Source organism: Coregonus lavaretus (assembly GCF_964263955.1).
Source record: "Coregonus lavaretus genome assembly, contig: HAP1_SCAFFOLD_123, whole genome shotgun sequence".
NCBI lineage: Eukaryota > Metazoa > Chordata > Actinopteri > Salmoniformes > Salmonidae > Coregonus > Coregonus lavaretus.
In genome coordinates this window covers 901,218-1,045,396 of record NW_028165834.1, presented here as the reverse complement: position 1 = coordinate 1,045,396, position 144,179 = coordinate 901,218, and the positions used below count along the sequence as shown (strand labels likewise).

Sequence of the window (144,179 nt, the reverse complement as noted above, 5' to 3'; positions counted from 1 at the left end):
CAGCAGCAAAACTGACAACGTCAATAAATATGGATGTTATGTGTGTGTCTGTCTATGTGTGTCTGTCTGAAGAGTTGCAAATGAACATTGCCATATCTCTCTCTCTCTCTCTCTCTCTTTTTTACTATGCGTACGTATGTAACACCATGTGATCTTTCAATGTAAATCGTTATTTCTACACAAAAAATAAATAACGGAAAAGTGGTGCGTGCATATGTATTCACCCCTTTGCTATGAAGCCCCTAAATAAGATCTGGTGCAACTAATTACTGTCATAAGGTGAGGTGTATGTGGGGTGGAAGTCAGGCGCAGGACACCGAGGCTTAGTCCAAAAACGTTTACTAAAGTCCCAAGGAAACAATATAATATACAAAAGGCACGGCCTCACACAACCAAGGAGGCGACTATGCGCAAATTACGCAAAAACAAGCGTAATACAAAAATACACAAAAACACGACACGAAACACAAACGACAGGCGAAAAACAACACACAACTAATCCATACAAACACAGGGAACTTATAGGACATGTAATCAACGCAAACCAGACACAGGTGAACAGGACAGACAAAAGCAATCGCACATGAAACATCCAACGGTGGCAGCTAGTACTCCGGGGACGGCGAACGCCTTTGCCTGCCCGAACCAGGAGGAGGAGCAGTCTCGGCCGAAACCGTGACAGTACCCCCCCCTTGACGCGCGGCTCCAGCCGTGCGCCGACCCCGGCCTCGGGGACGGCCAGGAGGACGCGGACCAGGGCGCGTGGGATAACCATTGTGGAACTCTGTCAGGAGGGATGGATCGAGGATGTCCCTCCTGGGCACCCAGCACCGTTCCTCCGGACCGTACCCCTCCCACTCCACGAGATATTGGAGACCACTCCTCCGGCGCCTGGAGTCCAAGATGGTCCGGACCCTGTACGCCGGGGCCCCCTCGATGTCCAAAGGGGGCGGAGGGGTCTCTCCTATCTCCTCTTCTTGGAGTGGGCCAGCTACCACCGGCCTGAGAAGAGACACATGGAACGAGGGGTTAATATTTTTGTACTCAATAGGCAGTTGTAATCTGTAACACACCTCGTTCAATCTTCTCAGGACTTTGAAGGGCCCCACAAACCGCCGACCCAGCTTCCGGCAGGGCAGGCGGAGGGGCAGGTTTCGAGTCGAGAGCCAGACTCGATCTCCCGGTGCGTACACCGGCCCCTCACTGCGGTGGCGATCGGCGCTCGCCTTGTGTTGACGGATGGCACGCTGCAGATGGACATGGGCAGCGTCCCACGTCTCCTCCGAGCGCCGAATCCACTCGTCCACCGCAGGGGCCTCGGTCTGGCTCTCGTGCCACGGTGCCAGGACCGGCTGATACCCTAAAATACACTGGAAAGGTGTTAATCCGGTGGAGGAGTGGCGGAGAGAGTTCTGGGCCATCTCTGCCCAGGGGATATACCTCGACCACTCCTCCGGCCGGTCCCGGCAATAGGACCTCAAAAACCTACCCACATCCTGGTTAACACGTTCAACCTGCCCATTGCTCTCTGGGTGGTACCCCGAGGTAAGGCTAACCGAGACCCCCAGGCGTTCCATAAAAGCCCCCCAGACTCTGGAGGTGAACTGGGGACCTCGGTCGGACACAATATCCTCGGGGACCCCATAGTGCCGGAACGCGTGGGTAAAGAGGGCCTCGGCGGTCTGTAGGGCAGTAGGGAGACCCGGCAGTGGGAGGAGACGACAGGCCTTAGAAAACCGATCAACAACGACCAAAATGGTGGTATTACCCTGGGAAGGGGGTAGATCGGTCACAAAATCTACCGATAGGTGGGACCATGGTCGTTGTGGAACGGGCAGAGGATGTAACTTACCCCTGGGCAAATGTCTAGGTGCCTTACACTGGGCACACACCGAGCAGGAGGAGACATAAACCCTCACATCCCTGGCTAACGTTGGCCACCAGTATTTCACGCTAAGGCAGTGCACCGTCCGACCAATACCAGGATGTCCAGAGGAGGGTGATGTATGAGCCCAAGAAATAAGCCGATCACGAACCTCGAGCGGAACGTACGTCCGCCCCACAGGACACTCGGGGGGAGTAGGGTCGGTACGCAGCGCCCGCTCGATTTCCGCATCGACCTCCCATACTACCGGAGCCACCAGACAAGACTCCGGAAGTATGGAAGTGGGCTCAATGGACCTCTCCTCCGTGTCATACTGCCGGGACAGCGCGTCTGCCTTACCGTTCTGGGACCCAGGGATGTATGTGATTTTAAAAACAAACCGGGTCAGGAACATGTTCCACCTAGCCTGACGAGGGTTCAATCTCCTAGCTGCCCGGATGTACTCCAGGTTACGGTGATCAGTCAGAATGAGAAAAGGGTGTTGAGCCCCCTCAAGCCAATGCCTCCACACCTTTAGGGCCTGGACTACAGCTAACAGCTCCCTGTCCCCAACGTCATAATTGCGCTCCGCCGAGCTGAGCTTCTTGGAGTAGAACGCACAGGGGCGGAGCTTAGGTGGCGTGCCTGACCGTTGTGACAGGACTGCCCCAATACCGGTCTCGGACGCGTCCACCTCTACTTGGAAAGGCAAAGAGGGATCCGGATGCGCCAGCACCGGGGCCGAGGCGAACAGGTTCTTCAGCTTGCCAAATGCCCTGTCCGCCTCAGCTGACCACTGCAAGCGCACCGGACCCCCCTTTAGCAGAGACGTAATGGGAGCTGCAACCTGTCCAAAGCCCCGGATAAACCTCCGGTAGTAATTAGCAAAACCCAAGAACCGCTGCACCTCTTTTACGGTGGTTGGAGTTTGCCAATTACGCACAGCCGATACCCGATCTACCTCTATCTCCACGCCAGACGCGGACAACCGATAACCCAAAAAAGAGACGGACTCCTGGAAGAACAAGCATTTCTCTGCCTTGACATACAAGTCATGCTCCAACAGTCGTCTCAATACTCGGCGCACCTGGGCTACATGCTCGGTTCGTGTAGAGGAATACACTAGAATGTCGTCAATGTACACCACTACACCCTGCCCATGCATGTCCCGGAAAATCTCATCAACAAAGGATTGGAAGACTGAAGGAGCATTCATTAACCCGTACGGCATGACGAGATACTCGTAATGACCCGAGGTGGTGCTAAATGCTGTTTTCCATTCATCCCCCTCCCTAATGCGCACCAAATTGTACGCGCTCCTGAGATCCAACTTTGTGAAGAAACGCGCTCCGCGTAATGACTCCGTCATCGTCGCAATCAGTGGAAGTGGGTAACTGTATTTTACTGTGATCTGATTGAGACTACGGTAATCAATACACGGGCGCAATCCCCCGTCCTTCTTCTTCACAAAGAAGAAACTCGAGGAGACCGGAGAAGTAGAGGGCCGTATGTATCCCTGTGCCAAGGACTCGGCTATGTAAGTCTCCATAGCCGCAGTTTCCTCTTGAGACAGGGGATACACATGACTCCTGGGAAAAGCTGCTCCGGTCTGGAGATTTATTGCACAGTCCCCCTGTCTATGAGGAGGTAGCCGTGCTGCCCTCGATTTGCTAAACGCTAGTGCTAAATCCTCATACTCGGGGGGAATGCGCAGTGCGGGCACTTGGTTCGGACTCTCTACCGAGGTCGCCCCTATGGAAACACCTAGACATCTCCCTACACACTGGGCAGACCACTCCATAAGAGCCCTCTGTTGCCACGCTATGGTAGGATCGTGGGTGCTTAACCAGGGAAGCCCCAACACCACTGGGTACGCAGGAGAGTCAATCAGATAGAACTGAATGATTTCCTCATGACCCCCCTGCGTAGTCATCGTCAGCGGTGCTGTGACATCCCTGATCAGACCCGACCCCAACGGCCGGCTGTCTAATGCATGGACAGGGAATGGAACTTCTACCGGCCGAAGGGGAATTCCTAACCTAGCACAAAATGCCCGATCAATAAAGTTCCCAGCTGCGCCTGAATCTACTAGCGCCTTATGCTGGGAATGAGGTGCCACCTGTGGAAAACGCACAGGAATGCTCATGTGACCAACAGAGAGCTCTGGGTAAGTGGGGCGCCTACTCACCTGAAATGACTCCCCAGTGCGTGACCTGTTGTCCCCTCTCTCAGAAAACCTTCCCCAGCACCGGGCCGCGGTGTGTCCTCCACGGCCACAGTTGGTGCAGGGGTTGGCCCTCCTCGGGTTCTCCCTCCTCCTCTCTCTAGCGCCAGCACCCCCGAGCTCCATAGGAATTGGCTCAGAGGTGCTGGAGGATGGAATGGACGACCCCCACTCGGGACGTCCGCGGGCGGCCAGCAGGTTGTCAAGCCTGATGGAGATGTCCACCAGCTGGTCGAAGCATAGGTTGGTGTCCCTGCAGGCCAGCTCACGACGAACGTCCTCTCACAGGCTACACCGGTACTGGTCGATGAGGGCCCTCTCATTCCATCCCGCATCCGCAGCTAACGTCCGGAACTCCAGTGCGAACTCCTGTGCGCTCCTCTTCTCCTGTCGGAGGTAGAACAGACGCTCCCCCGCCGCCTTCCCTTCAGGTGGGTGATCGAAGACTGCCCGGAAGCGGCGGGAGAACTCAGCGTAGGTGATGGTAGCTGCGTCTATTCTCCTCCATTCGGCGTTGGCCCACTCCAACGCCTTACCGGATAGACAGGAGATGAGGGCGGAGACGCTCTCGTATCCCGAGGGCGCTGGGTGTATAGTAGCCAGGTATAGTTCTATCTGCAGGAGAAACCCCTGACACCCGGCTGCAGAACCGTCATATGCCCTCGGGAGCGAGAGCCGAATGCCACTGGGTTCCGGTGCTGAGAGAGGAGGACTGGCCGTTGGTGATGGGATAGTGGGTGATGGCGTGGGCACTTCCCTAGTCACCAAACGACACAGCTTGTTGGACACCTCGTCAAGGGCGGCCTCAAGTTGCTGGAACAAGATGTCTTGATAGCGTAACTGCTCCTCCAGCAACCTGGGTGCCGCCACTGCTCCTGCTGACTCCATGATGGTGTGTTGTTCTGTCATAAGGTGAGGTGTATGTGGGGTGGAAGTCAGGCGCAGGACACCGAGGCTTAGTCCAAAAACGTTTACTAAAGTCCCAAGGAAACAATATAATATACAAAAGGCACGGCCTCACACAACCAAGGAGGCGACTATGCGCAAATTACGCAAAAACAAGCGTAATACAAAAATACACAAAAACACGACACGAAACACAAACGACAGGCGAAAAACAACACACAACTAATCCATACAAACACAGGGAACTTATAGGACATGTAATCAACGCAAACCAGACACAGGTGAACAGGACAGACAAAAGCAATCGCACATGAAACATCCAACGGTGGCAGCTAGTACTCCGGGGACGGCGAACGCCTTTGCCTGCCCGAACCAGGAGGAGGAGCAGTCTCGGCCGAAACCGTGACAATTACCTTCAGAAGTCATATAATTAGTTAAATAAGATCCACCTGTGTGCAATCTAACTGTCACATGATCTGTCACATGATCTCAGTATATATACACCTGTTCTGAAAGGCCCCAGAGTCTGCAACACCACTAAGCAAGGGGCACCACCAAGCAAGCGGCACCATGAAGACCAAGGAGTTCTCCAAACAGGTCAGGGACAAAGTTGTGGAGGAGTACAGATCAGGGTTGGGTTATAAAAAATATCCAAACTTTGAACATCCCACGGAGCACCATTAAATTCATTATTAAAAAATTGAAATAATATGGCACCAAACCTGCCAAGAGAGGGCCGCCCACCAAAACTCACGGACCAGGCAAGGAGGGCATTAATCAGAGAGGCAACAAAGAGACCAAAGATAATCCTGAAGGAGCTGCAAAGCTTCGCAGTGGAGATTGGAGTATCTGTCCATAGAACCACTTTAAGCAGTACACTCCACAGAGCTAGGCTTTACGGAAGAGTGGCCAGAAAAAAGCCATTGCTTCCAGAAAAAAATAAGCAAACACGTTTGATGTTCGCCAAAAGGCATGTGGGAGACTCCCCAAACATATGGAAGAAGGTACTCTGGTCAGATGAGACTAAAATTGAGCTTTTTGGCCATCAAGGAAAACGCTATGTCTGGTGCAAACCCAACACCTCTCATCACCCCGAGAACAACATCCCCACAGTGAAGCATTGTGGTGGCAGCATCATGCTGTGGGAATGTTTTTCATCAGCAGGGACTGGGAAACTGGTCAGAATTGAAGGAATGATGGATGGCGCTAAATACAGGGATATTCTTGAGGGAAACCTGTTTCAGTCTTCCAGAGATTTGAGACTGGGACAGAGGTTCACCTTCCAGCAGGACAATGACCCTAAGCATACTGCTAAAGCAACACTTGAGTGGTTTAAGGGGAAACATTTAAATGTCTTGGAATGGCCTAGTCAAAGCCCAGACCTCAATCCAATTGAGAATCTGTGGTATGACTTAAAGATTGCTGTACACCAGCGGAACCCATCCAACTTGAAGGAGCTGGAGCAGTTTTTCCTTGAAGAATGGGCAAAACTCCCAGTGGCTAGATGTGCCAAGCTTATAGAGACATACCCCAAGAGACTTGCAGCTGTAATTGCTGCAAAAGGTGGCTCTACAAAGTATTGACTTTGGGGGGGGTGAATAGTTATGCACGCTCAAGTTTTCAGTTATTTTTTCTTATTTCTTGTTTGTTTCACAAGAAAAAATATTTTGCATCTTCAAAGTGGTAGGCATGTTGCGTAAATCAAATGATACAAACCCCCCCAAAATCCATTTTAATTCCAGGTTGTAAGGCAACAAAATAGGAGAAATGCCAAGGGGGGTGAATAATTTCGCAAGCCACTGTATGCTTGTAATCATTAAGGACTGGGGAGTTTCTCAGGTTAAAAAACTAACGGAATAGAGCTAAGCACTGGCAAAATCCTAGAGGAAAACCTGGTTCAGTCTACTTTCCACCAGACACTGAGAGATGAATACACCTTTCAGCAGGACAATAACCTAAAACACAAGGCCAAATCTACACTGGAGTTGCTAACCAAGAAGACAGTTAATGTTCCTGAGTGGCCGAAGTACAGTTTTGACTTAAATCTACCTGAAAATGGCTGTCTAGCGATGATCAACAACCAATTTGACAGAGTCTGAAGAATTTTGAAAATAATAATGGGCAAATGTTGCATAATCCAGGTGTGGAAAGCTCTTAGAGACTTTCCCAGAAAGACTCACAGCTGTAATCGCTGCCAAAGGTGCTTCAACAAAGTATTGACTCAGGGGTGTGAATACTTATGTAAATTATATATTTCTGTATTTGATTATCAAGAAATTAGCAAAAATGTCTAAAAACATGTTTTCACTTTGTCATTATGGTGTTGTGTGTAGATAGTTTTAATCCATTTCAAATTCAGACTGTAACACAACAAAATGTGGAATAAGTCAAGGGATATGAATACTTACTAAAGGCATACATACTGTACATAGAGTATAAAATGCTTACAAATTGCAGTGTAATATAGGCCGTTTTGCCCCCAACAGACCATATATCGATGGTTCTATAATACTGAATGTCAGCAACTTCAAAATATGTCACGCAGCAGTTTTCTGGTTCCTTTCACATGCCTTTCACAATCACTGAAAACTGCTGTCACACCACATCAGCCCATATTTACACATCTCTCACACACAGACACATGCACCATCCCCCTACTTGTATTTATGACATTAGAGCGGTGTGCCAGGGGACTATTGGTATTTTCTCTCTGTTATCAATGTCTCCATTTTGATTGATCACCTTTACTGTAATTATTTATTGAAAGATGGAAACAGTGATAATTTAAAAAGGTGGAGACGGAAGGAAAGTGCTGATCCCACGGGAAGAGAAGGCAAAATAATGCGAGAGATTGAAAGAGAGATAGAAAAAGAGTGATATAAAGAGTGAAAGAAAGAGTGATATAAAGAAAATGCACTAGAAAAACAGTTTGCCGTACATACACATTCTTTTCTCCATAAAGTATTTTATTTATCTTGACTAGTTCGCTCCTAAACAACCTTTCCTTTTATTTTCTGTCCTCTGTGTATCCTCCCGGCTGGATAATGTCATATTTACATAAATACAGCAGACATCTCTCTCTCTCTCTCTCTCTCTCTCTCTCTCTCTCTCTCTCTCTCTCTCTCTCTCTCTCTCTCTCTCTCTCTCTCTCTCTCTCAAGGGCTTTATTGGCATGGGAAACGTGTGTTAACATTGCCAAAGCAAGTGAAGTAGATAGTAAACCAAAGTGAAATAAACAAATGTTAACAGTAAACATTACACTCAGAAGTTTCAAAAGAATAAAGACATTTCAAATGTCATATTATGTATATATACAGTGTTGTAACAAAGTGTGTCTCTCTCTCTCTCTCTCTCTCTCTCTCTCTCTCTCTCTCTCTCTCTCTCTCTCTCTCTCTCAGTTCTGAGCAATGACTGCGGCTCTATTGATGTGTGTGTTTGCAGTGCTGTTCCATAGTCACAAGGCCCAGCATTGGGTCCTTTATAGTAGTGCATCTATACAAACAGGGCTATTTCCTGTTAGCAAACACCAGCTCCCTCTCTCTCTATCTCCTATTGCTCTCTTTGCTCATCTCCCCTTCTCTCTGTGTCAACATAAAACTTAATAAAATCTGATTTACAGAGTCAGAGTGAACCCCTGCCCCATGGAGAGATGGATGAAGGGAGAGAGCGATGAATGGAGAGAGGGATGGATCTAAGTGATAATGGGAGGAGAGGTTGCAACAACCCCCCACCAGGAGAGGGAGAGAAGGTCACGTAAAGGAGAGAGGAACAAGGGAAGAGAGTGAGAGAGAGGGGGAGAGGAGGGAGGAAAACAAGGGAAGTGCAGAGAGAAGTGTGCAAAGTCACATCACTGACATTTGGGTGAGAGGGAGAGAGAGAGAGCGATTGCACATGGGTTGAAAGTTGAACTCCGATTTGAATCCCCTGTGTGTGTATCAGATGGGGTGTGGGGTTACAGAAAGAAAATGGAAGGAAACGTGAGTGAGTGCAATTAGCCTTTCTGTGTGTACGTGCTCTCTCTCTCTTTCCATCACTCTCTCCCTTTAAAACAGGGCAGCAGTGATATCAGATGTCGCTCCACTCAAACAAAGAGCTGTGGTCATAAGAGTCTCCCACCATTATACAGACCAGTGGAGGCTGCTGAGGGGAGGTTGGCTCATAATAATGGCTGGAATGGAGCAAATGGAATGGCATCAAACACATGGAAACCATGTGTTTGATGTATTTGATACCATTCCACCTATTCCTCTCCAGACATTACCATGAGCCCGTCCTCCCAAATTAAGGTGCCACCAACCTCCTGTGATACATACCAGGTTTCCCATATGAGTCTCCTACCATTAAACAGACCAGGTTTCCCATATGAGTCTCCTACCATTAAACAGACCAGGTTTCCCATATGAGTATCCTACCATTAAACAGACCAGGTTTCCCATATGAGTCTCCTTCCATTATACAGACCAGGTTTCCCATATGAGTCTCCTTCCATTATACAGACCAGGTTTCCCATATGAGTCTCCTTCCATTATACAGACCAGGTTTCCCATGGTTAGTGTTGACGAAGGAAAATGATATCTAAGCACATTTTTTTATTGTTATCATGGGTCACTCCCTTCAGAAAAAAACATGATCTGTATATAACTTTATTACTGGTTATGCATAGGCCTACTTACATACACACACAAACCAACTCTCTCTTAAACACACACACGTAGACACACACACACACACAATAAAGTCATTGTGGTGATAAAGAGACTGTCATGGCTGTATTACTGAGCTAGAGGGCACAACACAGCATGCCATCCATAAGTGACTGTTTATAATGATAGTACAGTAATTCTGAGAGGAAATTAAATACAATAACAGCCCTATGACAGATGTGGGCTTTTCCACAGGAAAATAAGGAATGCATTTAAATGCGCACTTTGAATTATTCAACACACACTCACACATTTTTTGTATATGCCTGTGTAGTGTGTAGCCTACCGCTAGTCGTGTCGTGCTGTGATCTTGTAAGAAGAAAGGATTAAGAGATATGTCAGAAATAAAGAATGAAAAAATCAGCACATTACAATAACATGCAAAATCATATGTATGCACGCATGACTGTAAGTCGCTTTGGATAAAAGCGTCTGCTAAATGGCATATTATTATTATTATTATATTATTATACAACTGTGCCTTTAAAGCCAGACATGAATTCACCTTAATCAAGGTTAAGTTTCTAACCTCCAACCACACAGACAGAAAAACACCAGGGAAAGTGTAGAGTCAAGTCTATTTGTGTCTAATCCCAACAACCCCACTGCAAAATCTGCACCTGCATTTCATCTGGCTCACCTTGTAGTAGGTTACTTGCCTAAAGGGGAAAATGGGCCTACACAAAATTACAGCGTCAGCTCAGCTGTAACAAAAACATTTATCTCCACATCTAGAGCTTGAAACTTGTATTCTTTCCCATCTAACATCTGATAAGTCAAAACTTGTTCGACAAAAATAGCCTGAAGGAAGTATTTTGGCCTAACTATGCGTCTGACAACTTGTTCGATCTGTGGAGAAAAGACCAGCGCTGCTCAGTGTTTCCCTATAGCAGTAGAAACACGAACAGCGCCGTATGTATACCAAATATTAAACAGCGCTCCTAGGAGGTTGGTTCTATGTTTCTGGGAAATGTCGTTAGTCTTTTTGTGATTGAGTAGGCTCGTTTAAAAATAAATATTTGTTATTAATAATGGCAATCCAAGAAACAACAGGATACACCCCAGCCTTCTTCAGCGGTAGGCTATATATATAAAATACAATACCACATGGTTACATTAATCAATAGGTTAATTGTGCCTATTTAGTAAGTGTTCAGCCTAATTATAATAGGCCTAATCTATGCTAATTAATAATTTATTTATTTATTTTTATTTCACCTTTATTTAACCAGGTAAGCCAGTTGAGAACAGGTTCTCATTTACAACTGCGACCTGGCCAAGAAAAAGCAAAGCAGTGCAATAAAAACAACACAGAGTTACATATGGGGTAAAAAAAAAACATAAAGTCAGAAATACAACAGAAAATATATATACAGTGTGTGCAAATGTAGCAAGTTATGGAGGTAAGGCAATAAATAGGCTATAGTGCAGAATAATTACAATAGTATTAACACTGGAATGCTAGATGTGCAAGAGATTATGTGCAAATAGAGATACTGGGGTGCAAAAGAGCAAAATAAATAACAATATAGGGATGAGGTAGTTGGGTGGGCTAATTTCAGATGGGCTGTGTACAGGTGCAGTGATCGGTAAGGTGCTCTGACAATTGATGCTTAAAGTTATTGAGGGAGATAAGAGTCTCCAGCTTCAGAGATTTTTGCAATTCGTTCCAGTCATTGGCAGCAGAGAACTGGAAGGAATGGCGGCCAAAGGAGGTGTTGGCTTTGGGAATGACCAGTGAGATATACCTGCTGGAGCGCAGACTACGGGTGGGTGCTGCTATGGTGACCAATGAGCTAAGATAAGGCGGGGATTTGCCTAGCAGTGATTTATAGATGGCCTGGAGCCAGCGGGTTTGACGACGAACATGTAGTGAGGACCAGCCAACAAGAGCGTACAGGTCACAGTGGTGGGTAGTGTATGGGGCTTTGGAGACAAAACGGATGGCACTGTGATAGACTACATCCAATTTGCTGAGTAGAGTGTTGGAGGCTATTTTGTAAATGACATCGCCGAAGTCAAGGATCGGTAGGATAGTCAGTTTTACGAGGGCATGTTTGGCAGCATGAGTGAAGGAGGCTTTGTTGCGAAATAGGAAGCCGATTCTAGATTTAACTTTGGATTGGAGATTCTTTATGTGAGTCTGGAAGTTGAGTTTACAGTCTAACCAGACACCTAGATATTTGTAGTTGTCCACATACTCTAGGTCAGACCCGTCGAGAGTGGTGATTCTAGTCGGGTGGGCGGGTGCTAGCCGCGTTCGATTGAAGAGCATGCATTTAGTTTTACTAGTGTTTAAGAGCAGTTGAAGGCTACTGAAGGATTGTTGTATGGCATTGAAGCTCGTTTGGAGGTTTGTTAACACAGTGTCCAATGAAGGGCCAGATGTATACAAAATGGTGTCGTCTGCGTAGAGGTGGATCTGAGAGTCACCAGCAGCAAGAGCGACATCATTGATATACACGGAGAAAAGTGTCGGCCCAAGAATTGAACCCTGTGGCACCCCCATAGAGACTGCCATAGGTCCAGACAACAGGCCCTCCGATTTGACACACTGAACTCTATCTGAGAAGTAGTTGGTGAACCAGGCGAGGCAGTCATTTGAGAAACCAAGGCTATTTAGTTCAGCGTTTGCTCTCTGACACTTATGTTTTCATTTCATCATTTTGGTGACTTCTGCTGGATGTGGACAATTGAATACTCTAACCTTGCATTGCTATTTGCTAAGTGGTTTACGGCTGGTTTTACAATAAAACAATATTTTCTACTTGATAGGCTACGAAGAAATTGCATTGTAAAATGGTAATTACATAATTAGTACCTATTACAATTTTGTTTTCTTTGGGTATTAAATAAAGTACCACCATCTTTTAGACCCTTAAATATATTTATTTTAATTGTATATAAACTACAAGTTAATATGCTATAGTAGAACTAGACTACTTGTAGAATTCAATGCGGATCTTGTTCCTCAACATTTTAATTCGGCCTGTTGCGTGTGAGACAGAGACAGAGACAGAGATACTGAGAGAGAGACAGAGGAGAGAGGGAATGTGTGTGTTCTTCTGAAAGAAGGTGGGTTATTTCGCTGAGGATCCTGGGTACATAGCTCCATAGTAATGCAGCGTAGAGTACTTTAAACACACATGCAACGCAACAACACAGGGACGAGAGCAAACTGAGAACACACACTCCTGTGGATACATTGTTGCTCTGGATTTTACGGGTCTCTCTCTACACTGTAAATACGCTTAGTTTAGTTACATTGTATTCACATAATCGCTTCTGTAACCTACCCAATTGATATGACCGCGTCCTGTTCCGCTTGCTTGGGGAGAGAGAGTACAACAACAGGAATTAATCGTAGCTACACCGTTCTGGTCCCTTCGAGACGGTTTACCGGGAAATGGTAACGTTTGCACGGCATTGGAAGGACCATGGTTGAGGCGAGCAGCAAATTTCTCCTAATTGTAGTCGGCTCCGTCTGTTTTATGCTGATCTTATATCAATACGTCGCGCCCGGGGTTATCAATTTCGGCTCACCACACGGGTATTTCACTGAGGAGGACGATGGAGGGGACATTTTCCCTTCCCCAGACCCGCACTACGTCAAGAAATACTACTTCCCAGTCCGGGATTTGAAGCGAACGGTGGAATTTGAAATCAAAGGTGAAGACGTGATAGTTTTTTTACACATTCAGAAGACAGGAGGGACAACGTTCGGGAGACACCTGGTTCAGAATGTGAGGTTGGAGGTTCCGTGTGACTGTAGACCGGGTCAGAAGAAATGTACCTGTTATCGACCCAACCGAAAAGAGACCTGGTTATTCTCCCGGTTCTCCACCGGTTGGAGTTGTGGCTTGCACGCGGACTGGACCGAGCTAAAAAATTGTGTTCCTGGAGTTCTAGATAAAAAGGAGACCAAGATGAAAAATGAAAGGTGAGATAAAACAGGCTAGTTGACTGGTTGTATCAGGCGTGTCAGTGTTGGGCTGGAACAAATGCGTGCACAACTTGTGGGTCTCCAACAATTGACAATTGTTGAAGATTGAAGATCATTAATTATCGGGTGGTATTAGCGAGCATGCCTGGACGATTCTCTCTAGCTCTGTGTGTGTGTAGCGAACGTGTGGCCTTGCTGTAGCAGCAGATCCGTCGCAGTTTGTTTGACAGTGTTTTAATGACAGGCTGTCATATGAATTTGTGTTGAGCGGTTCTGGTTTTTACCATATCCGAAGGGATAGATTTATAGGGTAACCTAACTGTCAACTCGAATTAGCTATAAGAGAATCATGCTGTCAAACTAAGCAGTATTAAAATAGTAGCTCTTGATCCTTCTTCAAAATTGTAGCATATCTACAGTTGAAGTCGTACGTTTACATACACCTTAGCCAAATACATTTTAACTCAGTTTTTCACAATTCCTGACATTTAATCCTAGTAAAAACTCCCTGTCTTAGGTCAGTAAGGATCACCACTTTATTTTAAGAATGTGAAATGTCAGAATAATAGTAGAGTGATTTATTTAAGCTTTTATTTATTTCATCACATTCCCAGTGGGTCAGAAGTTTACATATACTCAATTAGTATTTGGTTGCATTTCCTTTCAATTGTTTAACTTGGGTCAAACGTTTCGGGTAGCCTTCCACAAGCTTCCCACAATAAATTGGGTGAATTTTGGCCTATTCCTCCTGACGGAGCTTGTGTAACTGAGTCAGGTTTGTAGGCCTCCTTGCTCACACACGCTTTTTCAGTTATGCCCACACATTTTCTATAGGATTGAGGGCTTTGTGATGGCCACTCCAATACCTTGACTTTGTTGTCCTTAAGCCATTTTCCCACAACTTTGAAAGTATGCTTGGGGTCATTGTCCATTTGGAAGACCTATTTGCGACCAAGCTTTAACTTCCTGACTGATGTCTTGAGATGTTGCTTCAATATATCCACATAATCTTCCTTCCTCATGATGCCATCTATTTTGTGAAGTGCACCAGTCCCTCTTGCAGCAAAGCACCCCCACAGCATGATGCTGCCACCCCCGTGCTTCACGGTTGGGATGGTGTTCTTCGGCTTGCAAGTACCCCCTTTTTCCTCCAAACATAATGATGGTCATTATGGCCAAGCAGTTCTATTTTTGTTTCATCAGACCAGAGGACATTTCTCCAAAAAGTACGATCTTTGTCCCCATGTGCAGTTGCAAACCGTAGTCTGGCTTTTTTATGGCGGTTTTGGAGCCGTGGTTTCTTCCTTGCTGAGCGGCCTTTCAGGTTATGTTGATATAGGACTCGTTTTACTGTGGATATAGATAATTTTGTACATTTTTCCTCCAGGATCTTCACAAGGTCCTTTGCTGTTGTTCTGGGATTGATTTGCACTTTTTGCACAAAAGTACGTTCATCTCTAGGAGACAGAACGCGTCTCCTTCCTGAACGGTATGATGGCTGCGTGGTCCCATGGTGTTTATACTTGCATACTATTGTTTGTACAGATGAACGTGGTACCTTCAGGCGTTTGGAAATTGCTCCCAAGGATGAACCAGACTTGTGGTGGTCTACCATTTTTTTTCTGAGGTCTTGGCTGATTTCTTTTGATTTTCCCATGACGTCAAGCAAAGAGGCACTGAGTTTGAAGGTAGGCCTTGAAATACATCCACAGGTACACCTCCAATTGACTCAAATGATGTCAATTAGCCTATCAGAAGCTTCTAAAGCCATTACATCATTTTCTGGAATTTTCCAAGCTGTTTATAGGCACAGTCAATTTAGTGTATGTAAACTTCTGACCCACTGGAATTGTGATACAGTGAATTATAAGTGAAATAATCTTTCTGTAAACAATTGTTGGAAATATTACTTGTCATGCACAAAGTAGATGTCCTAACCGACTTGCCAAAATTTAGTTTGTTAACAAGAAATTTGTGGAGTGGTTGAAAAACGAGTTTTAATGACTCCAACCTAAGTGTATGTAAACTTCTGACTTCAACTGTAACACTGATGCATCGTTTTAGTGGTATGTTAAACGCTTGAAACATGTTGAACATTGATTACTGTAAACCATTGGATCAACATTCGATCATAGAATTGTTCAAATACAGTTAGGCCTAAATTGAGGATTCTACTGAAATAAAAAGTTTATTTTGGAAAAGCAGATCTTAGCATTGCTACATAGCTTACTTCTTGATCATCAAGGATCACTATGCAGGCAGACAGTCAGACAGTCAGACAGGTTGGAAGAGAAAACTGCCATTACTGTAATTCAGAGATAGGTTTTGGCTACTGCCCTGGCCTTCTCTCTCTTTCTTTGTCTGTCTGTCTTTTTTTGGAGGTTTGTTGGAGAAAGAGGACCCCTGCAGGGGGGTTGACTCCACTCAAATCCGGGTCGATTACTTCTGCTGGTTACACACATACACTGTACTGCTGGTATTCCTGGCATCAGGCTCTGTGATGGTCAGAGGTGATGATGCGTCTAGCTACCCCCGGAGGCTGGAGGGAGGATGTTTATCTGCACTCATCAGTTTCTACCCAGTTTACTTTGTGTGTGTTTGTGTGCGTGTCTTGGTGTCCTCAACACTATTTTCCCCTCTCTCTCTCTCCCTCTTTCCTTCTCCATCTCTCTCTCTCTCGCTCTCTTTCCCCCCTCTCTCCATCTCTCTCTCTCTTTCTCTCCTCTCTCTATCTCTCTCTGTGATGGTGTCATTTTATAATCAAACAGCAGGCATGCTTTCCGCTTGGTGGCTTTATAGCTGTTGGACCTCTCTCTTCCCCCTCTTTCTCTCTCTCTTTATCAGAGCGTGATTTCTGCATTAGGGGAAATGTATTTTTTCATGGAAGATTTACTGCAATTTCCCAAATGTCTGTTTTACCTAATGGACAACTGTCTGTCCTAATGAATGGTTATATATGGGAGGAGGGGGGAGTGGAGTGGAGGAGAGTGGAGTGGAGTGGAGGAGGGGAAAGAGGAGTGGAGGAGGGTAAAGAAGAGTAGAGGAGTGGAAAGAGGGGGAAGAGGAGAGGATGAAGAGGGGGAGTGGAGGAGGGGAGGGGATGGAAAGGGTAGAGGAAGAGAGTAGAAGAGGAAGGCCGTGTAAGAGGAGGGGAGGGCATAGGAAGAATGAGGGAAAGAAGAAGATAAGAGGAGGCATGGGAAAATGGGTAGGGCTTTTGAGTGAAACGATGGAGAAGAGGATGGTGTGAGTGAAGGCTGAGAGTGTTTTGTTTCATTGCTGTGGAGGGGGAGGATTCAATTAGCATGCCTGTCAATCTGCCTGGATCATTCTCTGTTTCAGATCACTGCAGGGTGAACTGTGTGCGGGTGCGTGACTGACCAGACAGGTTGTCGTGTTTTAATCCAATCAGATTATCAGGGATTAATCTTGGGCTGCTCGACATTCCAAAGATGGTTACTCCTTCATCCCTACAATCCCAACACCACATTCCCACACTGGGAATCTCAGTTTTCCTATACAAGTGTGTTTGTGTGCACATTTTCCCAGCATTCTACAATCCTTTCTTTCTTTCTTTCTCTCTCTCTTTTTCTCTCTCTCTGTCGCTCTCTCTCTCAATGTGGAATACAAGGCAAGCTTTTAGGCAGTAATTAGATGTTTGCAAACAGGTGACAAACACACACGCGCGCACACATACAATCTACACTGAGTATACAAATCATAAAAACAACATCTCTTTCCATGACATAGACTGACCAGGTGAATCCAGGTGAAAGCTATGATCCCTTATTGATGTCACTTGTTAAATCCACTTAAATCAGTCTAGATGAAAGGGAGGAGACAGGTTAAAGAAGGATTTTTAAGCCTTGACATGGATTGTGTATGTGTGCCATTCAGAGGGTGAATGGGCAAGACAAAATATTTAAGTGCCTTTGAACGGGGTGTGGTAGTAGGTGCCAGGCGCACCGGTTTGTGTCAAGAACTACAGCGCTGCTGGGTTTTTGACACTCAACAGCTTTGTGTGTGTATCAAGAATGGTTCACCACCCAAAGGACATCCAGCCAACTTGACACAACTGTGGGAATCATTGGAATCAACATGGGCCAGCATCCCTGTGGAACGCTTTTGACACCTTGTAGAGTCCATGCCCCGACGAATTGAGGCTGTTCTGAGGGCAAAAGAGGGGGGGTGCAACGCAATATTAGGAAGGTGTTCCTAATGTTTTGTACACTCAGTGGGGGGGAGAGGGAGAGATGGTTAGAGAGGGAGAGATGGTTAGAGAGGGAGAGATGGTTAGAGAGGGAGAGATGGTTAGAGAGGGAGAGCCTGCACTGTGTAAATTGTTACAGTTTGCTTCATTCTCACTCTGGGTTTTTGGTGTCATGCCAGTAAATGTTTGAGAGTGCTGTGTTGTGTGTGTGTGTGTGTGTGTGTGTGTGTGTGTGTACACATACACACACAGTCTTGTATAACTAACCTTGTGGGGATACATAATTCAGTCCCATTCAAAGTCCTATTTTCCCTAACCTTAACCCAAAAAACAAACCTTAAACCTAACCCTAGCTCCTAACCCTAAACCTAATTCTAACACTAATTCTAACCTTAACCCTAAACCCCCTAGAAATAGCATTTGACCTTGTGGGGACTAACAAAATGTTTGTTCGTTTACTATTCTTGTGGGGACTTCTGGTTAAACACACACACTGTGAGGTGAGAGGTTTTCTCTGTGGCGTTTTCGCTCACAACAAGTTGACGATAGTGATGGCAGGACTACAACTAGAGTTGAACTCTAGTTCACAACCCACCCAGGGATTGAAGGACATGTTACATACTGCGCCACTGGGCTCCATTTAGGCATGTTCTACTCAACATATTTCTATCTGAACATTCCACAATGTTCTGCCCTACTGAACGCAACCCTGCTCTTTCTCTCCTAAGGGATTTCTCAGCCCACAGAACAATTAGCCGTGCACTGACTGATTAGCAATTAGCCAGCATTTCTATGGTTCTTAATAAGGGCCGCTACGCTAAGCTATGCTTGCAGTGGGAACATGATTACAGCTTATTAATTAGCCTAGCATTTAGCATAGCGTTAGCTGGGCAGCAGTGGAGGCTCCTCAGAGGAGGACGGGGAGGACCATCCTCCTCAGTGAATTTCATAAAAATAGTGAAACATTACAAAAGTTATCATTTTATAGATACAATTTTACTAAATATATTCACGTCACCAAATAGTTTATGAAAACGCACTGTTTTGCAATGAAGGTCTACAGTAGCCTCAGCAGCACCCTGTAGGGTAGCACCATGGTGTAGCCGGAGGACAGCTAGCTTCTGTCCTCCTCTGGGTACATTAATGGTTATCACCCCCTTCCATGGACTTACAGTATCAGAGCTCTTGCAGCATGAACTGACATGTTGTCCACCCATTCAAAGGATCAGAGAATTAATCTAGTACTGAAAGCATAAGCTACAGCTAGCTAGCACTGCAGTGCATAAAATGTGGTGAGTAGTTGACTCAAAGAGAAAGAAAATAGTTGAACAGTTAACAAATTAATTTATTCCAAATTTAAGGAGAAGCGAGAGAGCTATATTTCTTAGTAAAATATTTTTTTCACTTACTTAGCTAACATCGAATGCAGCTAGCTAGTTTAGCCTACTCAAACACCCGGCTCAAACAGAGAGTGATGTTATGTTAGCTAGCTGCCTATCCAACACTGGAACTCTTCCAAGTCAAGGTAAGCTTTTGGTTTTATTAATTTATTGCCACCGGGGCCCGCCGGTGTAACTGCTAAACTGCTTGCTGCTGACTGTACACTGTACTGCATGATTGTAGTGCGTTTACTAACGCGTTAGTTCTAGTAGCTATGTTGACTATGACGTGACAACGATGTATTCTGTGTGTAGCGGTTAGCGGTCATGATATGAAGGTTTAGCTTGGATGGGTTTTTCCGCCTGGTCACAGACACCTGATGTGAAGTCCACAAGCGAAGGAAAAAGGTGAGAGGAGGAGAGCGCGTAGATAGCTGCGAAATTATATATACACAACAAGCTGTTTGTATGTGGCTACTATGAAAGTGAACTGAGTTTGCATGTGATCAGGGGTGTATTCATTGCGCTGATTCTGTTGAAAACGTTTCTTAAACGGAAGCAAACGGAATGATACGGGGATAAACATAAACATACCAGAATTTGTCCAAAAGAAGCTCTCATTTTGCAACTGTTGGACTAATGATTACCCTACATCAGCTAGATGCAGGCAAGAGTGTGCAAGGCGGTATTGAATGTGTCACTGTCTGTCACCTTGATTACTCAAGATTCTCTTGACCTGTGGACCTACGTTGTTAATCTACGTTGTAAAATTCATAGACTAGGTTGTAGTAACCTCATGATGGGTATAGGGAAAATATGAGCATCATGTAGTAGCCTAAATCTATCAATGTTACATTGAGCTTGGTGAATGGAATATGAATGACAGTCATCCAATATGCTGTAATATAAATAAGGTCATGTTCATTTAAAAAAAAATCATCCTCCCTCATCATAAACGGCACCGAAAGCCACTGCTAGCCAGTGACTGATTAGCAAGAAGAGAGCATTTCTATGGTGAGTGTGTGTGTGTGTGTGAGTGGCGGTTAGGGCAAGCATGTGAACAGAGCCGATGTTCTGACAGCCATGCTAATTGAATTGTGGGAAAATGCAAATTCCAGACTCGGCGGAGAAGGAGTTAAAGTGACACACACCAACAGACCTACTGAACTCTCTCTTTCCTATCCACTCTCTTCCACATTGTCTGTCTGTCTCTGTATGTCTGTCTCTGTATGTCTCTGTCTGTCTGTGTCTGTCTGTCTCTGACTGTCTCGCTCTGTCTGTCTGTCTGTGTCTGTATGTCTGTCTCTGTCTGTCTCTCTCTCTGTGTGAAGGGTGTTGTTTCTTTTGTCATCCTGTTGTTTTCTGTTCCATGTGTGCCAGTTTCCTGCGCAGAGGGGAAATGATGTGTCAGGATCAGGAAGTGCTTATCTCCAAATGTTCTGATCTGGGTTTGAGATAGATACACTATATATACAAAAGTATTGGACACCCCTTCAAATTAGTGGATTCGGCTATTTCAGCCACACCCATTGCTGACAGGTGTATAAAATTGAGCACACAGCCATGCAATCTCCATAGACAAACATTGGCAGTAGAATGGCCTTACTGAACGTGGCACCATCATAGAATGCAACCTTTCCAAAAAGTCAGTTAGTCAAATTTCAACTGTAAGTGCTGGTATTGTGAAGTGGAAATGTCTAGGAGCAACAACTGCTCAGTCGCAAAGGGGTAGGCCACACAATCTCACAGAACGGGACCGCCGAGTGCTGAAGCACGTAGAGCGTAAAAATCATCTGTCCTCAGTTGCGACACACTACCGAGTTCCAAACTGCCTCTGGAAGCAACGTCAGCACAATAACTGTTTGTCTGGAGATTCATGAAATGGGTTTCCATGGCCGAGCAGCCGCACACAAGCCTAAGCTCACCATGCGCAATGCCAAGCGTCGGCTGGAGTGGTGTAAAGCTCGCTTCCATTGGACTCTGGAGCAGTGGAAACGCGTTCTCTGGCGTGATGAATCATGCTTCACAATCTGGCAGTCCGACAGACAAATCTGGGTTTGGCGGATGCCGGGAGAAAGCTACCTGCCCTAATGCATAGTGACAACTGTAAAGTTTGGTGGAGGTGGAATAATGGTCTGGGGCTGTTTTTCATGGTTCGGGCTAGGCCCCTTAGTTCCAGTGAAGGGAAATATTAACGCTACAGCATACAATGACATTCTAGACAATTCTGTGCTTCCAACTTTGTGGCAACAGATTGGGGAAGGCCCTTTCCTGTTTCAGCATGACAATGGCCCTTGCACAAAGCGAGGTCCATACAGAAATGGTTTGTCGTGATCGGTGTGGAAGAACTTGATTGGCTTGCACAGAGCCCTGACCTCAACGCCATCGAACACCTTTGGGATGAATCAGAACTCCGACTGCGAGCCAGGCCTAATCGCCCAACATCAGTGCCAGACCTCACTAACGCTCTTGTGGCTGAATGGAAGCAAGTCCCCGCAGCAATGTTTCAACAATTCATGGAAAGCCTTCCCAGAAGAGTGGAGACTGTTATAGCAGCAAACGGGGGATGAACTCCATATTAATGCCCATGATTTTGGAATGAGATGTTCGATGAGCAGGTGTCCACATACTTTTGTTCATGTAGTGTATATATACACACACACACACCTAGCTCTGCATCACAGAGCACTGGAGATTTGCATCATGGGTAGAAGCAAGAACTCTGAATGTGGGTACGTGTGTGTGTGTGTGTGTGTGTGTGTGTGTGCGTGCATGCGTGTCTGTGTGTTTCCCCACCACTCCACTCCCCTCAACCTTCTCTCTCTCTCTTGCTTCACTGCTTCTACTCTGACTCTTGACTTCAAAGACACACACACACACACACACACACAAGCTCCATTCACCAGTCACTCATCACTGACACAGCCTATTCAGACTAGGCTAAGAGAGAGAGGGGGAAGAGGGGGAGTGTATGAAAAGAGAGAGTGGGGGGAGAGAGGGGGAGTGTATGAAAAGAGAGAGAGGGAGTGTATGAAAAGAGAGAGGGGGGAGAGAAGAAAAGAGTGAGTGCACAAGAGAGATCTGCTTCTTGACCGCAGGGAACCTCTGAGTCACAAACACACACTCACTCACCCACACGCAATGTAGTCTGAACCTACCCCCGTACGTGTACACACACACACACACACACTTGCCCGTACCTGATGATTGGGCACATTGTCGTAATGTTTGTGCTACTCAAACACTCACTCACACACACTAACTAATGATCTCCTCCACACCTTGTCTGTTCATCCTGCTCTTCTCTCTTTCTTTATCTACTCTTCCTCTTTCTTTTCTCATCAGATGACACAAAGGGCTGTCTCGATAATCCCTCGCTCCACCTGGAGGGGAGGGGAGGGGGGGGGGGGGTGGGGGTGGTGGGTGGACTCCTGCTGCGTAGCAATAACCAGTGACCTGAAAAACGGCAGCTTCCCAGCCATCACAGACAGAAGATCTATCTGGAGAAAGAGGAAAGGGGGGGGGGGAGAAAGACAGAGAGAATGGGGCCAGGGAGACCAAAGGAACCAACAGCAAGGAAGAGGGGAAAGACAGAGGGACAGAGGGAGAGATGCTACGTTAGAATCAGTCTCTCCTCTCTTCTCCATGACATGTTACTCATAACAATCCGAGACACTCATCCAGCATTTTCAGAGACCGACACACACACACACTGACTCTGTAATGAAAAAGGCTGGCAGTTCTGGACTAGTGTGATGTTTTTGTGTGCGTGAGTCATATGAAAATGTGTGATTGATGTGGTGATGTCACTGTGTTATGTGTTGTTTGGTGTCACATGGCCCATTGTCTCCTCCCTGTCATGAACTCTTTTGTCTCTCCTTCTTCCCTTTATTCTTCACCTTTACACTATTTGTTTAATGTAAATGTCAGTCAACAGTGCCTGAAGAGAGCTTTCTAAACTCGGTCACCCTCAAAGCCTTTTACCTATAGTTTGGTTTGGGGTGTGTGTGTGTGTGTGTGTTTTATAAAAAATCGTTTCTTTTGTGTTTGTCTGTTATGGCTGTGTGTGTTTTCTTTGACCTGTTCTCATTAATAAGCCTGTGTCCTGACTGGTGCATGTTAAATGTCAAATGTGTGTGTGTGTGTGTCTCCAGTGTTGTATGAGGAGTCAGTCAGTGATGTTGATATAAGCCCAGCTCAGCTGAGGACCAGTCTCAACATGCCTAGACACAGCTAACCAGGATGACAAGCCTTACTACAGACACAGCTACAGTCCCTAATACTGCACTGATCAGAACTCCATGAGGGAGGAAGTGGAGGGGTGAGAGACAGAGGAAGATGGGACTAGAGAGAGGGAGAGATAGAAAGGGTAGAAGAGATGGGGAAGGATGGAGAGTAAGAGTGAGGAGAGACTTCGGGAGAGGGTGGGCGATAAAGAGAGAGGAGGAGAAAGAGAGAGAAAGTCACTAGGAAAAGGAATGTTTCATCACCTCCCCCCCCCAGTGTGGAATGTTAATCGCCACAACGAGGGTAACCCTTTTGTGTGTGTGACTGATGATCACAGAAAGGCTCTGACTATAGACACACATCTAGGATTCAACACAGCAGCTGGTCTATTGGTTACAGCGTTGGGCCACTAACCGAAAGGTTGCCAGTTCGAATCGACAAGGTGAAAAATCTGTCGCTCTACCTTTTTAGTTAACCCCCCACAACAACAGCTCCACGGGCGTCCAATGTGGCAGCCCCCCGCACCTCTCTGATTTTAGAGGGTTTGGGTTACAAGCGGAAGTTACGTTTCGGTTGGACCTCAATTGATGATAAAAATAAATGTAATCCTTTAATTTAAACACACACACTCAACTGGTTATTATGAAGCCTACTATGTTGGCTTTATATTAAAAGTGTATAAACGAGGTGTTGGACATGATGGAATCTGAGTTTTGAAACAGTTGCATCAATATTTTAGTCTGACTTTCTCTCTCTGGTAACCTGTTGGTCGTTTGCTGACCTCCATATCAGGTAAGCCAGGTTGAGTTGGGGGGGGGGGGGATTTTGCAGCTTGTTAATCAAATATTCGAAGTTGTTTTAACCTTGATGCCTCATGCCTGGACATTCGTATGTGTGTTTGTTTGTCCTGTTGAGAGATTGAGTTGTTTTAATATCTTGGTGCTTGCCTGGTCGGTGTGACTAAAGGCTTCAATTTTCTAACCTAAGGAAACCACGTTTCACTCCGTTCCATTTGATCCATTCCAGACATTACAATAAGCCAGTCATCCTATAGCTCCTCCCACCAGACTCCACTTGTTTGTGTGTGTGTGTGTGGGGGGGGGGGGAGAGACTTCCCTCCTTCCTCTCATTCAGACTTGTGGAGATGTGTGAGCAGTTTCCAGTGATCTCTTCTTCCTGCAAAACAGTCCTCTAATTTTCCATCCTTCTATCTTTACAGTCTTATAATTTCTTTATTTTCTCCCATTTTTTTTCTATCCTTTTGTAGATTATTTCTCCTTCTCTTTTTCTTTTTTTTGCTTTCTCTTTCTCTATTTGCTCTTCCATTTCTCTCTTGTATCTGACCCTCTCAGTAGGCAGGTTTCCATTGACCAGGTTAATTCGTCAAAAGCAATGTCGCAAATCATTGCGACGTGTAATGGAAACGGACGATATAAGAGAGATTCTCTAAAGATCGACGACATTTTTATCCGTTCGACGGGTGGATTTTTCTTTTATATAACTTTCTTTATTGTGACTGATGTAAACGGTGTTTATGAAATAAATGATTATCGCCAAATCATTTGAAGGAGTTTCCCTTGTGGCCAGCTTACAATAACTTGCTGAGGGAGGGATGGGAGGGAGGGATGGGAGGGAGGGATGGGAGGGAGGGATGGGAGGGAGGGAGGGGAGGGAGGGAGGGAGGGATGGAGAGGAGGGAGGGAGGGAGGGAGGGTAGAGGGAGGATATGAGGGTTTGATGACAGCTGGACCACATCAACAATAAGGATTGGGTTTGTGTGACATCATTACTCTGCTGCTCTGGGACAACGTTGGTATCCACTGGCAACCGGACCACATTCCCCAAGAGGCTAGCTGACGTTAGAATAGTATTCCCCAAGTGGAGGTGTGTGCGCTGCATGCAGCATGACCACTGATCAACTATAAGATAATAGTAGGATCACTTGGCAGATTTTAATTCCTTCTCTGTGTTGCGTTTGAATCGTTCCCCCTTTGTCGCTCTGTAATCCTTCCCCTGTGGAGCAGTGTGTTGACAGTCAGGTTCCAGTAGGGCCCTGTTACAACTGGAGAGAGATCAGACGGGGGGACGTTGGCCAACTCCGAGGTCTTATCCCATTTATTGGATTTTGAGACACAGAGGTCTAGACAGTTATAAAACCTTCTGTATTGAGAAACTCTCAAGTTGAACCTTGTCAGAGAAATGAGTTGTCTGATCGTCTCGCTTGCCAGACTCATGGCGCTCCAGAGACTAGTTGTCTGCAGTCAATGACAATGAGTGTAAAATCCATCATTATATAATCCATGCCCAACAAGACACTAAGTCTCTCTCTCTCTCTCCTTCCCAATCTCTTCCCTTGTCAAAGATGAATCAGTAACCCACGGCAACCACTCCAAAGGGCAGAAGTGATAAACGCGCTGTTAAACACACACAGACAAACAGACAGTGTAGGTGAGATGAGGATCTGCCGGCGGGTCTGAAGTCTGAGTATTCTGCTGTGTTAATGTTTAACGTCTTGGCACACACACACACACACACACACAGTATAGTAGAAGGCTAGTTGAGACTGCAGGCCTTGACCCAGTGTGGGAGGTTTACAGCCACACACACACCCCCAGGGTCTTATCTGGGATTTGTTTAAGATTCCTTGGATTCTCTCTGATTCCTCCCTCATTAGTAGAATTCTGTTCCCTGGGGCTGGTCTGGTCTGGAGAGCTTCTCTCACACACACACACACACACACACACACACACACACACACACACACACACACACACACACACACACACCATGGTTGAGTGCAGTAAGATGGGTAAGTCTGGGACCAGAGGAGCATAAGGAGAGGGAGTTGGGGATCTCTCTCTCTCTTTCTCTTCTTTCCCCTCAGCAGTCTGTATTTCTGCTCTGAGGACTTTCTTGTCTGGTTGGCAGATCTGTGTGTGTGCTTGTTTTCCTATCAGGATCCCAATGTCCTAACATTTCACCTGAATGTCCTGAAAAGGTAGAAAAACAATAACTTTTTTGGTCCTGAATTTGTTCAAATGCTATTTTAAGCTAAAGGGTTAGGGGTTTTGAGGTTAAGGTTAGGGGTAGGGTTTAGGGAAAATATGATTTTTAATTGTCAAACATTTCTACACTCCAAAATGTCCTGAAATGTAATAAAAATAAAGCTGTGTGTGTCGATTGGCCATGGTGATCAGACAATCACGGAGCATTGCCAAGACGACAGCTGGGCTGGCTCGGAATTCCGGTGCATCTGATCTGGGATTGGGATCGCAGGGGAGCGTCTGCCAAGGACACACACACACACACACACACACACATACATATATACACACACACACACACACACAAAGAGGAGGGCATCGCAGGGGAGCATCTGTCTGGATCAGGGGAGGGATGAGAGGAGAGGTGAAGGGTTGATTAGGGGGGTGAGATGTCACAGGGATTAAAGAGGGGGAAGGAGAGGGAGAATGGAGAGATGCAGGCTCTAGTCTGAGCAGAGAGAATCAACATGTCATATCAATGAACTGATCACACAAAGACACTCAGCTTATCTCTTTCTCTCTCCTCTTCACTCCCCTTTTCTCATTCCTCTTCTTTTTTGATAGCATCATAGGGAGAAAGAGATCGATAGACGGAGAGAGGAGGGGGGGGGGGGGGGGGGGGGGTGAGAGAGAAGAACATTAGCTCAGCTCAGAGGAACTGAAATTCAATTCTAGCTCTAGCAGTAGTCAGATCTACAAAGTAAAGTAGGGGTTTAAACACCAACAGAACGCCTGAACATGCAACTGGCTTCCTTTACACTTTAAAGCCACAGTTTAAGTTATCCAGTTATTTCAATTAATTAAGTTTATCCTTTGATTTGTTGCTGGCCCACTTACAGAGTGTGGCTTTAATGACCTGATGCAAATTTTCACTTAATATTATCTTTTAGTTTTCTCTCTCTATCTCTCTCCTTCATTCTCTCTATTTTCTCTCTCGATCTTTCTGAGCTGCAGCCATAAGCATGTCCGTCACACTGGCCTTAATCTCTGAGTTTGCAGCTGCCACCAGTGTGTGGGTGCGTGCGTGCCTGTGGGCATACATTTGTGTTGGGAAAATGTTGGGACAAATCTGACTTCCCAATTCAGTCATTATGTTGGTCACCTTTGTGTCTGTGTGTGTACGTGTTCTTATGCGTATGCACGTCTGTGTGAAGCTTGGAGCTCAAGTTACACTCTCAGACAAAAGGCCTCTTTCACCCTGCTCTTTATGTGGGGGAACACACACCCCGCTCTGTACAAGAAAGACTGTTGTTGCCCCTGTTGCACAATATTTCATTATACCCCCCTTTCCTCTCTTCTCCTGTCTTTCCATTTTTCCTAGGAATCTGTTGTTGCCCCCTCCCTCCTCTACACACACACACACACACACACACTCACACACTCCCCCAGGCATGGCTCATTAGCCCCTAGGCTTTCTTTAAACAGGTGGGCCATGTTTGGCAGAGACCCCCGACACACACACACACGCTCACATCACTCATCCTTACCCCCCATTCACCCCCTCCCTCTCCCCAGGGAAAACACTCAGTCCCCTGCCAGAATCTCTAATCCAGACCCAGGCTTCTCTCCGGGCCCAGAAAGCACTAGGCCGGATGGCTGTTGACTCGTCTGTCTGTAACAAGCAGATATGCATGGTGTCGAAATGGTATTTTTGCCTGTAGGGCTCTTCTCTCTTTCTACCACTCTCTCTGTCTCTCTTCTTTGTTTCGACTAGACTTGACTATTACCTCTTGAGGTTAGTTAGGTAATAAGGTTAGGAGGGTGCTGGCGAGGGGGCAGACAGACTGTCTTATTGGATTGGTTTAGGGGATTATCCCCTTGTTAAGTAAATACGTAGTCGCTTATAGAACAGTGTTTAAACACACTAACCATGTCCTACCTTTTCCACGACACGGACAGAGACTAGTGGTAATACTATGGAGGAGGGAGAGGAAGAAGAGGAGGAGGAAGAGGGAAGAGGGAAGAGGAGGAGGCGAGGAAGAGGAGATGAGGAAGAGGAGGAGGAGAGGAAGAGGAGGGGAGGTCTAGAGTGTTTAAATGTTAAATACCTTATCACTCCAATTTCACACTCCCGTCTCCAGCCACGATATGACACACACTAATCCTGGCCTGAGGGGAGGGGGGGTGTGTCACTAACGCCATCTGTCACTGTTAACCTCATTAAGCAGTCCTTGATTACCCCAACCTACCTTAAAGCCAGTCACTCACTCACCTCTCCCCTCCTGCCTTTAACTCCCTCTTCAACCCTATCCTAACGCTGTGTGTGTGTGTGTGTGTGTGTGTGTGTGTGTGTTGTTTTGCTGGGAAAATACCTAAAACAAGCTGTTTCTTGATGCATGCCTGCCCCAGATACTGAGGTCAAGGGAATCAGTTTACACACACACACACACCCTGATGACATGGGCTGATATCATCAGAATGTACAGCTAGTACATTCCATTGGCTCTGACTCCCACAGTCTGAGAGGGCTGAGGGGTGTGGAGAGGAGACAGGCCAAGGGCTTTCCCTAGAAAGAACTACACACACACACACACACACACACACACTGATACTTTTCACATACACACATATTTGGGAATCGTTACAGGAATAAATGTTGGCAGTTCACTCTTGCTCTCCCTCTCTCTCTCTTCATGTGTAAATATGAGTTTGGATTGACTTATCTCTGCCGCCAAAGAAATAAGCAGCTTAATACAGCCACAGCCAAACAGACAGTGTGTGGATGCTTCCCTTTCCTTGCTTAGAGGGGAAATGTCTTTTGACAGTAGGTGAGGAAAGAACAATTTGGGGAGAAATGTTTTCTCTGCATATTTCTTCTTTTTGTTACTGCAGAATGTTGCAGTGATTTGAGTAAGATGACGTGAGGGGGGGATAGAAAGGGAGGACAGCAAGAGAAGGGGGGAGAGAGGGATGATTGAGAGAGAAACGGGGAAGAGAGGAAGGTAGGATAGAGAGAGAGATGAGAGGATCGAGGGAGAGAAGGATAAAGAGGGAGGGTGGGTGGATAGAGAGAAAGGAGGGTGGGTAGAGAGAGAGAAAGGAGGGTGGGTAGAGAGAGAGAAAGGAGGGAGGGTAGAGAGAGAGAAAGGAGGGAGGGTAGAGAGCGAGAAAGGAGGGTGGGTAGAGAGAGAGAAAGGAGGGAGGGTAGAGAGAGAGAAAGGAGGGTGGGTAGAGAGAGAGAAAGGAGGGAGGGTAGAGAGAGAGAAAGGAGGGTGGGTAGAGAGAGAGAAAGGAGGGAGGGTAGAGAGAGAGAAAGGAGGGAGGGTAGAGAGAGAGAAAGGAGGGAGGGTAGAGAGAGAGAAAGGATGATGGAGAGAGAGAAAGGAGGGTGGAGAGAGAGAAAGGAGGGTGGATAGAGAGAGAGAACGGAGGGAGGGTGGATAGAGAGAGAAAGGAGGGAGGGTAGAGAGAAAGGAGGGAGGATAGAGAGAGAAAGGAGGGTGTGTAGAGAGAGAAAGGAGGGAGGGTGGATAGAGAGAGAGAAAGAAAGGAGGGAGGGTAGAGAGAGAGAAAGGAGGGAGGGTGGATAGAGAGAAACAGAAAGGGGAGGGTAGAGCGAGAGAAAGGAGGGTGGATAGAGAGAGAAAGGAGGGAGGGTGGATAGAGAGAGAAAGGAGGGAGGGTGGATAGAGAGAGAGAAAGAAAGGAGGGAGGGTAGAGAGAGAGAAAGGAGGGAGGGTGGATAGAGAGAAACAGAAAGGGGAGGGTAGAGCGAGAGAAAGGAGGGTGGATAGAGAGAGAAAGGAGGGAGGGTGGATAGAGAGAGAGAGAAAGGAGGGAGGGTAGAGCGAGAGAAAGGAGGGTGGATAGAGAGAAACAGAAAGGGGAGGGTAGAGAGAGAGAAAGGAGGGTGGATAGAGAGAAAGAGAAAGGAGGGAGGGTAGAGAGAAAGATAAGAGAGAGGGGATGGAGGGTGTGGAGAAGGATAAAGAGGGAGGGAGAATAAAGTGAGAGAGAGAGAGAAAGGGAGACGGGGAGAGGATGAGGATGAGGGAGGTGAGAGAGAGAAGCCAGAGGTTTGTGTTCTAGAGCAGGAAGCTGGGATTTCCTCAGGAGACAAGCACTGTGTTTCCTTATGATAACATGGAGACCTGCACTGGTAGAAAACACACACACACACACACACACACACACACTCCAGTAGCTGATCCCACTGCAGGCGGCTTCAAGCCAGGGTTAAGAGCAGAGTTGAATTCCTTGCTGGATATTTGTTCTTTTATATTATTATGCAACAAAGACAACAACATTGCATATATGCATTTATTTATTTATTGTGTTTTTTTGTAGCTGGTGATATAGCTGAGCCTGCTGATGGCTTTTCTCATTAGAACAGAAGCCATAACTTTGATAAATCACTCTGGCTTCTGGCCACTGCTGCTCTCACTGGATTACAAAACTAATTGAACATTCTTCTCCTTCGCCCACTCTCTCTCTCTTCATATTTCTCTCTCTTTCTCCTTCTCTTTATTTGTTACTTTCTCTAGCTCATGTTTTCTCTCACTTTCTCAATCAACATACTGTGTGTGAGAGAGAGAGAAACATGTACGGTTATCAAGTACTGTACTGTAAAGGGGACTTTTCTCTGAGCAATACTGAGGCGTCTTCTAATGAGACGATGGGGAGATGGTGTGCATGCGTGTCTGTGACAGTCTTCAAAGATCACACTCCATTCCCCTTGTTGTGATGCCCTCTCCTCGCCCCTGTATTACTGTGCGTGTGTGCGTGTACATTCCTGAGTTATGTGTAAACTTTGATGATGTGATACAACCAGTATGACAGGATAAGGAGTGTCTGTGTACGCCACTATGGCGTAAAGACAATAACACATTACAGGAAAAACATCCTCTCTCTCATGGGCACACACACAGGTGTGTCTGAGGTGGCTTAGTGGGGTTCGTCTTCCTCCAGAGTATCTACCCTGCTGTTGAGAGATGACTCATACTGCATCTGGGGATGGGGGGGGGGGGGGTGAGAGTATTGTTTTTATGTTGTGTGTACTGTGCCTGTGCCAGCAGTTTCCTGCACCGTAGCCTGAACACTGACCCTAGCCAATCGCTCTCTCGCTTTCCCCCTGGTTCCAATGAGTTGTATTTCCCAGGGATTGGAACGATAGTAACAAACCATTGCAAACACTGCCACCCTTTGGCTATTTGTGGAACTATGCAGTAAAAGTTATCAGTACATCTACATTTTAGCAGACGCTCTTATCCAGAGCATTTAGGGTTAAGTGCCTTGCTCAAGGGCACATCGACAGATGTTTCACCTAGTTGGCTCAGGGATTCGAACCAGCAACCTTTTGGTTACTGGCCCAATGCTCTTAACCACTAGACTACCACTAACCTCTCTCTTGCTCTCTCCCTCATCTCTCTTCTCTCTCCTCCTTTAGGAAATTCTACTACATAACCCTCTTAAGGGACCCAGTGTCTCGGTACCTCAGCGAATGGAGACACGTCCAGAGGGGCGCGACGTGGAAGACCTCATTACACATGTGTGATGGACGTACCCCTACGCCGGAGGAACTACCAGCCTGCTACGAGGGTTCTGATTGGTCAGGATGTACCTTGCAGCAGTTCATGGACTGCCCTTATAACCTGGCCAATAACAGACAGGTGAGAGACCAATGAATGGACACACACACACACACACACACACACATTTGGAGAGGATAGACTCATTTTATGGTCCACACAATGTTGAAATGTACTAACCTACCTTTACTTTTTCCTGTAGGTTCGTATGCTAGCGGACCTGAGCTTGGTAGGCTGCTACAACATGTCTACAGTCCCAGAGCAGAGGCGTTCCCAGCTGTTATTAGACTCTGCTAAGAAGAACCTGAGGGACATGGCCTTCTTCGGCCTGACAGAGTACCAGAGGAAAACCCAGTTCCTGTTCGAACGCACCTTCAGACTGAGGTTCATACGACCCTTTATGCAATACAACAGCACCAGAGCGGCCGGAGTGGATCTGGACAACACTACGGTGAGTGTGTGTGTTTTGTCATTTGGAATGTTTTATCACACCAGGATCCTGTGCCCTTTTCAGAGTTTTCCACCATATTGGCTGTACTTGGTTGTTCAATTGTTGAACAAAGTTGAACAGACAATGCCCCACCATCCACAGATGTTTGCATCAGGAATGGATTGTAAACTGACCTTCTCCTTCCCTCCATCTCGCTCTCCCTCCCTCCCTCCCTCCCTCCCTCCCTCCCTCCCTCCCTCCCTCCCTCCCTCCCTCCCTCCTCTCCATCCCTCCCTCCCTCCCTCCCTCCCTCCCTCCCTCCCTCCCTCCCTCCCTCCCTCCCTCCCTCTGTACTCCAGGTGCAGCGCATCGAGGAGCTGAATGAGCTGGACATGGAGCTGTATGATTACGCCAGAGACCTGTTCCAGCAGAGATACCAGTACACCAGGCAGCAGGAACGACGGCTGCAACGACTCAGGACCCACAACCAGAACCACAATGGTCAGGGGTTAGGGGTCGAGGGTCAAGGTCTGGTAGTGGGCCTGTGGCCTTCTAGATCAAAACAAACCCCTGGACCAGGAGAGGGAGAAGTAGAGGACCCAGAGGAAGGGGGGAGAACAGAGGAGGTGGGAGGGAGATTACCGACAGAAGACTATATGAACCAGATAATGAATCGTTGGTAACACACACACTCATCGGAGGTTAGAGGTCAGGGGTGAAAGTGTATAGGGTAGCTATGGAGACTGAAGTAGAGGAGTGAAATGGATTGAATGTCGCTGACAACCGGCTTTCATCCTTCCCTCTCTCTCCCTCTGTCTCTCTCTGGTACCCCACGTAAAGGGCACGGTGAAAATAGCTATAGTGGGGAAACCTCTGTACTTCCTGGATGTATAGCTCCAATCAGAGAGCAGAGCTTTGAACCATTGGACAGTAAGTTTTCCATTGGCTGAGCTGAACCAAGGAAGTGAAAATGTGACATCTACAGAAAAAAGACTGTACGTAAAGCAAGAGTTGGACTATGTATAAAAAGCTTTTTGCTTGAAAATCAGCCACCATTTCAGAGAAGAACATGCGTCTTAATGACGCAATTCTCATTTTAGAACTACTATGTTGGTTATTATTTAGTTTTTATGCTTTCTTTTAAAGCAGAATTGTAATGACGCTGAGACCAATGTTACTGCCTAAAGAAACAAGTGATTCTTTTATTTTGATGTTTTTTAAAGGAAATGTAACCGCTAGATGGACGTACCATGGACCATAGCCATTATTTAAACATTATGGGGACATTATGCATATATGTGTGTAGACAACTGGGTAACAATGAATCCAGATGACATCCTATTCCCTTTGTGGGGCACTACTTCTATTCCAACACCTTATTATTCCTTATGTAGTATGCTACTTCTGATGCCCTATTCCCTATATAGTGCACTACTTTTCATCAGAGCCCTATGTGGCCCTATAAGGAATAGGGTGTGATTTGAGATGTGGCCATGGATGTGATGAATGTTCGAGCTGATCTGATGGAGTGTAAATGGAACTGAGCCCAACCCTACTTTTGATTGGTAGTTAGTGCCTCTCAGGACAGGGATGATGACTATTAGGTCTACCTGATATTTCAGGCTCACACCACTTTTATTTTTTGACTACTTTTTCTGTGTGTCTGTCTGTGTGCGCATACATGTATGTCAGTGTAAATAGTGTGTATGCATTTGTAAATATCCAGTGTGATTGTGTGTGAGATAGAGAGAGTGAATGGCTGTAGCATTGCTGTGTGATTGACTTGCTATATGACAAATATCTTGCCATAGTGTTAGAGGGCTGAATGGGAACCCTTTTAATTTATTCCTAACATGGAGGGAGAGACACACACAGACAAACGCTTGAGGTAGAGGTTTCCCTTAACCCTAGGTAACCTTAATATCTGACTGTGTATCACTCCCACATGAATACCACTATGTCCAAAATACAGCACTACTCAGTGATGATAAAGCTTTTGGAGTACCTCAAATTATAACAAGTCAAACTGCTATAAACTTCCTTTACAATAATCTTATCGCTTAAACTAGTGTCTTAAATATTTCTGTTGAATGAAATTGAACATTTCCATCACAAACATTTACTTCCTGTTTATCTCAACTGGTTTTTAAAATGTTCTGCACATGATGTCCCGTTCCCTCTATCAGCACCATTCAGGCAATTTTTCTTAGGATTGCAAAAATGGATCATCAAACCACCAATTAAAATATTTTGTTTTTGTAAAAACTGTCCCTTCTTGTTTTTGTGTTATTATTTCAAACATTGGTGCACTCATATACTGTATATATGTTATACACGCTCTCTTTCGTTCTCTCCTTCGTCCTCTCTCTTGTTCTCTCTCTCTGTCTCACACACACAGTAAAACTGCAGAACCTTGACCTCCCATAAAACAGCCTGTTCCCTCTTAATGACAGGCTTGGTCCTGTCAACACTGATCTACTGTCTACTTCAATCTACACACACATCTCCATCCAAGGCCAGCCAGAACAAGGCGGGAACGACCTGTGGCTTGAGTGGATGGTGGGGGGTTGAAGGGTGTAAATTAAGCTTCATGTCCTTGGTGGATTGAGGAGAAGAGGGAGGGAGGGAGGGAGGGAGGGAGGGAGGGGGAGGGGGGGTAGAGGCAGAGAGGGTAAGGGATCAAGTACAGTCAGGTCTTTAGAGGTGGTGGGGGGGGGTAGAGGTGTAAATAACACTTAATTCCCTTCATGGATCAAAGACAGGAGCAAGGGTAGTGGGGGAAGCTGTAAGGAAGCAGCGGTCATAATCAGCCTTCACTCATGATGAATAGCAACTCGTGATCTTTGATTGATTTTGTTTGCCAGTTAAAACACACATATATAATGCATACATTTAAAAAACACAAAGGGGAAAACACAAAGTCAGAGACACACCACAGGGCTGAACAATATTTCCCTGGACAGAGAGTATGTGGTGTACTATAGTATACTCCATGTCTATAATCTCTGATTGGCCCTTTGTGTCAATACACACAAACCCTGGGTCTCTGTCATTCCAAGAGCAGACAAGTAAAACTAACAGTAATGGGTGAGCTGCAGTGGACTGGAATCCAAGAGATAAAGGAGCAACTCCCCTATCTATCACGTGTGGATTCTTCTATAGGAAAATGAAAAACGGGCCATATCGTGACCTACCATCTCATCAGGGCCCAGCCATCCTACGAGGTCACGGCTAAATCGTACCCCTGTGACATTGAGTTTATCGAGGGTCCTTATAAAGAACATAGCCCAGAGTCTGTGTGTCTGTGTTGCTCGTTGAATATAAAAGGAATATACAGTACAGCCCCACTAACACCCAGAGATTTATACTGTCCAGTCTATCTGGCCATGACCCATGGCTTGTCCTCGTGGACCCTTGTTTGAATTACCATTAATCAGACATTTATGAACACAAACACACACACACCTAACGGGAAAGCAGATGTGGGTTCGGCTGAGTCAATGGAAGCTATATGGATTACAAGTTAGAGATGGGCCTTAACGTGTTTCTCTTATTTGTGATTTAATATGTTGAATAATATTTAAAGGATATGGCAATATATCATCAATAACTGTGACTAGCCAGTATTAATACCAAATACAACTGCCTCCTTCTCCTCTCTACAGGTTAATGTTGATGATAGTGTTCCCCGCTTCACTGGTGATGAATTAGCTTCATGTTGGGGACCTCTCCTCACCCCCATTATACTGACATGGAGACTTTAATTAGCAAGGACTCACATGAAACCACAGACACACACACACACACGGTAGAGTGTGTTAATATTAATGTGAGTGAGTTTAATTGGGGTTGTTTGCACAGGGCTGGTCCTGTGTGTAACCTATAAAATGGCAGTCGTGCGAGATGCGACAGCAGCCAGGGAGAACGCCGACCTCCCGCCCCAGGGACGCCATTTTATATTTGACCCCAGAGATGACCACCACCTCCCATAATTCATCTGGAGACATCACCTTCCTGACAGACAAACGGCCCCTGTGGGGAGTGTGTGTGTGTGTGTGTGTGCGTGCGTGCATTTGTGCAGGCGTGTGTTTGTGGGGGAGGAGGGCATGTGTGTGTGTGCATCTGCATGCATGTGTGTGGTGTGTCTATTGGTGTGTGTGAAGGTCAGGTCTGACAGGATAATTAATGGACCAGCTCTTTTTTGTATTAATATTAAATCAAACCAGTGAGCTAGTACAGTCCCTCAGGAACTGGCCCTCTCTCCTCTGTAATTTCTAAAGCAGACGGGCTACAGACTGCAGTCGCAATAACCTGTAGATTATGTAAATGTCTTTGTCTATATTCTGTCTGTATATTTTGTCTATTGCTAGCAACAGCACTTTACTAAGTCAAATTCTGGGTATGTGAAAATTTACTTGGCAAATTAAGGTGATTCTGATGTGTGCACCATAGAGAGGCACTGTAGTGCCCAAAAGGCTGTTTTAGCACGGGCAGCGTATGTGTGTGTGGTTTCATGTGAGTCCTTGCTAAGGGCAGTGCCATTGAAAGGGTAGTGTGTACGGTCCAGTACATCACTGGGGCCTAGCTCCCTGCCATACAGGACCTCTATACCAGGCGGTGTCTGAGGAAGGCCCTAAAAATTGTCAAAGACTCCAGCCACCCAAGTCATAGACTGTTCTCTCTGCTACCGCACGGCAAGCTGTACCGGAGTGCAAAGTCTGGGACCAAAAGGCTCCTGAACAGCTTCTACCTCCAACTCATAAGACTGCTGAACAGTTAATCAAGTGGCTACCCTGATTATTTGCATTGACCCCCTTTTTATGCACACTCACTGGACTCTACCTACACACTTACACATACTACACTGACACTCAAACACACACATAGACCACATACGACTAGATACGCTCACACACACAAAACACACACACACACATGCATATTGAGGCCACACACAGACACACTCACAGTCTTCAGATATGCTGCTGCTGCTACTCTGTTTATGATCTGTTCTGATTGCCTTGTCACCTTTAGCCCTACCTGTACATATTACCTCAATTACCTCAATTACCTCAACTGCACGGTCCCTGTGTAGCTCAGTTGGTAGAGCATGGTGCTTGCAACGCCAGGGTTGTGGGTTTGATTCCCACGGGGGGCCAGTATATAAAAATAATAATAAAATAATGTATGCACTCACTAACTGTAAGTCGCTCTGGATAAGAGTGTCTGCTAAATGACTAAAATGTAAAAATGTACCCCTGCACATTGACTCTGGGCCGGAACTCCTTGTATATAGTCTCGTTATTTGATTGTGTTACTATTTCCTTTTTTGCTAATTTGTCTTACTTTTTAACTCTGCATTGTTGGGAAAGAACTCGTAAGTATGCATTTCCTGGTAAAGTCTACACCTGTTGTATTCGGAGCATGTGACAAATACAAATGTATTTGATTTGATGACATTCACCATTTTGAAGTAGTCAACTGCGTGGGACTTCCTATGGGTTAAGGAATGATCACATAATTCCACCCAGGTCATCAGGAAGGATCAGCCAATGAATTATACTCCTGAGCAAACATTACATAACTTCAGGTGGCAGTAAATCAGCAACCTTGGCTTTATGCCTGTTCAAACAACACACTCCAAGTGGCAGTATGCACCCTTTCAGTTTGTTAACCAACTCATATAAGCAGTAGTAGAAGAAAATGGACTACTTAAAAATGGAGATGGCCTCAATGGCGCTGCGCATGCTCTCACTGAGGCCATAAAGAGACAGATATAATGTTGCATCCTCTGTAACTATCTCTTTGGCGTGCACTTGGCTCAATCACTCCCCCTCGTGGTGGAAACTCCCTCTATAGGCCAGGGTTCTCCAACAACTTTGGTTCTGGAGAGCTACTGGGTGCGCAGGGTTTCATTCCAGCCCTGCAGTAACACACCTGGTTCAGTTAATTATGGTCCAGAGAGAAGATGGTGTATAGGGACATGGGAATAATATTGGTTTTGTTTTATAAGGGCATTCAATCACAAATCAATGCTTCTGATGATAAAATACAAGTGGAAAGTCTAGCAATTCAATGGGAGTTACCTGTTGAGTTGGCTTGGTTTTGGTACATTAGATGCGGAGAAGTAACTATTTCTAACATCTCTGTTGATACATTGAACAGTATTGCAGTGCCACAAAATGCATTGAAAACCTCTATAAGCTAGTGAAACTAACGAAATCTTGGCCCTTTTGAGCCAACATGGCGCCTAAGTCGCCAACTTGAAGCAGCGGGTAAATGTAGCAAATATTGTATTTTGTACTGCTTTGATTCATTTAAGTTATAAAACAGAATTCCATTATATACAACAAGGGGTAGTCAAATATCCAGTAAAAAGAAAGGTAAACTTACAGACAATACTTTTTATTTCATTTTGAATAGGCAAAAACAGCAGTCTACCTACAATGAAGTTGCCAGGACCCCACCCACTCCCAGTACCCTCTGAACATGGCAGATGCGGGAAGTTACCAAGCCGGTTTCGGTATGTACATTTACATTCATTTAATGTTAGCAAAACATTATGTAGGGTGTCCCAGCTAGCTACTATGTCAGAGGTTGCACCACAAATTGTTTGTAAGTTTGCACGTTTTCTGACGCTAACTAACTAGCTAGGTTATCTTGTGTACTAGCAAGCTAACCAATGAAGTCTGCAGTTCTTCTAACGAATAGCTAGCAAGCGACAGCAAGTTAAACATCACACAGAGCAAGACCAACACGTATGGTGTCAACTTCTGACACATAATTTAAATAGCTAAAGTATAGCTAACCCTTCAATTTTAAGTTGTTAGTTAACTGACCATATCGGATTTTATTGAAGCAATCCGGATGTGCTGTCAAGATGCTCATTGGATAGTTCTCCCTCGAACAGCCACGCTGAGCGCTCTAATTGGTTAGAATTCTTGGTGCAGTGTTTACAAGCACAACAGGTGTACTAACTGCACAGCTAATTTTGGGCCGATTAGAATTAAGTAATAAGACCCGATGGGGTGTGTTATATGGCCAATATACCACGGCAAAGGGCTGTTCTTATACAGCCCTTAGCCGTGTTATATTGGCCATATACCACAAATCCCAGAGCTGCCTTATTGCTATTATAAACTGGTTACCAACGTAAATTAGAGCAGTAAAAATAAATGTTTTGTCATACCAGTGGTATACGGTCTGAAATACCACGACTGTCAGCCAATCAGCATTCAGGGCTCGAACCACCCAGTTTATAATAGAAAATATACAGCTATACAATCTCAAACACTTCTTTGCTGCAATTTACACATAAAACAGGTAAGGCAACAGCATTACTTGCATGGTTGCCAGTCAGTCTCCACTGACACTTCCCAGTTCTCTTTTCTCCTACTGCTCTCCCTCATCCTTCTCTCCTTTCCTTCTCTCCTTTCCTCCTCTCCTTTCCTCCTCTCCCTTCCTCCTCTCCCTCTCCTCTGCAGGCCCCAGGATGTGGCAGCACTGTGCCCTGCTCCTGTCCCTGTCCCTGCTACCAGTGGTGTCTGGAGGAGCTGACTCCAAGGCTGTCACCACCAGTCTCACCACCAAGTGGGCCTCTACCCCTCTGCTGCTGGAGGCCAGGTAACATTATGCTCAACACCTACACAAGACACCACATCTAGAACACATCTGTCTATGTAGGTTTGAGTCCGTTGGAAAATTCTGCAGACTCGCTCAACGTTCTGGAATGCAGTCATGCAGGTGTCATGATGTCTCTCTCTTTCTCTTTCCCCCTACCTCCACCCCCTCTTTCTCTTCACCCCTGCCCCCGCCCCCCCACTCCCTCTTTATCTTCACCCCTGCCCCCGCCCCCCCACTCCATCTTTCTCTTCACACCCACCTCCACCCCCTCTTTCTCTTCACCCCTGTCCTCGCCCCCCCACTCCCTCTTTCTCTTCACCCCCACCTCCACCCCCTCTTTCTTTTCACCCCTGCCCCCCACTCCCTCTTTCTCTCAGTGAGTTCCTGGCAGAAGAGAGTCAGGAGAAGTTCTGGGATTTTGTCGAAGCCAATCAGAACATCAAAGGGGAACATGATGGTAGCCTTAATGTTTTCTTTCACTTATAATGTTGATGTATGTAGCACTTGGTCTCTGGAATATATATTAAAGTGGCGCTCTGTTACAGATACAGACCAGGCATACTACGACCTGATCGTGAAGAGAGCCAGTGCTCTGCTCAGCACAGTCCAACTCAACATGCTCAAGTTCGCCCTCTCTCTCAGGGCCCACTCTGCTACTGTACACTCCTTCCAACAAGTAATATTACTACAATACTAATAAATGACTACTATCGCCCTCTCTGTGTGTGTGTATAATCACTGTTTCTCGCCTCTCTCCTGTAGATAGCGTCCAACGAGCCCCCTCCCTCTGGTTGCTCAGCCTTCTTCAATGTCCACGGAGAGAAGTCATGTGACACGGAGAAATTGGCTGCACTGATGGAGAACGCACCAGAACGGTACACACACTGGGACACTCAAACACACTGGGAGACACCCACACAGAAACTGGGAATATCCACTTTGATTGATAAAGACCTCTATTGAAGTGATAATAATGAATTTAAAGTCCTTATCTCATCCCTGTTTGCCCCAGGCCCAAGCCCTATCTATTCAAAAGCGATCACAGGTTCCCGGGATCAAATCCCGACGCTCCGGTTGTTATCCTGTATGCCGAGATTGGAAGTTCGGAATTCACAATGTTCCATCAGCTGATGCTGTCCAAAGCCAACAAGGGACTGGCCACATATGTGCTTCGTCACTACCTGGCTGTAAGAAAAACATACAAATACACATGATGGGAAAACATAATTGCGATAGCATTTCATGTTAATCTTTTCCTCTTTCTGTCTTTCCCAGTCTCCCAGCAGTGGTAGAGTGTATTTGTCTGGTTATGGAGTGGAGCTGGCCATCAAGAACCAGGAATACAAGGCTAAGGATGATACCCAGGTCCAGGGAGCAGAAATGAATGCTACACTGATGGGAGAGAATGACCCAGTGGATGAGGTCCAGGGATTCCTCTTTGGAAAACTGAAGTAAGTAACCTACCAACATGAAATGCTATTCCACAAACCCACTCTGCTTTGGAGCGTTATGGGTTGAGAAACGCTTTTATATCATCTCCCCCCTCTCTTCTTCCATCTCACTCTCCTCTCTGTACCTCTCCTCTCCCTCTCTCCAGGACTCTGTACCCTGAGCTGAAGGAGCAGCTGAAGGAGCTAAGGAAACACCTGGTGGAGAGCACCAATGAGATGGCTCCCCTCAAAGTCTGGCAGATGCAAGGTGGGCGGGACTTAATTTTTTCTTTGCCTCTTCTCCTGCATATCTCATCAAGACAACCGTAGCTACAGTAATCATCATCTCCTCCCACTGGGTTTTTTTCTCTCGCTATATTACATTTTTCTCTCTTTTCATATGTGTCAGATCTGAGTTTCCAGACTGCAGCTCGGATCCTGGCTGCTCCATCTTCAGATGCCCTGAATGTCATGAGAGACCTCAGTCAGAACTTCCCTACCAAGGCTAGGTACACACACACACACACACACAAACAAACACGTTTCCTATCTCTGTATAGTGTGTGATAATTGGTCTCTCTCACCTCAGGTCCATCACTAAAACAGTGGTCAGCTCTGAGATACGTAAAGAGATGGAAGAGAACCAGAAGGTAAGAGTTCAGTCATTCATAGCTCTCTTTCACTGTCTGTCTACTATCCATTAACATGTACTGACTGTACCTCTCTTCTTCTCTCTCTCCAGTTCTTTAAGGGAACTCTGGGATTGCAGCCTGGAGACTCTGCTCTCTTCATCAACGGACTACACATAGACCTGGACACACAGGACATCTTCAGGTACACACACACACACACACAGGACATCTTCAGGTTAGTAGAAAAATTAAATTACACTAACACTACAAGATCAGAGACTGACTGTGTGTGTGTTTCCAGTGTGTTTGAGGTCCTCCGTAGTGAGGCCAGGGTGATGGAAGGTCTGCGTTCTCTCCTCATCGAGACTCCCTACATCCACGACATCCTCAAGCTCAACGTACAGCCTTCTGACTCGGACTACGCTGTGGACATCCGCAACCCTGCTATCAACGTAAGACACGCCTACCCCTTTATCTAACCCTAACCATCCAACTGTGTCATGCGCATATATATATATATATACAGTTGAAGTCAGAAGTTTACATACACCTTAGCCAAATACATTTAAACTCAGTTTTTCACAATTCCTGACATTTAATCCTAGTAAAAATGCCCTGTTTTAGGTCAGTTGGGATCACCACTTTATTTTAAGAATGTGAAATGTCAGAATAATAGTAGAAAGAATGATTTATTTCAGCTTTTAGTTCTTTCATCACATTCCCAGTGGGTCAGAAGTTTACATACACTAAATTAGTATTTGGTAGCATTGCCTTTAAATTGTTTAACTTGGGTCAAACATTTCGGGTAGCTTTCCACAAGCTTCCCACAATAAGTTAGGTGAATTTTGGCCCATTCCTCCTGACAGAGCTGGTGTAACTGAGTCAGGTTTGTAGGCATCCTTGCTCGCACAAACTTTTTCAGTTCTGTCCACACATTTTCTATAGGATTGAGGTCAGGGCTTTGTGATGGCCACTCCAATACCTTGACTTTGTTGTCCTTAAGCCATTTTGCAACAACTTTGGAAGTATGCTTGGGGTCATTGTTCATTTGGAAGACCCATTTGCGACCAAGCTTTAACTTCCTGACTGATGTCTTGAGATGTTGCTTCAATATACCCACATAATTTTCCTTCCTCATGATGCCATCTATTTTGTGAAGTGCACCAGTCCCTCCTGCAGCAAAGCACCCCCACAGCATGATGTTGCCACCCCGTGCTTCACGGTTGGGATGGTGTTCTTCGGCTTGCAAGCGCCCCCTTTTTCCTCCAAACATAACAATGGACATTATGGCCAAACAGTTATATTTTTGTTTCATCAGACCAGAGGACATTTCTCCAAAAAGTACGATCTTTGTCCCGATGTGCAGTTGCAAACCGTAGTCTGGCTTTTTTATGGCGGTTTTGGAGCAGTGGCTTCTTCCTTGCTGAGCGGCCTTTCAGGTTATGTCTATAGGACTCGTTGTACTGTGGATATAGATACTTTTGTACCTGTTTCCTCCAGCATCTTCACAAGGTCCTTTGCTGCTGTTCTGGGATTGATTTGCACTTTTCACACCAAAGTACGTTCATCTCTAGGAGACAGAACGCGTCTCCTTCCTGAGCGGAATGACGGCTGCGTGGTCCCATGGTGTTTATACTTGCGTACTATCGTTTGTACAGATGAACGTGGTACCTTCAGGCATTTGGAAATTGCTCCCAAGGATGAACCAGACTTGTGGAGGTCTACCATTTTTTTTCTGAGATCTTGGCTGATTTCTTTTGATTTTCCCATGATGTCAAGCGAAGAGGTACTGAGTTTGAAGGTAGGCTTTGAAATAAATCCACAGATACACCTCCAATTGACTCAAATGATGTCAATTAGCCTATCAGAAGCTTCTAAAGCCATGCCATCATTTTCTGGAATTTTCCAAGCTGTTTATAGGCACAGTCAATTTAGTGTATGTAAACTTCTGACCCACTGGAGTTGTGATACAGTGAATTATAAGTGAAATAATCTGTCTGTAAACAATTGTTGGAAAAATTACTTGTGTCATGCACAAAGTAGATGTCCTAACCGACTTGCCAAAACTATAGTTTGTTAACAAGAAATTTGTGGAGTGGTTGAAAAACGAGTTTTAATAACTCCAACCTAAGTGTATGTAAACCTCAGACTTCAACTGTATATACTGAACAAAAATATAAACGCAATATGTAAAGTGTTGGTCCCATGTTTCATGAGCTGAAATAGAAGATCCCAGAAATTTTCCATATGTACAAAAAGCTTATCTCTCAAATTATGTGCACAAATGTATTTACATCCCTGTTAGTGAGCATTTCTCCTTTGCCAAGATAATCCATCCACCTGACAGGTGTGGCATATCAAGAAGCTGATTAAACAGCATGATCATTACACAGGTGCACCTTGTGCTGGGGACATAAAACGCCACTCTAAAATGTGCAGTTCTGTCACAACACAATGCCACAGATGTCTCAAATTTTGAGGGAGCGTGCAATTGGCATGCTGACTGCAGGAATGTCCACCAGAGCTGTTGCCAGAGAATTGAATGTTCATTTCTCTACCATACGCCGCCTCCAACGTCGTTTTAGAGAATTTGGCAGTACGTCCAACTTGCCTCACAACCGCAAACCATTCCAGGACCTCCACATCCGGCTTCTTCACCTGCGGGATCATCTGAGACCAGCCACCCGGACAGCTGGTGAAACTGAGGAGTATTTCTGTCTGTAAAAAGCCCTTTTGTGGGGAAAAACTCATTCTGATTGGGTGGGCCTGGCTGCCAAGTGGGTGGGCCTATGCCCACCCATGGCTGGTCCCCTGCCCAGTCATGTGAAATCCATAGATTAGAGCCTAATTAATTAATTTAAATTGACTGATTTCCTTATATCAACTGTAACTCAGTAAAATCGTTGGAATTGTTGCATGTTGCGCTATATATTTGTTCAGTATACAATCAAGACGTAAAAAAAAAACCGTTTTTAACCCAAGTCTTGTTTTGCATTGATAATTTTGATGATAATCTAATCTCTCTCTTCTCAGTGGATTAATAATCTGGAGACAGACAGCAGGTACGGTTCATGGCCCTACAATGTCCAGGAGCTCCTCAGACCAACCTTCCCCGGAGTCATACGACAGATCCGCAAAAACTTCCACAACCTCGTGAGTACATGCTAAATGTGTCAGACAGCTACACTAAACGTACTTGCATAAACGTGTGTGATGAATCTGCAGTACACAAAACATATTGCGTACATTCTGGAATTGACAGCAAAAACCAATGGTGTGTGTGTTTTTTAGGTGGTGATTCTGGACCCCACCCATGAGAGTTCTGCTGAGCTGTTGAATGTTGCTGAGATGTTCTACAGCAATAACATCCCACTCAGGTAGGGGTGTGTGTCTGTCTTGCGAAGGCCGTGTTGGTTCTAATTCTGCTGTATATTCTATGTGGATGTGTGTAACTGTGTATAACCCTTAGTGAGGTGGAAAGAATCGATACAGTTAACATATGGGGGTATTATTTTTGATGTATCGCATCGTTTTGACTATTGCAATATAACTCCAGTATTTTTCCTTCATAGCTCGTTCTCAATCTTCTTTTTAAGTAGGGAGCCAATTTGTTTTCAGCACTTTTTATTTTATTTCCGTGACTTTTATTTTGTTTTCTCATGGCTCTCTTGTCTCTCTGCAGTAGACATATGGTGAGCAATGTTTGGAACATCGACTCGCAATAAAATCACAGCATTGAATCGCAAATACATATAGAATCATGAGAATCGCAATAGATATCGTATCGGCACATAAGTATCGTGATAATATTGTATCATGAGATCCTTGGCAATTCCCAGCCCTAATAACCCTGCTGTGTGTGTTGTAGGATTGGGCTGGTGTTTGTGGTGTCTGATGTTGATGAGATAGATGGTATGGAGGATGCAGGTGTGGCTCTGCTCAGAGCATTTAACTACATCACAGAAGAGCTGGACGCTCCCGCCGCCTTCGACGCCATCATCTCGGTGAGCCCATCTGACCAATGAGAATAATTGAGGAGTCTTTTGACCAATCCCAGTAATCTGGAACATCAGCCTGACCAATCAGATGGAAAGTCTTTAAATGAAGCATATCTCCTCTCTCCCTCTCTAGATGTTTAACCGTGTGCCTAGCGGTGGTAAGCTAAGTGTAGGTGACGTAGTCAAGGTGTTGGAGAAGAAGTTTCCCTACGTGGAGGTCAGCAGCATTCTAGGACCTGACTCCACTTATGACGACAACAGGAAGGTATGGTTCTGGTTTTATGTACTGTTATGTTTCTTGACAGAACGGTAGGATTTTCATTTATTGTCTCCCTATCTATCTCGGCCTCCAGGAAGGGCGTGGTTACTACTTGCAGACGGGGGTAGGTCCGTTGCCAGTGGTGATGTTCAACGGAATGCCATACCAGAGAGAACAGCTAGACCCTGAGGAGCTAGAAACTGTCACCATGCACAAAATACTGGAGACTACCAGCTTCTACCAACGGGCTGTCTACCTGGTGAGTGACACAGACACACACACACACACACACACACACACACACACACACACACACACACACACACACACACACACACACTGACCTTCTCTTGTTGTGTCTTCCTAGGGTGAGCTGGCCACTGATCAAGATGTGGTGGATTTCATGATGACCCAACCCAACGTTGTCCCTCGTATCAACCCCCGAATCCTGTCTACTGCCAGGACATACCTGGACCTATCTAATACCAGTGAGTTTCACACACACACAACCCACACACACACACACACACAGACATAACCGTCTTAACCACCTCTTTCTCCTGACAGATAACCACTTCATAGACGAGTACGCTCGCTTTCTGTTCCTGGACACCAGAGAGAAGAGCACTGCTGTGGCTAACAGCATGAACTACATGACCAAGAAAGGTAAGCTACATCCAGAGCTTTATCTTATTGAGCTAAACGTTATGTGCTCCTACGTTTCGGCCCTAAATCTCTTGTCTATCTATTCTCTTCTTTCTCCACTGTATGTTTGTTTTTGTTCTGTCAGGGAAGGCCCCCAAGGACCACCATGGTAACCCTTATTTCTTTTTCTGCGCTTTCTGTCGCTCTCGCTCTCAACAGACAATATTGCGATCCATAGTTCTGTGAATTCACCATATCTCACTCCTCATCAATAGATCTAGATGTGAACATTATAACACCATCTTGCATCTTTCTGGGAGTTACAATGACATGCTTGGATGTGTTTGTGTATGTTTCTGCCAACTGCCTTTGCTCAAGAGAGTCTTGCTCAAAGACTAAGTATTGAGATGGCACGGCAACATCAAACCGCATACATTTCAGGATTAAGAAAGTCTGTGACACTTTACTCCCCCAATCTCCTCTCCTCCTCTTCAACTCCCTCTCCCTCCTCTCCTCTAGATGATGGCTACATCCGTCCAGTCACATTCTGGGTTGTGGGAGATTTTGACCAACCTTCCGGCCGCCAGCTACTATACGATGCCATCAGACACATGGTATGATGATGGCATCGGTCTAAGGCACTCCTGAGTGGCGCAGTGGTCTAAGGCACTGCATCGCAGTGCTAGCTGTGCCACTAGAGATCCTGGTTCGAATCCAGGCTCTGTCGTAGCCGGCCGCGACCGGGAGACCCATGGGGCGGCGCACAATTGGCCCAGCGTCGTCCAGGGTAGGGGAGGGAATGGCCGGCAGGGATGTAGCTCAGTTGGTAGAGCATGGTGTTTGCAACGCCAGGGTTGTGGGTTCGATTCCCACGGGGGGCCAGTATGAAAATATATAAAATAATGTATGCACTCACTAACTGTAAGTCGCTCTGGATAAGAGCGTCTGCTAAATGACTAAAATGTAAAAATGTAATGATGTCACACTGATTTCACTATAACACAACCCAAAAATCCACCATCTGACGGATTCCCCTAAATCTGCCTTCAACAGAAAACGAGTAACAACGTGCGATTGGGCCTGATCAACAACCCCAGCGACAGCCCATCCGAGGAGAACAGTCGTGTTGCCAGGGCGATATGGGCGACCATACAGACCCAGACAGCTAACAACGCTAAAAACTACATCACCAAGCTAGCTAAAGAAGAGACCGCTAAGGCACTGGAGACTGGGGCTGACGTCACACAGTTCACTGTCGGGGTAAGGAGTTTACACACACTCACATACACACACGTTATACACCATTCTCTCTCTGTCTCACCCTTTACTATACTGGCCTCTAAAAACAATCATATTTTTCATTCAATTTCTTTCTCTCCAGGGTATGGACGTAGCCTTGTTTAAGAGTGCGTTTGAAGGTCCTAAGTTTGACTTCCTGCTGTCTCACGCTGTCTACTGCCGAGACGTTCTCAAGCTGGGGAAAGGACAGAGAGCAGTCATCAGCAACGGACGGGTGAGTGGGCAACACACACACACACACGCGCTTCCTATTGTGATTGAAGTGTCACATTAGTATTTCTCTCTCTCTGCCGACAGCTCATTGGTCCGCTAGAGGATGGGGAGGTCTTTAACCAAGATGACTTCCTCCTATTGGAGAGTATCATTTCGAAGACCTCGGGAGAGCGAATCAAAAGCAAGGTCCAGCAGTTTGGGGTTGAGGAGGACAGGGCCAGTGACCTGGTGATGAAGATTGACTCTCTGCTCTCCTCTCAGCCCAAAGGAGAGGCCAGAATAGAACATGCCTTTGCTGATGACCAATACAGGTACTGAAACTAATACAACTTTTTCTTCATGTTTTTCTTCATTGCCTATATACTTTCTGTTTACCTCTGTCCGGTCTATGATTGGTCCACAGTGCTGTAAAGATCCGGCCCACAGAGGGAGACGTCTACTTTGACATGGTTGCCGTGGTAGACCCCGTAACCAGGGACGCCCAGAAACTAGCTCCGCTCCTATTGGTTCGTACTGCTTCAAATAACTGTCACTTAGGAGCTCTGTCTCACTCCAAATACTGTCTCACGCCCATCTGTCTTTCCATGTTTCTCTCCCCACCAGGTGTTGAAGAAGCTGGTCAATGTGAACCTGCGCGTGTTTATGAACTGTCAGTCCAAACTCTCAGACCTGCCTCTCAAAAGGTGAGTAGACCCAAGCTACACTGTTTCACTCCATGCAGGTCATCCTATTTTACCCGCTGTCTGAACAGAGAGATGCTGAGAGACCTCGTTTCTGTTGCGTCTTAGTGTCCTTACCCTTAGAAGTCCCTGGTAGTGTCTGTGGGTTTTGCCTGTGCCTCTCTAAACCCTCCTCCTCTCCCAGTTTCTACCGGTATGTGTTGGAGCCTGAGGTGGTGTTCCAGACGGATGGTAGTTTCTCCCCTGGTCCCCTGGCTAAGTTCCTGGACATGCCCCAAACGCCCCTCTTCACACTCAACCTCAACACCCCTGAGAGCTGGATGGTGGAGTCTATACGCACTAGATATGACCTGGACAATATCTACCTGGAAGAGGTATGTTTTCGTGATGCTTTTTTTTTTTTAGGGTTGTGTTATAGTTATTACAAGGTTGCCTTGGCGAATGTTGTCCTTTACCACTTCTGTTGGAGAGTGTAGTGACCGTGGACTAAGAGTATTTTGGTATTTGTCTAATTGTTGTGTTAACCATTTATTAAACCTTTAAAATGACTTGATCTATTCTCCCTGTCTAGGTGGATAGTATAGTAGCAGCAGAATATGAGTTGGAACATCTGCTGGTGGAGGGTCACTGTTTTGATGTGAGTACAGGTCAGCCCCCCAGAGGACTCCAGTTCACCCTGGGAACCTCCTCCGACCCTGTCATCGTCGACACCATCGTCATGGCCAACCTGGTGAGTCACCTCTGACCTCTAACCCTAATCTCTGACTCCGTCGTCATGGCCAACCCTGACCTCTAACCCTAACCTCTGTTGATAGCCGAAGACACCTTTCTATTCTACTGTGAATGGACAATAAAGTTGTTGTAGTTGAACAAGGGCGTTGTGTTGTCGTCCTCAGGGTTATTTCCAGTTGAAGGCTAACCCAGGAGCCTGGATACTGAAGCTGAGAAAAGGACGGTCTGATGAAATCTACAAGATCTACAGGTACTGAAGATAACATCCCAGCATATCACACAGTCTTCAATTTAGCACGACTAGTGGAACCAGGTGTGTTGGTGCTGGGCTGGAACAAAAGCCTGCACAATGCACACCCTCTTGTTCCTCTCTCTGACCTCACATCCTATCTTCCAGTCATGAGGGAACAGACTCTCCAGCAGACGCTGATGACCTCATCGTGGTGCTGAACAACTTCAAGAGCCGGATCATCAAAGTCAAGGTACTGCTCTGATCCCAGCTGTAGAGTACAGCTTTCATATTGGTGGTTGCTGTCAGGTCCCAGTGAAGCTTAGCGCTTAGGTTGAATTAGATTTGTTCAATAAGTCCATGGCTAAATAATGTATTGATCGTGTGTTGTTGTTGATCAGGTCCAGAAGAGGCCAGAGAAGTTGAGTGAGGAGCTGTTGAGTGATGGAACTCAGGAGAACGACTCAGGCTTCTGGGAGTCACTCACCAGGTATCTCTCTCGAATCATCCAGCTCCACCCTTTACATCACTGTCTACTGTTTCATACCTATTTGATATTTTATCTCTGCTGGATTTTATGGTGTTTATTCTCTACCTCTCTCTCTCTCTGTGTCTCTCTCTCTCTCTCTCTCTCTCTGTGTGTGTCTCTCTCTCTCCCTCTCTCTCTCTCTCTCTGTGTGTCTCTCTCTCCCTCTCTCTCTGTCTCTCTCTGTCTCTCCCTCTCTCTCTCTCTGTGTCTCTCTCTCTCTCTCTCTCTGTGTGTCTCCCTCTCTCTCTCTCTGTGTGTCTCTCTCTCTCTCTCTCTGTCTCTCTGTGTGTCTCTCTCTCTCTGTCTCTCTCTCCCTCACTCACTCTCTCTGTCTCCCTCCCTCACTCTCTCTCTCTGTCTCCCTCACTCTCTCTCTCTTTCTCTCTCTCTCTCTCTCTCTCTCTCTTTCTCTCCCCCCCCCCCCCCCCCCCCCCCCCAGAGGGTTTACAGGAGGTGTGAAGCCGGAGGAGAGTAAACAGGAGAAGGATGACGTCATCAACATCTTCTCTGTGGCCTCTGGACACCTCTACGAACGTTTCCTCAGGTACGCACCTCTGTGTGTGTGTGTGTGTCTGTGTGTTTCCAGATGTTTGTCTGTTTTTAATCCCACTATTTGTTCTCTCTCTTAGGATCATGATGTTGTCTGTTCTGAAGAACACTAAAACACCAGTCAAGTTCTGGTTCCTCAAAAACTACCTGTCCCCAGCATTTAAGGTATTTATTAAGTATAAAATATGAATATTATGTGTTATTCTCTCCTCTAGGAGTTTACTTTGAATGTGGCAGTATGAATAGGGTTTTCAATATTGAGTTTAGTCCAGAATAAATGTTATGTTAACGTGTGTGTGTTCTCTCCTACAGGAGTTTATCCCGTACATGGCAGAGCAGTATGGTTTCCAGTATGAACTAGTCCAGTACAAATGGCCGCGGTGGTTACACCAGCAGACTGAGAAACAGAGGATCATCTGGGGTTACAAGATCCTGTTTCTGGATGTACTGTTCCCTCTGTCTGTCGACAAGTTCTTATTCGTGGATGCAGATCAGGTACACACACACACACACACACTCTCTGAATCTCCATGTCTCTGATTTGCGTAGACCTGAGAAGTACACTCTTTCCTCTCTCCTCCTACAGATAGTGCGTACAGACCTGAAGGAGCTCCGTGACTTTGACCTTGAAGGAGCACCATATGGCTACACACCGTTCTGTGAGAGCCGGAGAGAGATGGACGGATTCCGCTTCTGGAAGTCTGGCTACTGGGCGAGTCACCTCGCTGGACGCAAATACCACATCAGGTAACTGTGCGTGTGTGTGTGTGTGTGTATGGGGGGGGGTTAGTAGAGGGATATGTGTGTGTGTAACCATCTGTCTCTCCAGTGCTCTGTATGTCGTAGATCTGAAGAAGTTCCGTAAGATAGCAGCAGGAGACAGACTGAGAGGACAATACCAAGGCCTGAGTCAAGACCCCAACAGCCTGTCCAACCTCGACCAGGTGTGTGTGTGTGCGCGCACATGCTTCTGTGTGTATTAAAAGTTAATATGTGGGTACAACATTCTATGATTTGAGATTCCCAAACAAGGTTTGTGAAGTTGAATAAGCTGTGAACTGATGTTTTTATATTTCTAATATTTTCCTATACTCTCTCTCTCGCTCTCTCTCCCCAGGATCTGCCTAATAATATGATCCACCAGGTTCCTATCAAGTCTCTGCCTCAGGAGTGGCTCTGGTGTGAGACTTGGTGTGACGACAACTCTAAGAAGAAGGCCAAGACTATAGATCTGGTACGAAGTGTGTGTGTGTGTGTGTGTGTGTGTGTGCAGATTCTAGTCATGTCTGTGTTTTTACACTCCCCTCTGTATTTATTTGGACAGTGAAGCTAAAATGTTTAACCCTTCCTCCAGTGTAACAACCCCCAGACCAAAGAACCCAAGTTGCAGGCAGCTGTTCGTATCGTAGCAGAGTGGAGCGACTACGACCAGGAGATCAAACGCCTGCAGAACAGAGTCCAGGAGAGAGGAGCAGAGAACTATACCACACAGAAGGACAAGCCAGGTACACACACACACACACACATATATATATATATATATATATATATATATACACACACACTGATTGGCAAACAAATACAGTTGACTAATTCCTCTCCTTCCTCCCCTCTCTCTCTCTCTACCAGATGATACACATATAGAGTTGTGAGAGACCAGTGGATGGAAGATGTGGCTGTAGCAGTAACAAAAGATGGAACCATGTTTATAGACACTGCTGTTCTCCTTTGGAACAGCATTGACAGACAGACTGCAAACCAATGCCCATTCATTTTCCATTTATTTGTATTTTCTCTGTTTTGAGAGTGGCGAGGATACAGGGAAGGGGTGCTGGGTGGGGATGGTCGGGGTGACTGTTAGTGGATGGTAGGGGTGACTGTTAGTGGATGGTAGGGGTGACTGTTAGTGTGTGGATGTGTGTGTGAAGACATTAATCATTACGAAATATCTGACATTTCCAACAGTTTCCCCCCTCCCCTCCAATATTTTTGATCCATCCATGTTTGCACTGATTAGGACACCTGCTTAAACAACTGTCTGTCTGTGGGTAGAGGTTTGGGCTTAGGAGTTAAATCACAATGATAAATAGCAGCTTAAATTATGAGATTAGTTTTGGCCTTCTGTTTCTGTGCTTTAGACTTCAGTTGTCCATGGCCTGTGTCAAACTCAGGGAAAGATGGTTTTGGCCAATCGATCTGATTCAAAAACTCCTAATGACAATACAAAGAGGACTGAGGCGACAATTTATTTAATGTAAAACAGACATTAGTTCTGTCATGTAATAAAATAGGGATTAATATCTCTACAAAACATTTTTTGTCTGCAACATTCAGAACGTTGCATCCTTCTGTACGTGATGCCGGCTGATGTGGAGTGTAAAGGGATATGTGTGGGTGAGGACTAGTGGGGACATATCAGCGACAGACAGGTCACAGGTACTGGGAGTTCCATGATCACTCAAATTGCTTTTAACAGGGAATTGAAAGTCAGCGGGCATAAGACTAGAATGCTGTAGTTGAGGGTGGCCAATCTTATCCACAAAAGGTCTATGTGGGGTCTTGTTCTAGCAACACACCCATTTCATCTAGTCAGTCTTTAATGAAGATGATGATTAGTGGTCTAGTTGAATCAGACTGTTTGACTGGAACAAAAGCCTGGGTCAGATTGGCCACCCCTGCTGTAGTTAACTCCTGTTTCTCTGCTGTGGTCTGTTCTGGAGTAAACACGGTTAGTCATCCATTGCAAACCTCTGGCTGTTTCCGATCTCTTTGTTTTGGCTAAATATGTACTGTTAATTGTGGGAAATCAATATTTTGTAATAAAAATCAAGGAACCCAACACTGGTCGTTTAGTGACCCCGATCCCTCTTCTGCACAGGGGGAACGTTGCATCCTTCTGTACGTGATGCCGGCTGATGTGGAGTGTAAAGGGATATGTGTGGGTGAGGACTAGTGGGGACATATCAGCGACAGACAGGTCACAGGTACTGGGAGTTCCATGATCACTCAAATTGCTTTTAACAGGGAATTGAAAGTCAGCGGGCATAAGACTAGAATGCTGTAGTTGAGGGTGGCCAATCTTATCCACAAAAGGTCTATGTGGGGTCTTGTTCTAGCAACACACCCATTTCATCTAGTCAGTCTTTAATGAAGATGATGATTAGTGGTCTAGTTGAATCAGACTGTTTGACTGGAACAAAAGCCTGGGTCAGATTGGCCACCCCTGCTGTAGTTAACTCCTGTTTCTCTGCTGTGGTCTGTTCTGGAGTAAACACGGTTAGTCATCCATTGCAAACCTCTGGCTGTTTCCGATCTCTTTGTTTTGGCTAAATATGTACTGTTAATTGTGGGAAATCAATATTTTGTAATAAAAATCAAGGAACCCAACACTGGTCGTTTAGTGACCCCGATCCCTCTTCTGCATGTTGGTGTTTCCTTTTTCTGTTTGTTTTACTGGTCAGACATTGTGATGAAATCAAATCCAATTTGATTTGTCACCTGCGCCGAATACAACAGTGCTGTAGTCATTCTCACTTAATGGCTGGAGTGAGAATGACTACAGATTGACAACTAAAAGGCTGTGCTTACACAGGCAGACCAATTCTGGGGTGCGTGCAGGGGCTGCATTCAGTATGGAGAGGACGAGGAAAAGCGAGAGGGATAACTGGGCCCAAAATCTGTGTTCTCCAGCAGGTGAGTTTTTGTATGGAGGTCAATGCGTGTCGAATTTGTTTAACAAAAAACGTAATGCTTACTTGATCTAATAGTTAAGTAATGCTTAGGTCCTTGGTGGTTATGAGTGTACTGATATAAGTAGGACACGTGACATCCTGGCAACTTTTGGAAAAAACACTTTATATCGGTTGTGCCTGTTGTTCACACGCTTATCTGTCCTCTCATTGGCTAGAATGGTCCCGCATCTAATCTTGCCTCATCCCGAATGCCTTCTATTTTTGAAGACATTTATTTTAATTGTAAACAGAAACAGTGCTATACTGAACAACCAGCTGTACATTTTTTTTTACAAAAGTGATTATGGTGGCCCAGAGGGCAGTTACCATGTGCTGCACGAGTTTTGCGATTTCAGATGATCACATCCATATTGATCAGGCCACACCCACCAAACGTACCTCAAAGGCTGTTGAAGAACGGTGTGCACCATTTTGGGAAAACGTGTCATTCAGTACAAACCGTCACGCAATGTAGCAACCGTTGAAATAACAATGCACCCCAGAATTGGGCTGCCTGTGTAAACACAGCCACTGAGTCTCCCCAACATTTGAACTATGCCCCACTTATCTTTTATTCAAAACTCTTGTTTGCAAGGCATGTTGTATAACACAGGGGGAACAACAATATAAAAATAACATGATTAAAAGCAGAAACACACTTATGTGAACATCAACCCCATCTAGTGATGTTTAAAAAAAGTGTTAAACAAATCAAAATATATTTTATATTTGAGATTCTTCAAAGTAGTCACCCTTTGCTTTGATGGCAGCTTTGCATACTCTTGGCATTCTCTCAACCAGCTTCATGAGGTAGTCACCTGGAATGCATTTCAATTAACAGGTGTGCCTTGTTAAAAGTTAATTTGTGGAATTTCTTTCCTTCTTTGAGCCAATCAGTTGTGTTGTGACAAGGTAGGGGTGGTATACAGAAGATAGCCCTATTTGGTAAAAGACCAAGTCCATATTATGGCAAGAACAGCTCAAATAAGAAAAGAGAAATGACAGTCCATCATTACTTTAAGAACTTTGAAAGTTTCTTCAAGTACAGTCGCAAAAACCATCAAGTGCTATGATGAAACTGGCACTCATGAGGACCGCCACAGGAAAGGAAGTCCCAAAGTTCATTAGGGTTACCAGCCTCAGACATTGAATCAGGCCATCATGGTCGAATTGCTGCAAAGAAACCACTACTAAATGACACCAATAAGAAGAAAAGACTTGCTTGGGCCAAGAACACGAGCAATGGACATTAGACCAGTGGAAATCTGTCCTTTGGTCATGTTCATTGAAATGCATTCCAGGTGACTACCTCATGAAGCTGGTTGAGAGAATGCCAAGAGTGTGCAAAGCTGTCATCAAGGCAAAGGGTGGCTACTTTGAAGAATCTCAAATATAAAATATATTTTGATTTGTTTAACACTTTTTTGGTTACATGATTCCATGTGTGTTATTTCATAGTTTATGTCTTCACTATTATTCTACAATGTAGAAAAACCCTTGAATGAGTAGGTGTGTCCAAACCTTTGACTGGTACTGTATGTAAATTAGATATTTCTATATTTCATTTTCTATACATTTGCTAACATTTCAAAAAACATGTTTACATATTGTCATTATGGGGTAATGGGTGTAGATGGGTGAGAAAAATATATATTTAATCCATTTTTAATTCAGGCTGTAACACAACAGATTGTGGAATAAGTGAAGGGGTATCCTAGAAGTCGTTTGTGTGACTTCAAAATGAGGGGCATTGTTCAAAACAAATTAATCAGCGATTGGATAGTCTAACAAATCTTAACCATGCAGAGTGTCAAAGTTGATAACGTCATCATGTAGGCCGGCACTGGCCCAACCCATCGATTTCTGGGATCAGTCAGAATGTGTTCGCATTCTAGAAATCTACAGCAAATCCAGACTCATCGTGGAGAAGAAATGTCAGTTGGCTGGAGTGATTTAAATGGGTAGCCAGGCAAGGTATTGGGCTTCGTCTGTAGCGTTCAGTGGTGCATCTGATCTGTAGATGCCCGCCCTGCCTTGTCCTAACTCCGGGTCGCTGGTCCCTTGTAGGTGGCAGCCAGCTGGAGAATATATTTGACCTCTGCAGCTTGAGAGCAAATTTCAGACAAATGTATACACTCCACTGATGGTTGTAGTTGGGAACCTTTCATTGGCATGTTTTTAAAGTAGCTTTTGGCCCACCTGATAATATCAACATTAAAGCTGCAATATGTAACTCTTTGGGCGACCCGACCAAATTTACATATAAATGTGTGTTATAGATCTGTCACTCATCATAAGCAAGTCTAAGAAGCAGTAGATATGTTCTATGTGCGCCATTTCTATGCTTCCCGCTCTGAAGTTTCGTCTTTTACTTTCGGTTTTGTACACCAGCTTCAAACAGCTGAAAATACAATATTGTTTGTTATGGAAAATATATTTCCCAGTGGTATAGATGGTATCATTGTACACTATACTTGCTTGTTTTGTCACATAAACTGACATTAGGCAAACTATTAGAATTTTAGCAACCAGGAAAATGGTAGAGCGATTTCTGTATAGTGCATCTTTAATACAATATAACTGACTGCAAACCCCCAATGGGGAAGGCCCATAATTTAACAATGACCGCTATTGATAGTATCCTGTACTATGCTTTTGTTGAAACAAAATATTAAAACACATTTGACAAATCTATTTAAAATAACAGACTTTTGAAAAAACAAAATACTGCTATGAAGACAGTAATCCTCAGTCTTGTTGTGTATCAGCAACAGTCGGTCTGTGTATCTTTCCTACAGTCTGTGGTGGCAATTCCAGGCCACCTGGAGGCGGAAGAACACCCGGTTAGAAATCACATTGATTGGGTGGGTTCCTGCAATAACAAACACCACTTCTGTATTATAGATCGAGGAAATCTGAGACACCAGAGTAGTGCCTCTTCTCGTGGCGTTTTCTGTCGCCATCTTGGGAGAAGCCTTGCCCACAGACAGAGCACTGGTATGGTTTCTCTCCAGTGTGAACTAGCGTGTGTCTCTTCAGTGACTCTTTTCGAAAGAATCGTTTTCCACAGTCTCTGCACTGATGATTTCTCTCTCCAGTATGAACCCTCCTCACGTGTCTCACCATGCCATCTACGCGAGTAAATGTCTTTCCACATTCCAAACAAGGATAGGTTGTTCTTTCTCCAGAGGTATGTGTTAATATATGTGTTTTGTAGGATTTTGTATATGCAAAACTCTTCCCACACTCAGTGCAGTGATATGGTTTCTCTCCTGTGTGTACTCGCATGTGTATTTTAAAGTTGTGAATCTCCTTCCCACATATTGTGCAGAGAAATTTTACTTTTTTTCTCAAATGTGTTCGCCTGTGTCTTTCAAAAAGTCCCTTGTACAAGAACTGCTTGTCGCAGTCAGGACAGTGGAGGATCTCTCGGTGTACTAAAAAGTGTGCTTTCCAGTCAACCAGGTCTGAAAACCTTTCCTCACACTTTGAACAGCGGTAACTTTTCTTGTGTGTTTGCTGATGTTTTTCAAGCTGCTCCAATCGGACAAAGCTTTTCACACAGTCAGAGCAGCGGAAATTACGTTCCTCCTTCATGTGTGTTTTTTGGTGTGACTTAACATGATCCAATCGCGCAAAACTTTTGTCACATTCAGGGCAGTCGTAAGGCTTCTCTCCTGTATGTGTTCGTTGATGTCTTATAAGACGATTCTCTAGTCTGAAGCTCTTACCGCAGTCAGAGCAGACGTATGGCTTCTCTACACTACTGAAACTCTTGGTCCAGTTATCAGAAGTATCGTCAGGATCCTCTTTATTCTCCTGCAATGTTTGGGGTAGTTGCAGTTTTTCTGAGTGTTGATTCTTTCGAACTGAACTTTTGTAATTTGAGTTTTTTCCTGGCTGTGACTGGCCCATTTTTTTCCCTGGTGCACTAGCTTGCATTTTACTCTTCTGCCTGCCTTTGCTGGCTGATCTTTTCTGTGTGTGCACACTGTCTATATTCAGTTCAGTTTGATGGTTCGGTGTGACATTATGTTCCTCTTTGATATGTATTTTTTGGTGTAATTTAAGATTATCTAATCGAGCAAAACTTTTCTCACAATCAGGGCAGTGGTGAGGCTTTACTCCTGTATGTATTTCTTGGTGTAATTTTAGTTTATCTAATCTAGCGAAACTTCTGTCACAAACAGGGCAGTGGTGAGGCTTCTCTCCTGTATGTGTTCGCTGGTGTCTTCTAAGATCCCTCACTTTTCTAAAGCTCTTACCGCAGTCAAAGCAGTAGTGAGGCTTCTCTCCTCCAGGACTGAAACCGTCGATCCACTCATCAGAGTCATCAGTATCTAGGGGCTCCTCTTCCTTCTCCTGCATTGTTTTGCTATGTGATGGTGTTCCCTTTCCTGGAGCTCTAGCTCGTATTTTACTCTGCTGCCTTTTACTCTCTTTGACTTTGCTGAATGTTCTCTGCTGTGTGAGCACACGGTCTACATTGGCTGCACTGCTGGTGGCTTTGAAGGTATTCTCCAGCTGGTGTTTTTCAAGCTTCTCCAAAAGGACAAAGCTTTTCACACAGTCAGAGGAATGAAAAATACGTTTGTCTTTCGCATGTATTTTTTGGTGTGACTTAAGCTTATCTAATCGAGCAAAACTTCTGTCGCAATCAGGGCAGCGGTGAGGTTTCACTCCTATATGTATTTCTTGGTGGATCTTTAGCTTATCTAATCGAGCAAAACTTCTGTCGCAATCAGGGCAGTGGTGAGGCTTCTCTCCAGTATGTGTTCGCTGGTGTAATTTAAGCTTATCTAATCGAGCAAAACTTCTGTCGCAATCAGGGCAGTGGTGAGGCTTCTCTCCAGTATGTGTTCGCTGGTGTCTTATAAGATCCCTCACTTTTTGAAAGCTCCTACCGCAGTAGGCGCAGTAGTGAGGCTTTTCTCCTCCAGGACTGAAATCCTCAATGAAGTCATCAGTATCTAGGGGCTCTTCTGCATTGTCCTGCGTTGTTTGGGGTTGTTGTGGTCTTTCTGAGTTTTGATTCTTCTTCTCTGATTGGCACTGGACATTGGCTGGGCATGGATGTTTGCTATATGAAAGCACACTGTCTACATTTGCCACGCTGCTGGCAGCTTTGAAGGTATTCTCGGGCAGGTCCTGTTGCTTTTCCACAAGTTCAGTTTGACGAATGCGTGCGACAGCTTTATCCAGTGTTAGTTCTGGGTCCATTTGTAATTGCTTGGACAGTCTTCTGTCACGTAAGCCTGCAACTAGTCTGTCTCTTATCATCTCACTGAGCAGAGCTCCATAACTGCAATGTTCTGACAAACAATGAAGTGCAGTGATAAAATCATCAGCTGTCTCTCCTGCTTCTTGTTGTCTTTGGTTGAATTTAGTTCGTTCTAATATTACATTCCTCCTAACTGCCAAATGTCCATCTTGCTTCTCATTATTAGAACTGTGGAAGTGTTCCTGCTCGATCAGGCTGTCTTCTTGCAGGTCTTCTGGGGTGTCCATCTCCTCTGCCTGGAAATACATTTAAAATAGCAGAATTACTAGTAGGCCTAACTAGTATCGTCAGTTCTCTAAAACAACATTAATTTTGTAATAGATAATATAGCCTTATTTTTCATGACGTCTTTTTGTCATGAAAAATACTTATTATTTTGGTTAATATCTGTTTTTTTGTTTAAATCAGATTGATCTACTGACCAGTTATCCAAAGCATGAAACACACTGAGAATCTCACTGCCAATAGACTGCCAATAGGTATTTATCACAGAGGGAGGCCTTCTCTTGCTAGAACAGTAGTGGTACCTGCTGCGTACCAACCCTGTAGCGACAAACCTATCGTTCCTACTTGTAGAATCCCAATACTCGTCAGTGGCCAACAACTTGACTTTAACCCAATCAGAGAGCATGAACCCCCACTTGTGGGACCAACAGGAGAGACAACAAAAAGGGGAAAAAATAGGGAATTGTCTCCGTACATTCACGGATGAGCCAGTCACACTTCATATGCAATGTATGCTATGGGATGGTAGCTAGCTAAGTGCACAGACACAATGCAGACAGCATTAAATACTTCCTTCAAGCTAGATAACTACTGTAGCTAGTATTGACATTATAATTAAATCACTACGGATTAGCTAGTTTCCATGATACAGCTGCCTGTGTTAGCTGCCGAGTTAGTGCAGTGTCCTTAGCTATGTTGTGCTAGCTAGCGAATATGCTAACATTAGCTAGCTAGCTATGGGCTGGCACTGGCAGTATGGGATTATGGAGAATTAACTAAATTGTTTATTTTCATCTTGCTAGGTAGTTATCTAGCTGTGGCCATCTGGCTAGTATCAACAAGGGCTTTCTACAAAATAGCAACATTAGTGCAGATAGCCAACATCATTTGTGAACATTTCTCCTGCCAAGATAATCCATCCACTTGACAGGTGTGGCATATCAATAAACTGATTAAACAGCATGATCATTACACAGGTGCACCTTTTTCTGGGGTCAATAAAAGGCCACTCTAAAATGTGCAGTTTTGTCACACAACACAATGCCACAGATGTCTCAAGTTTTGAGGGAGAATGCAATTGGCATGCTGACTGCAGGAATGTCCACCAGAGCTGTTGCTAGAGAATTTAATGTTTATTTCTCTACCATAAGCCACCTCCAATGTCGTTTTAGAGCATTTGGCAAAACATCCAACCGGCCTCACAACCGCAGACCATGTGTATGGAGTCGTGAGGGCAAGCGGTTTGCTGATGTCAACGTTGTGAAGAGAGTGCCCCATGGAGGCGGTGTGGTTATGGTATGGGCAGGCAGGCATAAGCTATGGACAACAACACAATTGCATTTTATTAATATTGATGGCAATTTGAATGCATAGAGATACCGTGACGAGATCCTGAGGTCCATTGTCGTGCCATTCATCCGCCACCATCACCTCATGTTTCAGCATGATAATGCACGGCCCCATGTCGCAAGGATCTGTACACAATTCCTGGAAGCTGAAAAAGTCCCAGTTCTTCCATGGCCTGCATACTCACCAGACATGTCACCCATTGAGGATGTTTGGGATGCTCTGGATCGACGTGTACAACAGTGTGTTCCAGTTCCCGCCAATATCCAAAAACTTCGCACAGCCATTGAAGAGGAGTGGGACAACATTCCATAGGCCACAATCAAATCAAATCAAATCAAATCAAATCAAATTTTATTGGTCACATGCGCCGAATACAACAGGTGCAGACATTACAGTGAAATGCTTACTTACAGCCCTTAACCAACAGTGCATTTATTTTAAACAAAAAAGTAAGAATAAAACAACAACAAAAAAGTGTTGAGAAAAAAAGAGCAGAAGTAAAAAATAAAGTGACAGTAGGGAGGCTATATATACAATAGAATAAAGTGACAGTAGGGAGGCTATATATACAGGGGGGTACCGTTGCATAGTCAATGTGCGGGGGCACCGGCTAGTTGAGGTAGTTGAGGTAATATGTACATGTGGGTAGAGTTAAAGTGACTATGCATAAATACTTAACAGAGTATTTACAATCAACAGCCTGATAAACTCTATGCGAAGGAGATGTGTCGCGCTGCATGAGGCAAATGGTGGTCACACCAGATACTGACTGGTTTTCTGATCCACGCACCTACCTTTTTTTTAAGGTATCTGTGACCAACAGATGCATATCTGTATTCCCAGTCATGTGAAATCCATAGATTAGGGCCCAATGAATTTATTTAAATTGACTGATTTCTTTATATGAACTGTAACTCAGTAGAATCTTTGAAATTGTTGCATGTTGTGTTTATATTTTTGTTCAGTATATATAAACAAGTGCATAGTGTTTGTGGCTCTGGCTAATGGAACTCGGGGCGAGTCCACTTCAGCTTATCCAGCCCGATTAATAGGGTAGGGCCATTTGAGGCTTTTATTCAGCAGGTGATGAAATACCAATTTTAAATAAACAGAAAAATTTAATATATTTCACCTCCATGTCATCTAATTTGCTAGGTCATTAAAAGCAAACAATTGTGACAGTCTCTGCGGTCCTATAGCTATCAGAGACCCTAATTTAGAGAATCTCCAATGCCATAAATGCTTTTGCTTTTACTACAGTGTTCTTCATAGTCGCAGTCCAACCAATTGAAAAGTGCACATTCACTTCCATAACAATTGTTCTAGGCTACCAGCATGTAAGATAAACATCCACAATAATACAGGATACCCTCACAGAAATACACTGTGGTTAAAATGCAGTAGAACTGCAGTACAATTAAATAATGGTTGTTTAATTAATTATACCCGGTAGCTTGCTGTGTGTTAGCTAATTGCACTGATTATTGTGCTGCACATTTCCTTCTGTTCCACTGAATTCTGATGTTCTATTATGACTAACTAAATTTGTTTTCAGAATTTAATTTATTTAATATAATTTTAATTTAATATGCCATTTAGCAGACGCTTTTATCCAAAGCGACTTACAGTCGTGCGTGCATACATTTTTGTATTTAAACAAATATAACATAGGACTATGTCTTTTATTTCAATATCCTACTAAAATCCACCAGGATTTACAAAACCCTATTTCTTATCGCATTTATTTCCATCAATAAATAATAAAAAATTATTGCACCTTCATTTTACCTTGAAAATATGACTATAATATTTTCCCTTAAAGCTTTTAATCAAACAACATAATGCATGCAGTAATTGTATTTTAGTAGACAAGTAATGCATATCAATTCCAGCTAAAACTTGGATTGGAATCTCTGCGTGCAGGCAGCCTGTATCGTTCAAGCGTCAACATTCCATACGGCTGGTGGGACAGAGCGCCCGGTAGGCTACACAACAACCTAGCAGGAAAACAACGACAGTTTCTCGAAATTTACCCAAACAAATGTCAATGATTTGACTGCTAAGTGGTAGTCCCTGCTCTCCTGCATTCTTGTTTTACTTTGGTAAGTAAAGCGGCAGTTTGTTGTTGTTAGCTAACTTATTATGACCTGTTGTAGCCATTGGTTGTAGCTAACTAGCTAACATTTTGACATCTGTTTAGTTAATGACAGTAAACGTGTATGTTCTCTGTGCGTGTGTGAGAGAGAGATGATCACAACTTTAGAAAACATTGTCATGTCAACATTGTCATGCTAGCTGTGTATTTGCGTGTGTGTGTTCTGTGTGAGAGAGATATGATGATCACAATAACTTATAGAAAAGATTGTCATGATGTCAACATTGTGTCATGCTAGCTGTGTGTGTGTGTGTGTGAGTGAGTGAGTGACAGAGAGATGGTTGATGAATATACATATAAGAAACATTGATTGTGTGTGTGTGTGTGACATTGTTAGCTAGCCTAATTCTTGAAACGTGTACCCCCCAATATAGATGGGAAGTTTTTCTTTATTCATCAGGGATTCTTGTGTATTTTGTATTTGACAACACAATACATTTTGCCTATCTCTGCTCCCCACAACATTAATTCTAATGTTACCTCAACTGCACTTATCAATTCTTGATTCTCAGTTTTTGCTTGGATAGAAGGGGGAACGAAGGGTAGAGAACAGAATGTATCCAGCCTGCTGACAAAGAAATGGAAATATGTTTTGCCGTCTTTCTCTCGGTATGCCTGGCTGAGGGGCAACATAGACTTAGCCTAGCATGTACAGTTGAAGTCGGAAGTTTACATACACCTTAGCCAAGTACATTTAAACTCAGTTTTTCGCAATTCCGGACATTTAATCCTAGTAAAAATTCCCTGCTTAGGTCAGTTAGGATCACCACTTTATTTTAAGAATGTGAAATGTCAGAAAAATAGTAGAGAGTGATTTATTTCAGATTTTATTTCTTTCACCACATTCCCAGTGGGTCAGAAGTTTACATACACTCAATTAGTATTTGGTAGCATTGCCTTTAAATTGTTTAACTTGGGTCAAACGTTTCGGGTAGCTTTCCACAAGCTTCCCACAATAAGTTGGGTGAATTTTGGCCCATTCCTCCTGACAGCTGGTGTAACTGAGTCAGGTTTGTAGGCCTCCTTGCTCGCACACGCTTTTGCAGTTCTGCCCACAAATGTTCTATAGGATTGAGGTCAGGGCTTTGTGATGGCCACTCCAATACCATGACTTTGTTGTCCTTAAGCCATTTTGCCACAACTTTTGAAGTATGCTTGGGGTCATTGTCCATTTGGAAGACCCATTTGCGACCAAGCTTTAACTTCCTGACTGATGTCTTGAGATGTTGCTTCAATATACCCACATAATTTTCCTTCCTCATGATGCCATCTATTTTGTGAAGTGCACCAGTCCCTCCTGCAGCAAAGCACCCCCACAGCATGATGCTGCCACCCCCGTGCTTCACGGCTGAGATGGTGTGCTTCAGCTTGCATGCTTCCCCCTTTTTCCTCCAAACATAACGATGGTCATTATGGCCAAACAGTTCTATTTTTGTTTCATCAGACCAGATGACATTTCTCCAAAAAGTACGATCTTTGTCCCCATGTGAAGTTGCAAACCCTAGTCTGGCTTTTTTATGGCGGTTTTGGAGCAGTGGCTTCTTCCTTGCTGAGCGGCCTTTCAGGTTATGTCGATATAGGACTTGTTTTACTGTGGATATGCGGTTTTGGAGCAGTGGCTTCTTCCTTGCTGAGCGGCCTTTCAGGTTATGTCGATATAGGACTTGTTTTACTGTGGATATAGATACTTTTGTACCCGTTTCCTCCAGCATCTTCACAAGGTCCTTTGCTGTTGTTCTGGGATTGATTTGCACTTTTCGCACCAAAGTACGTTCATCTCTAGGAGACAGAACGCGTCTCCTTCCTGAGCGGTATGACGGCTGCGTGGTCCCATGATGTTTATACTTGTGTACTATTGTTTGTACAGATGAACGTGGTACCTTCAGGCATTTGGAAATTGCTCCCAAGGATGAACCAGACTTGTGGAGGTCTTGGCTGATTTCTTTATTTGTCCCATGATGTCAAGCAAAGAGGCACCGAGTTTGAAGGTAGGCCTTGAAATACATCCACAGGTACACCTCCAATTACAATTACATTTACATTTTAGTCATTTAGCAGACGCTCTTATCCAGAGCGACTTACATGAGCAATTAGGGTTAAGTGCCTTGCTTAAGGGCACATCGACAGATTTTTCACCTAGTCGGCTCAGGGATTAGAACCAGTGACCTTTCAGTTACTGGCACAACGCTCTTACCCACTAAGCTACCTGCCGCCCAATTGACTCAAATGATGTAAATTAGCCTATCAGAAGCTTCTAAAGCCATGACATTTTTTTCTGGAATTTTCCAAGCTGTTTAAGGGCACAGTCAACGTAGTGTATGTAAACTTCTGACCCACTGGAATTGTGATACAGTGAATTATAAGTGAAATAATCTGTCTGTAAACAATTGTTGGAAAATGACTTGTGTCATGCACAAAGTAGATATAGTTTGTTAACAAGAAACTTGTGGAGTGGTTGAAAAACTAGTTTTAATGACTCCAACCTAGGTGTATGTAAACTTCTGACTTCAACTGTACATTGACTAACCTAGTGAAGACCTTAGGTAATGGTTAATCATGATTCGTCTTTACAATTCCTGAAACATGTAAATGACCTGATGCATGGCCTCTACAGCAGTGCTTGGCCACCCACTCAGTTACCAGTGACCATTCAGCCACATCCCAGTGAAAGGAGAGAGCTGAACCATCCCTCCTTAAATCCATAGTCATTTACAGTAAGATGTGTCAAATGTTTTTTTCCTCTTTGATACTCTGATCTTCAATGTGTATTGATTCCTACTAAGCTTGGTAAGAGCTAGGTTTGTACTAGCCAGAGTTGTGGACTCTAGTGACATGACTTGGACTCGAGTCTGACTTGAGTCACAAATTTGATGACTTGAGACTTGACTTGATATAAAACACAGTGAGGGAAAAAAGTATTTGATCCCCTGCTGATTTTGTACGTTTGCCCACTGACAGACATGATCAGTCTATAATTTTAATGGTAGGTTTATTTGAACAGTGAGAGACATAATAACAACAAAAAAATCCAGAAAAACACATGTCAAAAATGTTATAAATTAATTTGCATTTTAATTAGGGAAATAAGTATTTGACCCCTCTGCAAAACATGACTTAGTACTTGGTGGCAAAACCCTTGTTGGCAATCAGAGGTCAGACGTTTATTGTAGTTGGCCACCAGGTTTGCACACATCTCAGGAGGGATTTTGTCCCACTCCTCTTTGCAGATCTTCTCCAAGTCATTAAGGTTTCGAGCCTGACGTTTGGCAACTCGAACCTTCAGCTCCCTCCACAGATTTTCTATGGGATTAAGGTCTGGAGACTGGCTAGGCCACTCCAGGACCTTAATGTGCTTCTTCTTGAGCCACTCCTTTGTTGCCTTTGCCGTGTGTTTTGGGTCATTGTCATGCTGGAATACCCATTCACGACCCATTTTCAATGCCCTGGCTGAGGGAAGGAGGTTCTCACCCAAGATTTGACGGTGCATGGCCCCGTCCATCGTCCCTTTGATGCAGTGAAGTTGTCCTGTCCCCTTAGCAGAAAAACACCCCCAAAGCATAATGTTTCCACCTCCATGTTTGACGGTGGGGATGGTGTTCTTGGGGTCATAGGCAGCATTCCTCCTCCTCCAAACACGGCGAGTTGAGTTGATGCCAAAGAGCTCGATTTTGATCTCATCTGACCACAACACTTTCACCCAGTTCTCCTCTGAATCATTCAGATGTTCATTGGCAAACTTCAGACGGGCATGTATATGTGCTTTCTTGAGCAGGGGGACCTTGCGGGCGCTGCAGGATTTCAGTCCTTCACGGCGTAGTGTGTTACCAATTGTTTTCTTGGTGACTATGGTCCCTGCTGACTTGAGATCATTGAAAAGATCCTCATGTGTAGTTCTTTTTTTTATTTTTTTTATTTCACTTTTATTTAACCAGGTAAACCAGTTGAGAACAAGTTCTCATTTACAACTGCGACCTGGCCAAGATAAAGCAAAGCAGTGCGATAAAAACAACAACACAGAGTTACATATGGGGTAAAACAAAACAAAGTCAAAAATACAACAGAAATACATATATATACAGTGTGTGCAAATTTAGCAAGTTATGGAGGTAAGGCAATAAAATAGGCTATAGTGCAAAATAATTACAATTAGTATTAACACTGGAATGATAGATGTGCAAGAGATGATGTGCAAATAGAGATACTGGGGTACAAATGAGCTAAATAAATAACAATATAGGGATGAGGTAGTTGGGCGGGCTAATTTCAGATGGGCTGTGTACAGGTGCAGTGATCGGTAAGGTGCTCTGACAACTGATGCTTAAAGTTAGTGAGGGAGATAAGTGTCTCCAGCTTCAGAGATTTTTGCAATTTGTTCCAGTCATTGGCAGCAGAGAACTGGAAGGAATTGCGGCCAAAGGAGGTGTTGGCTTTGGGGATGACCAGTGAGATATACCCGCTGGAGCGCAGACTACGGGTGGGTGTTGCTATGGTGACCAATGAGCTAAGATAAGGCGGGGATTTGCCTAGCAGTGATTTATAGATGGCCTGGAGCCAGTAGGTTTGGCGACGAATATGTAGTGAGGACCAGCCAAAAAGAGCGTACAGGTCACAGTGGTGGGTATTATATGGGGCTTTGGAGACAAAACGTATGGCACTGTGATAGACTACATCCAATTTGCTGAGTAGAGTGTTGGAGGCTATTTTGTAAATGACATCGCCGAAGTCAAGGATCGGTAGGATAGTCAGTTTTACGAGGGCATGTTTGGCAGCATGAGTGAAGGAGGCTTTGTTGCGAAATAGGAAACCGATTCTAGATTTAACTTTGGATTGGAGATTCTTAATGTGAGTCTGGAAGGAGAGTTTACAGTCTAACCAGACACCTAGATATTTGTAGTTGTCCACATACTCTAGGTCAGACCCGTCGAGAGTAGTGATTCTAGTCGGGTGGGCGGGTGCAAGCAGCATTCGGTTGAAGAGCATGCATTTAGTTTTACTAGTGTTTAAGAGCAGTTGGATGCTACTGAAGGAGTGTTGTATGGAATTGAAGCTCGTTTGGAGGTTTGTTAACACAGTGTCCAATGAAGGGCCAGATGTATACAAAATGGTGTCGTCTGCGTAGAGGTGGATCTGAGAGTCACCAGCAGCAAGAGCGACGTCATTGATATACACAGAGAAAAGAGTCGGCCCAAGAATTGAACCCTGTGGCACCCCCATAGAGACTGCCATAGGTCCAGACAACAGGCCCTCCGATTTGACACATTGAACTCTATCTGAGAAGTAGTTGGTGAACCAGGCGAGGCAGTCATTTGAGAAACCAAGGCTATTTAGTCTGCCAATAAGAATGCGGTGGTTGACAGAGTCGAAAGCCTTGGCCAGGTCAATGAAAACGGCTGCACAGTACTGTCTATTATCGATCGCGGTTATTATATCGTTTAGGACCTTGAGCGTGGCTGAAGTGCACCCATGACCAGCTCGGAAACCGGATTGCATAGCGGAGAAGGTACGGTGGGATTCGAAATGGTCGGTGATCTGTTTGTTGACTTGGCTTTCAAAAACTTTTGAAAGGCAGGGCAGGATGGATATGGGTCTGTAACAGTTTGGATCTAGAGTGTCACCCCCTTTGAAGAGGGGGATGACCGCGGCAGCTTTCCAATCTCTGGGGATCTCAGACGTTACGAAAGAGAGGTTGAACAGGCTAGTAATAGGGGTTGCGACAATTTCGGCGGCTAGTTTTAGAAAGAAAGGGTCCAGATTGTCTAGCCCAGATGATTTGTAGGGGTCCAGATTTTGCAGCTCTTTTAGAACATCAGCTGTTTGTGTGAAGGAGAAGCGGGGGGGGGCATGGGCAAGTTGCAGCGGAGGGTGCAGAGCTGGTGGCCGGGGTAGTGGTAGCCAGGTGGAAAGCATGGCCAGCTGTAGCAAAATGCTTGTTGAAATTCTCGATTATTGTAGATTTATCGGTGGTGATAGTGTTTCCTAGCCTCAGTGCAGTGGGCAGCTGGGAGGAAGTGCTCTTATTTTCCATGGACTTTACAGTGTCCCAAAACTTTTTGGAGTTAGTGCTACAGGATGCAAATTTCTGTTTGAAAAAGTTAGCCTTTGCTTTCCTAACTGCTTGTGTATATTGGTTCCTAACTTCCCTGAAAAGTTGCATATCGCTGGGGCTATTTGATGCTAATGCAGTACGCCACAGGATGTTTTTGTGCTGGTCAAGGGCAGTCAAGTCTGAGGAGAACCAGGGGCTATATCTGTTCTTAGTTCTGTATTTTTTGAATGGGGCATGTCTATTTAAGATTGAGAGGAAATTACTTTTAAAGAACAACCAGGCATCCTCTACTGACGGAATGAGATCTATATCCATCCAGGATACCTGGGCCAGGTCAATTAGGAAGGCCTGCTCGCTGAAGTGTTTTTGGGAGCGTTTGACAGTGATGAGGGGTGGTCGTTTGACCGCGGACCCGTTACGGACGCAGGCAATAAGGCAGTGATCGCTGAGATCCTGGTTGAAGACAGCGGAGGTGTATTTAGAGGGTAAGTTAGTCAGGATGATATCTATGAGGGTACCCATGTCTACGGATTTAGGGTTGTACCTGGTAGGTTCGTTGATAATTTGTGTGAGATTGAGGGCATCTAGTTTAGATTGTAGGATGGCCGGGGTGTTAAGCATATCCCAATTTAGGTCACCAAGCAGTACGAACTCTGAGGATAGATGGGGGGCAATCAATTCACATATGGTGTCCAGGGCACAGCTGGGGGCTGAGGGGGGTCTGTAGCAAGCGGCAACAGTGAGAGATTTATTTCTGGAAAGGTGGATTTTTAGAAGTAGAAGCTCAAACTGTTTGGGCACAGACCTGGATAGTATGATAGAGCTCTGCAGGCTATCGCTACAGTAGATTGCAACTCCACCCCCTTTGGCAGTTCTATCTAGACGGAAAATGTTATAGTTGGGGATGGAAATTTCAGAATTTTTGGTGGCCTTCCTAAGCCAGGATTCAGACACTGCTAGAACATCAGGGTTGGCGGAGTGTGCTAACGCAGTGAATAACTCAAACTTAGGAAGGAGGCTTCTGATATTTATGTGCAGAAAACCAAGACTTTTACGGTTACAGAAGTCAACAAATGATAGCTCCTGGGGAGTAGGAGTGATACTGGGGGCTGCAGGGCCTGGGTTAGCCTCTACATCACCAGAGGAACAGAGGAGGACTAGAATAAGGATACGACTAAAGGCTTTAAGAACTGGTCTTCTAGTGCGTTGGGTACATAGAATAAAGGGGGCAGTTCTCCGGGCGTTGTAGAAAAGATTCAGGGCATTATGTACAGAAAAGGATATGGAAGGATATGAGTACAGTTCAGGTAACCCTAAGCGTTGGGTAACAATGAAAGAGATAGCGTCATTGGAGGCACCGATTGAGCCGGTCTCGGCGTGTATGGGGGGTGGAACAAAGGAACTATATGAGGCAGTTTGAGAGGGACTAGGGGTTCTACAGTGAAATTGTATAATAAGAACTAACCCAAACAGCAATAGGCAAGGCATAATTGACATGGGAGAGAGGCATAAAGCAGTCACAGGTGTTATTAGAGAGAGCTAAGACAACAACTGGAAATAGCGATAACGTTTGGGCTAAGACTAAACAGAATAAACAGGACAGGGTACCGTGTAAAGGAACAGTCCAGCAGGCATCAGCTGTGCAGCTGAGTGATCATAAGGTCCAGTGAACAGCAATATGTGAGTCCGAGAGCAGTTCAAATTGGTGCTTCAGCACAGCTAGCAGGGAGCACAGTTGTAGTTTGCGTGTGCTAGCGGGCCAGGGCTGGCAGTTCGGGGATAAAAGTTCTGGGCTGATTCAGCACCGTTCTCATGATCATTGCAACTCCACGAGGTGAGATCTTGCATTGAGCCCCAGGCCGAGGGAGATTGATAGTTATTTTGTGTTTCTTCCATTTGCGAATAATCGCACCAACTATTGTCACCTTCTCACCAAGCTGCTTGGCGATGGTCTTGTAGCCCATTCCAGCCTTGTGTAGGTCTACAATCTTGTCCCTGACATCCTTGGAGAGCTCTTTGGTCTTGGCCATGGTGGAGAGTTTGGAATCTGATTGATTGATTGCTTCTGTGGACAGGTGTCTTTTATACAGGTAACAAATTGAGATTAGGAGCACTCCCTTTAAGAGTGTGCTCCTAATCTCAGCTTGTTACCTGTATAAAAGACACCTGGGAGCCAGAAATCTTTCTGATTGAGAGGGGGTCAAATACTTATTTCCCTCATTAAAATGCAAATAAATTTATAACATTTTTGACATGCGTTTTTCTGGATTTGTTGTTGTTATTCTGTCTCTCACTGTTAAAAAAAACCTACCATTAAAATGATAGACTGATCATGTCTTTGTCAGTGGGCAAACGTACAAAATCAGCAGGGGATCAAATACTTTTTTCCCTCACTGTAACTCTAGACTTGACTTGGAGCCTCAAGACCTGGGACTTGAAATTATCTGGCCAGGTTTTGTAATGTTTTTTCACTAATTTTGTGGCACAGTCTCTGTGGATTACCTTAGCAACAAAACGTGCAACAGATTGTCTATTGAAATGCACACTCGGCCCTCTGATTGGACCAGCAAACTTTCAATCAGCACAGGTCCGGTGAACTAGCAAACAGATTGCGGATTTGCTGTACAGCTATTGGATCGGGTGCAGCGCAAATGTCAATTTGTAGGGGAAAAGGATTGCCATAACAAATAAATATGCAGCTCCAAAAATGGTTTGGTGATAAAAAATATTAAACGTTTACTTTTCAAGCTCACCAGCAATGAGGCATCAAGCAACAGTTAGGCCAAAATTGCTTGAAATTGATCATTTACTCATGAAGCTTGCATTTGGAATTTTTTGTTAACGCTGCAATATGTCACTTTTTGGTCGACCCAATCAAATTCACATAGAAATGTGAGTTATAGATCTGTCACTCTCATTGAAAGCAAGTCTAAGAAGAGGTAGATCTGTTCTATGTGCGCCATTTCCATGCTCCCGTTCTTAAGTTTCATTTTGGCGTCTTTTACTTTCAGTTTTGTATAACAGTTTCAAACAGCTGAAAATACAATATTTTTGGTTACGGAAAATATATTTCACAGTGGTTTAGATGGTAGAATGATTCTCTACCCCAGTGGTCACCAACCTTTTCTCAGTCAAAATACAAGCCGAGATCGACCGCTCAGATCTTTTTTAAACATGACCAGTGGCGAAGCGTCATTCAGGGCTGGTGGGGCAGAGCCTGTTCTGCATGTTATTTTGGCATTAATGTGTCATATCAGTTTGCAAAAAATGTAAAAATAATAAATCATTGCCCTAATAAAGCCGCATACAAACATGGTCTCTTTTTTGCTTTCTTGAGTAAGGCAGCTCCAAAATGCAGGTGTTTCAGCCTAGCTCAGTGCTTTCTGAGGAGGTGGGGCAGCCAGCGGAAAATACGGAGCGTAGGGGTTGGTAATATTCTCTAGTTGTGCCGTGATTAGCTCAGTGTTCTGTCACTCATGGGGACACTACATCACCGCAAAATCTACGGGTAGAGCTCGACAATTCTAGCCCCTTGGGTGCTGCCATAGACTTACATTAGAAGTGCCCATCCAAGAAGGCTCAAGGCCATTGGCCACAGATAAAATGATGTCAAATCACGTTATATCTACCGTAGCTTTGATTGGACTGATCATGTCAACATCAAACTTTCAAAATCTTAGCTAGCAAGCTAGACAAGGAGTCGTCATCATGCATCAAGTCGGCAATCTACTGGCAAATAGATTAAACGTATCGGTGCTCATCGGCCATTGGACAAACATTGCAAGTTGGAAATCGCAAATTCAACAATGACTGCTAAGGCGCCACTGCAGCCCCAGGTTCGATCCCAGGCTGTATCACAGCCGGCCGTGACCGGGAGATCCATGAGGCGGCACACAATTGGCCTCAGCGTTGTCCGGGTTAGGGGAGGATTTGGCCGGATGTCCTTGTCTCATCGTGCTCTAGCGACTCCTTCTGGCGGGCCGGGAAAATGCAAGTTGACTTCGGTCGTCAGTTTGACCGTGTTTCCTCCGACACATTGGTGCGGCTGGCTTCCGGGTTAAGCGAGCAGTGTGTCAAGAAGCATTACGGCTTGGCTCTCGACCTTCGCCTTGTCCGTAGGGGAGTTGCAGCTATGTGACAAGATCGTAACTACCAATTGGATATCACGAAAAAGGGCGGTAACACCATAGTTAAGAAAAGTTTAAATACATTGGCCATGCTGTCAATCCAGATTGACTTCTGCTGCGTTCAAAACAACTGGAAACTCGGAACTGGGAAATCTCAGACTTCAGTGAGTTCATGCTTACAGTAAGTCAAATCAAATCAAATGTTATTTGTCACATGCGTCGAATACAACAGGTGTACGATCTTGTACTCCCGAGTGGCGCAGTGGTCTAAGGCACTGCATCGCAGTGCTAGCTTTGCCACTAGAGATCCTGGTTCGAATCCAGGCTCTGTCGTAGCCGGCCGCGACTGGGAGACCCATGGGGCGGTGCACAATTGTCTTAGCGTCGTCCAGGGTAGGGGAGGGAATGGCCGGCAGGGATGTAGCTCAGTTGGTAGAGCATGAAGTTTGCAACGCCAGGGTTGTGGGTTCGACTCCCATGGGGGGCCAGTATGAAAAATAAAATAAAGTATGCACTCACTAACTGTAAGTCGCTCTGGATAAGAGCGTCTGCTAAATGACTAAAATGTAAATGTAAATGTGTAGACCTTACTGTGAAAATGCTTACTTACAAGCCCTTATCCAACAATGCAGTTCAAGAAATAGAGTTAAGAAAATATTTACTAAATAAAATAAAGTAAAAAATAAAAAGTAACAATAAAATAATAACGAGGCTATATACAGGGGGTACCGGTACCGAGTCAATGTGCGGGGGTACAGGTTAGTCGAGGTAATTTGTACATGTAGGTAGGGATAAAGTGACTATGCATAGATAATAAACAGTGAGTAGCAGCAGTGTAAAAACAACGTAAATAGTCTGGGTCGCCATTTGATTCATTGTTCAGCAGTCTTATGGCTTGGGGGTAGAAGCTATTAAGGAGCCTTTTGGACCTAGACTTGGCGCTCCGGTACAGCTTGCCGTGCGATAGCAGAGAGAACAGTCTATGACTTGGGTGACTGGAGCCTTTTACAATTTTTTGGGCCTTCCTCTGACACCGCCTAGTATATAGGTCCTGGATGACAGGAAGCTTGGCCCCAGTGACGTACTGCGCACTACACACTACACTCTGTAGCGCCTTACGGTCGGATGCCAAGCAGTTGCCATACCAGGCGGTGATGCAACCGGTCAGGATGCTCTCGATGGTGCAACTGTAGAACCTATTGAGGATCTTGGGACCCATGCCAAATCTTTTCAGTCTCCTGAGGGGGAAAAGGTGTTGTCGTGCCCTCTTCGATGGTCTTGGTGTGTTTGGACCATGATAGTTTGTTGGTGATGTGGACATCAAGGAACTTAACTCTCGACCCGCACCACTACATCCCTGTCAATGTTAATGGGGGCCTGTTCGGGCCTCCTTTTCCTGTAGTCCACGATCAGCTCCTTTGTCTTGCTCACATTGAGGGAGAGGTTGTTGTCCTTGCACCACACTGCCAGGTCTCTGACCTCCTCCCTATAGGCTGTCTCATCGTTGTCGGTGATCAGGCCTACCATTGTTGAGTCGTCAGTAAACGTAAAGATGGTGTTGGAGTCGTGCTTGGCCACGCAGTCGTGGGTGAACAGGGAGTACAGGAGGGAACTAAGCACGCACCCCTGAGGGGCCCCAGTGTTGAGGATCAGCGTGGCAGATGTGTTGTTGCCTACCCTTACCACCTGGGGGCTGCCCGTTAGGAAGTCCAGGATCCAATTGCAAAGGGAGGTGTTTAGTCCCAGGGTGATGAGCTTTGTGGGCACTATGGTGTCATGAAAAGCCAGAAAACTCAGGAGGTTGATGTGTTGCAGGCCCTCTGGAAAGTCCTAAAATATGCCCCTGACCTCCGTGGTGGAGTAGGACGCAAAGTATGTATATGAGCAAGTTGCTATTTTTTTCCTCACTAAGCTACAACAGCCACAAACTTCTTTAATTAGTACCATGGAAATACTTTTAGCCAGCTGAGTCCACAAAGTTTATTCAGGAAAGTCATTTTCTAGTTCTTTTAAAATCTCAAAATGATAAAGTTGTAACGCGCTGATTCTCTTCACTGCAGATCTGACCCATCACACCACTCTTCAAGGCCACTACGCTTCAGATCACCTTCTGTGCTCAGAGGTCCTTGATGAGGATCTACCCCATCATTAACTGTAAGTCACTCTGGATAAGAGCGTCTGCTAAATGACTAAAATGTAAAAATCACACCACTCTTATTGTTCATGAATAAAATAAAACAATGGGCCTTTATATACCCTGTGTCCCAGTCTTTCTATGCATGTCTGTGGGTGAATTATGAAACAATTACTGTTTGCAGATATGCAACAAAATATAGATTAGTTTGCCATTTCTTCATCTATTTTAAAATGTAAGAATATGTTGCAGGATTAAACTTTAATTGGTGCCTATGGAAACAAATATAAATGTAATGAACAATGTTTTCAATATCCAACTTTATCCTCTGAAATACTTTTTTACAGTAGGTAATAACCTGTAGTCAGGTGGTCATTACTAGGTTATGATGGTCTTAACTATGACCAGTAGGCTACATAATATAGACCATAATATAGAGGTCACAATTATGACCAACTGGTCCTATGGTGGTCAATAAAATATGTCATACTCTGGTCAGTAAAAAAAAAATCATTCAACCAGTTTGCGACCAGAATAAGACATCATAGTGACGTCTTTTCAACCAGGTTTTGCCCACTGGGTAGTGATCTAGGCTAGAGAAAGTTAATTGACAGTAGAAATTGTATTTTTACCTTTGGATAGTTTGACTCTGTCTCCTTGTGTTTTATGAAGCCAGACAGCCAGGACAGTGTGGTGAGTATTTGTGGTTGTATTCCTGATGCTGCATCCCCACTCTTCCCCTTAATTTTCCTCCTCAGTCTGACATATCTGTCTCTCAAGTTCTTCCATTTCGTCCTGCAAATTTGTTCTTCTACTCTCAGAGTTTGAGCTATCTCCTTCCAGCTGTTGTTGGTCATGGTGAAGTCTTTATAGTCTTTCAATGAGGTGTTGTACAAATTGGTGTACCTTCTGACCTCTTCAATTAGCTTTTCCTCGAAACATGCGTCGTCTTGAATCTTGCTCGGCTTAGAGTCATCAGTATATTGGGGCTCCTCTTCATCTCGGTTCTCCTGCATTGTTTGGGGCAGTCCTTCCTTCTCAAGTTCCGCCATTTTCTCTGATGTGTGTTTTGTATCCCAACAGAAAGGGTGCGGTTAAAACCAGAGGTTACAAACCAACGAAGTCTGCTGTGCTATCCTATACACACAACAGTTTTGTCTGATTTTGCAGGTAGCAATTGAAGCTTTTGGTTAGATTTGACTCAAAGTGAAAGAAAATAAAAAGCCCATCATCTCACACGATCCAAGGCTTGTTGTTGCTACTGGATATCTATCCCACTGTCTGCTTAGCTATTCCTCTCTCCACACCAGACGCAGTGTGATCAGGTTTAGAAAGAACAAGAAAAACACAGCAACCTAAACTACCGATTGATAACGACTCTAGCTGACTATTTTCTGCAGTCATTGGCACTTTAGAGTTGGCATTTTACATGACCTGATATGCAAATCACATGCACTGCGAAATGTCGTAAAATGCATGCAGACGTTTCACTTTACTTCTCAATGCCGAGTATGGAAAGTCCAAAGGGCCAATAAGTGGGTCGTCACTAGTTACCACATCCACAAAGTCACAATTATGGCTAAACCCCGCCTATTTAAAACATTTATCTTCTTAAAATCTTATTTTAAACCTAACCTTAACCACACTTCTAACCTTATGCCTAACGCTAATCTTGAATTAGGACCAAAAAGTACATTTTTGTTTTTATGAATTTTTACTATAATGGACAATCCAGTATGAAAAAGTGATGCACTCACTAACTGTAAATCGCTCTGGATAAGAGCGTCTGCTAAATGACTAAAATGTAAAAATGTAAATCTTGACTTTGTGGCTGTGGTAACTAGTGATAAACCAAAAAGTGTGCATAAGAGAAAACAGGAGAGAACGACCCCAGTGGGCAAAAAACTGGTTGAAAAGACCTCAGTATGATATATTTTGATATGTCTTATTCTGGTTGCAAACTGGTTGAAAATGACGTTTTTTATGTCTTTTTCTGACACCAGTTGGTCATAATTCTGAACACTATATTATGTAGCCTACTGGTCATAGTTAAGACCATCATAACCTAGTAATGACCACCTGCCTACAGGTTATTATCAACAATCTTAGAAAAAAAGAGTTCCAAAAGGGTTATTCGGCTGTCCCCATAAGAGAACCCTTTTTGGTTCCATGTACAACTCCTTTGGGTTCCATGTAGAACCCTCTGTGGAAAGGGTCCTACCTGGAACCAAAAAGGGTTCTTCAAAGGGTTCTCCTATGGGGACAGCCGAATAACCCCTTCAGGTTCTAGATTACACCTTTTTTTTCTAAGAGTGTACTGTAAAAAGTATTGCAGATGATAGTTGGATATTGAAAACATTGTTCATTACATTTCTATTTGTTTCCATAGTCACCATAATCTGCAACATATTCTTACATTTGAAATAGATCAAGCAATGGCAAAAACAAATCTATACCACAATTTTTCGCACATCTGCATACAGTAATTGTTTCATAATTCACCCACAGCCATTACATGCATAGAAAAGACTGGGACACAGTATATAAATGCCCAATGTTTTATTTGATTAATGATTAATAAGAGTGGTGTGATGAGGTAGATCCGCATCAAGGATCTGCAGTGAAGAGAATCATTTTGTGGAATAGACACTGGCTGGAATGCGATTTTAACCAATCAGCATTCATGATTAGAACCAACTGTTGTATAAAAACAGGCATATAACACCGGATCCGGAAGTTCAAATATGGTCGCTAGCTAAAGGGGGAGGGGTCGATTATTAAACAACTAATTAACCGACGTCACTTCAATTACTTGAATTGCATTTAGCTTTTTTGTGTGTGTGAGCCCAACGCACTGCTTCTCTAGAGAAATCAAATCATTCAAGTCAGAAATCAAGTCAAGAACTGTGGGACGTTGGGCTAACGGGAGTTGTAGGTTTTATTAAGCAAATATTCAACCTAGTTCAACTCAGAAACGTGGTAATTAACTACAATGACCACAATCCATTTTGATATCTCTTTAGAACATATTTCCTTGATGTACTTCTCCCCAACAAACCGCTGCTTTACTTACAAAGGTAAAACAAGATTGCAAGAGAACAGGGACTACCACAGCAGTCAAATCTTTTCGATGTTTTTTGTGTACATTTTGAGAAACTGTCTTTGTTTTCCAGCTCTTTTGTTGTGTAGACTACTTGCGCTCTGTCCCAACTGCTGTATGGAATGTTGACCGATGCACTTCAGCAGGCTGCCTGCTTGCATAGATCTCTTACTGCTTGCGACGCACAGATTCCAATCCAAGCCGGAACTGATATACCTCCTTATTTAGCTACTAAAATTAAAATGAAATTACTGCACACATTATGTTAATTTCTTAAAAGCTTTATGGGAAAATATAATCGTAATATTTTCAGGGTCAAATTCAGGTGAAACTAATTATTTATGGAAATGCTATAAAAATTGGGTTTTGTAAATCCTGGTGGTATTATATTAAAATAATAGACATATGCCTACGTGTTATTTGTTCAATTCTGAAAACAAATTTAGCCATAATATTGGCAGACTAAATAGCCTTGGTTTCTCAAATGACTGCCTCGCCTGGTTCACCAACTACTCAGATAGAGTTCAATGTGTCAAATCGGAGGGCCTGTTGTCTGGACCTATGGCAGTCTCTATGGGGGTGCCACAGGGTTCAATTCTTGGGCCGACTCTTTTCTCCGTGTATATCAATGATGTCGCTCTTGCTGCTGGTGACTCTCAGATCCACCTCTACGCAGACGACACCATTTTGTATACATCTGGCCCTTCATTGGACACTGTGTTAACAAACCTCCAAACGAGCTTCAATGCTATACAACACTCCTTCAGTAGCCTCCAACTGCTCTTAAACACTAGTAAAACTAAATGCATGCTCTTCAATCGAACGCTGCTGGCACCCGCCCACCCGACTAGAATCACTACTCTCGACGGGTCTGACCTAGAGTATGTGGACAACTACAAATACCTAGGTGTCTGGTTAGACTGTAAACTCTCCTTCCAGACTCACATTAAGAATCTCCAATCCAAAGTTAAATCTAGAATCGGCTTCCTATTTCGCAACAAAGCCTCCTTCACTCATGCTGCCAAACATGCCCTCGTAAAACTGACTATCCTACTGATCCTTGACTTCGGCGATGTCATTTACAAAATAGCCTCCAACACTCTACGCAGCAAAATGGATGTAGTCTATCACAGTGCCATCCGTTTTGTCTCCAAAGCCCCATACACTACCCACCACTGTGACCTGTACGCTCTTGTTGGCTGGTCCTCACTACATGTTCGTCGTCAAACCCACTGGCTCCAGGCCATCTATAAATCACTGCTAGGCAAATCCCCGCCTTATCTTAGCTCATTGGTCACCATAGCAGCACCCACCCGTAGTCTGCGCTCCAGCAGGTATATCTCACTGGTCATCCCCAAAGCCAACACCTCCTTTGGCCGCCATTCCTTCCAGTTCTCTGCTGCCAATGACTGGAACAAATTGCAAAAACCTCTGAAGCTGGAGACTCTTATCTCCCTCACTAACTTTAAGCATCAGTTGTCAGAGCACCTTACCGATCACTGCACCTGTACACAGCCCATCTGAAATTAGCCCACCCAACTACCTCATCCCTATATTGTTATTTATTTTGCTCTTTTGCACCCCAGTATCTCTATTTGCACATCATCTCTTGCATTCCAGTGTTAATACTAATTGTAATTATTTTGCACTATAGCCTATTTATTGCCTTACCTCCATAACTTGCTACATTTGCACACACTGTATATATATATTCTGTTGTATTTTTTGACTTTATGTTTTTTTTACCCCATATGTAACTCTGTGTTGTTGTTTTTATCGCACTGCTTTGCTTTATCTTGGCCAGGTCGCAGTTGTAAATGAGAACTTGTTCTCAACTGGTTTACCTGGTTAAATAAAGGTGAAATAAAAATAAATAATAGAACTTCAAAACAGCATTAAGTGGAACAGAAGAAAATGGTGCACCACAATAAACAGTGCAATTAGCTAACGCATAAAATATTACCATTAGATGCCAACACACACAGCAAGCTACCAGATATCATTAATTAAACAACCATTATTTAATTGTATTGCATTTTTACTGCATTTTAATGGCAGTGCATTTTTGGAAGGGTACCCTGTATTATTGTGCATGTTTATCTTTAATGCTGGTAGCCTAGAACAAATGTTATGGAAGTGAATGTACACTTTTCAATTGGGTGGACTGCAACTACGAAAAATACTGCCATAGCCTGTAGTAAACGCAAAAGCATGTATAGCGTCGGAGATTCTCTAAATGAGGGACTATCTCTGACAGCTATAGGGGGGAAAAAATATTTTTTAATGACCTTTAATGACTTAGGGTGAAATATATCAAATGTATTTGTTTTTAAAAATTGTTATTTCATCACCTGCCAAATAAAAACCTCAAATGGCCCTACTCCTGAAAAAGTTAATCAGGCCAGGTAAGCTGAAGTGGACTCGGCCATGTTACCATTAGAGAGTCCAGAGTAATATAATTCTGCCGGACTTGGGAAAAGCTCAGACCGCATGAAGCCCCCCTGAGTCCGAGTCCATGTCGAGTCCCTCCAGTCTCGGATTAGGCCCAAGCCCAGCATGTTGACTGGGTACAGTATGCCATGAGACCCTAACCCGTTTTTGTGCTCTCTGCCAACCGTTGTTTGCCAAGTGTGCTAAGTTGAATCATGCAAACCCTGCTGAAAAAGAACATTACTCCAATTGTTATAATTGTAATGGTTCTAGTGTCTTATATGGAATGGGTGCATGGCCCACAAACACTATGCCCATGTTTTATATAGATTGGATAACTGGTCAGTAATTCAATCAGATTTCAACCAAAAACCAGATATCAACCAAAATAAGACGTATTTTTCATGACATCAAATAGACGTCATGAAAAATATGTCTTAATCTGGTTGTGATCTGGTTATAAAGACATCCCAACCAGATTTCAACCAGTAAAATACGTCTTTATCACGCCGTATGCCCACTGGGACTGCCCCCTCTCACTGAAGCCATGAAGTTCATGGCCAACCTGCCATACTGCAAGCTGTTTCCAGAAAGCAGCACCCCCCATTATAGTGAATGAGAAAATGTTCATCTTTGTGGTCAATATTCATGTTGTTTTTTTTTTTTGGGGGGGGGGGGGGGGGGGGATAATCATGGTACCAATAATTGCTTCTATTACACCAGATGTAACTTTATGTGCTTGAACTGATTATTAAAATATCGCACACATATGTCTCCTGAGAGGCGCAGTGGTCTAAGGCACTGCATCGCAGTGCTAGCTGTGCCACTAGAGATCCTGGTTCGAATCCAGGCTCTGTCGTAGCCGGCCGTGACCGGGAGACCTATGGGGCGGCGCGCAATTGGCCCAGCGTCGTCCAGGGTAGGGGAGGGAATGGCCGGCAGGGATGTAGCTCAGTTGATAGAGCATGGCGTTTGCAACGCCAGGGTTGTGGGTTCGATTCCCACAGGGGGTATGGAAAAAATAATAATAATGTAAGTCGCTCTGGATAAGAGCGTCTGCTAAATGACGTAAATGTAAATGTAAATGTTGCTAATTTAGTTGCTACCACCAGCCTGCAGTACCCCTGTTGGCTTCAACTTGAGATACTGGCCGTGTCAGAATACCCATACCAGAAGTACATTAATTTCCAATAGAACGCTGCGTTTGCCTTGCAACATTACAGAGGCAGTTGCAGTGCGTTCTGTGTGGTGCATACGTTGGAACGTATGCGTCAAACTGTATTTGTAGATGGCTTGACAGAAATGGTAGCAGAAGGTGAATGTTGAACTTTTGTTGCACACATATCCAGATGATGCTGCGTACTATTTTGCGCAATGACGCTATCGTTGTGATCAAGGCGCAACACCTCGATCAGACCAACAGCGTTACGCTTTGAACCCACCGACTGCGTCATTGCGCAAAATAGTATGCAGCATCATCTAGCTATGTGTGCAACAAAAGTTCAACATTCACCTTCTGCTACCATTTCTGTCAACCCGTTTACGCATACAGTTTGACCTATCCGTTCGATAAATCCAACGTATGAACCACACAGAATGCACTGCAACTGCCTCTGCAACGCAATGCTGCAAGGCAAACGCAGCGTTCCGTTGGAAATTAATGTACTTCTGCTGTACCAAAACACAATGACGCAGTCGGTGTGTTCGAAGCGTTAATGCATCAATGCTGCGTAATAAATTCTACAGTTAAACTTTTTTCATGATGTCATCCAACATCTGTACTGAATATGTGTGCAAAAGTTCAACATTCACCTTCTGCTACTATTTGTGTGAAGTCTCCGCATGCAATTTGATGCATACACCGAATGTGCCACACAGAACGCACTGCAACGCAATTCTGCAACACAATTCTGCAACGCAATTCTGCAAGGCAAATACAACATTCCATTGGAAATGAATGTACTTCTGTTGTACCAAAACAAGATGACGCTGTTGGTCTGACGCCTCGAACACACTGAGTGTCATTGCGCTAAATGGTACGCAGCATCATCTGGATATGTGTGCAAAAAAAGTTCAACATTCACCTTGTTATCATTTCTGTCAAGTGTCTACGCATACAATGATGCATACGTTCGATTTATCCAAAGACAGTAATACTCAGTCTTGTATCAGCAACAGTCTGTGTGTCTCTTCTACAGTCTGTGGTGGCAATTCCAGGCCACCAACAATGTAGTTAACAGATTATTAGATTGCCATATCACAATGATTGGGTGGGTTCCTGCAATGCCAAACACCACTTCTGCATTATAGATCGAGGAAATCTGAGACACCAGAGTAGTGCCTCTTCTCGTGGCGTTTTCTGTCTCCATCTTGGGAGAAGCCTTGTCCGCAGACAGAGCATTGGTATGGTTTCTCTCCAGAGTGAACTAGCATGTGTATCTTCAGTGTATGTTTTCGAAAGAATCGTTTTTCACAGTATCTGCACTGGTGATTTCTCTCTCCAGTATGAACCCTCCTCACGTGTCTCACCATGCCATCTCTGCGAGTGAAAGTCTTTCCGCATTCCAAACAAGGATAGGTTGCTCTTTCTCCAGAAGTATTATGTGTTAGTATGTGTCTTTGGTACGATTTTGTATATGGAAAACTCTTCCCACACACAGTGCAGTGATACGGTGTCTCTCCAGTGTGTACTCGCATGTGTGTTTTCATGTTGCGACACTCCTTCCCGCATATTGTGCAGAGAAACTTTTGTCTTTTGCTCAAATGTGTTCTCCTGTGTCTTTCTAAACTTTTCTTGTGTGTTAGCTGATGTTTTTCAAGCTGCTTCAATCGGACAAAGCTTTTCACACAGTCAGAGCAGTGGAAATTACGTTCCTCCTTCATATGTGTTTTTTGGTGTAATTTAAGATTATCTAATCGAGCAAAACTTTTTTCACAGTCAGGGCAGTTGTAAGGCTTCTCTCCTGTATGTGTTCGCTGATGTCTTATAAGACAACTCTCTTGTTTAAAGCTCTTACCACAGTCGGAGCAGACGTATGGCTTCTCTACAGTACTAAAACTCTCGGTCCAGTCATCAGAAGTATTTTCAGGATCCTTTTCATTCTCCTGCGTTTTTTGGGGTAGTTGCAGTTTTTCTGAGTGTTGATTCTTTCTAACTGAACTTTTGCAAGGCGGGTCTTTGCCTGGCTGTAACTGGACAATTTTTTCCCCTGGTGTTCTAGTTCGAATTTTACTCTTCTGCCTGCCTTTGCTGGCTGTTCTCTGCTGTGTGTGCACACGGTCTACATTCAGTTCAGTTTGATGGTTATGTGTGACATTATGTTCCTCTTTCATATGTATTTTGTTGTGTAATTTAAGCTTATCTAATCGAGCAAAACTTTTGTCCCAAACAGGGCAGCGTTGAGGCTTCTCTCCGGTATGTAATCGCTGGTGTCTTATAAGATCCCTCACTTTTCTAAAACTCTTACTGCAGTCGGAGCAGTAGTGTGGCTTCACTCCTCCAGGACTGAAACCCTCGATCCACTCATCAGAGTCATCAGTATCTAGGGGCTCCTCTTCCTTCTCCTGCATTGTTTTGCTATGTGATGGTGTTCTCTTTCCTGGTTCTCTAGCTTGTACTTTCCTCTGCTGTCTTTTGCTCCCTCTAACGTTTCTGAATGTTCTCTGCTGTGTGCGCACACTGTCTACATTTGCCGCACTGCTGGCAGTTTTGAAAGTATTCTCCAGCAGGTCCTGTTGCTTTTCCACAAGTTCAATTTGACGAATGCGTGCGACAGCTTTATCCAGTGTTAGTTCTGGGTCCATTTGTAATTGCTTGGACAGTCTTCTGTCACGTAAGCCTGCAACTAGTCTGTCTCTTATCATCTCACTGAGCAGAGCTCCATAACTGCAATGTTCTGACAAACAATGAAGTGCAGTGATAAAATCATCAGCTGTCTCTCCTGCTTCTTGTTGTCTTTGGTTGAATTTAGTTCGTTCTAATATTACATTCCTCCTGACTGCCAAATGTCCATCTTGCTTCTCATTATTAGAACTGTGGAAGTGTTCCTGCTCGATCAGGTTGTCTTCTTGCAGATCTTCTGGGATGTCCATCTCCTCTGCCTGGAAATACATTTAAAATAGCATAATTACTAGTAGGCCTAACTAGTATCGTTAGTTCTCTAAAACAACAATACTTTTGTAATAGATAATATAGCCTACTTTTCGATACGGTTAAAGTCCGAATTACAATAGATAGCATACAATAAATGGCAAAACAAATAACCTAGGTTTACATATCTTTACAATAGTAGGTAGTTCTAATAATTTGAAATACCTTGCAGTATCAACATGATAATGATGATTTATTTGTCATTAGGTCTAGAGATCACCATGATATAGCATATTGATTGCATAGGCTAGTGATCTAGGCTAGAGAAGGTTCATTGACAGTAGTAGTCTTTACCTGTGGATAGTCTGACTCTGTCTCCTTGTGCTTTATGATGCCAGACTAGCCAGGTCAGTGTGGTGAGTATTTCTGGTTGTATTACTGATGCTGCATCCCCACTCAACATGATACTTTTTTGTTTGTCATTAGTTCTAGAGATCACTATAGCATAAGCTATCCAGTGGACATACGACGTGATAAAGATGTATTTATCTGGTTGAAATCTGGCCGGGACGTCTTATAACCAGATCACAACAAGATTAAGACTTATTTTAATCTTTTTGATGTCATTAAAAATATACTATTTGGGTTTATATCTGGTTTTTGGTTGAAATCTGATTGAACTACTAACCAGTTATCTAAATGCTACTCAATTAATAGACACCAATCTATATAAACAAGTGCATAGTGTTTGTGGGCCATGCATCCATTGGATATGAGACACTAGAACCATTACAATTATTACAATTGGAGTAATGTTCTTTTTCAACAGTGTTTGCATTATTCAGCTTAGCACAGTTGGCAGAGTGCACCAAAGCGGGTTAGGGTCTCGTGGCATACTGTACCCAGTCAACACACTGGGCTCTGGCCTATTCCGTTTGAGACCTATAGCTATCAGAGATGGTCCCTAATTTAGAGAATCTCTGATGCTATTACTGCTTTTACCACAGTGTTTTTCGTAGTTAAAGTCCAACCAATTGAAATGCACATTCACTTCCATAACATTTGTTCTAGGCTACCAGCATGTACAGTACCAGTCAAAAGTTTGGACACACCTACTCATTTTTACTATTTTCTACATTGTAGAATAATAGTGAAGACATCAGAACTATGAAATAACACATATGGAATCATGTAGTAACCAAAACAGTGTTAAACAAATCAAAATATATTTTATATTTGAGATTCTTCAAAGAAGCCACCCTCTTGCACACTCTTGGCATTCTCTCAACCAGCTTCATGAAGTAGTCACCTGGAATGCATTTCAATGAACAGGTGTGTCCATATGATGGCAAGAACAGCTAAAATAAGCAAAGAGAAACATCTTTAAAACATGAAGGTCAGTCAATCCGGAAAATTACAAGAACTTTGAAAGTTTATTCAAGTGCAGTTCCAAAAACCATCAAGCGCTATGATGAAACTGCCTCTCATGAGGACCGCCACAGGAAAGGAAGACCCAGAGTTACCTCTGCTGCAGAGGATAAGTTCATTAGAGTTAACTGCACCTCAGATTGCAGCCCAAATAAATGCTTCACAGAGTTCAAGTAACAGACACATCTCAACATCAACTGTTCAGAGGAGACTGTGTGAATCAGGCCTTCATGGTTGAATAGCTGCAAAGAAACCACTACTAAAAGGACACCAATAAGAAGAAGAGACTTGCTTGGGCCAAGAAACACGAGCAATGGACATTAGACTGGTGGAAATCTGTCCTTTGGTCTGATGAGTCCAAATTGGAGATTTTTGGTTACAACCGCTGTCATTGTGAGACGCAGAGTAGGTGAACGGATGATCGCCGCATGTGTGGTTCCCACCGTGAAGCATGGAGGAGGAGGTGTGATGGTGTAGGGGTGCTTTGCTGGTGACAATGTTGGTGATTTATTTAGAATTCAAGGCACACTTAACCAGCATGGCTACCAGATCATTCTGCAGCGATATGCCATCCCATCTGGTTTGCGCTTAGTGGGACTATCATTTGTTTTTTAACAGGAGAATGACCCAAAACACACCTCCAGGCTGTGTAAGAGCTATTTGACCAAGGAGAGTGATGGAGTGCTGCATCAGATGACCTGGCCTCCACAATCACCCGACCTCAACCCAATTGAGATGGTTTTGGATGAGTTGGACCGCAGAGTGAAGGAAAAGCAGCCAACAAGTGCTCAGCATATGTGGGAACTCCTTCAAGACTGTTGGAAAAGCATTCCTCATGAAGCTGGTTGAGAGAATGCTAAGAGTGTGCAAAGCTGTCATCAAGGCAAAGGGTGGCTACTTTGATGAATCTCAAATATATTTGGATTTGTTTAACACTTTTTTGTTTTTTACATGATTCCATGTGTTATTTCATAGTTTTAATGTCTTCACTATTATTATACAATGTAGAAAATAGTAAAAATAAAGAAAAACCCTTGAATGAGTAGGTGTGTCCAAACTTTTGACTGGTACTGTAAGTTAAACATGCACAATAATACAGGACACCCTTACAAAAATTCACTGCCGTTGAAATGCAGTAAAACTGCAGTACAATGAAATAATGGTTGTTTAATTAATGTTATCTGGTAGCTTGCTGTGTGTGTCAGCTTCTAATGGTAATATTTTGTCTGTGTTGGCTAATTGCACTGTTTATTGTGCAGCACGTTTTATTTCCATCAATTAGTCAAAAAGTTACTGCACACAGTATGTTAAAAACTTTAAGGGAAAATATAAAAGTAATAAATATCTGAATTTGACCCTGAAAATATTACTTGTATATTTTCCCTTAAAGTTTTTAACATACTGTGTGCAGTAACTTTGTTAACCTAATAGCAGTAGCAGCACCATCTAGTGGTCAGAACCTGGTAATATCAGGATGTTGGATGGGACATAAACCTAACAACTTCCATGACACATTTTTCTGAACAGGCGGGAAAAAAACAGCACCAGATTCACTGAGAATACATTACATAGGATGAAGAAACAGTACTCAGAGCTGCAGCTCCATACTACTGGTCAGACATAGAGAAATTCAGGTGCAATATACTTGTTGTTGGGGTGGGATTGGTGTGGGGTGTCCGTGGGTGGCTTTTGACAATTTATTTGGATTCCTCATGTCTTACTCATTGTTAGAAAAAAGTTTGGTCCAAATCGGATAGGTACTATAATTATTGAATATAATATAATAAATTAAAATGGCCAATTTGGGTACAATTAATTAGCTTAATTTCTCAGATCTAATTATGTTTCATGTTAAATAATACACATTGTCTGTTAAGCCAATTATATTATGACTGTTGCCTCCCATTTACTTTGTGATGGTAATTACGTTTGTTTTTGATAATTATTAGGTGGAGGTCGCTAGCTACAATGGTATCTTCAACCTAGCCTAGCTTTAAGCTAGCTAGTTAGCTGCTCTGCAGTGCAAGCTAGCTTGACTTGCTATAAAGTTAGAGAAACAAGTTGAGGAAAGAGTAACTAAACAAAACATGTTTTACCTGAAACAATATTTATCCTGTCTTGAATGAAAAGGTCATATTTAGCAATTTCCCAAAATAAATGTGATTTCTGACAAGAGACAGGCTCTCTCCAGTTTGCGTTACAAACACTACACTTGTCCGTTCAGTAGCGGGGCAAGACTCTGTGAAGATGACGTACGGCATAATGAAAAACGTCACAATGTAAACGGGGCATAAGTCTAACTTAGTGAAGACTTTAGGTAATGGTTAATCACGATTCGTCTGTCTTTACAGTTCCTGAAACATGTCAATGACCTGATGCATGCATGGCCTCTACAGCAGTGCTTGCCCACCCACTCAGTTACCAGTGACATGTTCTGCCACATCCCAGGGAAAGGAGAGAACAGAACCACCCCTCCTTAAATCCATAGTCATTGACAGTAAGTTTTGTGTGCAAAATGTAGTTTTTTTTCTCTTTGATACTCATCTTCAATGTGTATTGTTTCCTACTAACCTGCTTGGTAAGAGCTAGGTTTGTACTAGCTATGCTGATGATCATTAAAGTTGTTTCTCTGCATCAGGTCTCACTGAGACTGGAGTCCCCAAGAGACATACTATTCAGCTGCCCATGATTACCTGATCTTAGTGTAAGTAGATCCGACTGAAATAGCACCGCTTCTAATAATATATGTTTGTAAAGCAAATAAAATCCTATTTTAACTCACAATTTTTTTTTCAGGTGCAAAACCCTTGTGTCCCGATTCAACAGACACCTCCCTTGGTGAGTCATGTAAACTTTAAAGTTTCTCCCATTTCTCTCTTGCATATTCTCTATTCTCCGTTGCTCACTCAAACACGTGCGCAGTTGCAGAGAAGGGGAAGAGGTTTGCCAATTACACCCATTTCTAACAAGGTTTGTTACAGAAATGAAATGACAGACATCACTTTTTTTAAGACTGCCAAGCTGTCCTAATTGTGGGACTTTGATATCCTCTTTATTAAAATGTTTCAGATTGATGACCAATGAATTAATGTCCCACTTCAATATGAAGGGACAGAGGAGAAAACATGCCTTTGCTACCACTCGTGTGTGCTCCATTGTAGTTGGTAAGTAAATGTGAGCAGTTGAGACATTTGACATAGACAATTGTAGATTTTTTGTAGATTTGACTGTTAAAGATATTTGACTGTGTTACTGTTCTGTCCTGTCCTGCATGCCCACATTATGTCAATTGTACATGTATTTTCTTCAATTGTTATGCTTATAGTAAGTGTCATGAAAAGCCAGAAAACTCAGGAGGTTAATGTGTTGCGATCCCTCTGGAAAGTCCTAAAATATGCCCCTGACCTCCGTGGTGGAGGGGGACGCAAAGTATGTATATGAGCAAGTTGCTCTTTTAAAGACATCTCTAAGCTATAACTGCCACAAACTTGTTCAACTAGTAGCATGGAAATAAATATCTTTAGCCAGCTGAGTCTACAAAGTTTATTCAGGAATGTCCTTCTCTAGTTCTTTAAAAATCTCAAAATGATAAAGTTGTAATGCGCTGATTCTCTTCACTGCAGATCTGACCCATCACACCACTCTTCAAGAAGACCACTACGCTCCAGATCACCTTCTGTGCTCAGATTTGTTTTTGCCATTGCTTGATCTATTTTAAATATAAGAATATGTTGCAGATTTCAACTTGAATTGGTGCCCTTGGAAACAAATAGAAATGTAATGAACGTTTTCAATATCCAACTTCATCCTCAGCAATACTTTTTACAGTAGGTAATAAGCTGTAGTCAGGTGGTCATTACTAGGTTATGATGTCTTAACTATGACCAGTAGGCTACATAATATAGTGGTCAGAATTATTACCAGCTGGTCAGATAGAGGTCACAATTATGACCAACTAGTCATATAGTGGTCAGAAAAAGACATGATTCTGGTCAGTAAAAAGATGTAAAACCTTCATTTTCAACCAGTTTGCGACCAGAATAAGACGTCATAAAAATAGTAATATTTAAGTATTTTCAACCAGGTTTTGTCCACTGGGTAGTGATCTAGGCTAGAGAAGTTTATTTACAGTAGAAGTGGTCTTTACCTTTGGATAGTTTGACTCTGTCTCATTGTGTTTTATGAACCCAGACAACCAGGACAGTGTGGTGAGTATTTGTGGTTGTATTCCTGATGCTGCATCCCCACTCTTCCCCTTAATTTTCCTCCTCAGTCTAACGTCTCTCTCAATGTCTTCTATTTCTTCCTGCAAATTTGTTCTTCTACTCTCAGAGTTTGAGCTATCTCCTTCCAGCTGTTGTTAGTCATGGTGAAGTCTTTATAGTCTTTCAATGAGGTGTTGTACACATTTGTGTACCTTCTAACCTCTTCAATTAGCTTTTCTTCAGAACTTGCAACATCTTGCATCCTATTTGGCATAGGAGTATTCAATATCTTCTTTGAGCTCCTCTTCGTCTCAGTTCTCCTGCATTTTTTTGGGCAGTCCTTCGTCCTCAAATTCCGCCATTTTCTGTGTGTGTTTTTGTATCCCAACGGAAGGGAGTGCGGGTAAAACCAGAGGCTGCAAACCAAAGAAGTCTGCAGTACTATTCTATAACAAACAGTTTTGTCTGCTTTTGCTGATAGCAATTGAAGCTTTTGGTTAGATTTGATTGAAGTGAAAGAAAATAAAAAGGCCATTGTAAAGGCCATGCCTGTGCATGTGACTTTCCCAAAATTCCGGTTAGGGTGATTTCTCGTCTCAGCTATCACGGCTTCCTGGTTTCCACCAATCAGAGTGGTCGAATGCACATTTGGACTCTGACCCCTCCCACTCCAGGTCAGAGTGGCCAAAGCTTTTATAACTAAACCAAGATAGACCAAAGCCCGTCGTTTCAAACAGGAACAAATGAGTCATAGTGGGCTGAACAAGCAAGGAGGTGGGCAGAGTCAAGCACGAGCTAGCGAGATCCTATTGGCGCGTTCTAGCATACATGCGCATATTTCCGTTAGTGAACGTGAAGTGCGCGTGTGTATTAACTCAATTCGCCTTTGCACTCCTTCTAAACAACGCTATTTTTTTTTTTACTTTGGCAAAGGGTAAAGTCTACTAAACTTAGTCCACTCTGTTCGTAACATATTTTAGTTTTGGGAACAGAAAATTGTATTGAGATCAAATGTTTCATCGATGAGGAAATTGGCAGAACTAAGGCCAAAATCCATCTAGTTCAATTTTCTCCCACAGCCGGCCACTGGGCTTCCTCTCACTACCATATTTGGTAGTGAGTGGAAACCCAAGCGGATGCTTCACCTTTATACATCCGGTGAAATATCTCTCTGTGGAGTGGCTATCGTTGTCGACAGATGAAGACGCAAATTTGTCTGCCCACCAAGTTATCAGTGTGTTTGAGGAAGATTGTTCGTGCATCCAATAAGTGAGTGGTGGGGTTTATTGGCCAGAGGGTTAATGCTACAATGGTGATTGACTGAAAGCAATTACCTTAGGCCTACGGTGGAGGCTGCTGAGGGGAGGACGGCTCATAATGTCTGCAATGGCGCAAATGGAATGGCATCAAACACATGGAAACCATGTTTGATTTATTTGATACCATTCCACTGATTCCGCTCCAGCCATTACCACAAGCCACTATACCGCTACAGATGTAACAATGTAATTAGGCCACCAACCTCCTGTGGCCTAATTACATTGTTACATCTGTAGCTGTATAGTACTGCTACAGCTTATATACATTTCAGATACTCCGTGTCGTTTAGAAGTGCCAGTATGTCATTGAATGCATGTGTTTTGCAGTAGATGTTATTGTTTAGAGATGGTTAATTCCTATAGCCTGAATGCGCACTTTACCGCTGCGTTTTCATAGTTCGCGCTACTGTTAAGCCATGGCCAAGTTTCATAGACTGTCCTCGGCGCTCCCGCATGCGCAGTAAAATGTATGACTCTGTGGCACCAGACACAGATCTGAGCTCCACCAGAGAGTGCCATAAATCTCACCTGTCTTAAGTAATTAGTTATCTCGCTCTCTGCGAGATATTTATACATACACTGCTGTAAATACTGTATTTATGCTGTTATGTGAATATCCCTGTATAGATGCTATGCCATTCTTTCCTGTGTAGATATTCCAATTACATAGCTTACAACATTGTATATTTGTTCTTACCTTTCAGAACCACAAGTCCATCCTATGCACAAAAATACTTATATGGTGTGTGCGTGCAACTGTGTGGTGGTGACCAAGATATAATAAACATTATCGGATATGCAAATCACATGCATGTTGAAATGTTGTAAAGTGCTTGCAGACATTTTCACTTTATGTCTGAATGCCAAGTATAGAAAGCTTCTATTACATCAGATGTAACGTTATGTTCTTGAACAGATTATTTTTAAAATCGCACAAAATAAATGGAGGATAATTGAGTTGATACTACCAGCCTGCAGTACCCCGGTCGGCCTTCCGCTTACTGGAAGTGTCCGAATACCCGTACTTGTGTTCTAAATAGTAGGCTTTATAGTATGTCAGATTTAGAAAATTCATTGCATACCCAATACCATAATTAGTTAGGCTTTTTTATAACAGACACTAGATGTGGTAGATGTTAAAAACCGGCTGCCTTTAAAAAGCAACTAATCCCTTTGAAAACGGCCTGTGTGGCATCAATATTAGTCAGAAACAGTTACTCTGATGTCAAAATTGACTACAAAGTGTAAATAGGATAGTTTTGGTCAGTCAGTCTTGCCTAAAACGGAGTTTGGAACATCCGTGCATCACAAGGGTAATTGAAGGTTGGGTTTTGATTTGAGGATGTCTATTTGCCCACTAATATGGGGTGAATAGCTACGGCGATTGCTCTCTATCCAATAGCATAGACAGTGAGACAGACCTGCCAAGCAGCTCCAACTTTGTTTACATAAGACAACACGTAGCACATCTTGTAACTTGAGAAATACTGCACCAAACACCTTAGTTAGATGTAAAATCCTCGGCAAAAATGTCAAAATTAATTACAGATTTCTTGAGTTATCTTAGATTCATCCTGGGGATTTTGAAGAAGTGAAGTAGGCTTCCGCGTCTAGTGTCTCATGGGAGACAAATATCATTATGCAAACGTGGAATCAGTCAGGAAACGCACCTCCATGACTGAAATCTAATTTTTCTAATGCACAACAGAAAAACACTTGTGTTCAGTGTCTTTTAATAAAAACATAAATGTTAACATCTACCCCATCTAGTGTCCGTTTAAAAGCCTAACTAATTATGGTATTGGGTTGCCTGACGACTCACCCTGAATTCAGAAAATTTCAGACAAATGTACACACTCACTGAAGCTGTGAACCTTTCATTGATAATCAAACCAATATACACATTAATACAATATGAACTAACTGTGAACCACCAATGGGCAATTCCCATCATTCAACAATGACTGCTATTGATAGTATACTATACTGTAATATGCTTTTTTGAAACAAAATATTCAAATACATTTAAAAAAAATCTATTTAAAAACATGGGTTGTAACCGAAATTATTTTCCAATCGTTTCGTTCTGAACATAACCTTTTTTTTTTTTACTGTTCCGACCAATTGAATAAATCAATCCATTCTTTAACTAAACAGCTCTCCCTATTTTCTGAATTATGCTTGTAACGTCATCAGTAGGCTACAGTAACCTATGCTTCAGAGGGGAGGGGCAGGTATACTACACACACCCACTGGCAAAGATTTCCAGCTGGCAGGCAGACGCTGGAATACGTTTCTGAGTGACAGAGTAAGGGCTTTGCATATGCACTTTGTTTGCGATTTTTGTGGCACTGGAAAAAAAATGCCCGGAACGTAAAATAATGTTATTAACCGGTTCCCATGCTTTTAAAATAATGGTTCTCTTCCAGGAACAGTATAGATTACTTTTGTTTTCGGTTTGGGTTGCTCAAATAATTTGGTTATTTTCCGGTTTTTGGTTCTGTTCCCTGAACCGGTTCCAATCCTTGATTTTAAATAACCGACTTTTGAAAAAAAAAAAATACTGCTATGAAGACAGTAATACTCAGTCTTGCTGTGTATCAGCAACAGTCTGTCTGTGTGTCTCTTCTACAGTCTGTGGTGGCAATTCCAGGCCACCAACATTTGTAGTTAACAGATTATTAGATTATCAAATCACAGTGATTAGGTAGGTTCCCACTTCCTGCAATGCCAAACACATTTTACATTACATTTTTGTCATTTAGCTATTAGGATTAAGTGCCTTACTCAAGGGCACCGACTGATTCTTCACCTAGTCAGCTTGGGGATTCGAAACAGCAACCTTTTACTGGCGCAACACTTAACCGCTAGGCTACTTGCAACACTTCTGCATTATAGATTGAGGAAATCTGAGACACCAGAGTAGTGCCTCTTCTCGTGACGTTTTCTGTCTCCATCTTGGGAGAAGGGTTGCCCACAGACAGAGCACTGGTATGGTTTCTCTCCAGTGTGAACTAGCATGTGTCTCTTCAGTGTATCTTTTCGAAAGAATAGTTTTCCACAGTCTCTGCACTGATGATTTCTCTCTCCAGTATGAATCCTCCTCATGTGTCTCGCCATGCCATCTCTGCGAGTAAAAGTCTTTCCACATTCCAAACAAGGATAGGTTGCTCTTTCTCCAGAGGTATTATGTGTTAGTATATGTCTTTGATACGATTTTGTATATGAAAAACTCTTCCCGCATTCAGTGCAGTGATACGGTGTCTCTCCAGTGTGTACTCGCATGTGTATTTTCATGTTGCGACACTCCTTCCCGCATATTGTGCAGAGAAATGTTTTTATTTTGCTCAAATGTGTTGTGTGTCTTTCAACACTTTTCTTGTGTCTTAGCTGATGTTTTTCAAGCTGCTTCAATCGGACAAAGCTTTTCACACAGTCAGAGCAGTGGAAATTACATTCCTCCTTCATATGTGTTTTTTGGTGCAATTTAAGATTATCTAATCGAGCAAAACTTTTTTCACAGTCAGGGCAGTTGTAAGGCTTCTCTCCTGTATGTGTTCGCTGATGTCTTATAAGACGATTCTCATGTTTGAAGCTCTTACCACAGTAGGAGCAGACGCAGGGCTTCTCTACAGTACTGAAACTCTCGGTCCAGTCATCAGAAGTATCTTCAGGATCCTCTTCATTCTCCTGCATTGTTTGGGGTAGTTGCAGTTTTGAGTGTTGATTCTTTCCAACTGAACTTTTGCAAGACAAGTTTTTTCCTGGCTGTGACTGGCCCATTTTTCCTGCTCGTATTTTACTATTCTGCCTGCCTTTGCTGGCTGTTCTCTGCTGTGTGTGCACACAGTCTACATTCAGTTCAGTTTGTTCGGTCCGTGTGACATGTTCCTCTTTCATATGCATTTTTTTATGTAACTTAAGCTTATCTAATCGAGCAAAACTTTTCTCACAATCAGGGCAGTGGTGAGGCTTTACTCCTGTATGTATTTCTTGGTGTAATTTTAGTTTATCTAAACTAGCGAAACTTCTGTCACAAACAGGGCAGTGGTGAGGCTTCTCTCCTGTATGTGTTCGCTGGTGTCTTATAAGATCCCTCACTTTTCTAAAGCTCTTACCGCAGTCAAAGCAGTAGTGAGGCTTCTCTCCTCCAGGACTGAAACCGTCGATCCACTCATCAGAGTCATCAGTATCTAGGGGCTCCTCTTCCTTCTCCTGCATTGTTTTGCTATGTGATGGTGTTCCCTTTCCTGGAGCTCTAGCTCGTATTTTACTCTGCTGCCTTTTACTCTCTTTGACTTTGTTGAATGTTCTCTGCTGTGTGAGCACACGGTCTACATTGGCTGCACTGCTGGTGGCTTTGAAGGTATTCTCCAGCTGGTGTTTTTCAAGCTTCTCCAAAAGGACAAAGCTTTTCACACAGTCAGAGGAATGAAAAATACGTTTGTCTTTCGCATGTATTTTTTGGTGTGACTTAAGCTTATCTAATCGAGCAAAACTTCTGTCGCAATCAGGGCAGTGGTGAGGTTTCACTCCTATATGTATTTCTTGGTGGATCTTTAGCTTATCTAATCGAGCAAAACTTCTGTCGCAATCAGGGCAGTGGTGAGGCTTCTCTCCAGTATGTGTTCGCTGGTGTAATTTAAGCTTATCTAATCGAGCAAAACTTCTGTCGCAATCAGGGCAGTGGTGAGGCTTCTCTCCAGTATGTGTTCGCTGGTGTCTTATAAGATCCCTCACTTTTTGAAAGCTCCTACCGCAGTAGGCAGGGTAGTGAGGCTTTTCTCCTCCAGGACTGAAATCCTCAATGAAGTCATCAGTATCTAGGGGCTCTTCTGCATTGTCCTGCGTTGTTTGGGGTTGTTGTGGTCTTTCTGAGTTTTGATTCTTCTTCTCTGATTGGCACTGGGTATTGGCTGGGCATGGATGTTTGCTATATGAAAGCACACTGTCTATATTTGCCACGCTGCTGGCAGCTTTGAAGGTATTCTCGGGCAGGTCCTGTTGCTTTTCCACAAGTTCAGTTTGACGAATGCGTGCGACAGCTTTATCCAGTGTTAGTTCTGGGTCCATTTGTAATTGCTTGGACAGTCTTCTGTCACGTAAGCCTGCAACTAGTCTGTCTCTTATCATCTCACTGAGCAGAGCTCCATAACTGCAATGTTCTGACAAACAATGAAGTGCAGTGATAAAATCATCAGCTGTCTCTCCTGCTTCTTGTTGTCTTTGGTTGAATTTAGTTCGTTCTAATATTACATTCCTCCTAACTGCCAAATGTCCATCTTGCTTCTCATTATTAGAACTGTGGAAGTGTTCCTGCTCGATCAGGCTGTCTTCTTGCAGGTCTTCTGGGGTGTCCATCTCCTCTGCCTGGAAATACATTTAAAATAGCAGAATTACTAGTAGGCCTAACTAGTATCATCAGTTCTCTAAAACAACATTAATTTTGTAATAGATAATATAACTTATTATTTTGGTTAATATCTGTTTTTTTGTTTAAATCAGATTGATCTACTGACCAGTTATCCAAAGCATGAAACACCGAGAATCTCACTGCCAATAGACTGCCAATAGGTATTTATCACAGAGGGAGGCCTTCTCTTGCTAGAACAGTAGCGGTACCTGCTGCGTGCCAACCCTGTAGCGGCAAACCTATCGTTCCTACTTGTAGAATCACAATACTCGTCAGTGGCCAACAACTTGACTTTAACCCAATCAGAAAGCATGAACCCCCACTTGGGGGACCAACAGGAGAGACAACAAAAAGGGAAAAAAATAGGGAATTGTCTCCGTACATTCACGGATGAGCCAGTCACACTTCATATGCAATGTATGCTATGGGATGGTAGCTAGCGCACAGACACAATGCAGACAACATTAAATACTTCCTTCAAGCTAGATAACTACTGTAGCTAGTATTGACATTATAATTAAATCACTACGGATTAGCTAGTTTCCATGATACAGCTGCCTGTGTTAGCTGCCGAGTTAGTGCAGTGTCCTTAGCTATGTTGTGCTAGCTAGCGAATATGCTAACATTAGCTAGCTAGCTATGGGCTGGCACTGGCAGTATGGGATTATGGAGAATTAATTAAATTGTTTATTTCCATCTTGCTAGGTAGTTATCTAGCTGTGGCCATCTGGCTAGTATCAACAAGGGCTTTCTACAAAATAGCAACATTAGTGCAGATAGCCAACATCATTTGTGAACATTTCTCCTGCCAAGATAATCCATCCACTTGACAGGTGTGGCATATCAATAAACTGATTAAACAGCATGATCATTACACAGGTGCACCTTGATCTGGGGTCAATAAAAGGCCACTCTAAAATGTGCAGTTTTGTCACACAACAAAATGCCACAGATGTCTCAAGTTTTGAGGGAGAATGCAATTGGCATGCTGACTGCAGGAATGTCCACCAGAGCTGTTGCTAGAGAATTTACTGTTAATTTCTCTACCATAAGCCACCTCCAATGTCGTTTTAGAGCATTTGGCAAAACATCCAACCGGCCTCACAACCGCAGACCATGTGTATGGAGTCGTGAGGGCAAGCGGTTTGCTGATGTCAACGTTGTGAAGAGAGTGCCCCATGGAGGCGGTGTGGTTATGGTATGGTATGGGCAGGCAGGCATAAGCTACGGACAACAACACAATTGCATTTTATTGATGGCAATTTGAATGCATAGAGATACCGTGACGAGATCCTGAGGTCCATTGTCGTGCCATTCATCCGCCACCATCACCTCATGTTTCAGCATGATAATGCACGGCCCAATGTCGCAAGGATCTGTACACAATTCCTGAAAGCCGAAAAAGTCCCAGTTCTTCCATGGCCTGCATACTCACCAGACATGTCACCCATTGAGGATGTTTGGGATGCTCTGGATCGACGTGTACAACAGTGTGTTCCAGTTCCCGCCAATATCCTTTTTTTTAAGGTATCTGTGACCAACAGATGCATATCTGTATTCCCAGTCAAGTGAAATCCATAGATTAGGGCCCAATGAATTTACTTAAATTGACTGATTTCTTTATATGAACTGTAACTCAGTAGAATCTTTGAAATTGTTGCATGTTGTGTTTATATTTTTGTTCAGTATATATAAACAAGTGCATAGTGTTTGTGGCTCCGGCTAATGGAACTCGGGGCGAGTCCACTTCAGCTTATCCAGCCCGATTAATCTTTTCAGGAGTAGGGCCATTTGAGGCTTTTATTCAGCAGGTGATGAAATACCAATTTTAAATAAACAGAATTTTTTTATATATTTCACCTCCATGTCGTCTAATTTGCTAGGTCATTAAAAGCAAACAATTGTGACAGTCTCTGCGGTCCTATAGCTATCAGAGACCCTAATTTAGAGAATCTCCAATGCCATAAATGCTTTTGCTTTTACTACAGTGTTCTTCATAGTCGCAGTCCAACCAATTGAAAAGTGCACATTCACTTCCATAACAATTGTTCTAGGCTACCAGCATGTAAGATAAACATCCACAATAATACAGGATACCCTCACAGAAATACACTGTGGTTAAAATGCAGTAGAACTGCAGTACAATTAAATAATGGTTGTTTAATTAATTATACCCGGTAGCTTGCTGTGTGTTAGCTAATTGCACTGATTATTGTGCTGCACATTTCCTTCTGTTCCACTGAATTCTGATGTTCTATTATGACTAACTAAATTTGTTTTCAGAATTTAATTTATTTAATATAATTTTAATTTAATATGCCATTTAGCAGACGCTTTTATCCAAAGCGACTTACAGTCGTGCGTGCATACATTTTTGTATTTAACAAATATAACATAGGACTATGTCTTTTATTTCAATATCCTACTAAAATCCACCAGGATTTACAAAACCCTATTTCTTATCGCATTTATTTCCATCAATAAATAATAAAAAATTATTGCACCTTCATTTTACCTTGAAAATATGACTATAATATTTTCCCTTAAAGCTTTTAATCAAACAACATAATGCATGCAGTAATTGTATTTTAGTAGACAAGTAAGGCATATCAGTTCCAGCTAAAACTTGGATTGGAATCTCTGCGTGCAGGCAGCCTGTATCGTTCAAGCGTCAACATTCCATACGGCTGGTGGGACAGAGCGCCCGGTAGGCTACACAACAACACAGCAGGAAAACAACGACAGTTTCTCGAAATTTACCCAAACAAATGTCAATGATTTGACTGCAAAGTGGTAGTCCCTGCTCTCCTGCATTCTTGTTTTACTTTGGTAAGTAAAGCGGCAGTTTGTTGGGGAGAAGAACATCAAGGAAATATTTGCTAGCTAGCTAAGGTTAGCTAAGGTTAGCTAACTAATTATGACCTACATTTTACATTACATTTTAGTCATTTAGCAGACGCTCTTATCCAGAGCGACTTACAGGAGCAATTAGGGTTAAGTGCCTTGCTCAAGGGCACATTTACGTCATTTAGCAGACGCTCTTATCCAGAGCGACTCACCAATTGGTGCGTTCACCCTATAGCCAGTGGGATAACCACTTTACAATTTTGGGGGGGGGGGGGGGGGGGGGTAGAAGGATTACTTTATCCTATCCCAGGTATTCCTTAAAGAGGTGGGGTTTCAAATGCCTCCGGAAGGTGGTGAGTGACTCCGCTGTCCTGGCGTCGTGAGGGAGCTTGTTCCACCATTGGGGTGCCAGAGCAGCGAACAGTTTTGACTGGGCTGAGCGGGAACTATGCTTCCGCAGAGGAAGGGGAGCCAGCAGGCCAGAGGTGGATGAACGCAATGCCCTCGTTTGGGTGTAGGGACTGATCAGAGCCCGAAGGTACAGAGGTGCCGTTCCCCTCACTGCTCCATAGGCAAGCACCATGGTCTTGTAGCGGATGCGAGCTTCAACTGGAAGCCAGTGGAGTGTGCGGAGGAGGGGGGTGACGTGAGAGAACTTGGGAAGGTTGAACACCAGACGGGCTGCGGCATTCTGGATGAGTTGTAGGGGTTTAATGGCACAGGCAGGGAGGCCAGCCAACAGCGAGTTGCAGTAGTCCAGACGGGAGATGACAAGTGCCTGGATTAGGACCTGTGCCGCTTCCTGTGTAAGGCAGGGTCGTACTCTCCGAATGTTGTAGAGCATGAACCTGCAGGAGCGGGTCACCGCCTTGATGTTGGCGGAGAACGACAGGGTGTTGTCCAGGGTCACGCCTAGGCTCTTCGCACTCTGGGAGGAGGACACAGCGGAGTTGTCAACCGTGATGGCGAGATCATGGAACGGGCAGTCCTTCCCCGGGAGGAAGAGCAGCTCCGTCTTGCCAGGGTTCAGCTTGAGGTGGTGATCCGTCATCCATACTGATATGTCTGCCAGACATGCAGAGATGCGATTCGCCACCTGGTTATCAGAAGGGGGAAAGGAGAAGATTAGTTGTGTATCGTCAGCGTAGCAATGATAGGAGAGGCCATGTGAGGATATGACAGAGCCAAGTGACTTGGTGTATAGGGAGAAAAGGAGAGGGCCTAGAACTGAGCCCTGGGGGACACCAGTGGTGAGAGCACGTGGTGCGGAGACAGCTTCTCGCCACGCCACTTGGTAGGAGCGACCGGTCAGGTAGGACGCAATCCAGGAGTGAGCCGCGCCGGAGATGCCCAGCTCGGAGAGGGTGGAGAGGAGGATCTGATGGTTCACAGTATCAAAGGCAGCAGACAGGTCTAGAAGGACAAGAGCAGAGGAGAGAGAGTTAGCTTTAGCAGTGCGGAGAGCCTCTGTGACACATAGAAGAGCAGTCTCAGTTGAATGACCAGTCCTGAAACCTGACTGGTTTGGATCAAGAAGGTCATTCTGAGAGAGATAGCAAGAGAGTTGGCTAAAGACGGCACGCTCAATAGTTTTGGAAAGAAAAGAAAGAAGGGATACTGGTCTGTAGTTGTTGACATCAGTGGGATCGAGTGTTGGTTTCTTGAGAAGGGGAGCAACTCTCGCTCTCTTGAAGACGGAAGGGACATGGCCAGCGGTCAAGGATGAGTTGATCAGCGAGGTGAGGTAGGGGAGAAGGTCACCGGAGATGGTCTGGAGAAGAGAGGAGGGGATGGGGTCAAGCGGGCAGGTTGTTGGGCGGCCTGCAGTCACAAGTCGCAGGATTTTATCTGGAGAGAGAGGGGAGAAAGAAGTCAAAGCATAGGGTAGGGCAGTGTGAGTAGGACCAGCAGTGTCATTAGACTTAACAAACGAGGATCGAATGTCGTCAACCTTCTTTTCAAAGTGGTTGACGAAGTCATCCACAGAGAGAGAGGAGGGGGGGGCGGGGGGGGGAGGATTCAGGAGGGAGGAAAATGTGGCAAAGAGCTTCCTAGGGTTAGAGGCAGATGCTTGGAATTTAGAGTGGTAGAAAGTGGCCTTAGCAGCGGAAACAGATGAAGAAAATGTAGAGAGGAGGGAGTGAAAAGATGCCAGGTCGGCAGGGAGTTTAGTTTTCTTCCATTTCCGCTCCGCTGCCCGGAGCTCTGTTCTGTGAGCTCGCAATGAGTCATCAAGCCACGGAGCTGGAGGGGAGGACCGAGCCGGCCGGGAGGATAGGGGACACAGAGAGTCAAAGGATGCAGAAAGGGAGGAGAGGAGGGTTGAGGAGGCAGAATCAGGAGATTGGAGGGAGAAGGATTGAGCAGAGGGAAGAGATGATAGGATGGAAGAGGAGAGAGTAGTGGGAGAGAGAGAGCGAAGGTTGCGGCGGCGCATTACCATCTGTGTAGGGGCAGAGTGAGTAGTGTGGGAGGAGAGCGAGAGAGAAAAGGAAACAAAGTAGTGGTCGGAGACATGGAGGGGAGTTGCAGTGAGATTAGTAGAAGAGCAGCATCTAGTAAAGATGAGGTCAAGCGTATTGCCTGCCTTGTGAGTAGGGGGGGACGGTGAGAGGGTGAGGTCAAAAGAGGAGAGAAGTGGAAAGAAGGAGGCAGAGAGAAATGAGTCAAATGTGGACATAGGGAGGTTGAAATCCCCCAAAACTGTGAGGGGTGAGCCATCCTCAGGAAAGGAACTTATCAAGGCGTCAAGCTCATTGATGAACTCTCCAAGGGAACCTGGAGGGCGATAGATGACAAGGATATTAAGCTTAAATGGGCTAGTGACTGTGACAGCATGGAATTCAAATGAGGAGATAGACAGATGGGTTAGAAAAATTGAGAATGTCCACTTGGGAGAGATGAGGATTCCTGTGCCACCACCCCTCTGACCAGATGCTCTCGGGTATGCGAGAACACATGGTCAGATGAGGAGAGAGCAGTAGGAGTAGCAGTGTTTTCAGTGGTAATCCATGTTTCCGTCAGCGCCAGGAAGTCGAGGGACTGGAGATTAGCATAGGCTGGGATGAAGTCAGCTTTGTTGGCAGCAGAACGGCAGTTCCAGAGGCTGCCTGAGACCTGGAACTCCAGGTGTGTGGTGCGTGTAGGGACCACCAGGTTAGAGAGGCAGCAGCCACGCGGTGTGGGGCGTTTGTGTAGCCTGTGCGGAGAGGAGAGAACAGGGATAGGCAGAGGCATAGTTGACAGGCTGCAACAGATGGCTACAATAATGCAGAGGAGATCGGGATGAAATGCACTGAACATCAGGAAAAGGAGAGTGCAGGCCTCCCTCACCAAAAAATAAATAAATATATAACTCACCCAACTTCCACCTCAGAAACTATGATTGTTTCACTGAACCACCCGAATAAAACTCTCCCAACTTCCACTCTAGAAATTAGAATTGTTGTAAGCTACAGCAGACTGTTATCAGTAGCTGTAATTAAGTACAGCAGCTACCAACCACCTAACGTTAATGCCTCGGATGACCTGTTGTAGCCATTGGTTGTAGCTAACTAGCTAACATTTTGACATCTGTTTAGTTAATGACAGTAAACGTGTATGTTCTCTGTGCGTGTGTGAGAGAGAGACGATCACAATAACTTTAGAAAACATTGTCATGTTAACGTTGTCATGCTAGCTGTGTGTGTGTGTGTGTGTATGTGTGTGAGTGAGTGAGTGACAGAGAGATGGTTGATGAATATACATATAAGAAACATTGATTGTGTGTGTGTGTGTGACATTGTTAGCTAGCCTAATTCTTGAAACGTGTACCCCCCAATATAGATGGGAAGTTTTTCTTTATTCATCAGGGATTCTTGTGTATTTTGTATTTGACAACACAATACATTTTGCCTATCTCTGCTCCCCACAACATTAATTCTAATGTTACCTCAACTGCACTTATCAATTCTTGATTCTCAGTTTTTGCTTGGATAGAAGGGGGGACGAAGGGTAGAGAACAGAATGTATCCAGCCTGCTGACAAAGAAATGGAAATATGTTTTGCCGTCTTTCTCTCGGTATGCCTGACTGCGAGATTGCTGAGGGGCAACATAGACTTAGCCTAGCATGTACAGTTGAAGTCGGAAGTTTACATACACCTTAGCCAAGTACATTTAAACTCAGTTTTTCGCAATTCCTGACATTTAATCCTAGTAAAAATTCCCTGCTTAGGTCAGTTAGGATCACCACTTTATTTTAAGAATCAGTGAGTCAGGTTTGTAGGCCTCCTTGCTCGCACACGCTTTTGCAGTTCTGCCCACAAATGTTCTATAGGATTGAGGTCAGGGCTTTGTGATGGCCACTCCAATACCATGACTTTGTTGTCCTTAAGCCATTTTGGAAGTATGCTTGGGGTCATTGTCCATTTGTTTGACCCATTTGCGACCAAGCTTTAACTTCCTGACTGATGTCTTGAGATGTTGCTTCAATATACCCACATAATTTTCCTTCCTCATGATGCCATCTATTTTGTGAAGTGCACCAGTCCCTCCTGCAGCAAAGCACCCCCACAGCATGATGCTGCCACCCCCGTGCTTCACGGCTGAGATGGTGTGCTTCGGCTTGCATGCTTCCCCCTTTTTCCTCCAAACATAACGATGGTCATTATGGCCAAACAGTTCTATTTTTGTTTCATCAGACCAGAGGACATTTCTCCAAAAAGTACGATCTTTGTCCCCATGTGAAGTTGCAAACAGTAGTCTGGCTTTTTTATGGCGGTTTTGGAGCAGTGGCTTCTTCCTTGCTGAGCGGCCTTTCAGGTTATGTCGATATAGGACTTGTTTTACTGTGGATATAGATACTTTTGTACCTGTTTCCTCCAGCATCTTCACAAGGTCCTTTGCTGTTGTTCTGGGATTGATTTGCACTTTTCGCACAAAAGTACGTTCATCTCTAGGAGACAGAACACGTCTCCTTCCTGAGCGGTATGACGGCTACGTGGTCCCATGATGTTTATACTTGTGTACTATTGTTTGTACAGATGAACGTGGTACCTTCAGGCATTTGGAAATTGCTCCCAAGGATGAACCAGACTTGTGGAGGTCTTGGCTGATTTCTTTAATTGTCCCATGATGTCAAGCAAAGAGGCACCGAGTTTGAAGGTAGGCCTTGAAATACATCCACAGGTACACCTTCAATTACAATTACATTTACATTTTAGTCATTTAGCAGACGCTCTTATCCAGAGCGACTTACATGAGCAATTAGGGTTAAGTGCCTTGCTTAAGGGCACATCGACAGATTTTTCACCTAGTCGGCTCAGGGATTAGAACCAGTGACCCTTCAGTTACTGGCACAACACTCTTACCCACTAAGCTACCTGCCGCCCAATTGACTCAAATGATGTAAATTAGCCTATCAGAAGCTTCTAAAGCCATGACATTTTTTTCTGGAATTTTCCAAGCTGTTTAAGGGCACAGTCAACGTAGTGTATGTAAACTTCTGACCCACTGGAATTGTGATACAGTGAATTATAAGTGAAATAATCTGTCTGTAAACAATTGTTGGAAAATTACTGGTGTCATGCACAAAGTAGATATAGTTTGTTAACAAGAAACTTGTGGAGTGGTTGAAAAACTAGTTTTAATGACTCCAACCTAGGTGTATGTAAACTTCTGACTTCAACTGTACAATGACTAACCTAGTGAAGACCTTAGGTAATGGTTAATCATGATTCGTCTTTACAATTCCTGAAACATGTAAATGACCTGATGCATGGCCTCTACAGCAGTGCTTGGCCACCCACTCAGTTACCAGTGACCATTCAGCCACATCCCAGTGAAAGGAGAGAGCTGAACCATCCCTCCTTAAATCCATAGTCATTTACAGTAAGATGTGTCAAATGTTTTTTTCCTCTTTGATACTCTGATCTTCAATGTGTATTGATTCCTACTAACCAGCTTGGTAAGAGCTAGGTTTGTACTAGCCAGAGTTGTGGACTCTAGTGACAGGACTTGGACTCGAGTCTGACTTGAGTCACAAATTTGATGACTTGAGACTTGACTTGATATAAAACACAGTGAGGGAAAAAAGTATTTGATCCCCTGCTGATTTTGTACGTTTGCCCACTGACAGACATGATCAGTCTATAATTTTAATGGTAGGTTTATTTGAACAGTGAGAGACATAATAACAACAAAAAAATCCAGAAAAACACATGTCAAAAATGTTATAAATTGATTTGCATTTTAATGAGGGAAATAAGTATTTGACCCCTCTGCAAAACATGACTTAGTACTTGGTGGCAAAACCCTTGTTGGCAATCAGAGGTCAGACGTTTCTTGTAGTTGGCCACCAGGTATGCACACATCTCAGGAGGGATTTTGTCCCACTCCTCTTTGCAGATCTTCTCCAAGTCATTAAGGTTTCGAGCCTGACATTTGGCAACTCGAACCTTCAGCTCCCTCCACAGATTTTCTATGGGATTAAGGTCTGGAGACTGGCTAGGCCACTCCAGGACCTTAATGTGCTTCTTCTTGAGCCACTCCTTTGTTGCCTTTGCCGTGTGTTTTGGGTCATTGTCATGCTGGAATACCCATTCACGACCCATTTTCAATGCCCTGGCTGAGGGAAGGAGGTTCTCACCCAAGATTTGACGGTACATGGCCCCGTCCATCGTCCCTTTGATGCAGTGAAGTTGTCCTGTCCCCTTAGCAGAAAAACACCCCCAAAGCATAATGTTTCCACCTCCATGTTTGACGGTGGGGATGGTGTTCTTGGGGGTCATAGGCAGCATTCCTCCTCCTCCAAACACGGCGAGTTGAGTTGATGCCAAAGAGCTCGATTTTGGTCTCATCTGACCACAACACTTTCACCCAGTTCTCCTCTGAAGTTTGCCAATGAACATCTGAATGATTCAGACGGGCATGTATATGTACTTTCTTGAGCAGGGGGACCTTGCGGGCGCTGCAGGATTTCAGTCCTTCACGGCGTAGTGTGTTACCAATTGTTTTCTTGGTGACTATGGTCCCTGCTGCCTTGAGATCATTGACAAGATCCTCATGTGTAGTTCTGGGCTGATTCCGCACCGTTCTCATGATCATTGCAACTCCACGAGGTGAGATCTTGCATTGAGCCCCAGGCCGAGGGAGATTGATAGTTATTTTGTGTTTCTTCCATTTGCGAATAATCGCACCAACTATTGTCACCTTCTCACCAAGCTGCTTGGCGATGGTCTTGTAGCCCATTCCAGCCTTGTGTAGGTCTACAATCTTGTCCCTGACATCCTTGGAGAGCTCTTTGGTCTTGGCCATGGTGGAGAGTTTGGAATCTGATTGATTGATTGCTTCTGTGGACAGGTGTCTTTTATACAGGTAACAAATTGAGATTAGGAGCACTCCCTTTAAGAGTGTGCTCCTAATCTCAGCTTGTTACCTGTATAAAAGACACCTGGGAGCCAGAAATCTTTCTGATTGAGAGGGGGTCAAATACTTATTTCCCTCATTAAAATGCAAATAAATTTATAACATTTTTGACATGCGTTTTTCTGGATTTGTTGTTGTTATTCTGTCTCTCACTGTTAAAAAAAACCTACCATTAAAATGATAGACTGATCATGTCTTTGTCAGTGGGAAAACGTACAAAATCAGCAGGGGATCAAATACTTTTTTCCCTCACTGTAACTCTAGACTTGACTTGGAGCCTCAAGACCTGGGACTTGAAATTATCTGGCCAGGTTTTGTAATGTTTTTTCACTAATTTTGTGGCACAGTCTCTGTGGATTACCCTAGCAACAAAACGTGCAACAGATTGGCTATTGAAATGCACACTCTGCCCTCTGATTGGACCAGCAAACTTTCAATCAGCACAGGTCCGGTGAACTAGCAAACAGATTGCGGATTTGCTGTACAGCTATTGGATCGGGTGCAGCGCAAATGTCAGTTTTGTAGGGGAAAAGGATTGCCATAACAAATAAATATGCAGCTCCAAAAATGGTTTGGTGATCAAAAATATTAAACGTTTACTTTTCAAGCTCACTAGCAATGAGGCATCAAGCAACAGTTAGGCCAAAATTGCTTGAAATTGATCATTTACTCATGAAGCTTGCATTTGGAATTTTTTGTTAACGCTGCAATATGTCACTTTTTGGTCGACCCAATCAAATTCACATAGAAATGTGAGTTATAGATCTGTCACTCTCATTGAAAGCAAGTCTAAGAAGAGGTAGATCTGTTCTATGTGCGCCATTTCCATGCTCCCGTTCTTCAGTTTCATTTTGGCGTCTTTTACTTTCAGTTTTGTATAACAGTTTCAAACAGCTGAAAATACAATATTTTGGGTTACGGAAAATATATTTCACAGTGGTTTAGATGGTAGAATGATTCTCTACCCCAGTGGTCACCAACCTTTTTTCAGTCAAAATACAAGCCGAGATCGACCGCTCAGATCTTTTTTAAACATGACCAGTGGCGAAGCATCATTCAGGGCTGGTGGGGCAGAGCCTGTTCTGCATGTTATTTTGGCATTAATGTGTCATATCAGTTTGCAAAAAATGTAAAAATAATAAATCATTGCCCTAATAAAGCCGCATACAAACATGGTCTCTTTTTTGCTTTCTTGAGTAAGGCAGCTCCAAAATGCAGGTGTTTCAGCCTAGCTCAGTGCTTTCTGAGGAGGTGGGGCAGCCAGCGGAAAATACGGAGCGTAGGGGTTGGTAATATTCTCTAGTTGTGCCGTGATTAGCTCAGTGTTCTGTCACTCATGGGGACACTACATCACCGCAAAATCTACGGGTAGAGCTCGACAATTCTAGCCCCTTGGGTGCTGCCATAGACTTACATTAGAAGTGCCCATCCAAGAAGGCTCAAGGCCATTGGCCACAGATAAAATGATGTCAAATCACGTTATATCTACCGTAGCTTTGATTGGACTGATCATGTCAACATCAAACTTTCAAAATCTTAGCTAGCAAGCTAGACAAGGAGTCATCATCATGCATCAAGTCGGCAATCTACTGGCAAATAGATTAAACGTATCGGTGCTCATCGGCCATTGGACAAACATTGCAAGTTGGAAATCGCAAATTCAACAATGACTGCTAAGGCGCCACTGCAGCCCCAGGTTCGATCCCAGGCTGTATCACAGCCGGCCGTGACCGGGAGATCCATGAGGCGGCACACAATTGGCCTCAGCGTTGTCCGGGTTAGGGGAGGATTTGGCCGGATGTCCTTGTCTCATCGTGCTCTAGCGACTCCTTCTGGCGGGCCGGGCAAATGCAAGTTGACTTCAGTCGTCAGTTTGACTGTGTTTCCTCCGACACATTGGTGCGGCTGGCTTCCGGGTTAAGCGAGCAGTGTGTCAAGAAGCATTACGGCTTGGCTCTCGACCTTCGCCTTGTCCGTAGGGGAGTTGCAGTTATGTGACAAGATCGTAACTACCAATTGGATATCACGAAAAAGGGCGGTAACACCATAGTTAAGAAAAGTTTAAATACATTGGCCATGCTGTCAATCCAGATTGACTTCTGCTGCGTTCAAAACAACTGGAAACTCGGAACTGGGAAATCTCAGACTTCAGTGAGTTCATGCTTACAGTAAGTCAAATCAAATCAAATGTTATTTGTCACATGCGTCGAATACAACAGGTGTACGATCTTGTACTCCCGAGTGGCGCAGTGGTCTAAGGCACTGCATCGCAGTGCTAGCTTTGCCACTAGAGATCCTGGTTCGAATCCAGGCTCTGTCGTAGCCGGCCGCGACCGGGAGACCCATGGGGCGGTGCACAATTGTCTCAGCGTCGTCCAGGGTAGGGGAGGGAATGGCCGGCAGGGATGTAGCTCAGTTGGTAGAGCATGAAGTTTGCAACGCCAGGGTTGTGGGTTCGACTCCCATGGGGGGCCAGTATGAAAAATAAAATAAAGTATGCATTCACTAACTGTAAGTCGCTCTGGATAAGAGCGTCTGCTAAATGACTAAAATATAAATGTAAATGTGTAGACCTTACTGTGAAAATGCTTACTTACAAGCCCTTATCCAACAATGCAGTTCAAGAAATAGAGTTAAGAAAATATTTACTAAATAAAATAAAGTAAAAAATAAAATAAAAAGTAACAATAAAATAATAACGAGGCTATATACAGGGGGTACCGGTACCGAGTCAATGTGCGGGGGTACAGGTTAGTCGAGGTAATTTGTACATGTAGGTAGGGATAAAGTGACTATGCATAGATAATAAACAGTGAGTAGCAGCAGTGTAAAAACAACGTAAATAGTCTGGGTCGCCATTTGATTCATTGTTCAGCAGTCTTATGGCTTGGGGGTAGAAGCTATTAAGGAGCCTTTTGGACTTAGACTTGGCGCTCCGGTACCGCTTGCCGTGCGATAGCAGAGAGAACAGTCTATGACTTGGGTGACTGGAGTCTTTTACAATTTTTTGGGCCTTCCTCTGACACCGCCTAGTATATAGGTCCTGGATGACAGGAAGCTTGGCACCAGTCACGTACTGCGCACTACACACTACACTCTGTAGCGCCTTACGGTCGGATGCCAAGCAGTTGCCATACCAGGCGGTGATGCAACTGGTCAGGATGCTCTCGATGGTGCAACTGTAGAACCTATTGAGGATCTTGGGACCCATGCCAAATCTTTTCAGTCTCCTGAGGGGGAAAAGGTGTTGTCGTGCCCTCTTCAATGGTCTTGGTGTGTTTGGACCATGACAGTTTGTTGGTGATGTGGACATCAAGGAACTTAACTCTCGACCCGCACCACTACAGCCCTGTCAATGTTAATGGGGGCCTGTTCGGGCCTCCTTTTCCTGTAGTCCACGATCAGCTCCTTTGTCTTGCTCACATTGAGGGAGAGGTTGTTGTCCTTGCACCACACTGCCAGGTCTCTGACCTCCTCCCTATAGGCTGTCTCATCGTTGTCGGTGATCAGGCCTACCATTGTTGAGTCGTCAGTAAACTTAAAAATGGTGTTGGAGTCGTGCTTGGCCACGCAGTCGTGGGTGAACAGGGAGTACAGGAGGGAACTAAGCACGCACCCCTGAGGGGGCCCAGTGTTGAGGATCAGCGTGGCAGATGTGTTGTTGCCTACCCTTACCACCTGGGGGCTGCCCGTTAGGAAGTTCAGGATCCAATTGCAAAGGGAGGTGTTTAGTCCCAGGGTGATGAGCTTTGTGGGCACTATGGTGTCATGAAAAGCCAGAAAACTCAGGAGGTTGATGTGTTGCAGGCCCTCTGGAAAGTCCTAAAATATGCCCCTGACCTCCGTGGTGGAGTAGGACGCAAAGTATGTATATGAGCAAGTTGCTATTTTTTTCCTCACTAAGCTACAACAGCCACAAACTTCTTTAACTAGTACCATGGAAATACTTTTAGCCAGCTGAGTCCACAAAGTTTATTCAGGAAGGTCCTTTTCTAGTTCTTTTAAAATCTCAAAATGATAAAGTTGTAACGCGCTGATTCTCTTCACTGCAGATCTGACCCATCACACCACTCTTCAAGGCCACTACGCTTCAGATCACCTTCTGTACTCAGAGGTCCTTGATGAGGATCTACCCCATAATTAACTGTAAGTCACTCTGGATAAGAGCGTCTGCTAAATGACTAAAATGTAAAAATCACACCACTCTTATTGTTCATGAATAAAATAAAACAATGGGCCTTTATATACCCTGTGTCCCAGTCTTTCTATGCATGTCTGTGGGTGAATTATGAAACAATTACTGTTTGCAGATATGCAACAAAATATAGATTTGTTTGCCATTTCTTGATCTATTTTAAAATGTAAGAATATGTTGCAGAATTAAACTTTAATTGGTGCCTATGGAAACAAATATAAATGTAATGAACAATGTTTTCAATATCCAACTTTATCCTCTGAAATACTTTTTTACAGTAGGTAATAAGCTGTAGTCAGGTGGTCATTACTAGGTTATGATGTCTTAACTATGACCAGTAGGCTACATAATATAGCACATAATATAGTGGTCAGAATTATTACCAGCTGGTCAGATAGAGGTCACAATTATGACCAACTGGTCCTATGGTGGTCAATAAAATATGTCATACTCTGGTCAGTAAAAAAAAAATCATTCAACCAGTTTGCGACCAGAATAAGACATCATAGTGACGTCTTTTCAACCAGGTTTTGCCCACTGGGTAGTGATCTAGGCTAGAGAAAGTTAATTGACAGTAGAAATTGTATTTTTACCTTTGGATAGTTTGACTCTGTCTCCTTGTGTTTTATGAAGCCAGACAGACAGGACAGTGTGGTGAGTATTTGTGGTTGTATTCCTGATGCTGCATCCCCACTCTTCCCCTTCATTTTCCTCCTCAGTCTGACATATCTGTCTCTCAAGTTCTTCCATTTCGTCCTGCAAATTTGTTCTTCTACTCTCAGAGTTTGAGCTATCTCCTTCCAGCTGTTGTTGGTCATAGTGAAGTCTTTATAGTCTTTCAATGAGGTGTTGTACAAATTGGTGTACCTTCTAACCTCTTCAATTAGCTTTTCCTCGAAACATGCTTGAATCTTGCTCGGCTTAGAGTCATCAGTATATTGGGGCTCCTCTTCATCTCGGTTCTCCTGCATTGTTTGGGGCAGTCCTTCCTTCTCAAGTTCCGCCATTTTCTCTGATGTGTGTTTTGTATCCCAACAGAAAGGGTGCGGTTAAAACCAGAGGTTACAAACCAACGAAGTCTGCTGTGCTATCCTATACACACAACAGTTTTGTCTGATTTTGCAGGTAGCAATTGAAGCTTTTGGTTATATTTGATTCAAAGTGAAAGAAAATAAAAAGCCCATCATCTCACACGATCCAAGGCTTGTTGTTGCTACTGCATATCTATCCCACTGTCTGCTTAGCTATTCCTCTCTCCACACCAGACGCAGTGTGATCAGGTTTAGAAAGAACAAGAAAAACACAGCAACCTAAACTACCGATTGATAACGACTCTAGCTGACTATTTTCTGCAGTCATTGGCACTTTAGAGTTGGCATTTTACATGACCTGATATGCAAATCACATGCACTGCGAAATGTCGTAAAATGCATGCAGACGTTTCACTTTACTTCTCAATGCCGAGTATGGAAAGTCCAAAGGGCCAATAAGTGGGTCGTTACTAGTTACCACATCCACAAAGTCATAATTATGGCTAAACCCGCCTATTTAAAACATTTATCTTCTTAAAATCTTATTTTAAACCTAACCTTAACCACACTTCTAACCTTATGCCTAACGCTAATCTTGAATTAGGACCAAAAAGTACATTTTTGTTTTTATGAATTTTTACTATAATGGACAATCCAGTATGAAAAAAGTATGCACTCACTAACTGTAAATCGCTCTGGATAAGAGCGTCTGCTAAATGACTAAAATGTAAAAATTTAAATCTTAACTTTGTGGCTGTGGTAACTAGTGATAAACCAAAAAGTGTGCATAAGAGAAAACAGGAGAGAACGACCCCAGTGGGCAAAAACCTGGTTGAAAAGACCTCAGTATGATATATTTTGATATGTCTTATTCTGGTTGCAAACTGGTTGAAAATGACGTTTTTTATGTCTTTTTCTGACACCAGTTGGTCATAATTCTGAACACTATATTATGTAGCCTACTGGTCATAGTTAAGACCATCATAACCTAGTAATGACCCCCTGCCTACAGGTTATTATCAACAATCTTAGAAAAAAGAGTTCCAAAAGGGTTATTCGGCTGTCCCCATAAGAGAACCCTTTTTGGTTCCACGTACAACTCCTTTGGGTTCCATGTAGAACCCTCTGTGGAAAGGGTCCTACCTGGAACCAAAAAGGGTTCTTCAAAGGGTTCTCCTATGGGGACAGCCGAATAACCCCTTTAGGTTCTAGATTACACCTTTTTTTCTAAGAGTGTACTGTAAAAAGTATTGCAGATGATAGTTGGATATTGAAAACATTGTTCATTACATTTCTATTTGTTTCCATAGTCACCATAATCTGCAACATATTCTTACATTTGAAATAGATCAAGCAATGGCAAAAACAAATCTACACCACAATCTTTCGCACATCTGCATACAGTAATTGTTTCATAATTCACCCACAGCCATTACATGCATAGAAAAGACTGGGACACAGTATATAAATGCCCAATGTTTTATTTGATTAATGATTAATAAGAGTGGTGTGATGAGGTAGATCCTCATCAAGGATCTGCAGTGAAGAGAATCATTTTGTGGAATAGACACTGGCTGGAATGCGATTTTAACCAATCAGCATTCATGAACCAACTGTTGTATAAAAACAACTAATTTAAACAACTAATTAACCGACGTCGCTTCAATTACTTGAATTGCATTTAGCTTTTGTGTGTGTGTGAGCCCAACGCACTGCTTCTCTAGAGAAATCAAATCATTCAAGTCAGAAATCAAGTCAAGAACTGTGGGACGTTGGGCTAACGGGAGTTGTAGGTTTTATTAAGCAAATATTCAACCTAGTTCAACTCAGAAACGTGGTAATGAACTACAATGACCACAATCCATTTTGATATCTGTTTAGAACATATTTCCTTGATGTACTTCTCCCCAACAAACCGCTGCTTTACTTACAAAGGTAAAACAAGATTGCAAGAGAATAGGGACTGCCACAGCAGTCAAATCTTTTCGATGTTTTTTGTGTACATTTTGAGAAACTGTCTTTGTTTTCCAGCTCTTTTGTTGTGTAGACTACTTGCGCTCTGTCCCAACTGCTGTATGGAATGTTGACCGATGCACTTCAGCAGGCTGCCTTGCTTGCATAGATCTCTTACTGCTTGCGACGCACAGATTCCAATCCAAGCCGGAACTGATATACCTCCTTATTTAGCTACTAAAATTAAAATGAAATTACTGCACACATTATGTTAATTTCTTAAAAGCTTTATGGGAAAATATAATCGTAATATTTTCAGGGTCAAATTCAGGTGAAACTAATTATTTATGGAAATGCTATAAAAATTGGGTTTTGTAAATCCTGGTGGTATTATATTAAAATAATAGACATAGGCCTACGTGTTATTTGTTCAATTCTGAAAACAAATTTAGCCATAATATTGGCAGACTAAATAGCCTTGGTTTCTCAAATGACTGCCTCGCCTGGTTCACCAACTACTCAGATAGAGTTCAATGTGTCAAATCGGAGGGCCTGTTGTCTGGACCTATGGCAGTCTCTATGGGGGTGCCACAGGGTTCAATTCTTGGGCCGACTCTTTTCTCCGTGTATATCAATGATGTCGCTCTTGCTGCTGGTGACTCTCAGATCCACCTCTACGCAGACGACACCATTTTGTATACATCTGGCCCTTCATTGGACACTGTGTTAACAAACCTCCAAACGAGCTTCAATGCCATACAACACTCCTTCAGTAGCCTCCAACTGCTCTTAAACACTAGTAAAACTAAATGCATGCTCTTCAATCGAACGCTGCTGGCACCCGCCCACCCGACTAGAATCACTACTCTCGACGGGTCTGACCTAGAGTATGTGGACAACTACAAATACCTAGGTGTCTGGTTAGACTGTAAACTCTCCTTCCAGACTCACATTAAGAATCTCCAATCCAAAGTTAAATCTAGAATCGGCTTTCTATTTCGCAACAAAGCCTCCTTCACTCATGCTGCCAAACATGCCCTCGTAAAACTGACTATCCTACCGATCCTTGACTTCGGCGATGTCATTTACAAAATAGCCTCCAACACTCTACGCAGCAAAATGGATGTAGTCTATCACAGTGCCATCCGTTTTGTCTCCAAAGCCCCATACACTACCCACCACTGTGACCTGTACGCTCTTGTTGGCTGGTCCTCACTACATGTTCGTCGTCAAACCCACTGGCTCCAGGCCATCTATAAATCACTGCTAGGCAAATCCCCGCCTTATCTTAGCTCATTGGTCACCATAGCAGCACCCACCCGTAGTCTGCGCTCCAGCAGGTATATCTCACTGGTCATCCCCAAAGCCAACACCTCCTTTGGCCGCCATTCCTTCCAGTTCTCTGCTGCCAATGACTGGAACGAATTGCAAAAACCTCTGAAGCTGGAGACTCTTATCTCCCTCACTAACTTTAAGCATCAGTTGTCAGAGCACCTTACCGATCACTGCACCTGTACACAGCCCATCTGAAATTAGCCCACCCAACTACCTCATCCCTATTTTGTTATTTATTTTGCTCTTTTGCACCCCAGTATCTCTATTTGCACATAATCTCTTGCATTCCAGTGTTAATACTAATTGTAATTATTTTGCACTATAGCCTATTTATTGCCTTACCTCCATAACTTGCTACATTTGCACACACTGTATATATATATTCTGTTGTATTTTTTGACTTTATGTTTTTTTTACCCCATATGTAACTCTGTTGTTGTTTTTATCGCACTGCTTTGCTTTATCTTGGCCAGGTCGCAGTTGTAAATTAGAACTTGTTCTCAACTGGTTTACCTGGTTAAATAAAGGTGAAATAAAAATAAATAATAGAACTTCAAAACAGCATTAAGTGGAACAGAAGAAAATGGTGCACCACAATAAACAGTGCAATTAGCTAACGCATAAAATATTACCATTAGATGCCAACACACACAGCAAGCTACCAGATATCATTAATTAAACAACCATTATTTAATTGTATTGCATTTTTACTGCATTTTAATGGCAGTGCATTTTTGGAAGGGTACCCTGTATTATTGTGCATGTTTATCTTTAATGCTGGTAGCCTAGAACAAATGTTATGGAAGTGAATGTGCACTTTTCAATTGGGTGGACTGCAACTACGAAAAATACTGCCATAGCCTGTAGTAAACGCAAAAGCATGTATAGCGTCGGAGATTCTCTAAATGAGGGACTATCTCTGACAGCTATAGGGGGGAAAAAATATTTTTTAATGACCTTTAATGACTTAGGGTGAAATATATCACATTTATTTGTTTTTAAAAATTGTTATTTCATCACCTGCCAAATAAAAACCTCAAATGGCCCTACTCCTGAAAAAGTTAATCAGGCCAGGTAAGCTGAAGTGGACTCGGCCAGGGTACCATTAGAGAGTCCAGAGTAATATAATTCTGCCGGACTTGGGAAAAGCTCATACCGCATGAAGCCCCCCTGAGTCCGAGTCCATGTCGAGTCCCTCCAGTCTCGGATTAGGCCCAAGCCCAGCATGTTGACTGGGTACAGTATGCCATGAGACCCTAACCCGTTTTGGTGCTCTCTGCCAACCATTGTTTGCCAAGTGTGCTAAGTTGAATCATGTAAACCCTGCTGAAAAAGAACATTACTCCAATTGTTATAATTGTAATGGTTCTAGTGTCTTATATGGAATGGGTGCATGGCCCACAAACACTATGCCCATGTTTTATATAGATTGGATAACTGGTCAGTAATTCAATCAGATTTCAACCAAAAACCAGATATCAACCAAAATAAGACGTATTTTTCATGACATCAAATAGACGTCATGAAAAAGATGTCTTAATCTGTTTGTGATCTGGTTATAAAGACATCCCAACCAGATTTCAACCAGTAAAATACGTCTTTATCACGCCGTATGCCCACTGGGACTGCCCCCTCTCACTGAAGCCATGAAGTTCATGGCCAACCTGCCATACTGCATGCTGTTTCCAGAAAGCAGCACCCCCCATTATAGTGAATGAGAAAATGTTCATCTTTGTGGTCAATATTCATGTTTTTTTTTTTGGGTGGGGGGGATAATCATGGTACCAATAATTGCTTCTATTACACCAGATGTAACTTTATGTGCTTGAACCGATTATTAAAAAATCGCACACATATGTCTCCTGAGTGGCGCAGTGGTCTAAGGCACTGCATCGCAGTGCTAGCTGTGCCACTAGAGATCCTGGTTCGAATCCAGGCTCTGTCGTAGCCGGCCGTGACCGGGAGACCCATGGGGCGGCGCGCAATTGGCCCAGCGTCGTCCAGGGTAGGGGAGGGAATGGCCGGCAGGGATGTAGCTCAGTTGATAGAGCATGGCGTTTGCAACGCCAGGGTTGTGGGTTCGATTCCCACAGGGGGTATGGAAAAAATAATAATAATGTAAGTCGCTCTGGATAAGAGCGTCTGCTAAATGTAAATGTAAATGTTGCTAATTTAGTTGCTACCACCAGCCTGCAGTACCCCTGTTGGCCTTCAACTTGAGATACTGGCCGTGTCAGAATACCCGTACCAGAAGTACATTAATTTCCAATAGAACGCTGCGTTTGCCTTGCAACATTACAGAGGCAGTTGCAGTGCGTTCTGTGTGGTGCATACGTTGGAACGTATGCGTCAAACTGTATGTGTAGATGGCTTGACAGAAATGGTAGCAGAAGGTGAATGTTGAACTTTTGTTGCACACATAGCTAGATGATGCTGCGTACTATTTTGCGCAATGACGCTATCGTTGTGATCAAGGCGCAACACCTCGATCAGACCAACAGCGTTACGCTTTGAACCCACCGACTGCGTCATTGTGCAAAATAGTATGCAGCATCATCTAGCTATGTGTGCAACAAAAGTTCAACATTCACCTTCTGCTACCATTTCTGTCAACCCGTTTACGCATACAGTTTGATGCATATGTTAGATAAATCCAACGTATGAACCACACAGAATGCACTGCAACTGCCTCTGCAACGCAATGCTGCAAGGCAAATGCAGCGTTCCGTTGGAAATTAATATACTTCTGCTGTACCAAAACACAATGACGCAGTCGGTGTGTTCGAAGCGTTAATGCATCAATGCTGCGTAATAAATTCTACAGTTAAACTTTTTTCATGATGTCATCCAACATCTGTACTGAATATGTGTGCAAAAGTTCAACATTCACCTTCTGCTACTATTTGTGTGAAGTCTCCGCATGCAATTTGATGCATACACCGAATGTGCCACACAGAACGCACTGCAACGCAATTCTGCAACGCAATTCTACAACGCAATTCTGCAAGGCAAATGCAACATTCCATTGGAAATGAATGTACTTCTGTTGTACCAAAACAAGATGACACTGTTGGTCTGACGCCTCGAACACACTGAGTGTCATTGCGCTAAATGGTACGCAGCATCATCTGGATATGTGTGCAAAAAAAGTTCAACATTCACCTTGTTACCATTTCTGCCAAGTGTCTACGCATACAATGATGCATACGTTCGATTTATCCAAAGACAGTAATACTCAGTCTTGTATCAGCAACAGTCTGTGTGTCTCTTCTACAGTCTGTGGTGGCAATTCCAGGCCACCAACATTGTAGTTAACAGATTATTAGATTGCCATTTCATAATGATTGGGTGGGTTCCTGCAATGCCAAACACCACTTCTGCATTATAGATCGAGGAAATCTGAGACACCAGAGTAGTGCCTCTTCTCGTGGCGTTTTCTGTCTCCATCTTGGGAGAAGCCTTGTCTGCAGACAGAGCATTGGTATGGTTTCTCTCCAGAGTGAACTAGCATGTGTATCTTCAGTGTATGTTTTCGAAAGAATCGTTTTTCACAGTATCTGCACTGGTGATTTCTCTCTCCAGTATGAACCCTCCTCACGTGTCTCACCATGCCATCTCTGCGAGTGAAAGTCTTTCCGCATTCCAAACAAGGATAGGTTGTTCTTTCTCCAGAAGTATTATGTGTTAGTATGTGTCTTTGGTACGATTTTGTATATGGAAAACTCTTCCCACACACAGTGCAGTGATACGGTGTCTCTCCAGTGTGTACTCGCATGTGTGTTTTCATGTTGCGACACTCCTTCCCGCATATCGTGCAGAGAAACTTTTGTCTTTTGCTCAAATGTGTTCTCCTGTGTCTTTCTAAACTTTTCTTGTGTGTTAGCTGATGTTTTTCAAGCTGCTTCAATCGGACAAAGCTTTTCACACAGTCAGAGCAGTGGAAATTACATTCCTCCTTCATATGTGTTTTTTGGTGCAATTTAAGATTATCTAATTGAGCAAAACATTTTTCACAGTCAGGGCAGTGGTGAGGCTTTACTCCTGTATGTGTTCGCTGATGTCTTATAAGACAACTCTCTTGTTTAAAGCTCTTACCACAGTCGGAGCAGACGTATGGCTTCTCTACAGTACTAAAACTCTCGGTCCAGTCATCAGAAGTATTTTCAGGATCCTTTTCATTCTCCTGCGTTTTTTGGGGTAGTTGCAGTTTTTCTGAGTGTTGATTCTTTCTAACTGAACTTTTGCAAGGCGGGTCTTTGCCTGGCTGTAACTGGACCATTTTTTCCCCTGGTGTTCTAGTTCGAATTTTACTCTTCTGCCTGCCTCTGCCTTTGCTGGCTGTTCTCTGCTGTGTGTGCACACGGTCTACATTCAGTTCAGTTTGATGGTTATGTGTGACATTATGTTCCTCTTTCATATGTATTTTGTTGTGTAATTTAAGCTTATCTAATCGAGCAAAACTTTTGTCCCAAACAGGGCAGCGTTGAGGCTTCTCTCCGGTATGTAATCGCTGGTGTCTAATAAGATCCCTCACTTTTCTAAAACTCTTACTGCAGTCGGAGCAGTAGTGTGGCTTCTCTCCTCCAGGACTGAAACCCTCGATCCACTCATCAGAGTCATCAGTATCTAGGGGCTCCTCTTCCTTCTCCTGCATTGTTTTGCTATGTGATGGTGTTCTCTTTCCTGGTTCTCTAGCTTGTACTTTCCTCTGCTGTCTTTTGCTCCCTCTAACTTTTCTGAATGTTCTCTGCTGTGTGCGCACACTGTCTACATTTGCCGCACTGCTGGCAGTTTTGAAAGTATTCTCCAGCAGGTCCTGTTGCTTTTCCACAAGTTCAATTTGACGAATGCGTGCGACAGCTTTATCCAGTGTTAGTTCTGGGTCCATTTGTAATTGCTCGGACAGTCTTCTGTCACGTAAGCCTGCAACTAGTCTGTCTCTTATCATCTCACTGAGCAGAGCTCCATAACTGCAATGTTCTGACAAACAATGAAGTGCAGTGATAAAATCATCAGCTGTCTCTCCTGCTTCTTGTTGTCTTTGGTTGAATTTAGTTCGTTCTAATATTACATTCCTCCTAACTGCCAAATCTCCATCTTGCTTCTCATTATTAGAACTGTGGAAATGTTCCTGCTCGATCAGGTTGTCTTCTTGCAGGTCTTCTGGGATGTCCATCTCCTCTGCCTGGAAATACATTTAAAATAGCAGAATTACTAGTAGGCCTAACTAGTATTGTCAGTTCTCTAAAACAACAATAAATATGTAATAGATAATATAGCCTACTTTTCGATACGGTTAAAGTCCGAATTAGAATAGATAGCATACAATAAATGGCAAAACAAATAACCTAGGTTTACATATCTTTACAATAGTAGGTAGTTCTAATAATTTAAAATACCTAGCAGTATCAACATGATAATGATGATTTATTTGTCATTAGGTCTAGAGATCACCATGATATAGCATATTGATTGCATAGGCTAGTGATCTAGGCTAGAGAAGGTTCATTGACAGTAGTAGTCTTTACCTGTGGATCGTCTGACTCTGTCTCCTTGTGCTTTATGATGCCAGACTAGCCAGGTCAGTGTGGTGAGTATTTCTGGTTGTATTACTGATGCTGCATCCCCACTCAACATGATACTTTTTTGTTTGTCATTAGTTCTAGAGATCACTATAGCATAAGCTATCCAGTGGACATACGACATGATAAAGATGTATTTATCTGGTTGAAATCTGGCCGGGACGTCTTATAACCAGATCACAACAAGATTAAGACTTATTTTAATCTTTTTGATGTCATTAAAAATATACTATTTGGGTTTATATCTGGTTTTTGGTTGAAATCTGATTGAACTACTAACCAGTTATCTAAATGCTACTCAATTAATAGACACCAATCTATATAAACAAGTGCATAGTGTTTGTGGGCCATGCATCCATTGGATATGAGACACTAGAACCATTACAATTATTACAATTGGAGTAATGTTCTTTTTCAGCAGCGTTTGCATTATTCAGCTTAGCACAGTTGGCAGAGCGCACCAAAGCGGGTTAGGGTCTCGTGGCATACTGTACCCAGTCAACACACTGGGCTCTGGCCTATTCCGTTTGAGACCTATAGCTATCAGAGATGGTCCCTAATTTAGAGAATCTCTGATGCTATTACTGCTTTTACCACAGTGTTTTTCGTAGTTAAAGTCCAACCAATTGAAATGCATATTCACTTCCATAACATTTGTTCTAGGCTACCAGCATGTACAGTACCAGTCAAAAGTTTGGACACACCTACTAATTTTTACTATTTTCTACATTGTAGAATAATAGTGAAGACATCCGAACTATGAAATAACACATATGGAATCATGTAGTAACCAAAACAGTGTTAAACAAATCAAAATATATTTTATATTTGAGATTCTTCAAAGAAGCCACCCTCTTGCACACTCTTGGCATTCTCTCAACCAGCTTCATGAAGTAGTCATTTTCTTCAATTGTCATGAAAAGCCAGAAATCTCAGGAGGCTAATGTGTTGCGATCCCTCTGGAATGTCCTAAAATATGCCCCTGACCTCCGTGGTGGAGGGGGACGCAAAGTATGTATATGAGCAAGTTGCTCTTTTAAAGACATCTCTAAGCTATAACTGCCACAAACTTGTTCAACTAGTAGCATGAAAATAAATACCGTTAGCCAGCTGAGTCTACAAAGTTTATTCAGGAATGTCCTTCTCTAGTTCTTTTAAAATCTCAAAATGATAAAGTTGTAATGCGCTGATTCTCTTCACTGCAGATCTGACCCATCACACCACTCTTCAAGAAGACCACTACGCTCCAGATCACCTTCTGTGCTCAGATTTGTTTTTGCCATTGGTTGATCTATTTTAAATGTAAGAATATGTTGCAGATTTCAACTTGAATTGGTGCCCTTGGAAACAAATAGAAATGTAATGAACGTTTTCAATATCCAACTTCATCCTCAGCAATTCTTTTTACAGAAGGTAATAAGCTGTAGTCAGGTGGTCATTACCAGGTTATGATGGTCTTAACTATGACCAGTAGGCTACATAATATAGCACATAATATAGTGGTCAGAATTATTACCAGTTGGTCAGATCAGTCAGAATTATGACCAACTGGTCATATAGTGGTCAGAAAAAGACGTGATTCTGGTCAGTAAAAATATGTAAAACCTTCATTTTCAACCAGTTTGCGACCAGAATAAGACGTCATAAAAATAGTAATATTGAAGTATTTTCAACCAGGTTTTGTCCACTGGGTAGTGATCTAGGCTAGAGAAGTTTATTTACAGTAGAAGTGGTCTTTACCTTTGGATAGTTTGACTCTGTCTCATTGTGTTTTATGAACCCAGACAACCAGGACAGTGTGGTGAGTATTTGTGGTTCTATTCCTGATGCTGCATCCCCACTCTTCCCCTTAATTTTCCTCCTCAGTCTAACGTCTCTCTCAATGTCTTCTATTTCTTCCTGCAAATTTGTTCTTCTACTCTCAGAGTTTGAGCTATCTCCTTCCAGCTGTTGTTGGTCATGGTGAAGTCTTTATAGTCTTTCAATGAGGTGTTGTACACATTTGTGTCCCTTCTAACCTCTTCAATTAGCTTTTCTTCAGAACTTGCAACATCTTGCATCCTATTTGGCATAGGAGTATTCAATATCTTCTTTGAGCTCCTCTTCGTCTCAGTTCTCCTGCATTTTTTTGGGCAGTCCTTCGTCCTCAAATTCCGCCATTTTCTGTGTGTGTTTTGTATCCCAACGGAAGGGAGTGCGGGTAAAACCAGAGGCTGCAAACCAAAGAAGTCTGCAGTACTATTCTATACACAACAGTTTTGTCTGCTTTTGCTGATAGCAATTGAAGCTTTTGGTTAGATTTGATTGAAGTGAAAGAAAATAAAAAAGGCCATTGTAAAGGCCGTGCATGTGACTTTCCCAAAAGTCCGGTTAGGGTGATTTCTCGTCTCAGCTATCACGGCTTCCTGGTTTCCACCAATCAGAGTGGTCGAATGCACATTTGGACTCTGACCCCTCCCACTCCAGGTCAGAGTGGCCAAAGCTTTTATAACTAAACCAAGATAGACCAAAGCCGGTCGTTTCAAACAGGAACAAATGAGTCATAGTGGGCTGAACAAGCAAGGAGGTGGGCAGAGCCAAGCACGAGCTAGCGAGATCCTATTGGCGCGTTCTAGCATACATGCGCATATTTCCGTTAGTGAACGTGAAGTGCGCGTGTGTATTAACTCAATTCGCCTTTGCACTCCTTCTAAACAACGCTATTTTTTTTTTTACTTTGGCAAAATGTAAAGTCTACTAAACTTAGTCCACTCTGTTCGTAACATATTTTAGTTTTGGGAACAGAAAATTGTATTGAGATCAAATTTTTCATCGATGAGAAAATTAGCAGAACTAAGGCCAAAATCCATCTAGTTCAATCTTCTCCCACAGCCGGCCACTGGGCTTCCTCTGACTACCATATTAGGTAGTGAGTGGAAACCCAAGCGGATGCTTCACATTTATACATCTGGTGAAATATCTCTCTGTGGAGTGGCTATCGTTGTCGGCAGATGAAGACGCAAATTTGTCTGCCCACCAAGTTATCAGTGTGTTTGAGGAAGATTGTTCGTGCATCCAATAAGTGAGTGGTGGGGTTTATTGGCCAGAGGGTTAATGCTACAATGGTGATTGACTGAAAGCAATTACCTTAGGCCTAAGGTGGAGGCTGCTGAGGGGAGGACGGCTCATAATGTCTGCAATGGCGCAAATGGAATGGCATCAAACACATGGAAACCATGTTTGATTTATTTGAAATCATTCCACTGATTCGCCTGTCCTCCCCAATTAACATGCCACCAACCTCCTGTGGCCTAATTACATTGTTACATCTGTAGCTGTATAGTACTGCTACAGCTTATATACATTTCAGATACTCAGTGTCGTTTATAAGTGCCAGTATGTCATTGAATGCATGTGTTTTGCAGTAGATGTTATTGTTTAGAGATGGTTAATTCCTATAGCCTGAATGCGCACTTTACCGCTGCGTTTTCATAGTTCGCGCTACTGTTAAGCCATGGCCAAGTTTCATAGACTGTCCTCGGCGCTCCCGCATGCGCAGTAAAATGTATGACTCTATGGCACCAGACACAGATCTGAGCTCCACCAGAGAGTGCCATAAATCTCACCTGTCTTAAGTAATTAGTTATCTCGCTCTCTGCGAGATATTTATACATATACTGCTGTAAATACTGTATTTATGCTGTTATGTGAATATCCCTGTATAGATGCTATGCCATTCTTTCCTGTGTAGATATTCCTATTGCATAGCTTACAACATTGTATATTTGTTCTTACCTTTCAGAACCACAAGTCCATCCTATGCACAAAAATACGTCTATGGTGTGTGTGTGCAACTGTGTGGTGGTGACCAAGATATAATAAACATTATCGGATATGCAAATCACATGCATGTTGAAATGTTGTAAAGTGCATGCAGACATTTTCACTTTATGTCTGAATGCCAAGTATAGAAAGCTTCTATTACATCAGATGTAACGTTATGTTCTTGAACAGATTATTTTAAAATCGCACAAAATAAATGGAGGATAATTTAGTTTCTACTACCAGCCTGCAGTACCCCGGTCGGCCTTCCGCTTAAGATACTGGAAGTGACCGAATACCCGTACTTGTGTTCTAAATAGTAGGCTTTATAGTATGTCAGATTTAGAAAATTCATTGCATACCCAATACCATAATTAGTTAGGCTTTTTTATAACAGACACTAGATGTGGTAGATGTTAAAAACCGGCTGCCTTTAAAAAGCAACTAATCCCTTTGAAAACAGCCTGTGTGGCATCAATATTAGTCAGAAACAGTTACTCTGATGTCAAAATTGACTACAAAGTGTAAATAGGATAGTTTTGGTCAGTCAGTCTTGCCTAAAACGGAGTTTGGAACATCCGTGCATCACAAGGGTAATTGAAGGTTGGGTTTTGATTTGAGGATGTCTATTTGCCCACTAATATGGGGTGAATAGCTACGGCGATTGCTCTCTATCCAATAGCATAGACAGTGAGACAGACCTGCCAAGCAGCTCCAACTTTGTTTACATAAGACAACACGTAGCACATTTTGTAACTTGAGAAATACTGCACCAAACACCTTAGTTAGATGTAAAATCCTCGGCAAAAATGTCAAAATTAATTACAGATTTCTTGAGTTATCTTAGATTCATCCTGGGGATTTTGAAGAAGTGAAGTAGGCTTCCGCGTCTACAGTGTCTCATGGGAGACAAATATCATTATGCAAACGTGGAATCAGTCAGGAAACGCACCTTCAAGACTGAAATCTAATTTTTCTAATGCACAACAGAAAAACACTTGTGTTCAGTGTCTTTTAATAAAAACATAAATGTTAACATCTACCCCATCTAGTGTCCGTTTAAAAGCCTAACTAATTATGGTATTGGGTTGCCTGACGACTCACCCTGAATTCAGAAAATTTCAGACAAATGTACACACTCACTGAAGCTGTGAACCTTTCATTGATAATCAAACCAATATACACATTAATACAATATGAACTAACTGTGAACCACCAATGGGCAATTCCCATCATTCAACAATGACTGCTATTGATAGTATACTATACTGTAATATGCTTTTTTGAAACAAAATATTCAAAAACATTTTTTAAAAATCTATTTAAAAACATGGGTTGTAACCGAAATTATTTTCCAATCGTTTCGTTCTGAACATAACCTTTTTTTTTTTTTACTGTTCCGACCAATTGAATAAATCAATCCATTCTTTAACTAAACAGCTCTCCCTATTTTCTGAATTATGCTTGTAACGTCATCAGTAGGCTACAGTAACCTATGCTTCAGAGGGGAGGGGCAGGTATACTACACACACCCACTGGCAAAGATTTCCAGCTGGCAGGCAGACGCTGGAATACGTTTCTGAGTGACAGAGTAAGGGCTTTGCATATGCACTTTGTTTGCGATTTTTGTGGCACTGGAAAAAAAATGCCCGGAACGTAAAATAATGTTATTAACCGGTTCCCATGCTTTTAAAATAATGGTTCTCTTCCAGGAACAGTATAGATTACTTTTGTTTTCGGTTTGGGTTGCTCAAATAATTTGGTTATTTTCCGGTTTTTGGTTCTGTTCCCTGAACCTGTTCCAATCCTTGATTTTAAATAACCGACTTTTGAAAAAAAAAAAAATACTGCTATGAAGACAGTAATACTCAGTCTTGCTGTGTATCAGCAGCAGTCTGTCTGTGTGTCTCTTCTACAGTCTGTGGTGGCAATTCCAGGCCACCAACATTTGTAGTTAACAGATTATTAGATTATCAAATCACAGTGATTAGGTAGGTTCCCACTTCCTGCAATGCCAAATACATTTTACATTACATTTTTGTCATTTAGCAATTAGGATTAAGTGCCTTACTTAAGGGCACCGACTGATTCTTCACCTAGTCAGCTTGGGGATTCGAAACAGCAACCTTTTACTGGCCCAACACTTAACCGCTAGGCTACCTGCAACACTTCTGCATTATAGATTGAGGAAATCTGAGACACCAGAGTAGTGCCTCTTCTCGTGACGTTTTCTGTCTCCATCTTGGGAGAAGGGTTGCCCACAGACAGAGCACTGGTATGGTTTCTCTCCAGTGTGAACTAGCATGTGTCTCTTCAGTGTCTCTTTTCGAAAGAATAGTTTTCCACAGTCTCTGCACTGATGATTTCTCTCTCCAGTATGAATCCTCCTCATGTGTCTCGCCATGCCATCTCTGCGAGTAAAAGTCTTTCCACATTCCAAACAAGGATAGGTTGCTCTTTCTCCAGAGGTATTATGTGTTAGTATATGTCTTTGATACGATTTTGTATATGGAAAACTCTTCCCGCATTCAGTGCAGTGATACGGTGTCTCTCCAGTGTGTACTCGCATGTGTATTTTCATGTTGCGACACTCCTTCCCGCATATTGTGCAGAGAAATGTTTTTCTTTTGCTCAAATGTGTTGTGTGTCTTTCAACACTTTTCTTGTGTCTTAGCTGATGTTTTTCAAGCTGCTTCAATCGGACAAAGCTTTTCACACAGTCAGAGCAGTGGAAATTACGTTCCTCCTTCATATGTGTTTTTTGGTGCAATTTAAGATTATCTAATCGAGCAAAACTTTTTTCACAGTCAGGGCAGTTGTAAGGCTTCTCTCCTGTATGTGTTCGCTGATGTCTTATAAGACGATTCTCTTGTTTGAAGCTCTTACCACAGTTGGAGCAGACGTAGGGCTTCTCTACAGTACTGAAACTCTCGGTCCAGTCATCAGAAGTATCTTCAGCATCCTCTTCATTCTCCTGCATTGTTTGGGGTAGTTGCAGTTTTGAGTGTTGATTCTTTCCAACTGAACTTTTGCAAGACAAGTTTTTTCCTGGCTGTGACTGGCCCATTTTTCCTGCTCGTATTTTACTCTTCTGCCTGCCTCTGCCTTTGCTGGCTGTTCTCTGCTGTGTGTGCACACGGTCTACATTCAGTTCAGTTTGTTCGGTCCGTGTGACATGTTCCTCTTTCATATGCATGTTTTTATGTAACTTAAGCTTATCTAATCGAGCAAAACTTCTGTCACAAATAGGGCAGTGGTGAGGCTTCTCTCCAGTATGTGTTCGCTGGTGTCTTATTAGATCCCTCACCTTTTGAAAGCTGCTACCGCAGTCGGAGCAGTAGTGAGGCTTCTCTCCTCCAGGACTGAAACCGTCGATCCACTCATCAGAGTCATCAGTATCTAGGGGCTCCTCTTCCTTCTCCTGCATTGTTTTGCTATGTGATGGTGTTCCCTTTCCTGGAGCTCTAGCTCGTATTTTACTCTGCTGCCTTTTACTCTCGTTGACTTTGCTGAATGTTCTCTGCTGTGTGAGCACACGATCTACATTTGCCACACAACTGGTAGCTTTGAAGGTATTCTCCAGCTGTTGTTTTTCAAGCTTCTCAAATAGCACAAAGCCTTCCACAGAGACAGTGAAGTGAAAATTAAGTTAGTTTTTTGTATGTATCTTTTGGTGTGACTTAAGCTTATCTAATCGAGCAAAACTTCTGTCACAATCAGAGCAGTGCTGAGGCTTCTCTCCAGTATGTGATCGCTGGTGTCTTATTAGATCCCTCACCTTTTGAAAGCTGCTACCGCAGTAGCAGCAGTAGTGAGGCTTTTCTCCTCCAGGACTGAAATCCTCAATGAAATCCTCATCAGTATCTATGGGCTCTTTTGCATTCTCCTGCGTTGTTTGGGGATGTTGTGGTCTTTCTGAGTTTTGATTCTTCTTCTCTGATTGGCACTGGGTATTGGCTGGGCATTGCTGTCTGCTATGTGAAAGCACACTGTCTACATATGCCGAGCTGCTGGCAGCTTTAAAGTTATTCTCCGGCAGGTCCTGTTGCTTTTTCACAAGTTCAGTTTGACGAATGCATGTGACAGCTTTATCCAGTGTTAGTTCTCGGTCTATTTGTAATTGCTCAGACAGTCTTCTGTCAAGTAATCCCGCGACTAGTCTGTGTCTTATCTCACTGAGCAGAGCTCCATAATCACAATGTTCTGATAAACAATTAAGTGCAGTGATAAAATCATCAGCTGTCTCTTCTGCTTCTTGTTGTCTTTGTTTGAATTTATTTCATTCTAAAATTATGTTCCTCCTAACTGCCAAATGTCCATCTTGCTGCTCATAATTACAACTGTGGAAGTGTTCCCACTCGATCAGGTTGTCATCTTGCAGGTCTTCTGGGGTGTCCATCTCCTCTGCCTGGAAATACATTTAAAATAGCATAATTACTAGTTGGCCTATCATCTGCTCTCTAAAACAACATTCATTTTGTAATAGATAAAATAGCCTACTTTTCATTACGGTTAAAGTCCAAATTAGAATAGATAGCATATACAAACAGCTAAACTGAGGTCGACATCTTTACAGTAGTAGCTACAGTGGGGGAAAAAAGTATTTAGTCAGCCACCAATTGTGCAAGTTTTCCCACTTAAAAAGATGAGAGAGGTCTGTAATTTTCATCATAGGTACACATCAACTATGACAGACAAATTGAGAAAAGAAAATCCAGAAAATCACATTGTAGGATTTTTAATGAATTTATTTGCAAATTATGGTGGAAAATAAGTATTTGGTCACCTACAAACAAGCAAGATTTCTGGCTCTCACAGACCTGTAACTTCTTCTTTAAGAGGCTCCTCTGTCCTCCACTCGTTACCTGTATTAATGGCACCTGTTTGAACTTGTTATCAGTATCAAAGACACCTGTCCACAACCTCAAATAGTCACACTCCAAACTCCACTATGGCCAAGACCAAATAGCTGTCAAAGGACACCAGAAACAAAATTGTAGACCTGCACCAGGCTGGGAAGACTGAATCTGCAATAGGTAAGCAGCTTGGTTTGAAGAAATCAACTGTGGGAGCAATTATTAGGAAATGGAAGACATACAAGACCACTGATAATCTCCCTCGATCTGGGGCTCCACACAAGATCTCACCCCGTGGGGTCAAAATGATCACAAGAACGGTGAGCAAAAATCCCAGAACCACACGGGGGGACCTAGTGAATGACCTGCAGAGAGCTGGGACCAAAGTAACAAAGCCTACCATCAGTAACACACTACGCCGCCAGGGACTCAAATCCTGCAGTGCCAGACGTGTCCCCCTGCTTAAGCCAGTACATGTCCAGGCCCGTCTGAAGTTTGCTAGAGTGCATTTGGATGATCCAGAAGAGGATTGGGAGAATGTCATATGGTCAGATGAAACCAAAATATAACTTTTTGGTCAAAACTCAACTTGTCGTGTTTGGAGGACAAAGAATGCTGAGTTGCATCCAAAGAACACCATACATACTGTGAAGCATGGGGGTGGAAACATCATGCTTTGGGGCTGTTTTTCTGCAAAGGGACCAGGACGACTGATCCGTGTAAAGGAAAGAATGAATGGGGCCATGTATCGTGAGATTTTGAGTGAAAACCTCCTTCCATCAGCAAGGGCATTGAAGATGAAACGTGGCTGGGTCTTTCAGCATGACAATGATCCCAAACACACCGCCCGGGCAACGAAGGAGTGGCTTCGTAAGAAGCATTTCAAGGTCCTGGAGTGGCCTAGCCAGTCTCCAGATCTCAGCCCCATAGAAAATCTTTGGAGGGAGTTGAAAGTTCGTGTTGCCCAGCGACAGCCCCAAAACATCACTGCTCTAGAGGAGATCTGCATGGAGGAATGGGCCAAAATACCAGCAACAGTGTGTGAAAACCTTGTGAAGACTTACAGAAAACGTTTGACCTGTGTCATTGCCAACAAAGGGTATATAACAAAGTATTGAGAAACTTTTGTTATTGACCAAATACTTCTTTTCCACCATAATTTGCAAATAAATTCATAAAAAATCCTACAATGTGATTTTCTGGATTTTTTTCTTCTCATTTTGTCTGTCATAGTTGACGTGTACCTATGATGAAAATTACAGGCCTCATCTTTTTAAGTGGGAGAACTTGCACAATTGGTGGCTGACTAAATACTTTTTCCCCCCACTGTACATACACACTGAGTGTACAAAACATTAGGAACATTTTGAGTTGCACCCCCTTTTACCCTCAGAACAGCCTCAATTCATCGGGGCATGGACAAGTCGCCGAAAGCGTTCTACAGGGATGCTGGTTCGTGTTGACTCCAATGCTTCCCACAGTTGTGTCAAGTTGGCTGGTAGTGGATCTCTACACCGATTAGCTCGTTCCATCTCATCGCACAGATGCTCAATTGGATTGAGATCTGGTGACTGGGCAGGCCATTGCAGTAAGCTAAATTCACTCATGTTCGTGGAACCATTCCTGGACAATCCTAGCCTTGTGGCATGGGGCATTATCCTGCTGAAATGTTTTTATTTGCAGATGGATACACTGCTGCCATGAAGAGATGCACCTGATTGGCAATGATGTTCAGATATCCGGTGGCATTCAAACGTAGCTCTATTTTTAATCAAGGGGCCCGATGTGTGCCATGAAAACACACCATTACACTACCGCCACGCAATGTTGACACGCGGCATGATAGATGCATATTCTCCATACCCTAGTCTTCCCATCAGCGTGAAACAGCAGGAACCGGCAATGTTTTTTCAATTCTCCAGTGACCAGTGTTTTCGTTCCTTAGTCCACTGCAACCGCAGTTAGAGTTCCACTTCTTTCAGCAAACAACAACTAAGGTTGTCGGCTGCCATACCCCATTCGTGTCAACGTACGACGAGTTGTGCATTCTTTTATGGGTCTTTGGGCACCAATGTTGTACTGCACTGCCAGTTGACTAACTGTAGCCTGTCTGTTGCTCTGCATAATCCGTGTCAACCTCCTCTGTCCTATTTCATAAATTACCCGTTTTCGGCCACTGGTCTGTCGTTGGCTGGACGTCCTTTGGATGGTGAGCCATTCTTGATACACACGGGAAACTGTTGAGCGTGAAAAACCCAGCAGTGTTGCAGCTCTTGACACACTCAAACCGGTGCGCTTGTCACCTACTACCATACCCCGTTCAAAGGCACTTCAATCTTTTGTCTTGCCCATTCACCCTCTGAATGGCACACACACAATCCATGTCAAGGCTTAAACAAATCCTTCTTTAACCTGTCTGATCTACACTGATTCAAGTGGATTTAACAGGTGACATCAATAAGGGATCAGAGCTTTCACCTAGATTCACCTGTTCAGCCTTTTGGGGGTGGGGGGGTGTATTGTTATGTAAGGTTTACTGCACTGTTGGAGCTAGAAACATAAGCATTTCGCTGCACCTGCGATAAGATCTGCAAAATGTGTACATGGCCAATAAAATTGGATTTATCGCTCACGTCGATATTGTATAGAAATGAATGGAACTGGGACAATAACAGCGGTGACGTACTATTTGTGCTCTTCTAAAAGACAAGCCACAACGATTTTGGGTATACTAACTACATAGACCGGTCGATTGATGAGAACATGTAACTAGCCATTTATCAACTCAACTCCTTGTGCCAGTGTTTACGGTAGATGGCCAATACGAAAAAGGAAACAACACTTTTTTGACTGGATAATTTAAACAGATCATCACCTCACAGGTTGTTCTACATAGGGACAGGGGTTGGATTTCATTTGAGTGATAGCTTGACTGTCAAATCCGTGTATTTGTTTGTGGCCAGTGACTTTTATAAAGATTTGTCCTTGCTATCGAGTTTGAAAATGATCAACTGCGTTCTAAGTCCTGCGACAGACAGGCATGTGTAAGCAAAAGTACCAAACAAAATATATTAATCTGTTTGAAGCAATCAATTTAGTATAATCTTGATGACTATAAACTTTTATATTTACATATTGCAGCTTTAATATGACAAAATAATTCAATTTAGGATGATGGTATAATGTTGCCCACTCACAACCTACTGCAACAATTACACCTATTTCTCATTAACCATTTCGAGAGTTTGAAAATGCTCTAGTCTAGAGCCTCCATAGTATAGTGGTGCACGACTCCAGGATTTTTGGAGTCGACTCCTACTCCTGTGATTGGAGTCAACTCTTGCTCGACTCCCAAAACACGCTGAAACGGATGCGCACACACCTACACACCACCTCATTATTACAGTCCTACTAGGAAGACTACATTTGGGTTCTAGAGGACTCACATGAGCATGATGCTGCCCATTTGCCTATAAAAGGCCTCTTTTGTTTGAATATAGAAGGTGATGTGGTGGAACTACAATATGTCAGTGATATTTCTGCTGTGTGCGGACTTGATGGATCCCATGGGATGTTGCTGTGCACTTTACGCTGATAAGCATATTCTTTGCCATGTTATAGGCCTATTTGGACGGGTATTACTAGAGACGTTGGTTTTGTAATTATTATCCAAGCATGTGCATTATGCCAGAGGACGATTCACACAGGATGAGTTTTTCCAAACTGCCCACTGTAATTCTTAATTTTTTCAAATTGATTTGACTTATGACGGAAGACTGGAGGTTTTTAATCGTAGGCGTGAAGATATTTCAATGTCAAGTCTCCACGATAATAGGCTACACTGATAACTCGTGCTTGGCTGCCAAATGTATAGGTCTCCCCATAATATTTAAATTGATGAAGTGTGATCACAATTATGATTTTAGCAATCCATCCATGGTAGACGTCCTTCCTAATAACAATGCCCCACATCCTGCTGATTTGAGCTGCTGAACCGTATTCACACTTGACTGTGTTTATGGATGAGAAAGTGAACTTGCCATTTCCAAAAAGTTTAGCGGGGATGCTGCTTTGCGACCTATTGCCTAGGACAGGGTTCTCCAACCCTGTTCGTGGAGAGCTACCATCCTGTAGGTTTTCACTCCAACCCTAGTCTAGCGCATCTGATTTAATAATTACACTGACCAAAAATATAAATGCAACATGTAAAGTGTTGGTCCCATGTTTCATGAGCTGAACTAAAATATCCCAGAAATGTTCCATTGAACAGAAAGCTTATTTCTCTCATTTTGTGCACATATTTGTTTACATCCCTGTTAGTGAGCATTTTATCCTTTGTAAAGATAATCCATCCACCTGACAGGTGTGGCATATTAAGAAGCTGATTTAAACAGCATGATCATTACACAGGTCCCCCTTGTGCTGGGGACAATAAAAAAGGCTACTCTAAAATGTGCAGTTTTGTCACAACACAATGCCACAGATGCCTCAAGTTGAGGGAGCGTGCAATTGTCATGACTGCAGGAAAGTCCACCAGAGCTGTTGCCAGATAATTCAATGTTCATTTCTCTACCATAAGCCACCTCCAACGTCGTTTTAGATAATTTAGCAATACTTCCAACCGGCCTCACCACGCTAGCCTAGGACCTCCACATCCGGCTTCTTCACCTGCGGGATCGTCTGAGGGTAGTTGAGGAGTATTTCTGTCTGTAATAAAAGCCCTTTGTGGGGGAAAACGAATTCTCATTGGCTGGGCCTGGCTCCCAAGTGGGTGGGCCCATGCCCTCCCAGGCTCACCCATGGCTGCATCCCTGCCCAGTCATGTAAAATCCATAGATTAGGGTCTAATGAATTTATTTCGATTGACTGATTTCCTTATATGAACTAACTCAAAATCTTTGAAATTGTTGCATTTTTATATTTTTGTTCAGTATAGCTGCTTGATAAACTGAAATCATGTTATTTACAACTGGGGTTGGAGCGAAAACCTACAGGAATGTAGCTCTCCAGGATTGGAGAGCCGTGACCTAGGACATCATCAACCCCCAGCCAGGGTTTCATTAAATAAGCTATATGAAATACTTTTTATTGCACATTTAGACCTAATTAAATTGATGCATTTGGCGATGTTCAACTTCAATTCACTGGCACTATGAAGAATAGCTTAGCCATCCTCATTGATAGCCTAATATATACTTGAATATACTTTTGGTGAATTTACGAGCATTGCTAGATACAGATTACCAAGATTTAGCCTATATGCACGGTTCTGACTCTCTCTCTAGTGTGTTTGGGTCTTCGGTCTGTTGATGTGTAGAATAGCTCAGCCTACTCATTGATATCCCTTGCTTTAGTGAACTTGCGCGAGACATCGCAAGCCAAGAAATTGCGAAATACAGCATTGCGATAGCCTACATCTTTTGATTACCGATTAACAGTTCTGACTGACTGCCTGGTGGCCAACATACCTACCTATACCCCTCCCATCTCTCCCCCTCGCTCTTTCTTTCTTTGCTGTGAAAGATGCCAGAGTTTGTGTTCTCATAGTAGGCTACGGAAAATAGTTTCCTTCGTTGCAAAAACACTGAATCTTAGGAGTCGATGACTAGCGGAATCGAAGCTTGACACCCAGAAATGGGAGTCCACAGGCAAGGAGTCGACTCCCCACCACTACCAGTGTGCAGTAGCCTGAACGTTCTACGTTCCTAGTAGAAGTAGTCTTTACCTGTGAATAGTTTGACTATCTCCTTTTTTTTGTACCTTCTTACCTCTTCAATTAGCTTTTCCTCGTAACTTGATTTTGATTGGCTTAGTCATCAGTATCTTGGGGCTCCTCTTCATCTCGGTTCCCTGCCATGTTTGGGGCAGTCCTTCGTCCTCAAATTCCGCCATTTTCTCTGTGTTTTGTATCCAAACGAAAGGGGTGCGGCTAAAACCAGAAGCTGAAAACCAACTAAGTCTGCTGTTCTATTGTATACACATCCGTTTTGTCTGCTTGCCTTTCACTTAAATTTGATTTAAATTGAAAATGTTTTTTTTTTTTTTTTTGAAGGTCATCTCACGATCCTTGTTGCTACTGCACATCTATCCCACTGTATTATTTTCTCCACACCAGACGCAGTGTTGAGGTTTATAAAACAAGGAAACAAGCGTAACTGGTTAGCCAGCTAAACTACCGATTGAGAACGAATCTAGCTGACTATTGTCTGCAGTCATTGGCACTCTAGAATTGAAATTTTACATGACCGGATGCAAATCACATGCACATCGAAATGTCATAAAATGCTTTACGTCTGAATGCGGAGTATGGACAGAGAGGAAGAGGCAATGCGAGTGGGTGGGCATTTACTCCGCCCAAACCCCTTTTTTGTACGGAGGTCTATGAGAGTGTTGAATTACGTGAGGCTTATTTGATCATTCGTTTAGGCTTATACAAATGAATTTATATAAGTGGATGCAGGTGGCATTCCGGCAAACGACTTAAGCCTTGTTCACATTAGGAGTTTGAAGTGATTTAAATCCTATTTTTTCGCATATCCGATTCGAAATCGGTTCATTTTCCTGCAGTCTGAACAACCAAAAAGCACATGGAATCGGCTATTTCAAGCCACATTTCAAACCACCTTTGTAGATACAAATCTGATTGCTGGCCATGTGACTTGTCTGAAAGGTCAAATCTGATTTATCTTAAAGGGAGCCCAAATTGAAGTTCCCGATTATAAGTACTTGGGTATTTTGATTGACGATAAGCTCTCTTTTAAAACACACATTGAAAAACTGAGAAAAAAGCTGAGAATTAAGATTTATTTATTTTATAGAACTAAATCCTGCCTCACTTTTGAAAGTAGAAGGAAGATTGTTCAAACAACGCTTCTCCCATTACTTGATTATAGTGATATAATCTACATGCATACGGCAGCCTCTGTTTTAAAACCTTTAGACTCAGTCTATCACTCACCACTGCGTTTTATCACTGGGGACAGATTTCGTACACATCACTGCATTTTGTATAGTTCTGTTGGCTGGGAGTCTCTGACTACCAGAAGGGGCCAGCTTTGGCTACTTTTTGTATATAAAGCGGTTCTTCAGAGACTCCTCCACTTATTTTATTTTAAAGGGAGCCCAAATTTAAGTTCCCCATTATAAGTACTTGGGTATTTTGATTGACGATAAGCTCTCTTTTAAAACACACATTGAAAAACGGAGAAAAAAGCAGAGAATTAAGATTAGTTTCTTTTATTTTTAATTGTTTTTAGGGGGTAGACCAGCTTTAATATTGCAGATAGATTGTAACTTCCATCAATGTAATTGTCTGCATCACTTCCAATCCCCTATATGTTTTTTCCCCCTCGCATATATATATATATATATATATATAATATTTTTCCCTTTATTACTTTCCAACCCCACCACCCCTTCCCTAATTGGAGTAAACTAGTGAACAACAATGGACACAGTCAATTTTACAATAATTATATTTTGTTTGTTTTTACTCCTGAACTTCCTCTACCCTCAATCTCTCCGATCATTTTCATGATGTCCATCTGGTTTGCTTCTATATGCCATATCTTTCTAACTGTGGTCTTTCACAAAAGCTTTCTTTTATATAAATAAATCCTGCCTCACTTTTAACATTGTTTCCACGTCATTTCATCCGCCAAAATGTGATGAAGTTGACTCACCGTGGAAAACTGATTGCATTTGAAAAAAAGTAATCAATTTAAGGGCATTTAGTCATTTTTCACCCAACTTTTAACCTAAATCCAATGACATGGTGAAATGTTTTATTGATTTCACATTGAATTCATGTTAGTTGACAAAATCAAATTTATATCAAAACTAGACATTGAACTGACTTCTGTGCCAGTCGGTGCAGTTTACGATGAGGGAGGATGATCATTGTTTTATGAGCATGGCCTTATTTCTATTACAGCATATTGGATGACAGTCATTCATATTCCATTCACCCAGCTCAATGTAACGTCGATAGGTTTAGGCTACTACATGATACTCTAATTTTCCCGGTACCCATCATGAGGTTGCTACAACCTAGTCAATTAATTAAAGTTTACAATGTTGGTGCAACAGGTTGAGAGAACAGTGACACATTCAATACCTCTTGCCTGCATCTAGCTGATCTAGGGTGTAATCATTAGTCCAACAGTTGCAAATGAGAGATTCTGTTGGACAAATTCAGGTACAGTGGGGAAAAAAAGTATTTAGTCAGCCACCAATTGTGCAAGTTCTCCCACTTAAAAAGATGAGAGAGGCCTGTAATTTTCATCATAGGTACACGTCAACTATGACAGACAAATTGAGGAAAAAAAATCCAGAAAATCACATTGTAGGATTTTTTATGAATTTATTTGCAAATGATGGTGGAAAATAAGTATTTGGTCACCTACAAACAAGCAAGATTTCTGGCTCTCACAGACCTGTAACGTCTTCTTTAAGAGGCTCCTCTGTCCTCCACTCGTTACCTGTATTAATGGCACCTGTTTGAACTTGTTATCAGTATAAAAGACACCTGTCCACAACCTCAAACAGTCACACTCCAAACTCCACTATGGCCAAGACCAAAGAGCTGTCAAAGGACACCAGAAACAAAATTGTAGACCTGCACAAGGCTGGGAAGACTAAATCTGCAATAGGTAAGCAGCTTGGTTTGAAGAAATCAACTGTGGGAGCAATTATTAGGAAATGGAAGACATACAAGACCACTGATAATCTCCCTCGATCTGGGGCTCCACGCAAGATCTCACCCCGTGGGGTCAAAATGATCACAAGAACGGTGAGCAAAAATCCCAGAACCACACGGGGGGACCTAGTGAATGACCTGCAGAGAGCTGGGACCAAAGTAACAAAGCCTACCATCAGTAACACACTACGCCGCCAGGGACTCAAATCCTGCAGTGCAAGATGTGTCCCACTGCTTAAGCCAGTACATGTCCAGGCCCGTCTGAAGTTTGCTAGAGTGCATTTGGATGATCCAGAAGAGGATTGGGAGAATGTCATATGGTCATATGAAACAAAAATAGAAAATGTTGGTAAAAACTCAACTTGTCGTGTTTGGAGGACAAAGAATGCTGAGTTGCATCCAAAGCACACCATACCTACTGTGAAGCATGGGGGTGGAAACATCATGCTTTGGGGTTGTTTTTTTGCAAAGGGACCAGGACAACTGATCCGTGTAAAGGAAAGAATGAATGGGGCCATATATCATGAGATTTTGAGTGAAAACCTCCTTCCATCAGCAAGGGCATTGAAGATGAAACGTGGCTGGGTCTTTCAGCATGACAATGATCCCAAACACACTGCCCGGGCAACGAAGGAGTGGCTTCGTAAGAAGCATTTCAAGGTCCTGGAGTGGCCTAGCCAGTCTCCAGATCTCAACCCTATAGAAAATCTTTGGAGGGAGTTGAAAGTCCGTGTTGCCCAGCGACAGCCCCAAAACATCACTGCTCTAGAGGAGATCTGCATGGAGGAATGGGGCAAAATACCAGCAACAGTGTGTGAAAACCTTGTGAAGACTTACAGAAAACGTTTGACCTGTGTCATTGCCAATAAAGGGTATATAACAAAGTATTGAGAAAATTTTGTTATTGACCAAATACTTATTTTCCACCATAATTTGCAAATAAATTCATTAAAAATCCTACAATGTGATTTTCTGGAAAAGTTTTTCTCATTTTGTCTGTCATAGTTGACGTGTACCTATGATGAAAATTACAGGCCTCTCTCATCTTTTTAAGTGGGAGAACTTGCACAATTGGTGGCTGACTAAATACTTTTTTTCCCCACTGTATGTTTATCCATGTTTCGTTCTGTTTAAGAAACGTTTTAACAGAATCGGCGGAATGAATACGCCCCTGATCATTTACAAACAGTTGACTTTCATAGCAGCCAAATAAAAACAGCATGATCACTTTGCTCGTTGTAGATATAATTCCTTCTTGCAACTATCTACGTGCTCTCCTTGCACCTTTCCCTTCTCTTGTGGACTTCAATACACAACACATAAGCAGTCTGTGACCAGGCGAAAAAACCTTTCCAAGCCAAACCTTCATATCATGACCGCTAACCGCTACACACAGCCTACATCTTTGTCACATCATAGTCCACTAGAAGTAACGCGTTAGTAAACCCGTTACAATCATGCAGTACAGTGTACAGTCAGAAAGCAGTTTAGCAGTTACACCGGCGGGCCCGTGGCAATAAATAAATACAAACTTGACTTGGAAGAGTTCCAGTGTTAGATAGCCAGCTAGGTAACATAGCATCCCTCTCTGTTTGAGCTAGATGTTTGAGTAGGCTAAACTAGCTAGCTGCATTTGCTAGTTAAAGTGAACGTAAAAAAAAAAAACTACCAAATATAGCTCTCTCGCTTCACCTTGATTTTGGAAGAAATTAATTTGTTCAAAACTGTTGAACTATTGTCTCTCTCTTTGAGTCAACTACTCCCCACAATGTGGGCACTGCAGTGCTAGCTAGCTGTAGTTTATGCTTTCAGTACTAGATTCATTCTCTGATCCTTTGATTGGGTGGACAACATGTCAGTTCATGCCGCAAGAGCTCTGATAGGTTGGAGGATGTCCTCCGGAAATTGTCATCATTACTGTGTAGGTCTATGGAAGGGGGTGAGAACCATAAGCCTCCTAGGTTTTGTATTAAAGTCAATGTACCCAGAGGAGGACAGAAGCTAGCTGTCCTCCGGCTACACCATGGTGCTACCCTACAGAGTGCTGCGGAGGTTACTGTAGATCTTCATTGCAAAACAGTGTTTTAATTATTTGGTGACATGTGAATATATTTAATATAGTTTTATCTACAAAGGATAACTAATGTTTCACTTTATTTTTTTAATGAAATTCACTGAGGATGGTCCTCCCCTTCCTCCTCTGATGAGCCTCCACTGGTCTGTGCCCAGTGGGATGTGTGGAAAGAATTTCAGTACATCTCAACCTGAAAACACATATTAGATCTGTATACAGAATGTACAGAAGGCACACACCCATGCTCCCAGTGTGGCAAGACCTTTCTGCAGCTGGCCAAGTTAAATGAGCACCAGGTAGTTCACACAGGGGAGAAGCTATTAACGTGAGATTTGTGGAGCTAATTTCAGCTTTAAGGAAAGCCTTGCAAGACACCATCAAATTCACACAAAGAAGAGGCTGTACAGTTGTGAGATGCTAACCTCTCACCGTTACCAATAACAGGGGAGGTTAGCATGTCTTGGGAGTATGATCTTTGACCCTCTAACTTTCTCACTCATCATTATTCACAATTCATTCAAGATTATCCGTAATCATGGTAGAATACTTATGAATGTAGAAGTGATAATGTAAATGTTATATAATGTAGAAGTGATAATGTATAAACATTCTATTCTTATTTACGATAAAAGTGACTCCAAAATGGCACAACACATTATTTACCATTCTATTGGGCACAAAATAATCTCAAACACAACCAAAACGAACTGCAAATGCATCCTATAAGTTTGTAGAGTCATAAGCTTTGATGTATTCATTGCGTGCTAGGAATATGGGGCCAAATACTAAACTTTTGACTACTTTATAAGTATCTTTAGGGCTGTAAATGTTGACCCCTAACTTTTTGAGATCGAGTATTACTTGTTAAACAAAATCTTTCTCTGAGCAATTGTATTAGTATAAAATAATATAATTTCAAAATAAAATTAGCATTCAATATAGCTCAGTATGAGTTATGTATTTTATACAGTCATTATTACAGACCCCACTGAATGTGGAAAGACTTTTCATTACACAAGCTATCGCACAAGGGTAACGGAGAAACTCAAGGAGCGAGACAAGCAAAACCGACCAACCAAAACCATTCAGTTGTGAGATATGTTTGAAGGGCTTCAGCTCCATCAGTTCTCTGAAAATACATGGAAAACTTCACAGGAGAAAACATACACATTTGTTTCACATGCGGAAAAACTTTTCTCCATAAAGCTACTTTTGAATATCACCAGATATTACACACGGGAGAGAAGCCCAATGTTTATGGCTATTGGGGAAAGAGATTTATTACAAAACAATCTCTTAAGATACATGCGCTGATCCATACAGGTGAGAAAACCACACAAGTGCAGTGATTGTGGGAGACTTTCAACTCATCAGTGTTCTCAAAAGGCATATGAGCGAGTCCATGAGAGAAGCCTTTCAGCTGTGACGTCTGCGGGAGAAGATTCTGCCAAGCCATTCATGTCGTAGCCAACATGCAAGTGCACACAGGAGTCAGACCATACTCATGCAAAAGATGTGGAAAAGGCTTTTATGATTAAAGACACCAAAAAAAACAACTGTCAGTAGCTACCGTTAATCTTCCTACCGCTCTTTCAGATGTAGGAAATGAGAAGAGAGTTCATGCCAACCTGAATAACTTGGGCATCTAATAACTGTTCACCAGTCAATGCTGAGAAATTGTTCTTTTTAGTTTTTAATTGGATTTCCCAAATTATTCCATACATCTTGGTATGTAAATGATTTATACTCTGATGATCACGTCGCTGATAAAAAGTGATTCATAAAAAGAATGTTTTGCTGTTAATAAATAATGTTTTTGTGTTTGACAAAGTTTACAAAAAATCTGCAATAAGACAATGATACTGTTACAATATTGCATTTTGTGTGTCTCTGTTGTAGTAGTCCTTTCTTATTGAGGGTCTCTATGACTTTGCCTTTCAGACTGTAGGATAGAAGTTGTCTCCTCTCCAGAGTGTTGCCTCTTCTGGTGGCGTTTTCTGTCATTAATTTGGGAGAAGCTTTGTCCACAGTCTGAGCAGCGATACGGTTTCTCTCCAGTATGAATTCTCATGTGTATTGTAAGAGAGTTCTT

At 43.3% G+C, this 144,179-nt stretch overlaps 3 protein-coding genes and 3 long non-coding RNA genes across 6 annotated transcripts in view; 3 read left to right on the top strand and 3 right to left on the bottom strand.

The window, feature by feature from the left end:
- The first annotated feature begins 12,796 nt into the window (after positions 1–12,796).
- LOC311115396 (heparan-sulfate 6-O-sulfotransferase 1-A-like) lies at positions 12,797–34,728 on the top strand. Its single transcript, XM_084190571.1, has 4 exons — positions 12,797–13,637; positions 31,887–32,109; positions 32,231–32,479; positions 32,818–34,728. Exons 1-4 carry the CDS (start codon positions 13,135–13,137, stop codon positions 33,139–33,141), a joined length of 1,299 nt encoding a protein of 432 aa, XP_084046697.1. The 5' UTR covers positions 12,797–13,134; the 3' UTR covers positions 33,142–34,728.
- Positions 34,729–38,930: 4,202 nt separating this feature from the next.
- On the top strand, positions 38,931–54,663 carry uggt1 (UDP-glucose glycoprotein glucosyltransferase 1). Its single transcript, XM_084190606.1, has 38 exons — positions 38,931–38,981; positions 39,943–40,081; positions 40,459–40,538; positions 40,627–40,757; positions 40,844–40,956; positions 41,094–41,268; positions 41,357–41,532; positions 41,679–41,779; positions 41,921–42,020; positions 42,101–42,161; positions 42,254–42,345; positions 42,445–42,595; positions 45,177–45,296; positions 45,435–45,520; positions 46,012–46,147; positions 46,275–46,406; positions 46,495–46,659; positions 46,768–46,888; positions 46,968–47,066; positions 47,565–47,659; positions 48,099–48,305; positions 48,427–48,558; positions 48,642–48,868; positions 48,961–49,063; positions 49,161–49,240; positions 49,422–49,611; positions 49,809–49,967; positions 50,134–50,219; positions 50,367–50,451; positions 50,600–50,688; positions 51,167–51,271; positions 51,357–51,441; positions 51,589–51,771; positions 51,863–52,023; positions 52,106–52,220; positions 52,394–52,510; positions 52,631–52,781; positions 52,906–54,663. Exons 1-38 carry the CDS (start codon positions 38,948–38,950, stop codon positions 52,926–52,928), a joined length of 4,605 nt encoding a protein of 1,534 aa, XP_084046732.1. The 5' UTR covers positions 38,931–38,947; the 3' UTR covers positions 52,929–54,663.
- Positions 54,664–90,169: 35,506 nt separating this feature from the next.
- Positions 90,170–91,162, top strand: LOC311115403. Its single transcript, XR_014611256.1, has 3 exons — positions 90,170–90,211; positions 90,443–90,537; positions 90,997–91,162. It is a non-coding gene; the product is annotated as an uncharacterized lncRNA (long non-coding RNA).
- A 3,596-nt stretch (positions 91,163–94,758) lies between these two features.
- LOC311115397 (uncharacterized protein) lies at positions 94,759–114,186 on the bottom strand. The gene is made up of 2 exons (XM_084190572.1): positions 113,351–114,186; positions 94,759–98,267 (listed from the first exon to the last, which is right to left on the bottom strand). Exons 1-2 carry the CDS (start codon positions 113,762–113,764, stop codon positions 95,790–95,792), a joined length of 2,892 nt encoding a protein of 963 aa, XP_084046698.1. The 5' UTR covers positions 113,765–114,186; the 3' UTR covers positions 94,759–95,789.
- Positions 114,187–127,602: 13,416 nt separating this feature from the next.
- Positions 127,603–137,300, bottom strand: LOC311115431. The gene is made up of 2 exons (XR_014611259.1): positions 137,084–137,300; positions 127,603–130,867 (listed from the first exon to the last, which is right to left on the bottom strand). It is a non-coding gene; the product is annotated as an uncharacterized lncRNA (long non-coding RNA).
- A 6,039-nt stretch (positions 137,301–143,339) lies between these two features.
- The window catches only part of LOC311115394, a 13,069-nt gene continuing 12,229 nt past the window's right edge, over positions 143,340–144,179 (bottom strand). The window contains exon 2 of the long non-coding RNA XR_014611255.1: positions 143,340–144,179. This exon is cut by the window's right edge and continues 1,929 nt beyond it. This is a non-coding gene — a long non-coding RNA (uncharacterized lncRNA).

Bases quoted from the DNA above. Each gene is read 5' to 3' on its own strand.
- LOC311115396 (XM_084190571.1), top strand. From the start codon at position 13,135: ATGGTTGAGGCGAGCAGCAAATTTCTCCTAATTGTAGTCGGCTCCGTC. The intron at 13,638-31,886 runs GTGAGATAAAAC...CTCCTCCTTTAG, and splicing joins ACCAAGATGAAAAATGAAAG to GAAATTCTACTACATAACCC. The intron at 32,480-32,817 runs GTGAGTGTGTGT...TCTGTACTCCAG, and splicing joins TGGATCTGGACAACACTACG to GTGCAGCGCATCGAGGAGCT.
- uggt1 (XM_084190606.1), top strand. From the start codon at position 38,948: ATGGCAGATGCGGGAAGTTACCAAGCCGGTTTCG. The intron at 46,660-46,767 runs GTGAGTGACACA...GTGTCTTCCTAG, and splicing joins ACCAACGGGCTGTCTACCTG to GGTGAGCTGGCCACTGATCA. The intron at 52,782-52,905 runs GTACACACACAC...TCTCTCTACCAG, and splicing joins CACACAGAAGGACAAGCCAG to ATGATACACATATAGAGTTG.
- LOC311115397 (XM_084190572.1), bottom strand. From the start codon at position 113,764: ATGGCGGAACTTGAGAAGGAAGGACTGCCCCAAACAATGCAGGAGAAC. The intron at 98,268-113,350 runs GTAAAAATACAA...ATGTATTTCCAG, and splicing joins CAGAGTCAAACTATCCAAAG to GCAGAGGAGATGGACACCCC.